Source organism: Carassius carassius, chromosome 23 (assembly GCF_963082965.1).
Source record: "Carassius carassius chromosome 23, fCarCar2.1, whole genome shotgun sequence".
NCBI classification, from domain to species: Eukaryota; Metazoa; Chordata; class Actinopteri; order Cypriniformes; family Cyprinidae; genus Carassius; species Carassius carassius.
The window spans coordinates 10,313,416-10,457,594 of record NC_081777.1 but is presented as its reverse complement, the minus strand read 5'-3'; the positions used below and the strand labels follow the sequence as shown (position 1 = coordinate 10,457,594).

General features: G+C 37.7%; 1 protein-coding gene across 1 annotated transcript; it reads right to left on the bottom strand.

Moving 5' to 3' along the window:
* Positions 1-81,342: 81,342 nt before the first annotated feature.
* syt9a (synaptotagmin IXa) lies at positions 81,343-125,007 on the bottom strand. The gene is made up of 7 exons (XM_059506197.1): positions 124,573-125,007; positions 93,372-93,840; positions 92,121-92,673; positions 86,813-86,933; positions 86,199-86,370; positions 84,918-85,047; positions 81,343-82,017 (listed from the first exon to the last, which is right to left on the bottom strand). The coding sequence occupies exons 1-7, from the start codon at positions 124,718-124,720 to the stop codon at positions 81,949-81,951; spliced, it is 1,662 nt and encodes a 553-aa protein (XP_059362180.1). The 5' UTR covers positions 124,721-125,007; the 3' UTR covers positions 81,343-81,948.
* Between the last annotated feature and the right edge of the window lie 19,172 nt (positions 125,008-144,179).

The following is a 144,179-nucleotide window of genomic DNA, read 5'->3' as shown; positions in this document are numbered from 1 at the left end:
TTGCACATAACATTCTGGAAACTACTGAATGCAGAGCTTTGTTCAAAGATAGCATGAGGCCTGTTAATCGGGCAAAGATACGTCCACAAGGCAGAGTTAAAGGAAACATCTTTGCCACTACCATTGCACCTGTGGAATCTGGGGAAACTAATAAGGATATGAGAACAGAATTGCCATCAAATAATTCTAAAGTAATTTCCATTATGTTTGAGTTGTGCTAAGCATCATGTATTAGAGTACTGTCCAAAATTTAAAAGGAGGAAGCATAGGGAAAAGATGGAATTTCTAAAGGAGAAAGAGCTTTGCTTTGGTTGCTTAAGTGCTGGGCACATGAGTCGTAATTGTGGCAAGCGGTTGACTTGTAGGATATGTAGTCAGCACCATCCCAATGTGCTTCATGTAGACAGAAATACAGCCAACTACAACAGCGCTTCCAAGGAGTCAGAGGCACAAAAGATCTTGGGATCTACTGAAAAATGTGGTCATACAGGGGCCGGAAAGGATCTTACCAGTTCAAGTCAAGGCCAGTAAAGGAAATCATATAATCCAGACGTATGCATTTGTGGATCCTGGCAGTTTGGCGACCTTTTGTACAGAAAGTCTTATGCAGTGGCTCAATCTTTCTGGTAGAAAAACTTTGTTTCTGTTACAAACTATGGGACAGGAAAGAGTTGTACCTGCATACATACTTTCAGGTTTGGAAGTATCTGCTATTGATGGTAGCATCTTCTATCAGCTTCCACAAACACTCACACAGAAACAAATGCCTGTAAGTTCTGGTAACATGGTATCTAAAGCAGATTTGTCCAAGTGGCCTTACTTGGGAAAGGTTAAAGTTACCCATATAATGGCTAACATTGAGTTGTTGATTGGAAACAATGCTCCCAAGATGATGGAGCCTTGGGAAGTCATAAATAGTCATGTGGATGGAACTTATGCGGGGGTCGCTGTTGGACAGTGTTTTCTCTACTTCCTGTTGGCCTTCTGTAGCTAATCATTTAAAAGTGCTGGCTAATGCTAAACGTAAATACAGTAAGATTGTTATTCATATCGGCGCTAATGATGTTCGACTTCGCCAGTCGGAGATCACTAAAAATAACATTAAAGAGGTGTGTGAACTTGCAAGCACGATGTCAGACACTGTAATATGCTCTGGTCCCCTCCCTGCTTATCGTGGTGATGAGATGCATAGCAGATTGTTATCACTCAATGGCTGGATGTCTAAGTGGTGCCCACAGAATAACATAGGTTTCATAGACAATTGGACGAGCTTTTGGGGCAGACCTGACCTGTTGAAAAGAGATGGTCTTCATCCCTCCTAGGGTGGCGCCACTCTTCTCTCTAGAAATATGGCAAATAGTCTTAGTGTTTATACTTGACTAACTGGGGCCCAGGTCAGGAAGCAGACAGACTGGCTAAACTGACCGTCTGCTAGCTGCCTCCTGTCACAGAGGTCAGTTAATTCTCAGCACATAGAGACTTTTTCACCTAGATATCACACTATAGAGACTGTGTCTGTTCCCCGAACTAGAAAATACAAAGAACCTCCAAGCCAAGTTAAGATTAACAATTTAATTGAGGTTCAACAAATAAAAAACAGAAGCAATATGGATAAACAAAGGATAAAGCTTGGCTTATTGAATATCAGATCCCTTTCTACGAAAACACTTTTTGTAAATAATTTGATCACTGATCATAATATAGATGTACTCTGTTTGACAGAAACCTGGCTAAAACCTGATGATTACATTATTTTAAATGAGTCCACCCCCCGAGATTACTGTTATAAACATGAGCCGTGTCTAAAAGGCAAAGGTGGAGGTGTTGCTTCAATTTATAACAACGCTTTCAGGATTTCTCAGAGGGCAGGCTTCAAGTATAACTCATTTGAAGTAATGGTGCTTCATATAACATTATCCAGAGAAACAAATTTTAATGAAAAATCCCCTGTTATGTTTGTACTGGCTACTGTATACAGGCCACCAGGGCACCATACAGACTTTATTAAAGAGTTTGGTGATTTTACATCCGAGTTAGTTCTGGCTGCAGATAAAATTGTAATAGTTGGTGATTTTAATATCCACGTTGATAATGAAAAAGATGCATTGGGATCAGCATTTATAGACATTCTGAACTCTATTGGTGTTAGACAACACGTTTCAGGACCTACTCATTGTCGAAATCATACTCTAGATTTAATACTGTCACATGGAATTGATGTTGATAGTGTTGAAATTATTCAGCCAAGTGATGATATCTCGGATCATTATTTAGTTCTGTGCAAACTTCATATAGCCAAAATTGTAAATTCTACTTCTTGTTACAAGTATGGAAGAACCATCACTTCTACCACAAAAGACTGCTTTTTAAGTTATCTTCCTGATGTATCCAAATTCCTTAGCATATCCAAAACCTCAGAACAACTTGATGATGTAACAGAAACTATGGACTCTCTCTTTTTTAGCACTTTAAATCAAGCTGCTCCTTTACGCTTAAGGAAGGTTAAGGAAAACAGTTTGACACCATGGTATAGTGAGCATACTCACACCCTAATGAGAGCAGCCCGAAAAATGACTACCAAACTTACTTTCTTACTTACCAAACTAGAGGTATTTTGTATTGCTTTCGTATTGGCGGGAAAGTAACCTATCCTACAGAAAAGCATTAAAAACTGCTAGATCCGATTACTTTTCTTCTCTTTTAGAAGAAAACAACCATAACCCCAGGTATTTATTCAATACAGTGGCTAAACTAACGAAAAATAAAGCCTCAACAAGTGTTGACTTTTCCCAACACCACAGCAGTAATGACTTTATGAACTACTTTACTTCTAAAATTGATACTATTAGAGATAAAATTGCAACCATTCAGCCGTCAGCTACAGTATCGCATCAGACAGTGCACTATAGACCCCCTGAGGAACAGTTCCACTCATTCTCTACTATAGGAGAGGCAGAATTGTATAAAATTGTTAAATCATCTAAACCAACAACATGTATATTAGACCCTATACCATCTAAGCTCCTAAAAGAGGTGCTTCCAGAAGTCATAGATCCTCTTCTGACTATTATTAATTTCTCATTGTCATTAGAATATGTCCCCAAAACCTTCAAACTGGCTGTTATTAAGCCTCTCATCAAAAAAACACAACTTGACCCCAAAGAACTAGTTAACTATAGACCAATCTTGAATCTCTCTTTTCTGTCCATGATACAAGTAAAGGTGGTATCCTCACAATTATATTCCTTCTTAGAGAAAAATGGTATATGTGAGGTTTTCCAGTCAGGATTCAGACCGTATCATAGTACTGAGACTGCTCTCCTTAGAGTTACACAAGTTGACACAATTGACCACAACATTCTTTTGCATAGACTTGAACACTTTGTTGGTGTAGCAGGCTACAGCTGTCTGGCCAAATGGCAATTCATTTGCAGTGCTGTGAGTGGCGCTGGACAGTGAACAGTGAGCCAACCGCGATGGTCGAGTCCCTATATAAATCGGGACCTTTCGTTTGACAAGCTACGTCATTGACATGCGACTGTTGTCCTGTCTACCTGCCGGCCTATCCGTCTGATGTCTGTCTTGGTCTGCCTTGGTTATCTATTCTATCATTAGCGTTACAGGTAGGAAAAGCTCTGGTTCTTTGTTTCCACTCTTTTAACTTTATGACCGGGGCTAATAGGGAATGTTTTAATTTTAGAAACGCCGTGGCTGTAGTAGCCCTGTTAGCAGCTAAAGTTGTGCCCGGTTATTGGTGATCAGAGCCTGGGGCCGTGACTGGATGCTGTTTAGCAAAGGTATGTGACTACGATAATTAATAGATAAACGTTACGGTGAGATGCGTTTATAAGTAGACATTTTTTGTATTTCAGGGAAGGCTTTATAGCCGGGGTGTAGCGGCCAGTGGGCGACATCAGCGCCGAACGCCTGCTGCTTTGCTTACGTTTTTATTGTCACGATTTGTTTGCGGATATAATATGTTCATGTCAACAACTGCGGTTGCCTTTTCACCCGGGACCTAGAATAAGTGGAACCGTGGTTTACTCACGTTAATCGGCAGCTTCCTGGTGATCTTGTTCCCCGTGTTATACCGTGAATTGGTTTCATTCAGAAACAGACAAATATTAGCGTAGATGCCATTCTTCTAATGATGTAGCAAGTACATAGGGTGTTATGGGAAGTGTTTCCGGTTCTGGTTTACCTAATTAATGCAGCCTAAAAATCCTTTAACGGATTTGGATAATAAAATCATATTAGTATGTTATGTGTATGCCAGGTTAAAGAGATGGGTCTTTAATCTAGATTTAAACTGCAAGAGTGTGTCTGCCTCCCGAACAATGTTAGGTAGGTTATTCCAGAGTTTGGGCGCCAAATAGGAAAAGGATCTGCCGCCCGCAGTTGATTTAGATATTCTAGGTATTATCAAATTGCCTGAGTTTTGAGAATGTAGCGGACGTAGAGAATTATAATGTAAAAGGAGCTCATTCAAATACTGAGGTGCTAAACCATTCAGGGCTTTATAAGTAATAAGCAATATTTTAAAATCTATACGATGCTTGATAGGGAGCCAGTGCAGTGTTGACAGGACCGGGCTAATATGGTCATACTTCCTGGTTCTAGTAAGAACTCTTGCTGCTGCATTTTGGACTAGCTGTACTTTGTTTACTAAGCGTGCAGAACAACCACCCAATAAAGCATTACAATAATCTAACCTTGAGGTCATAAATGCATGGATTAACATTTCTGCATTTGACATTGAGAGCATAGGCCGTAATTTAGATATATTTTTGAGATGGAAAAATGCAGTTTTACAAATGCTAGAAACGTGGCTTTCTAAGGAAAGATTGCGATCAAATAGCACACCTAGGTTCCTAACTGATGACGAAGAATTGACAGAGCAACCATCAAGTCTTAGACAGTGTTCTAGGTTATTACAAGCGGAGTTTTTAGGTCCTATAATTAACACCTCTGTTTTTTCAGAATTTAGCAGTAAGAAATTACTCGTCATCCAGTTTTTTATATCGACCATGCATTACATTAGTTTTTCAAATTGGTGTGTTTCACCGGGCCGTGAAGAAATATATAGCTGAGTATCATCAGCATAACAGTGAAAGCTAACACCATGTTTCCTGATGATATCTCCCAAGGGTAACATATAAAGCCTGAAGAGTAGCGGCCCTAGTACTGAGCCTTGAGGTACTCCATACTGCACTTGTGATCGATACGATACATTTTCATTCACTGCTACGAACTGATGGCGGTCATATAAGTACGATTTAAAACCATGCTAATGCACTTCCACTGATGCCAACAAAGTGTTCAAGTCTATGCAAAAGAATGTTGTGGTCAATTGTTTCAAAGGCAGCACTAAGATCCAATAAAACTAATAGAGAGATACACCAACGATCAGATGATAAGAGCAGATCATTTGTAACTCTAAGGAGAGCAGTCTCAGTACTATGATACGGTCTAAATCCTGACTGGAAATCCTCACATATACCATTTTTCTCTAAGAAGGAATATAATTGTGAGGATACCACCTTTTCTAGTATCTTGGAAAGAAAAGGGAGATTCGAGATTGGTCTATAATTAACTAGTTCTTTGGGGTCAAGTTGTGTTTTTTTGATGAGAGGCTTAATAACAGCCAGTTTGAAGGTTTTGGGGACATATCCTAATGACAATGAGGAATTAATAATAGTCAGAAGAGGATCTATGACTTCTGGAAGCACCTCTTTTAGGAGCTTAGATGGTATAGGGTCTAACATACATGTTGTTGGTTTAGATGATTTAACAAGTTTATACAATTCTTCCTCTCCTATGGTAGAGAATGAGTGGAACTGTTCCTCAGGGGGTCTATAGTGCACTGTCTGATGTGATACTGTAGCTGACGGCTGAATGGTTGCACATTTATCTCTAATAGTATCGATTTAGAAGTAAAGTAGTTCATAAAGTCATTACTGCTGTGGTGTTGGGAAATGTCAACACTTGTTGAGGCTTTATTTTTCGTTAATTTAGCCACTGTATTGAATAAATACCTGGGGTTATGTTTGTTTTCTTCTAAAAGAGAAGAAAAGTAATCGGATCTAGCAGTTTTTAATGCTTTTCTGTAGGATATATTACTTTCCCGCCAAGCAATACGAAATACCTGCTCTCTTTAGGGTGCGAGTATGCTCATTATACAATGGTGTCAAACTGTTTTCCTTAACCTTCCTTAAGCGTAAAGGAGCAACTTTATTTAAAGTGCTAGAAAAGAGAGAGTCCATAGTTTCTGTTACATCATCAAGTTGTTCTGAGGTTTTGGATATGCTAAGGAATTTGGTTACATCAGGAAGATAACTTAAAAAGCAGTCTTTTGTGTTAGAAGTGATGGTTCTTCCATACTTGTAACAAGAAGTAGAATTTACAATTTTGGCTATATGAATTTTGCACAGAACTAAATAATGATCTGAGATATCATCACTTGGCTGAATAATTTCAACACCATCAACATCAATTCCATGTGACAGTAATAAATCTAGAGTATGATTTCGACAATGAGTAGGTCCTGAAATGTGTTGTCTAACACCAATAGAGTTCAGAATGTCTATAAATGCTGATCCCAATGCATCGTTTTCATTATCAACATGGATATTAAAATCACCAACTATTAAAACTTTATCTGCTGCCAGAACTAACTCGGATGTAAAATCACCAAACTCTTTAATAAAGTCTGTATGGTGCCCTGGTGGCCTGTATACAGTAGCCAGTACAAACATAACAGGGGATTTATCATTAACATTTGTTTTTCTGGATAATGTTATATGAAGCACCATTACTTCAAACGAGTTATACTTGAAGCCTGCCCTCTGAGAAATCCTGAAAACGTTGTTATAAATTGAAGCAACACCTCCACCTTTGCCTTTTAGACGTGGCTCATGTTTATAACAGTAATCTTGGGGGGTGGACTTATTTAAAATAATGTAATCATTAGGTTTTAGCCAGGTTTCTGTCAAACATCTATAGAGTACATCTATATTATGATCAGTGATCATATTATTTACAAAAAGTGTTTTCGTAGAAAGGGATCTGATTTTCAATAAGCCAAGCTTTATCATTTGTTTATCCATTTTGCTTCTGTTTTTTATTTGTTGAACCTCAATTAAATTGTTAATCTTAACTTGGTTTGGACGTTTTTAGTTTTTTCTAGTTCGAGGAACAGACACAGTCTCTATAGTGTGATATCTAGGTGAAAAAGTCTCTATGTGCTGAGAATTAACTGACCTCTGTGACGGGAGGCAGCTAGCAGACGGTCGGTTTAGCCAGTCTGTCTGCTTCCTGACCTGGGCCCCAGTTAGTCAAGTATAAACACTAAGACTATTTGCCATATTTCTAGAGAGAAGAGTGGCGCCACCCCAGGAGGGATGAAGACCATCTCTTTTAAACAGGTCAGGTCTGCCCCAAAAGCTCGTCCAATTGTCTATGAAACATATGTTATTCTGTGGGCACCACTTAGACATCCAGCCATTGAGTGATGACAATCTGCTATGCATCTCATCACCACGGTAAGCAGGGAGGGGACCAGAGCATATTACAGTGTCTGACATCGTGCTTGCAAGTTCACACACCTCTTTAATGTTATTTTTAGTGATCTCCGACTGGCGAAGTCGAACATCATTAGCGCCGGCATGAATAACAATCTTACTGTATTTACGTTTAGCATTAGCCAGCACTTTTAAATTTGCCAAGATGTCAGGCGCTCTGGCTCCCGGTAAACATTTGACTATGGTGGCTGGTGTCTCTATATTCATGTTCCGTACAATAAAATCACCAATAACTAGAGCACTTTCATCAGGTTTCTCAGTGGGTGCATCACTGAGTGGGGAGAACCTGTTTAATGTTTTGATCGGAACAGAAGAGCGGTGTTTTGACCCACGACTACGCTGCCTCACCGTCACCCAGTTGCCCTGCTGCAGGGGCTCTGTTTCCGGAACCGAACAATGTACAGGATTCCCTGAGCTAGATGCATCCAAAGCTGTATCTAGAGCCCTAACATTCTTACTGTCCTCAATTAAAGTTTGGATGCGTGTCTCTAATTCTGAAATCTTCTCTGTCAGCCTAACTATTTCCCTGCATTTATCACATGTGAATCCCTCATCAGCGACAGAGATAGATAAACTGTACATGTGGCAAGAGGTGCAAGTAACAATGACAGGAGAAGCCATTACTCACCGTGCTTGATGAAAATTCTTACTGCGGTTGTTTGATGAACTTGTGAAAAACTGGAGCGAGAGGAGAAAAGAAAACAGCGATAGGTTCGAATGAAAACGCTAATGACAAGCTAACGAGTGCTAACGCTTTGCAGGTGTACTGCACTCACGGATATAAAATAAAAGTGAACGATCAAAGTTAATCTGATAAGATTGATCGATAATATCAGAAATATGGTGTGAATTAAGTTATATTTTACCACTTTAAAAAACAGAGAGTGATAGTAAGATAAAGATTCTAGAGAAAAAATAAAATAAAAACAGCTACACGGAGCTACGATTTGCTACAGAAGGCCAACAGGAAGTAGAGAAAACACTGTCCAACAGCGACACCCGCAGGCAGGAGTCCGTGAAAGTAAAGTCCTACCTGACAGAAGGCTTGACACAAACCGAAAGGGAATTCAGCACAGCCTGAGGACAGTGCTTCCACGTTGATATATACGGCAAGTTCAGTCACACGACCAGTGTCCTTCTGCGGCCTGGAGGAGGACTGCAATGAATTCCTGTCACAATGCTTGCTCATCCTGGAACAACGCGCCCATCAATAACGTACAGAGAGATCAAACATCTCTTTTGTTTCCTGCAGTTATCCGGGGCTGCGTTGAGATGGGCAGAAGCATTGTGGTTCCAGGAAACTGCGGTCACCTCGTCCTTCCAGAACTTCATCTGCCATTTCAGAGAGGTTTTGGGGAACCTACTGTATAGATGACGACTCTTCCACAGATCATTCCCCAGTTAAGCCCCGAAGAGGCTCCCAATGTCCCGTCAATCCCCGAAGAGTCTCCGAATCTCCTGTCAGCCCCCGAAGAGGTTTTCCGTGCACCAGCTCAGGATTGCACGGAGTCCCCTGCTGCACTTCGGCCTTCCAGACCCGTGTCGGTTCCGCGCCGTCTCTGCATCCCTTCGGCTCCACCGAGGCCCATCTGCCCAAGGACTCCTCCAGGCTCCCTCGTCCGGTCGTCGCTCAGCTTCCACCATGCACTTCTGGGTCTCCGGCTTCGCCTCGACCCTCCACCCCTTTGGCTTCACCTGGCTCCTCCCTTCCTTCGGATCCCCTGTCATCCTCGCTCATCCCATCGTCGTCCTGGTCAGCTGAGTCCTCGGCTTCACCTCAGGTACGCGAGCCAGCTGCTCCACCTTGGGCTCCCAGACCGGCGATGTCGACCTAGCCCGTCGAGCACTCCGCTCCGCTGGTTCCGTCGTGTACCCTGGTTCCGTCTCCGTGGATTGGCCTTGGGATGTTGCAAAATCCCTCTGTCAAAGCTCCCCCCTGGTTCCTCCCACTGTCGGCTCCACCATGGTTTTAAGGTACGCTGGCGCAGACCCTGGAGGGGGGGGGTAGTGTCAGGATCCTGCCCAGTTAAGCACCCACATCTGTTGCTGATTAACAATCTCATCAAGATAACTTAAAAGCACTCATCCGTACCTCAGTTCGGGGTCAAGTAACGTTTACTCGTCTTAGTGTTACGCAAACCTGTGTTCTTGTTCTGCTGTTCCCAGGACCGTGGATCACCGTGGAACGTCAAGTGATTCGACGGTCGCTGTAGTCTCGTGTGATTACCCCGAGTTGGTACTGTCTTTGGCTTATAAGAAGGAAGATAACTTTAATGAGCGATTCTTGACTGTGGCTTTGACATCTGTGTTCCAAACAAACTCACCTGTGTGATTCCCAACTCCATGTGAACTCCATACAAGCCTGCACTAGAAGATCGAAGCTTCACCGTGCACTAAGGAACCGAAAACACTGAGCACTTGAAAACCTTATTAAATAAACACAGTTCTGAATTCACCTTTACATCTGTGTCCCGAGTCCTATCTGACAAAACCACGTATGCTTATTCATATAAACATGAAAATGAAGAGGTTATAAGATGTTAAGCAAATGCCAAATTAATGGCAAACCATACCATTTTATTCTTTATTTTTCCCAAATATTATATCCATTTAAGTTTGCAAAGGAGCAGACACTTTCATGAGTAGGGCTTTAATTGAATTAGGAAATTGATTTAGGGTGTGTTTCATTTAGAAAAAGACATCAGCTCAGATCTCTGATTGAATTAAAATTTTAACTAATTCTGAAGTTTACTAAAGGCTTCACTCAGTAACACTGAGTCTTTTACTCTCTTTGTTATGTTATATTATCTCTTATTTCCAGAGGCGGACAGAGTACACAGTTTCATTACTTGAGTAAAAGTACAGATACCCCTTGCAAAATTTTACTCAAGTACAAGTAAAAGTACTACAGTCAGACGTGTACTTAAGTAAAAGTACTGAGGTACTTGTTTTTAAAAGTACTTGAGTATCATTGAGTACATTTTTTAAATATTGAATTACTACTGCCACAGTACTTACATTTATGTACAGAAACGTCCTACATGGAGTTATGAAAAGTAAAACCATAACTCCTTCAAAAACAGCTAGAAGCCTCGGAGTCATGATTGATGATCAGCTGACTTTCTCAGACCACATTGCTAAAACTGTCCGATCCTGCAGATCTGTTTTATTCAACATCAAGAAGATCAAGTCCTTTCTTTCAGTACTTAACATAAAGACTTATGCGCCCTCTAGAAGCTTGCGTTCTGCAAGTGAACGTCGCTTGATTGTGCCATCCCAAAGAAGCACAAAGTCACTTTTACAGAATTTTAAATGAAATGTTCCCTCCTGGTGGAATGACCTCCCCAACTCAATCCGGGCAGCTAAGTCCTTAGCCATCTTCAAGAATCGGCTTAAAACACATCTCTTCCATCTTTATTTGAGCCTCTAACTTTAACACTCACTATTCTAATACTATTCTTAAAAAAAAAACAAATCCAACTACCTTTCTAATCTTTTTGTATTCTATTTCCTTTTCATTTATTATGCAATTGTATTTGTGTGTGTGTGTGTGTGTGTGTGTGTGTGTGTGTGTGTAAATATCTCTAACACTAGCTTGCTCTATTCTTTTTTTATTTTATCTGTTTTCTTTTTATTTATTATATTATTTAAAATCCCATGCTACATGTACTGTGTTAACCTAACTGAGACTTGATATAGCACTTATATATCATTGCTCTTTTTGTTGTTTTTGATTGCTTCCACTGTCCTCATCTGTAAGTCGCTTTGGATAAAAGCATCTGCTAAATGAATAAATGTAAATGTAAATGTATACTACATCGTTTTGGTATTTTCGTGTGGACGGGGATATTTCTTTAGATGAGGGAAAAAAAGCACGGATTGGGGTAAGCTCCATCTCCTTGTGGACTGGGCCGAAGAAGTAACGGGTACTTACGGTTATGGATAGAAATGTAGCAGAGTAAAGAGTACAATATTTGCCTCTTAAATGTACCCAAAAATGATATTCGAGTAAAGTACAGATTCCTCAAAATTGTACTTAAGTAAATGTTCTCCGTTACTATCCGGCCTAGCTTATTTCTTGGAAAGATCCATAATTTATTGCATATGGGTTCACTACAGGTAAAAAACAACATCATTGTTTGTATGTGGCATAATGTTTGACCACAACATTTAATTTTGCTTGTCTTTAATGGTATGGTAAGGCATTTAGAATGTAAGTGTGAACATATGCAGAGAATAAATGCTGAAATGTTACACCTAATATTGTATCGATCTTATTTATTTATTTATTTATTTTGTTAAAATGCATTATATTATTTGTAATGTTCTCCTCACTGTTAAACCCAATTAAGACTTTAGCTTGAGATTAAGCAGTTAAATTGTAAAATTTTACCAAAAAAAACAAAAAAACAAAAAAAACAAACACGTATATTGTGCACCTTTTGTGGCTATAGGCAACTGTTACAGTTTTAAATTAAATTAAATGTTTGCTTGATGTTTAGGCTAACGCTCTATTTAACATATTTTATATTGATATGTTCATTCAATACATTTAAAATAAATAAACAAATAAATACGGTAAAATACATTTGACACACAGTTATATATAATTCACTTCAATTCCGAAATCAACTACTTTGAACTTAGTGTAAAAATATGGATGGGCTAAAGCCATCTAGGGGTTATGTGTGATGGTCCTAAAGTTTGATAAATAGAACAGTCCTAAATGTAGCATTCTGTATGGAAAATAGCTTTTCCCAGGGGCTACAAGCACAGATGGACAAAGTAGACCATATTTAACACACATTGTTTGACCAATACTATAAAAACCATACAAAACATGAACATATGCAACACTTGTAGACATTTACTAAAGCAGTAAAATTAATCTTTAGAATTATGGACCTTACCAGCTATGATGTCATCCATCTGCTCTAAGGCGGCCTCCAGCATAAAACTAATATCTGATGTCATTCTGACAAATTATCCGATTTTCTACTTTAACACTGTGAGATACACAGACAAATACATCCACCCTCACAGAAAAAAAAAGAAAAAAAAATCCCCTCTGCGTCAGTTCAGAAAAACAGCAGATGTTAATGTGAATGTTCTTTTTATATTCACTATGGATGTGGCTCATGGCTTTAAAGTCTTTCATTATGTGGCCATCAGTCAATATGCTGTGGGTCCTTCTGACCAATGAAGATTCTGCAGGGGTGTGGCACCTCTGAAATATGTTTGCACATAAAGTATTTTGTTCCAAACCTTCAGTATGCAGAGGTTAGTCAGGGAGTCAAACCTTAAAAATGAGCACGGCTATAAATGAATGCTGTGTAAAGTAATGAAACTTTGACTTTTGCCTTACACAGCAATCAGGAATTAAAACTATTTTATGTAATATTTTAGAAGTTTTTAGAACAACTTCCATGGGAATCATAATATTTCACTGTATGTGTATACGATTTGTGTGATCTATTGCATTATCTGGTTGCTTAGAAAAGCATTAGCACAACTCTCCTAAACAATTTGATGTATCATCCATGTTTGTACCTTAAATGGTATGAGCAGAATTAGGGGTTTGTTCAAATACCCAACCCTAACACTGTGCAATAGTAGTGTTGCTTGCCTTAACAAACAACACTAACAAATGATGGCACAGTGTGAAATTTGTCTTGTTTTCATAGGTCATACATTAACAGGCTGATAGTCTGCTACAGTACATGGGTCTATAACAATTTAACAATTGATTAAACTTTGAGTCTTGGAGCAATGAAACTTCCAATCAAATATAAAGACAGCAACAGATTTTCAGTGTGGTCTTTTATTGTTCTTTGTAATATTCACTGTTGATTCATGTTTATTTGTTAGGAAGCTTGTTTATTTTTTTATGAATGTGGAACAGCAAGAGACTGCAATGTCAACATTAACTCAACCTAAGGTAATTACTCTGGTAAATAAATAAACTGGCTTCTTGGAGACTGTGTCTGCAAATCAGCAATGTAACAAGCCTGACACACCTGACATTTGTACTTCCTTAAATGATCACCATACCCAGTCTAAAACACAAAAACAAACTCAAAAGAACTATGCTATGGGAATGCTCCATTCTCTTGGATGCCACCGTATGGCCACAAGTAGTAATTTTCCATAATACCATGTAAGCAAAAAGCAACGCTATTTTTGAGACAATAGAAATGTTTTGCATAAGTTAGTGCACTCTCAGTGCTGGGTTGTGGCAGGAAAGGCATAAAACATATGGCAAGCAAGCCAAAGGTGGGAGAGAGAGGGAGAAGTAGAATGAGAGAGAGAGAAAGAGAAAGAGAGAGCTGAGTTTAGTCTGATTAGTCTGATAGTCTGATTATGTATGCACCTTCATGTTGTCCCAAAAAGAAAATAATTGTACTGAATTGCACAAATTTACTGTTTTGTATGATGTGTTACACATTACCAGGGCTCACAGTTTATATGTTTAATAGACAATTATGTTCCAAAGTCCATACAACAATTATCCAATGCACATTCAGCACAACTATGCATATCGATTTCCTGATAGTTTCCATGATAGTTTGGATTCCTAAGCACAACTTTATTAAAGCGTTTAAAGGGATTTTTCAACCAAAAAATGAAAATTATCCCATGATTTGCTCACCTTCAAGCTATTCTAGGTGTATATGACTTTCAGACAAATAAAATAAGCATCCTATGTCACCTGATGGAATGCCACTCTTCCATGATCACGCAAAGGAAAGTTCGTGAAAACTAGACATTATTGTTTATAAAGTTTTAAATATCAATATGACTCTTAAACAAATGCAACAATTCACTTCAGAGAGTCTTTATTAACAACCCCCCCCCACACACACACACACCAAATATACCAAAAACACACACACACAAAATGTTAAAAACACAAAAGGTTTATTAAAGCTGCAGTCTGTATTTTTATTTTATTTTATAAATTTATTATTATTGATCATGATCAGAAAATGCCCAGAAATCAGTTTTTGATCAAGTGTCTGAGCATTAAACACGCTGAGGTTGCATCCTCCTGGGCGCTGGCACATGACACCTCGCTGACAGATATTTGTAGAGCTGGGGGCTGTGCGACCCCTAACACGTTCACTAGATTCTATAGCCTTCGTGTGGAGCCAGTATCCTCCTGTGTTCTCTCTTTGTTTGTTGATACTTTATTGATCCTTTACAGGAAATTATATTGTCACGGCAGCTTAACACTCAGACACCACATTTAATAGAACAAATTACTTCCAACCAATCTACAGTTAAACAACAACAACAAAAATAAATAATAATACCTATATAGAATATTCAGTAACAGATGCATATTCAGTACAGAATATTCAATAACAGAAGTAAATATAGAATATTCAGTAACATGTGAATATTCATAACACATTAAACCTTCTGATGGCCGCTGGTACAAAGGACTTCCTGGTACGTTCAGACTTGCACTTTTGTGCAATCAACCTATGGCTGAAGGTGCTCTTATTGATCAACCCCAGCACATGGATTGGATGTGAGGAATTGTCCATAATTGATTTTAGCTTAGATAGCATTCTTTTCTCAGCCACGTGCTCGATCACATCAAATTCAATCCCCACAACCGAGCCTGCTTTCTTAATCAATTTGTTAACTCGATTTAGATCTCCCATCTGCGAGCACCCTCTCCCCAGCACACCACAGCAAAGAACAGAGCACTTGCCACCACTGTCTGATAGACGTTGCACAATAGAGGACAGCAGATGTTAAATGACCTCAGCCTTCTTAGAAAATAAAGTCGACTTTGACCCTTTTTATACACTGTCTCCATGTGGCTCTTCCAGTCCAGCTTATCATCTAGCTGTACACTGAGATATCTGTGACTGGAGACCAACTCCACTTCACTGCCCTGCATTGTGATTGGGATTATCGGTGTCTTCTTCCTCTTCCTAAAATCCACAACCATTTCCTTTGTTTTTGAGATGTTAAGTTGGAGATCGTTGTGGTTGCTCCAACCCACAAACTCTGTAATAGTTCTCCTGTACTCCTCCTCTTCACCTCCTTTAATTAAGCCAACAACGACCGTATCGTCTGAAAATTTCTGGAGGAAGCAACTGCCACTATCGTTCTGAAAGTCTGCTGTATAGATAGTAAACAGTAACGGGGCCAGCACGGTTCCTTGCGGCATCCCCGTATTACTCAGAATAGTATTAGAGACACTATTCTGCAGACACACGTACCGTGGTCTACTGGATAAATAGTTCATACACCACTGGACCAGTGATGAATCCAGCTGCATCCTCCTCATCTTCTCACACAGCAGTTGGGGCTGGATCATGTTGAAGGCGCTTGAGAAGTCAAAAAAAGTGAACCTCACAGATGCATCAGGAGTGTCCAGATGTGCATAGGTTCTTTGTAGCATGTAAATAAGGGCATCATCCACACCCATGTTGGACTGATATGCAAACTGCAAAGGATCCACGTAATTTGTCATACTGGCCCTGTTGTAAAAAAAGACCTGTCTCTCAAATGTCTTCATAATATGTGAAGTGAGTGCTACAGATCTGTAATCGTTATGGTTAGATGGATATCTCTTCTTTGGAATTGGGATCAAACAAGATGTTTTCCACAATTTCAGGACCTTTTGTAGGTACAGGCTTAGGTTAAACAGGTATGTAAAAATACCACTCAACTGGGTAGAGCATGTCCTCAACAGTCTCGGCCCAATATCATCAGGCCCCACTGCTTTCCCTGGCTTCAGACGGTCCAATTCACCCTTGACCTGAGATTGATGTAGCACCACCGGTGGGGTTACAGTTGGAGAAGAGATGGGGGAGAGAAAGGTCATTTGGGAGGTGATGTCGCCAATAGGAGAATGGGGGGATGATGTCATAGATGGGCTGAGTGAGTGAAGTGAAACAACATCAGGCAGCAGCAGACCAGGTGTGGCAGGCTGATGTGGCATTGGGTTATCAAATCTATTAAAGAATCCATTCAGATCGTCAGCCAGGTTCTGGTCACCATCAAGTAGCGAACCCCCCTTCTGCTTCATACCTGTGATCTTCCTCATGCCAGCCCAGACCTGCTTCACGCCATCCTGCTGCAATTGTTGTTCTAATTTGCACCTGTATGCTTCTTTCCCCTCCTTAAGCTTCACCCTCAGTACTCTTTGGATTTCTTTGACCTTTTCCCTATCACCCTCTCTGAAAGCCTTTTTCTTTTCATTTAACAGTACCTTCAGAGTGCTAGTTACCCATGGTTTATTATTAGGAAAACAGCGAATTTCTCTGGCGGGCATGATGTCATCATTACAGAATTTAATATAAATGGGTGATGCATTCTGTTAATCCATCAATGTCATCCCCATAATCCTCACAGAAAACATCCCAGCATGTTGTTTCAAAACAGCACATTAGGGCTTCTTCTCTCTCCGGAGACCAGTATTTTAATGTTCTGTTAATGACAGGCTGCCTCTTAACAACTGGTGTGTAAGAGGGAGAAAGATGTACCATATCGTGGTCAGATTGACCAAGAGGGGGCAGTGCAAAATATTTGTATGAATTTTTCACGTTAGCATACAAAAGGTCCAAGATCTTATCTCCCCGTGTTGTACAATCAACAAACTGCTTAAATGTGGGCAGGGTCTTAGAAAGGGATACATGGTTATAATCACCAGAAAGAAAAATGAACGCATCTGTGTACTTCGCCTGGAGTCGCGCGACAACAGAATGCACTGTGTCACAAGCCACTTCCTCATTGGCAGATGGAGGGATATAAACAACAACGGCGATCACCACAGGGAACTGCCTTGGCAGGTAATAAGGTCTTAAACTAACTGCCAATAGTTCAATGTCCTTATTACATATCTGATCTTTAATAAAAGCATGATTGGGATTACCCCACTTGTTATTGATGAGCAAAATAAGCCCCCCTCCTTATAAGTGTCTCTAGTTCTTCGAGCTTGTTTGTCAAACAGCAAACATTTCCCATGGTGATAGATGGTAGGGCTGGTTTAAAGGTTTCTTTCCAAGCTCTTTCTCTACTCTTCTTATTTCTCTTCACCCCAGCTCTAATTCCGCGGTGTCTCCTCCTTAATATATCCTTCGGAATATCATGTTTAATCCCGAATTTTGAACCTTGTACCAGGTCTAGTAGTTCTTGCCGGGAGTATACAAAAGCAGGTGCCTCTCGGCTAGTGTTATAGTCCTTTGCCCGCATCAACTTTTCCGATATCAAGTCCATATCAACAATCAGTTCATTAATCTATCCACTATTATCCACAAAAATTCAAAACACTTAAAAACACAATACTACACACAGCTGCAAACTACAGGCTGCCAACTCATCGGCGCCATCTTGACCTCTTTTGTAGAAGCACTAAGTGGCCCCGGCTTCGTGTCAGCTTGCTTTTACTGCTCCAGAGAGTCCATACAGTAGACCCTGTTGAGCTCTTCCATCCCTTCAGCAACCAGATGTGGGAGAATGTCCGGCACCATGCCCACACTGGATGAATCCACGAGAACCGGTAGAGGGCTGGGTTATATATTTAGAGACCTAAGTAGATCCCATATGTGTAAAGTCCACTGTATAGCCTCAGAGCCTGTGTTTCCCTGGCAGTTTTACTGAGTAGGTAGTGCCATAGTAGTGGTAGAAAGCCAGTAGTGGCCAGAAAATAGGGGCACACGTTGCTTTCACAGGACAGTGGCCAAGGGGTATGCTGGGATTCCCCCAGTGGAGCGTTCTGTTGCGGTGCAATTGCAGAGCATCTCCACATGGCGTAGTGGTCCCAAGCTTCCCTCCAAGGCCTGTACGTTCTCATCCATGTTTGTGGTCAAGGATTACAGCTGTGGGTCAGGACGCTTCTGCCCTGCACACCATGGCCACCCTTCAGGTCTACCAGGCCAAGGTGCTCAAAGAGCTGCACGGGGGTAGTGCTGACCCAGAGGTTTTGCAGGAGGACCAGGAAGTATGTTCCTCTCGTTCCCCTCTCCCCTTGCTAGTTTTCACGCAGAGCCGGCTCGAGAATATGTTGCCTTCTCATGTTCTCTTTGCCACGCAGAATCAGATGAGTGCCACACTTTGCCCCCGCTAACGGACGCCATGCCTTCCATGCCGGGGCTGTCTGTTCCGCCTCGCTGCCCCACTATGGGCACGCCTGTAGTTCCCTTGACCCTGCTGGATCTGTTTCTGGGAGCCTGGCTAGAGCTCCCCAGCCCGTCCAAATGATCAGGCTTGGCTACATGATTTTACGGTGTTCGCGCGAGGGCAAGGATGCTCCTGTCATGCGTGTGGAGGTTGCGACCCTGCTGGCAAAGGTCGCGATAGAGCCGGTCCCTCCAGCCGTAATGAAGTCCTGCTTTTACAGTCCCTACTTCATAGTACCCAAGAAAACAGGTGGGTTACGACCGATCCTGGACTTGCGAACATTGAACCGAGCTCTTCACAGACTTCCATTCAAGATGTTAACGCCCAAGCGCATTTTCGAATGCATTCGTCCGTTGGATTGGTTTGCAGCAATTGACCTGAATAATGCATACTTTCATGTCTCCATTCTTCCTTGACACAGACCGCTTCTTCGGTTTCTTTTCGAGGGGCAGGCATATCAGTCCAAGGTTCCCCCATTCGAGTTGGCCCTGTCTCCCCCCATATTTACGAATGCCGCGGAGGGAGCCCTGGCTCCTCTCAGAGTACAAGGTGTCCGTATACTGAACTACATCAACGAATGGCTGATTCTAGCTCACTCCCAAGCACGGTTGTGCGATCAAAGGGATCTGGTGCTCAGACACCTCTCCTGTATGGGTCTTTTGGTCAACTGGGAAAAGATCAAACTCTTCCCTGTGCAGAGGATCTCTTTTCTCGGTATGGGAATAGACTTAACCCTCTGAAGTCGATTAACGCATATACACATTATGAGGCATTTTCTCCTGATAACCCCAAAAAGAACTTAAATTACACTTTCAGTTTTGATCGTACAAATAAGAGCAAAAGTGTCTACTTTTTTGTATACAGACATAATAACAACAAAACTTTGTGCATTTATAAAATAAAGATAACAAACAAGGTGTGCTGTCTGCAGACTTTGTCTGAGGTGATCTTCATTTACAAACACATCATTAAAATGAACTGTAACTCAGTGAATACTCATCGAAGAAACATGAGATATATTTATAGAAACCTTGACATTGTCTTCTTTTAAACTAAACAAGTGCTGCCAAAAACAAATATTCTGTGATAAAGTAATCCATATGAAAACAACAACAACAAGACATTTAAAGTTTTTTATTTTTTTTATTTTACTGTTTGCTTTGCGATTAGAGGAATAAGACCTCAGGATTTGAGTTTTGGATATCCTACGAAAAAAAGAATGAAGCGCTTTATTCAGCAGAGATCATAAACATGAGTAAGTCATGTAACAAACAATGCTGCTCTTTTAATTTATCACAGAAAAACCTGAAAAAAATATTATCAGCTTTTTTCAACATTAATAATAATAATAATAATAAATCTTTTGTAGAAAATCAGATTGTTAAAAGGATTTCTGAAGGATTGTGGGACTGGAGTAATGATGCAAAAAATTCAGCTTTGAAAGTCAGCTTTGATTGTTCCTAATAAATTGTTTAACTGCACTCGCAAATGAATATTAAATTATGTTGTGGGATAATTAAATATATTCTAACTAAACTACAAACATAAAATTATATAAATTTATTTTGTCCTCACATTCTTTCTTGTAAATCTTCCCTCTGTCACAAACCTAACTGAAAGTCTCATTATGCGGGCCTGTCTTCTCAGGTGCAGGCCCGGCGCCACAAAGCGGCAAAAGGGGGCAATGCCCCCTCAGATCTGACTTGTGCCCCCTCTGTTTCATTTTTGTATTCATGGTTAAAAATAAAATGTTCAACCTTTTGAGTTAAATAATAATTGAACCTTATCCCCATGGGATTTAGAATGTTCAGTGTTGTGACTCGTGACATTACTGCCAGATTCAAACGTCTTTCGCGTTGGTTGGCGCTGAGCCAGATACTGACGAGCTCAACGCTGTCATATATCACAACTATGCAGTGTTTTCAACCTCATAATGTTTATTTTATATTTCAGACATTTAAATACACATAAGCACTTGTAAAACAACAGCCTACATTTGGAGTTTGTAAAATACACACTGATGTCTGTGGAAGCAAGTGCTAGTGTCGCGTTGGTTGGCACTGAGCCAGAGACAGACGAGCTCAGCGCTGTCATATCACAACTATGCAGTGTTTTCAACCTCATAATGTTTATTTTAGATTTCATACATTTAAATAGGCTACACATAAACGCTGGTAAAACAATAGCCTACATTTGGAGTCTGTGGAAGCAGCAATAACAATCTATTCAAATATAATTTGCTGACGTGTGTTTTTCATATCAGACAAACACAGTGGAAGTAGGCTAACTATAAAGTTTACTCTATTGTTATAAAGGTTTTTAAATGACCAAACACACTCACTTAAACATATTTGAGAATCGGAATATCAGATAGTTGATGACATGGTAAGTTTGTGAATATTTCGAATAAAAAAGGAAAAACGAAATTAAGGATAGCCTAAATCTGTTATACAGTGTTATTATTGTGTCTGCAGTGTTTCACGTGACAAATATGACGCGTTGCCATGGAAACATTAAGGGGGAAAGTTATAAAATAACTGTCGCCTTGAAAAATCTTACTCTCGGGAGTCAGTTAGAATATTTTAAACTTAAGTGTGAAAGGGTTAATTATTCATAATAAATGATGTTGGCTTATCTTTTGTCGACTGTGTGATTTCCTGAAAATACAGTTGTTACTAAGGAGATTCAGTGCCAAATCAAGGAGACTGCAGCTCTTCTAAAAAGGTATAGGACATGATCTATCATCATTACTCTGTTTAAAATTTGCTAGTCTCTGGTTAACTTACCTGCAGTTGCATATGGAGTGTTTTAGGGAGTGCTATACTTAAAAATCTGTCGTTGCAAAGCGAGATCTCAGTGTGTATTAATCATTGATGGTGTAATAAAGTTAAGCCCCCTTAACAATTTCACATGCCCCCTTAGTCATTTCATCCTGCAGCCGGGCCTGCTCAGGTGTAAATCCCAATGAGATTCATGATAGTTGATGCCTACTTGCTTATGAATTTTATAAACAAAAAGTGTCTTAGAAAATTTAAATCAATATATTGTTATCTGGGGGTGAGTAAACAAGATGATTTTCACATCACTTAGAAAGAAAAATTCTGGGCTACAAGCTCCAGTTCTCAAAAGTCCCAGGAACCAATGTTCTTTGTGTTTTATGGCCTTATTCAAGTGATTTAACATTTTTAGTTTTTCACTAACCACGAATAACATTTTTTTTTCTCAGAAACACAATCATGTACATACATGCTGCTCACATATTATTATAGCCCAGTTTGTGCTTATTACAGAGGTTTTCGACTCTAGCCATTTAGATGTGTATAAGCAACTGAAAAAAGCACACATGTAAGAGCATGACAAAACTTCTCCAGGCCCCAAAAATACCCTTAGACCTCAGAGGGTTAAACCAGAGATACAAATGTTGCAAGTAGCACTTATGAAGAAACGTTTGAGGTTTAACAGTCCAATAGTGTAGTGCCTCTTTAAGAGAGGAGTGTGCTATGAGTACACGTGACCAGTTTTACTACGTGAAAAAGAAGCATGGAATTCAAGTGTGCAGCCACTTGCTAAGCTCTCTTAATTTCAAATGTTTTTTTTTCTGTTTTATGATGTATGCTTCATGTTGTCTGCTGTCGCCATGCTATGTTGTTGTATTATGTTTAAATTTGTTTAGATCACATTATGTTTTGGTAGATCTAAGCAGTTTAGTTAACTGATAAAGATAATGCTATGCTCCAACGTTATAATTTGACAAGGTGGCGAAGCCATGGGACATGAAGCTAACATTTAGACTTATAACATTGCTATACCATACTTTCTTTAGCTTTATAAATGTTTGATAAAGTATGAATCGTGGATCGGTATTTAACGTATTTCCTGGTCTGCCGCGGGGCATTTTGGGAGCTGTAGTTTCCTGCTTTTTGATAAGAATGCATGCATCTTGCATAGGTTCGTTGTAGGATTTGAGTATGTTGCATAATGTTTGAAGTGTGAAGCGTGTACATGAAAATTATGAAATGATGATTATGAAATTATTATTATGTATCTGTATTTTGATTAATGTTATTTATTTTTGTTTATTTTTATTGGGCTATTGAGGTAGTATGCATTTCGTATCGTTTCAGGTTTATTACCTGGTTATCTTTGTGAGAAAAAAAAAACAAAAAACAAATGTGGAATACCGAGTAATATCCTTTGTGCATTGGGTTGCCCATTCTGTGGGAAGAACACGGAACACAGTGCATTCTGTGTCAGGTATCGGCCTTCACTTGTGCTGGCCTCATGACAGGGTGCTATCACTCACATGGGTCACTGGAAGACAGCCATGTGGCGTTTTGTAAGGGACCTCATTCGTCAGTCTCTTTCTGACATAACGTTGAACGTGACCGACTGAAAGGGAACGTCTAGGTTACGTATGTAACCCTCCTTCCCTGAAGGAGGGAACGGAGACGTTATGTCCGTTTGCCACATCACTGTTCTGCTGAACGGCTGGGTCACTGGGCTTGGCTCCTCAGCGAAGATGTGAATGCGAGTTGCTTGCACTACTCCTTATATACCTACACAGCGGGGCGGAGCTCGCAATGCAAATCCCACAGACCAAGGTACACAGTGTACCACTGGCTCTTTTTGTTACAACTCGAAGGTGATTGGGCTCTCGGGCAAGACCCCATTTGTCAGTCTCTTTCTGATGTAATGTCTCTGTTTCTTCTTTCACGTAACCTAGATGTTAGCATATGTAACCGTGTCACGACTACCTGGCTCACAGTAGCAATGACATAGGGAAGACCACAATGCGTGTTACGTCAAATCCAAAATAATTTATTAAAACATTAAATTATACAATGGAATCATAATTTGTATCAATAAATGTATTAAGTCAGTAAACGAGAAAAAAAGATAACTAATCAAAAGTGTAATGCAGATCAGTAAAGTGTAAACTATGTGTAATGCAAAAAAAAGAGACGGCCACACATTTTCTGCCCATGGTGGAGTGAGCACACCCAGCACTGCAAAGCCGGGCATGACAACCGAGACTGTTTATGAAACACATGTTCAGTTTTAAATGTGCATCTGATTACAGATAACCTACAGCCTGCTCTTGAGGATCAAGGGGAAGGAGAAATTCATCTTACTCTGTCTTCATTGGTACTAACATAAGTCCAGAAGTTCAAAGAAGCAAGGTTTCAATCTGCAGCATCTGAGACATTCATTCTCCACTCCATGGTCCTTCAGTTCCAACAAATCTTTTTTAAAGAAAAAAAATAATTTTTCTTAATGGATTATTCTTCAAAATTAGCTGAGTGTTCGTATATTAAATAAATACATAAATAAGTTAATTAATAGAAAAAAAAAAAAAAAACTTTTTTGCATGTAACATGGTGTTTTACCAGTGCTATTTCATTTATGAGTGGCTAGGTCATTATCAGAAAATATTTAAAATGCTTCCAAATTTTAAAAATGTTAAATAAGTCATGAGATTAACGAATAAAGCACAGACAAGGATAGGTGTTTTGATTCAAAAAGTCTGTTTACATCAAACGTGAGCCTTCATTTGACACATGTCCTATCCACTTTATTATTTATAATGATTAATTAGATACATCAAACTATACACAATCAAGCACACAATATCCATCCAAGTTAGTCTAGTCCATTTTATTTATTTATTAATATTTAATATTTATTTAAAATTAATATATATATATATATATATATATATATATATATATATATATATATATATATATATATATATATATTTTTTTTTTTTTTTTTTTTTTTTTTTTTTTTTTTTTTGTGTGTGTGTGTGTGTGCTTCTGAAAATATGACTGAAGGACAGGGCAAAATAACACAAGAAATGGGTCAACTCATAAAAAATATAAGGCATTTTTGATAAAAACATATTTGTTTCTGCATATTCTACATTTCAAATACAACTCATTATTCAACTTGAGTTGAATTGAAAAAACCCACCAGCTGCATCAGGAGTTGACAAGGGAGATGACACAGCTGCATCATGGCCCTTTTCACACTAAAGGATGAGGTATTGTGTAAGAGGCACTCCTCACAAGGTTCCTTCTCATGTGTGTGCGCCTCCATGTCCCTGGCCTCTTTCACCATGGGCCAGGGCTGTCAACCAACTCTGCCTTGTCTCTCAGTGAGCAGTGTGAGCCAGAACATGGTCATATTTTTGTGTCAGAGGAGTCTGGAGTCATTTACAGAGCCAAGGAAACCAGTGAACATATCGATAGTCCTGGCTCTGTGTTAACTTACAGCCTAGAGCTGGATTGAGGGGAACACTGTGTGGTATCTGTAGCACTGAGCACAGGATTCCCCATTTGCTTTGATACAGATGTGACATCCATAATAGGAACCACTGATCGTTGAAAAGCTAGATGTCCAGCCGTCTCTAATCATGAACCCTAAATGTATGGGCCATTTAACACTTGTTGTGTTACATGTCTTATTACCTCTGCTACTCAATGAATGAGCGTAAGAGACCAGTGGGTTTGGGCATATCTAATGCCCTAGACACAACACAGCAGGAGGTTAAACTGACCAGCCAGAAAAAAAAAAAAGACCAGTTCGAGGTGAACCCGGATTTTCCTAGAAATCATGCTATCATAGTAATTATAAATAACATTTTTTTATTAGATAAAAAACGAAATCAAGAAAAAGCTAGAGACACCAGGTGGCGTCAGTGAGCTAATTTTAACCTAGCGTTCATTCACTTAGGGCATCTTTCTTTCTTTCTTTCTTTAGTTTTGCAGTCTCTACTAATGAGCCTCCACACTAGCTTTGCCATTGATTTACCAATATCTGTTTTATGGTTGCATCAACTGAATGCAACTTTTTAAGCCAACAGTTATTTGTTTTTTCAGGTTTTCATTTTTAAATTTTTTAAATAATCTGAGAAATTGTTAAAAACCTTTGGTGAACTGGTTCAAAAAGATCCGGTTACATCGAATAATTCGTTTGCGAACCGGATATAACAAACTGCTTTGTTTTGAACTCTCTCACAACAGACACGGAAGAGAAGACAATGCTGAATAAAGTCTTAGTTTTTGCTATTTTTGGACCAAAATGTATTTTCGATGCTTCAGAAAATTAATCAAAGAACTATCCCTTTAAATTTCACTTTCGGTAGTAAATTTCCATCCACAGTTAATTGAGTGTGCTGCAGACCAGAGTGCTTGTGGTGATTACTCCTGCTGCTATTTGTTAATTTTACATTGTTGCCTTGGATAATATTTGTCCGTAAGTACTGTACATATTACAAAAAAATGTTACAAGTAATTGTACTTGGCATAGGGTTGCCACCCATCCCTTAAAATACGTAATTGTCCCGTATTTGAGAATAAAATAGCGTGTCCCGTTTTGAATCAATTTGGGACGGGGTTTGTCCCGTATTTTCGGAGTTGTCTTCAATGCAGCATCCCATACAAATCATCCCACCGGCATTCTGTGAAGACTCGTCCTATTCTGCCCCTGATTGGGTAAGACTCGCAGCCATCGTTGGATTGATTGGTTTGTTTCAGGTTCACGGCCAATCAGAGTCAGAGGAGGGCGGGTCAATTTGTCGACGAGTGTTCACTGTTTTTGCTGAGTTAGATTAGTTCCTAGGTCAACATATTTTGTTGACCCTGGAACAACATTTTACTCCAAAAATATATTCTTGACCATATCCCTACACCTAAACCTAGCCTTAACCATGAGTAATCCCTAAAATCAGAGGAAATGATAGATGAATGACACTGATGTACAAAAACCAAACAGTGATTTTAAGCGTGAACTTCACAAAATATATAATCTGGTTCTTCAATCTGATTGGTTAATCACGATGTTGTTCCAGGGACAACAAAGATGTTCCTGACATGTCTCACTTGGTAAAATCAGGTTCTGCCACACGGCACAGCGTGTACGTCTGCAGACTGCAAGACAGGGGCGTAACTTGAAAAAGGCGTAACTTTAAGTTGTCCAAATCACATAGAATCATGCGAGAGAAAGGCGGAAAGGAGGCGGTTGGCAACACTGGGGTGTGACTGAGGCGGAGATGGAAGGAAGTTGCGTTGAATCAGGAAGTGATCCGGAAACGGATGGTATGGATGGCGGTGGATTAGAAAGTTCGGCAAGTAATTGGAAATTAGTGGAAAATCACAAAAGAAAGAAAACGTGGTATCAAACATCTGGATCAGAAAACGAAATAGATCGACAGCAGATTAGAAAACCGAAAGTAGAATTCAAGGTAATGCTAAATTTTTTGGCAAAGTCCACAAATATATTAAACCCAGTTAAAATAACGAAGGCATTGAAAGAAGCGATTGGAAAAATTGTAAGTGCAAAAATGAAAAGAGATGGTAGACTACTGATATTTTGTAAAGACAAGAATCAACAGAAAGCAGATGTGGGACTAAAAACATTACTAGGAATAAAAGTATTGTGTTCAGTGATGGAAGATAAGAAATGGGTAAAAGGAGTGATTTCAGGGGTTTCGACAGATATGTCAGTTGAAACAATTAAGGAAAACTTGTCAGGGGAAGGGGTGATTGATGTGAGGATACTGAAATATGTAAAAGATAAACAAAAGGTGCATAGCTTGTCAGTTATGATTCAGTTTGATGAGGAAAAGTAGCCTGGTAAAGTGTTTAATGGGTATGAAAGTTACAGAGTTCGGCCATATGTACCACCACCAATTAGATGCTTCAAGTGTCAAAGATTTGGTCATATTGCTGAAAGTTGTAAGGGAAAACAGCGCTGTGCAAGGTGTGGAGGTGATCATGAATACGGGAAATGTGGACATGGAGTTCTTCCAAATTCTACAACTATGAAGTAATCATAGTGCAGGATATGGGGGTTGTAAGGTAAGGAAAAATGCTGAGAAAGTTCAATGTCTAAGAGTATTTGAAGGAATTTCATATGCAGATGCATTAAAGCGAGTCCAGAAAAGCACAAAGACGTGTAACGTTACTGAAAACACAATCCTGGTGGAAGATCCCTCAGTAGGGGTAGTACCACATGCAAACAGTAGTAAAATAAATGAAAATACCTTGTTGCTTAATAAGATGTTTTTTATTGCATTTATAGCAGAAGTGGTTAATTGCTCAGCGCAAACAGAAAGCCGTACTGAAAAAAATCTGAATAATTCTAAGGGCAGCTGAAAAATACTTAAACGTAGAAGAAGTAACAGTGGATCAAATAAATGAGAAATTAAAGGTAAAGGTAACAAATTCTCAGACAACTTGTGGTGGATCTTAATGGTGTTGGCTATTCTTCAATGGAATGCCAGAAGTTTGATATCAAATGGTCTAGAATTTAAGAAATTTGTGGCAGATATTAGTGATAAACCTCATGTAATTTGTATTCAAGAGTCATGGCTTAAGCCACATTTAAAATTTGAGTTAAACAGGTACTTCGTAGTTAGAAGGGATAGGGAAATTGGTACTGGTGGTGGAGTGTTAACGTTTATAAAATATAATGTAACTTATAAGAAAGTTGATGTGGAGGAAGAATGCAAGTCTGTAGGAGTAGATGTTTGGGCAGGAACACAAAAGATTAGAATAATAAATTTTTACAATCCATGTAAAAGATTAAATAATGAAGCTTTGACTAAAATAATGGGACGACATAAGTCTAATCAGGTGTGGTGTGGAGTTTTTAACGCAAACAATACATCATGGTGTAGTATACAAACCGATAATAACGGAATGGAAGTGGAGGAATTTTTGGAAACAAATAATTTGGTATGTATAAATGATGGAAGTGCTACTAGGTTGGATGTATCCAAAATTAAATATTCAGTTTTAGATTTAACAATTATGTCAGAAAATCTAGCTAAAATAAGTATGTGGAATATAATTGATCAAAATATGATGAGTAATGATAGTTTTCCAATTAATTGTAAAATTGGTTTAGAAATATCTAAAAAGGATATTGGAATGATTTCTAGATGGAAATTTAAATCAGCTGATTGGGACATATTTCAAGAAAAAAAGTGAAGTCAAAGTCAAAGTCACCTTTATTTATATAGCGCTTTGAACAAAATACATTGCGTCAAAGCAACTGAACAACATTCATTAGGAAAACAGTGTCAATAATGCAAAATGATAGTTAAAGGCAGTTCATCATTGGATTCAGTTATGTCATCTCTGTTCAGTTAAATAGTGTCTGTGCATTTATTTGCAATCAAGTCAACGATATCGCTGTAGATGAAGTGTCCCCAACTAAGCAAGCCAGAGGCGACAGCGGCAAGGAACCGAAACTCCATCGGTGAGAGAATGGAGAAAAAAAACGTGGGAGAAACCAGGCTCAGTTGGGGGGCCAGTTCTCCTCTGACCAGACGAAACCAGTAGTTCAATTTCAGGCTGCAGCAAAGTCAGATTGTGCAGAAGAATCATCGGTTTCCTGTGGTCTTGTCCTGGTGATCCTCTGAGACAAGGTCTTTACAGGGGATCTGTATCTGGGGCTCTAGTTGTCCTGGTCTCCGCTGTCTTTCAGGGCAGTAGAGGTCCTTTCTAGGTGCTGATCCACCGTCTGGTCTGGATACGTACTGGATCCGGGTGACTGCAGTGACCCTCTGATCTGGACACAGACTGGATCTGGTGGCCACGGTGACCTCGGAACAAGAGAGAAACAGACAAATATTAGCGTAGATGCCATTCTTCTAATGATGTAGCAAGTACATAGGGTGTTATGGGAAGTGTTTCCGGTTCCGGTTTACCTAATTAATGCAGCCTAAAAATCCTTTAACGAATTTGGATATTAAAAGCATATTAGTATGTTATGTGTATGCCAGGTTAAAGAGATGGGTCTTTAATCTAGATTTAAACTGCAAGAGTGTGTCTGCCTCCCGAACAATGTTAGGTAGGTTATTCCAGAGTTTAGGCGCCAAATAGGAAAAGGATCTGCTGCCCGCAGTTGATTTTTATATTCTAGGTATTATCAAATTGCCTGAGTTTTGAGAACGTAGCGGACGTAGAGGATTATAATGTAAAAGGAGCTCATTCAAATACTGAGGTGCTAAACCATTCAGGGCTTTATAAGTAATAAGCAATATTTTAAAATCTATACGATGTTTGATAGGGAGCCAGTGCAGTGTTGACAGGACCGGGCTAATATGGTCATACTTCCTGGTTCTAGTAAGAACTCTTGCTGCTGCATTTTGGACTAGCTGTAGTTTGTTTACTAAGCGTGCAGAACAACCACCCAATAAAGCATTACAATAATCTATCCTTGAGGTCATAAATGCATGGATTAACATTTCTGCATTCGACATTGAGAGCATAGGCCGTAATTTAGATATATTTTTGAGATGGAAAAATGCAGTTTTACAAATGCTAGAAACGTGGCTTTCTAAGGAAAGATTGCGATCAAATAGCACACCTAGGTTCCTAACTGATGACGAAGAATTGACAGAGCAACCATCAAGTCTTAGACAGTGTTCTAGGTTATTACAAGCGGAGTTTTTAGGTCCTATAATTAACACCTCTGTTTTTTTCATAATTTAGCAGTTAGAAATTACTCGTCATACAGTTTTTTTTATCGACTATGCAATCCATTAGTTTTTCAAATTGGTGTCTTTCACCGGGCTGCGAAGAAATATAGAGCTGAGTATCATCGCATAACAGTGAAAGCTAACACCATGTTTCCTGATGATATCTCCCAAGGGTAACATATAAAGCGTGAAGAGTAGCGGCCCTAGTACTGAGCCTTGAGGTACTCCATACTGCACTTGTGATCGATAGGATACATCTTCATTCACTGCTACGAACTGATGGCGGTCATATAAGTCAAAGTCAAAGTCCAAGTCACCTTTATTTATATAGCGCTTTAAGCAAAGTACATTGCGTCAAAGCAACTGAACAACATTCATTAGGAAAACAGTGTCAATAATGCAAAAATGATTGTTAAAGGCAGTTCATCATTGGATTCAGTTATGTCATCTCTGTTCAGTTAAATAGTGTCTTTGCATTTATTTGCAATCAAGTCAACGATATCGCTGTAGATGAAGTGTCCCCAACTAAGCAAGCCAGAGGCGACAGCGGCAAGGAACCGAAACTCCATCGGTGACAGAATGGAGAAAAAAACCTTGGGAGAAACCAGGCTCAGTTGGGGGGCCAGTTCTCCTCTGACCAGACGAAACCAGTAGTTCAATTCCAGGCTGCAGCAAAGTCAGATTGTGCAGAAGAATCATCTGTTTCCTGTGGTCTTGTCCTGGTGCTCCTCTGAGACAAGGTCTTTACAGGGGATCTGTATCTGGGGCTCTAGTTGTCCTGGTCTCCGCTGTCTTTCAGGGCAGTAGAGGTCCTTCCTAGGTGCTGATCCACCATCTGGTCTGGATACGTACTGGATCCGGGTGACTGCAGTGACCCTCTGATCTGGACACAAGTACGATTTAAACCATGCTAATGCACTTCCATTAAGTCCAACAAAGTGTTCAAGTCTATGCAAAAGAATGTTGTGGTCAATTGTGTCAAACGCAGCACTAAGATCCAATAAAACTAATAGAGAGATACACCCACGATCAGATGATAAGAGCAGATCATTTGTAACTCTAAGGAGAGCAGTCTCAGTACTATGATACGGTCTAAATCCTGACTTGAAATCCTTACATATACCATTTTTCTCTAAGAAGGAATATAATTGTGAGGATACCACCTTTTCTAGTATCTTGGACAGAAAAGGGAGATTCGAGATTGGTCTATAATTAACTAGTTCTTTGGGGTCAAGTTGTGGTTTTTTGATGAGAGGCTTAATAACAGCCAGTTTGAAGGTTTTGGGGACATATCCTAATGACAATGAGGAATTCATAATAGTCAGAAGAGGATCTATGACTTCTGGAAGCACCTCTTTTAGGAGCTTAGATGGTATAGGGTCTAACATACATGTTGTTGGTTTAGATGATTTAACAAGTTTATACAATTCTTCCTCTCCTATGGTAGAGAACGAGTGGAACTGTTCCTCAGGGGGTCTATAGTGCACTGTCTGATGTGATAATGTAGCTGACGGCTGAATGGTTGCAATTTTATCTCTAATAGTATCGATTTTAGAAGTAAAGTAGTTCATAAAGTCATTACTGCTGTGGTGTTGGGAAATGTCAACACTTGTTGAGGCTTTATTTTTCATTAATTTTGCCACTATATTGAATAAATACCTGGGGTTATGTTTGAACAGAATTTAATTAACTTAAGTTGTTTAATAGAAGATGTAGAGCAAAATAACAATAAAATCTGTGAAAGTCTTTGTAAAGTTGCAGAGGAAGTAATAGGAAAAAGTATAGGTAGATTAAAGAAGAAAAATGTACCTTGCTGGACTGTTGAGTGTAGTGGGGTAATTAAAATAAGGAATATATTTTTAAAGAAAGTAAGGAAATCATATTTATTTGATGTTTTTATATTGTATAAAAGAGCACAGGCTATAGTAAGGAAAGTAATACGTGCAGCTAAAAGAAAGTACTGGAAAGAATACTGTGACAAAATAGGTAAAAATATAAACATTAGCGAGATATGGGGAATGATAAGGAAAATGAGGGGAATACACAAATCTAATAGAATTCCAGTTTTGATAAGTGAAAATAATCAAATCATTAGTAATAAAGAAAAGGCTGAGGTGTTGGCAGAAGCATTTGTAAAGGTACATAGCAATAGCAATATTTCAGATAATATGAGGGAATTAAGAGAAAAATGGTAAGAGATAATCAAAAAATGTTAGATAAAAATGAATTAACAGAGGGTACTATGGATGCTGTTTTTACGTTATATGAGCTCAAGCAGGCCTTGGAAGGAGTTACAGTAAACATATGTCACCGGGTAAAGATGAAGTATGTTATGAAATGATTAAACATCTTTCAGATAATGGATTAAATGTTATTTTAAGACTTTATAATGAAATATGGAGGCAAAGGAGACTTCCTAGCTCTTGAAAATTAGGTATAGTGGTGCCAATAGCAAAACCTGGGAAAGATAATACGGTTCCAGCTAATTATAGACCAATAGCGTTAACATCTAACCTGTGTAAAATAATGGAAAGGATGGTTATATCACGTTTATCATATTTTTTGGATACTAGAAAGTTATTATATGCATATCAGAGTGGGTTCGGGAAAGGACGTATTACCATAGATGCAGTAATTTGCTTAGAAAATGAAATCAGGAAAGCTCAAGTAAGAAAAGAAATGGTCCTAGGAGTATTTTTCGATATTGAGAAAGCTTATGACATGGTATGGAAGGAAGGGCTTTTAATTAAATTAGGTCAAATGGGCATTGATGGGAAGTTGTTTAATTGGATTATGGATTTCTTAAAAGAACGGAAAATACAGGTAAGAGTAGGTAAAGAATACTCTGATACCTATGTAATTGATAACGGAACTCCTCAAGGTAGCGTTTGCAGTCCTGTACTTTTTAATATTATGATAAATGGTATATTTGAGGAAATAGGATCAGAAATAGGAAGGTCATTATATGCAGATGATGGAGCCTTATGGGTAAGAGGAAGAAATTTAAGATATTTAGAGAAGAAAATGCAGAAAGCAATAGATACTGTTGAAAGCTGGACTAACCAGTGGGGATTTCAGTAGCAAAAAGTCAAGTAATTTGTTTCTCAAAAAAGAGGAAATCCCCTGAAGTTAAATTAAAGCTAAATGAGCAAACTTTAGAGCAAGTGTCTATTATTAGATATTTGGGAGTATGGATGGACTCAAAGCTAATATTTGGAGCACATATTCAAAAGGTAATCGATAAATGGAAGAAAGGAGTTAATGTGTTGAGATGTTTGGCAGGACTGGACTGGGGTGCCACAAGACACTCACTAAAGAGAGTATATTGTGCATTAATTAGATCATCGATTGATTATGGAAGGATAATTTATGGATCAGCATCAAATACTTTGCTAAAAAATTGATACAATTCAAAGTCAAGCACAGAGGGTTTGCTGTGGAGCTGTTAGAACATCTCCTGTAGCATCACTGCAGGTAGAAATGGGAGAGATGCCCTTGGATTTATGTGAGCTACCGCTAAAACTGGTCTACTGGTCAAATATTAAAGGTCATTTTTTAAACTATCCAGTTAAATATGTTTTAACAAGGTTGCTCGATGTTCGCCCCAGGGGGAGGGGTCATCAATTTCTGGTAGATTGGGAGGGTTATGGTCCTGAGGAGAGATGCTGGATCCCCTCTCGGGACATTCTGGAGTGCTCGCTTATCGACGATGTTTACCACTCCCGTCTTCTAGTGCGCCAGGAGGCGCATCTTGAGGGGGGGGGGGGGAGGTACTGTCATGATCCTGGCTTTCCTTTTCTTTTCATCCCTCTCCTCCCTCTGCTGGTTGTTTTTGTCCTACTCTCACTCTTACCCCTCATTACCGTCAGCTGAATTCCCCTCTCTCATCATCATACCTGTTCGCTATCTGCCTCCTTTGCCTTCACTATATCTAGCTCTCTTTTTCGTGTCTGTGTTGTCGGATTATTGTTTAAACTAAATGCACGGAGCTGAGTGTTACCGTTACTTCATTGTAGTCTTGTCTTGTCCTGTCTAGTGTAGTCCAGCTTATTCAGTGTTTCTTATAGAGCCTCAGTATAGCAGTTGTGTTTACCTCCTCTGTGCTGTACCCAGCGGTCTTCGTAGAGGGTTGCAGAGAACTGCGCTTCTCACCTGTGTTCCTGGTATCCCCGTTCAATTCCTGCCGGCCCGAGACTCAAACTCACAACCCTTCGATTGTGAGTCTGACTCTCTAACCATTAGGCCATGACTTTCCCTTAAAGGGGAAAAGTCAAAAGTCCCTTTTCTCAATGCTTTCTGTGGATCTCCAGATATTTAAAAATATAAAGGATAAACAAAATCAAGTTCCTAAAGGGATAGTAGTACAACAGCATCTTGAGAGTGAATAGTTCCGGTTTTTACAAATATACACAGATGGTTCCAAAGACCCAGTAACTGGAGGAACAGCTGCAGCTATCCCTCTTTCTAAGTATAAAGCTGCAAAAAGAATCACTAACAATATATCTGTATATACTGCAGAGATGGTGGCTATTTTGATAGCATTACAATGGGTTGAAGAAGTTAAACCATCTGCAGTAGTAATTTGCTCGGATTCATTTTCAGTTCTTACTAGTTTAATAAGTGGGAAATCAGATTCAAGACCAGATTTATTAATAGAAGTTTTACAAAATCTATATAGATTGTGTCAATTAAGACTTTCAGCAGTATTTTTATGGGTGCCAGCTCATGTTGGTGTGGAGCCAAACAGGCCCTTAAACACAATGTTATTGATTTAGAAATACCTTTGGGTAAATCTGAAATTTACCCAAAGGTATAAGCTCTTGTTTATTTTTATTTTATTTTTTGAAAGCAACTAATTTATATAAGAGAATATAGAAAGGTAGGGTAGGGGTTTTTTTTCCTCTCCTGTTTACGTCTGATATCACTGCCTCACACTCCATCCCAGTAGGTGGCGGAATATGCACCAATGCTGGTTTGCTAACCGCCATTAAACGTTAAAGAAGAAGAAGAAGAATCACACGAGATCTCAAAACGATAAGTTGTGGGCAATATGGCGGCTTTAATTAGGGCACAGAGTAGAATATTGATTACGTTTTAAGGGAGGCAGGGGTTTTAGGCAGGATTTGATGCATGATGTGTGTGTAGATATTAATGTTAGGGGACAATGTGAGAGATGTGTACGTTTTAGTAGGAAAACGTATTATCTGATCCACACTCCAGGACAGAAGAGGGCGGTAATGCACCAATAAGCTGGATGCCAACCGCCGTTAAACTGGAAAGAAGACGAACATGACAGCTTGCTGTAAGAGACAACGGTGGGTGAGAATATTTTTTTTTCCCGAAATAATTATTTAAATTGAAGTGTATAAGTCATTTCCATACAGTGGTATTGTTTTTGGAGTTAATAATTTATTAAAACTAAGGCGTAAAATAAGCAACATATAAGCAAAAGGTCTAAAGACGCTATCTCCAGGTATCACAGGCTTAATCTAAACCCTCTCTGTGACCTACATAATACAGCATATTTGTGATTTTGCTGTAAACATATAGTTTGTTTGTATGTTTTATAACCACTACCAGTGGAGCTCCATTAAGTACACGACTCAATAGTGGATTTACATATATACTTCTTGAAGACTATTACTAAATGTCTATTTATCATCTGACTGGATAATGTTTGATAAGTATTGTAGATGAGCACATCTAACAGACATGAAACAGGCATCTGACTGATGTGTGTGTGTGTGTGATATTGTGTAGAATTCACTTTTGTCAACACTGCTATAGATAAGTCATGTAAACAAACAAATCTACGTAAAGTAACTAAACATAAGTTATCTATTTTATTTGTCCATTTGCAATTTTGATAATTTAAGGAACATTGGTGTTGGATAAAAAGTAAGTTACATCAGTAACTAACTCAACATGTAAATGCAGTATATCACAGATATATGACAGAGGAGACTGACTCTTGTCTGGATGTTACAGGAACAAATGAGACACACGTGTGTTTATCTGCTGAAGAGAGACTTATGAAGGAATGTTTCCATCAAAGGATTTGTGTAAGTACACTACAAAAATAAATGTAACATTTTAAATCTTAAGTTGTATTTTATTTTAATTAATGTCATTTTAAACAACTATTACACCTCTTTTCTTATTGTTGATTTCTGTGCATTTGCTGCAGATCTTTTGTGGTGGAGCAGGACCTGCAAGGAAAGGTGAAAAAAGGGAAAACCTGAAACAAAAGAATAATGTAATGACTTTTTGTATTGTGTATGTGTATTTTTGTAGGACATGGAAATGTCTGTAGACTGGTGTGTGCACTGAAGATGGAGAAGACCACAGCATCATTCTGGAAATGATCGAGAGTCACAGATGAGATGCTCCCTCACTCCAGCTCTAACTGTCTCATCAGGACCAGATGCTGCTGTGGTGTCTTCATCCTCAGTGACCCCAGAGCCAGTGACAGCATCTAGAGAAAGACCACAAGACACTGAGGATGTGATTTTGGTAAAGTTTGTTCTGCTGGTTACTGTTTAAACAATGAAGGCTGACTTACAGAAGCTTCAAAAGCATCATCAAAAATGTGATGGAGCTTTTATCTGAAGTGATTGACAGTGCTCTTATTACAGGGGCCTACAATCCGCTGATCAACCTGGAGAAGAGAGCCTTGCTCAAGGACACACTTGTGTTCCTGTGGCTCAAGTTGTAGAGCATTGCGTTAGCAGTGCAAGGTTGTGGGTTCGAATACCAGGGAACGAATATTAGGTAAAAACTGTTAGTCTGAATGCACTGTAATTCGCTTTGGATAAATGTAAAATGTATTTATAAATTTGAACCACTTCAGTGGTTTAGCCCACTACAAAAGTAATAATTCAATGCAAGTACATGTAAACTCTGTGTAAATGTTTTTCAGGTAGACGTGCTCATGGGGTGCAGGCACACGAAAGTTTGGAGCAGACACAGCAGCAGTCAGATTGCCCTGCACGTGTTCCCCTGCTCTCGCTTCAAGGTTGTGTGGTTCAGAGAGCCGACATCATGGTCTTCCTCATCCTGTTGCTCAACGACATCCCCATTGAGAAGAGTGAGATTGTGAAGTGCAGCAGCAGAACTGTATCAGCTGTGGTCAGATGGTAAATACATGATTGTTAGAACAATAAGTTTGAATGAAGCTTTGTTTCATGTGTTGTTGACTTGTACATTTATGCATTTATTGTGATGCTAAGTTTTATACAATATTTTAATTATTTAGACATGTTTTTTGTTGTCAGTAAATAAAATATTAATATTTTATCCATTCATGTATTAATTGCTTGACTGAAAATTTATGTATTTACATCGACTGCATTTGTTTAACTAGTATATATTCATGTATAGCTGTCACAAAAGAAAATAAATTTAGCTTATTTTACTAAAATGTAATTTTAAGAAAAATATATATATAATTATTGGTTGGCATTTATCGTTATTATTGCATGTAAGTGTTGGGCTGGGCAAAAGATACAATGAGTCTTGGTACGGACAGAAATTGTAGGTGAGGGGAGTGAATGACCAGTGCTCTCTTCCACATGTGTGTATGTGTGTGCACTTTGATGGGTAAATTCCAAGAGTAGATCACTATACTTGACCACACATCCTTTCCTTTTTGATGTGTCTACTTTGATATGAGGTATACAGCTATACCTCCTATATAGCTATACCAGCTATACCGAGTAAAAGCTCCTACAGGTGAGTGTGTGTGGAAAATGTAATTTAACTTTATGAAAGGTTGGACATTTGAGGGTCTCCCATTGACACTGCTTGATCTTGAGCCGTAGCTTCAGGCTGTTGGGATGGGCTGACCAGTGGGCATCCTTAGCATGGACCTCTCCATGGATGTTTTGTTAGCCTTGTATGGTGTAAACATAGATCCGATTTTATTTTTATTTTTTCCTCCAGTTGAGACAAATACTTACTGGACTCATTGAAAGGGCTGAGGCTGAAGCAAGTTCTCTTAACAAATCAGTTTCTCAATCTCACTGGAATCTCATGACAGGGTCATGAAAGTGCATAATGATTATTGATGTTAACCAGGGTGAAGGATTTCAGAATCAAGGGGGTAGGAGCATATATTTCCATAAGAAAGCAATTTCTAGCTAACCAAAAACAAACCTTATAAAAATGTCTGAGAATAGGTGGCTAAGAGTTGAAAATGGCATTTGTGTGGTTGTCATGAAATGTATCAATGCAAAAAGCCTTAATGGTATACTGACCCTACTATCCTCAGAGTATACTGGTACACAATTCCACCAGTTCCACTAGTGTTCTCTAACCCTCCCCCTTGTGTCTTATAAGCTCAGGCTTCAGTTTCCTGGCAACAGAAAAGCTGAGCATGCACCACCTCACACACAGACAGACACAATAAAGATGATAGCTGTGAGTCGAGGCAAGATAATGAATGTACCTCCATCAAGTTTGTAAACAGCAGGGCTCAATAACCAGAAGATTGACCACTTACAGCAATAAAAAATCTATACACACACACACACACACACATTTATATATTATTTAATGACATTTTAGCATTTATGTGTCTTATGTCTATTAAGATCAGCTCATTCAATCAAACTCTATTTACTTAAAGGGTTAGTTCACCGAAAAAAGAAAATTATGTCATTAATAACTCACCCTCATGTCGTTCAAGTCAATCTTTTGTTCATTATCTGGCTCGGCTCGGTGTTCATCTTCAGTTCTTAATTCATGTACTGTTTGAGTACATGAATTACTCTGGGATATTGGTTTGTTTTAACTCATAGGGAGTGTCAGCCACATTAAAAAAGTTAACAGCTTAAGTCATTTGTGGATTAATGCCTATTGGAGACGAGAACCATTTCAAACGATTCAGTTCGATTTGGTGAACTGGTTCAAGAAGATTAGTTACATCGAGTGATTCGTTCGAGAACCAGCCCACATGGAAAAAAACCTATATAAACATATATGTTTCAATATAGGTTTTGATATAGGTTTTTAATATATGTGACATATATAAAATTGGCTGTTTTCCTATATTATATGTACATATATGTACAGTCGTGGCCAAATGTTTTGAGAATTACATAAATATTGGAAATTGGAAAAGTTGCTGCTTAAGTTTTTATAATTGCAATTTGCATATACTCCAGAATGTTATGAAGAGTGATCAGATGAATTGCATAGTCCTTATTTGCCATGAAAATTAACTTAATCCCAAAAAAAACTTTCCACTGCATTTCATTGCTGTCATTAAAGGACCTGCTGAGATCATTTCAGTAATCGTCTTGTTAACTCAGGTGAGAATGTTGACGGGCACAAGGCTGGAGATCATTGGATGATTGGGTTAGAGATGATTGGGTTAGAATGGCAGACTTGACATGTTAAAAGGAGGGTGATGCTTGAAATCATTGTTCTTCCATTGTTAACCATGGTGACCTGCAAAGAAACGCGTGCAGCCAAAAATAAGACAAAAAACTGAACAGAAAACAAAAATTATCTTTAATATTCTTTGAAGGTCTGTCATGACGCGCCTCATCATCCTCCTCCTCCTCCGGCGCCTCCTCCTCTTCCCCCCTGCACTATCCAATGACATTTGATAGGGTGTCCGAGATTTTTTTTTTTTTTTTCCGGCGCACAAATTTTTTAGTGGATAGGCATTTTCATCCACACGGATCTGGCATTTTGGAAGAGTGAAACTAATGTTTTGAAACCGGGTCCCAGAGTGGATATATTTGAAAACGCCGCCTTTGGGTTTCGTTTGGATGGCGAATCCGTACATTTTCTGAAAATATGACATCAGCCCACGTCTCGCCCCTAGTCAAACACCACTACATCACGTAAAAGCAACAAAAACATGAACAAACACTGAACGATTGTATTTATTATTAACTAACATTAACACGGGTTAATAAATGTATTGTTCCATGTTCGTTTGTGTACCACATGCAAGGTTTATCAGCAAATCCTTCTTCTTCTTCTTCTTCTTTAGGGTTTTATGGCGGTTGGCAACCAACTTAATAGGAGCATTACCGCCACCAACTGGGCTGGAGTGTGGAACAGGTAGATCAGGGGGGTATTCCAGAAAGCAGGGTTAACTTACCGTGAACTAAAACCTGAACTCTCGGTTGATTAACCCCAAACCTTGCTTACTCGAGGTATGTGGTTCCAAAAACTCGTCCGGGAGTAAGTTCATTCAACTCAGAGTATGTTCCTGGTTAAGACTCAAGACATTCTCAACAGAGCGACGAATCGACGAGTCACTATAGAAACGGACGCTAAGAAAAAGCGCGCCATGCTGTTTCTTTCTTCTTCTTTTGTTAATTAGTTGTTTACATGCTTAGAGCATATCGCCACCTAATTGATGGCTGTGCAATCATTTTTATTTTTTTCCATTTAATCTTTAATACTTGAGAATGTGAATTATATTGTTTGTTTTATGCTAATTATACATTAAGTCATATCAGATATGTATTTTGATTTAGAATTTAGACATTATAGAAAAATGCCACTCCATGGAGTGAGATATAACATATAATAAATAAAATATATAAATATATATAAGTTAAACATTACCTTGTCATAGTGTTTTATAATTTATACATACCTCTTAATACATAATTTACAGATAACTCTTATATATGCCAATAAAAGAAATAATCATATTAGAATAATATATTACCTTATTTCTTATATTAGCGCTTCCTCATTAACATACATACACACATATATATATATATATATATATATATATATATATATATATATATATATATATATATATATATATATATATATATATATATATATATATATATATAATAGGCTATATTACATATTCTAATATTATATAATGTTGTGCGGTATCTGAAGGCTCGCTGAAGTGAACTAATCCTGGAACATAACCTGCTCTGGAGCAGGTTATGTTCAGAGAGTGAGTTGCTATGACAACTAACATAACCTGAAAGTTACCTCCGTTTTTGGAACCAAAAGTTGAGGTTATCCATTTACTTACTCTTAAACATAACCGGGTATGTCACATAACCTGCTTTCTGGAATACCCCCCAGATCAAATGAACTAAACAATAATAATAATAAATAATAAATAAATAAATAAATAAATCCTCTTTGCTAGTCCAGTCTCTTTGAGAAACCTAAGAACAAAGTGATATATGTGACTAGATGCCTTACCCAAGATGCCAGATAGACTAAAACTGTTGTGTTTTACTGTGCTTAATGACTGACAAAGGTTTCTTCTTTCTTCCTCATACTGTTTACAATGAAATAAAACGTGCTCTACTGTTTCTGGCTGGCTACAATAATCACAGTTTCCTGTTTGATGCTTACCTATTACTTTAAGTGTATAGTTAAGTCCTGTGTGACCAATTCTCAGACGGGTTATCAGATTCTCATCTTTCCTGTTTCTACCTTCCATTCTTCCTTTGTCCACCTGTTTTTGAATGTTATATAAATGCCTACCCTTTTCATTGTCATCCCAGCATACCTGCCATATTGATTTTACATGATTCTTTATAAGCACCTTAGCCTCATCCTTACTCACAGGGATTTGCAAATCTACTTCTTTATGTTTGAGTGTCATTTTGGCTAACTTGTCCACCTGCTCGTTACCCTCAACACCAGCATGTGCCGGTACCCAAAGAAAATGAGTTGCTATTCCTCCTAACTCTAATTGGAATAATGCTTCGTACACTTCATTGATGAGGTCACCCCTGAACGATTTACCTGACTGTATGCTTTGTAGAACTGAATAACTGTCTGAGATGATAACAGTATTGTGTATTTTCTTTCCTTTAATCCATTCCAGGGCCAGCCAGATCGCTACTAACTCCGTAGTGTACAAAAAAAAAAATGTAACTCTATATAATTCTGTACTACGGTCTTTACTGACATCTCTTTTGGTTTATTTTTTATTTCTAAATGAACTCCCATGTCTACAGAAGGTAATGGGAACATCCATGGCTGAATAGAGGATAATGAAACAACAGGACTTTACTGCAACTGATGTAGCTCTAAACTCTCTGCTTTAGCATCACCTATCCACCCAAAACTTCTGAAGTTGGACTTGTTATGCTCCCAACAGTCATTTAAAATATTCTTAGCCGGATGATCAGCATTTTGCCCTTTAAGGTTAACCCAGTATGTTAACATCAGTTGCTTTTTTCTAATCCTTAGTGGCATTTCACCCACTTCCACCTGCATTGCTGGTACAGGGGATGTTTTAAAAGATCCACTAAAGATCCTCAGAGCCTGAGCTTGCAATATATCCAAGACCTTCACGTTGGACTCTGCTGAAGACATATACACTATGCAACCATAATCAAAGATAGATCTCATAAGTGCCCAGTATATATTAAGCAAAGCTGCTCTGCTTGCTCCCCAGGACTGCCCTGATAAACAGCGGAGAATGTTGACAACCTTTTTACACTTGCTTTCTACCTTATTTATGTGAACTTTCCATGTTAACTTTTCATCAAACCATACCCCTAGAAAACGGATAGCCTTAACTTGCTCAAGAGGATGATCATAAAGTTTTAAACTTAATGGGGTGAATTTACGCCTCCTTGAAAAACAAATTACTTGGGTCTTTGACGCTGATAGTTTAAAACCCCATTCATTTGCCCACTCTTCCACTTTTGTTATTGCTGCTTGCATTTTTGTCTTGATATGTGATATATTACGTCCTTTGGCCCATAATGCTCCATCATCCGCATACAAAGATTTACCTATAACTTGCTTTACATTTGAGAAAACATCATTAATCATGATATTAAACAATAATGGGCTACACACACTACCTTGCGGTGTACCATTCTCTACTGCATATATTTCCGAATACTCTGTACCTACTCTTACCTGTATCTTCCTGTCAAATAAAAAATCCAAAATCCAGTTGTATGCCTTACCTCCTATTCCCATTGACTTTAGCTTAATTAGCAAACCCTCCTTCCAGAGCATGTCATACGCCTTCTCTATATCAAAGAATACTGCAATTACTGTCTCTTTATTGGTTTGTGCTTTCCTAATGTCAGACTCTAGACATAAGACTGAATCCATTGTGTTATGGCCCTCACGGAAACCACTCTGATAAGGAGAAAAAAGACCTTTGCTTTCAATGTAGTATGCTATTCTTTCTGTGACTATTCTCTCCATAACTTTGCCCAGTTGTGACGTTAATGCTATAGGCCTATAACTACAAGGATCAGAGGGTTCTTTCCCAGGCTTAAGAACAGGAACTATTATTGAATGTTTCCATATTGATGGGAGATGCCCAGTATCCCACACTTTGTTAAATAGTCTCAGTACGATTCTTAGTGTATGGTCTGTCATATTTGCTAACATTTTGTAACATACCATGTCTTTCCCTGGAGTAGTCTGTTTAGAAGATATAATGGCTTTCCTCAACTCAAACATAGTAAGAGGCAGATCCAATGGATTCTCTGAACTTTCCTTCCTAACTAAGACATTTGGGTGCTTTCTTAAAATGTTGTTTCTAATTGCCCTAGCCTCTCTAGTCAAGTTTTCTAAACTGTGTACCTTCCTGAATGTTTGTGCTAAAAGTTCAGCTTTTTCCAGATTACTAATGGCTACTATATCACTGTTCAAGACCGGTAACTCATAATTCCTTCTAATCCCTCCCATTTTCCTTATCATGCCCCATACATCAGACCACTTAACAGTCCTTCCTATACTATTACAATATTCCGTCCAAAAATTACGCTTTCTTGCTTTAATTGTTCTCCTAACAGCTGCTTGAGCTCTCTTATATTCTATCAAAGCATATTGAGAATGACACTTTTTAAGATCCTTAAAAGCTTTATTTCTTGCCTTGACTGCTTTACTGCAATCCTTATCCCACCATGGAACATTCTTATTTCTCTTATTTCCTTTAGTTTTAGGTATGGATTCCTCAGCTGACATAATTATTTCATCAACTAATACACTATTCAAATCATTAACGTCTATTTCTTCCACCTCCCGTAACTTAAGGCATCTTACTGCACATAACACTTGAAAACTCTCCCAATTTGCATTTTCCATTTTCCATCTTGGTATTCTTTTAATCTTTTCATGACACACTTCTGATCCTATTTTAGTTAATACGGGATAATGGTCACTACCAATTGTAGTTTCCTTCATTACCTCCCAAGAACTAATACCTGCTAGCATACTAGATATGAATGTCAAATCAATTACAGATTCAGTGTTTCTGATACCATCGTATCTTGTACCTTCCCCACTGTTAATACAAACCAAACATTTACTGTCAATAAATTCTTCAATTATACGACCATTTGAGTATATGTGATCACTGCCCCAAACCAAATGATGTGAATTAAAATCTCAACACCAAACCATACTACTTTGTACTGTCTCTAAAATGTTTTCGAGAATATTTTCATCTAGCTTCCCACAAGGATTATAATAATTCACTATATCTACTGGGCCCCTTTTAGTCCACACCCTAGTCACAATTGACTCATGATTCTTGTTTACCCCAAGAACTTTATAACTCATTCCATTTTGGATAAACGTTGCCACTCCTCCCCCTCTACCATTTTCTCTATCTCTTCTAGTTGCAGTATACCATTTAATGATAAACTCCAATCCAGGCTTCATACCAGGTTTCCTGCACACAAATTATGTTAGGCTTTTCTTTTAATTTATCAATGTATTTCTTGAACTCTTGACCATTGGCAATCAAGCTTCTAGCATTCCACTGTAATATTATTAATAGCAATAAACTAATCACGACTTGATGCATCTTGAAAAGATTGACTATCTGTATTTAGGTTATCTCGGACTGTCTCCCAAAGTAATCCTTTTATTCCCAGGTACTTTTCAGCCGATCTCACAATTATCTTTATTCTTTCCGTTCGACTTTGGGTCTGAGCTGAACAATTAATAACCTCTGTCATGAAGAACACAAAATTGCTCTTATTGATAGCTAGGCTTTCCTTTTCCTCCTTACTACACCCCTCACAGTTAGGTCTATTAGTGAATTTGTCATTATTTCCTTCTCTGCGTTCATTGTGTTTCAGCAAAGGTGAAATACTAGGGACTTTCTTCACGGCTTCTGAATAGCTAATACCTTGGGAAGCCTTAACCTTCTGCACCTCTTTAGCTCTCTTGCTAAACTCGCAACCTTGATAGGCTGCACTGTGCTCACCACCGCAGTTACAACATCGTTTGTAATCGTTATCACAGTCCCCGTACTCGTGTTCTCCGCCACATTTACTACATCTCACCTTGCCCTTGCATACAGCTGCTATATGCCCAAACCGTTGGCATTTATAACACCGAAGTGGTGGTGGAATGTATAGTTTAACATCATAACACATGAATCCAACAAACACTTTATCCGGTAATTCCTTTTCTTCAAACGTAATCATTACAGACAAGCTATCACAGATTTCACCGTTTCTCTTAGTCTTAAGACGTTTAATTGCATCCACTTTAGCATTTTTGATATTTCCTTTTAGCGCCTCTACAGTTATATCAGTTGGAATTCCTGTAATGACACCTCTAGTAAACTTTTTTATCATTAGCCCTTGAGCATTGTACTAACTTTCCATTGATCTTTTGTACCTTTAAAGCTTTCTCATATTGCTCAGTGTTATTACAGAGGATCAACAATTGTCCACTTTGCAAAACCTTTGCACTCCTTACCTCTCCCACTTCCTTGTTTATACCCTTCGTGAGTTGGATTGGATTCCACTCTTTAAAAGTGGCACCCATCTGCGTTTACTTAACAAAGACCTTATAACTTTCCTTTTCATACCTTTCTGAGTAAGATTTAGGGTCAATGTCAGGTTTTTTCCTCTTCCTCTTTTTTTTACCATACAATTCCCATTCCTCACTCCGATGAGCACTAGATCCATCACACTGAAACACTCCTCTCTCACTTTCTGAATTGTCACTTTCATCATCCATCTCCTGACCAGTCTCAGCCCAGCTGTTGCCAACCCCACCAACCTTCGTAAATCGCGTCGCTCCGGAAGTGGTTACGTTCGACAGTCTAGTGAGTGAACTGCACCAGTCGCTATCAGCAAATCCATGTCTTCTTCTCTGTTTTAAGTGTATCTCTGTGGCAGAATTACAGCGCCACATGCTGGTCTGGCATGTATACTACATCATTTTGTGGTTTCGTGTGGATGCGTATATTTCTTGAGATGAGGGAAAAAAAGATCGGGGGTCCGTCTCCATGTGGACGGGGCCGAAGAAGTAACGGGTACTTACGGTTATGGATAGAAATGTAGCGGAGTAAAGATATATAGGGCTTATATGTGGATATGAAGAAGCAATACAGGAGACCTATTCCTGTATATGCACATATATGCACCTCAATTTTGCCTATATGTGGCATATATACGCATATATGCAGCATATATGCAGTATATACACGCATATATGGCGTATATATACGGCATATATGCAGCATATATGCAGTATATACCCATATATGCAGAATATATGCAGTATATACGCATATATGCAGCATATATGCGCTTATATTCAGCATATATAATCATATATGTGCATATATGCAGCATATATGTGCATATACACTGCATATACTGTAGGTTTCATATATGCGCATATATCCACATATAGGTTCTTTCCATGTGGGAGATATCATTGAACTGTTGTGTTTTGTTGTGTTCGCTCACAACAGACATGGAAGAGAAGACAATGCTGAATAATGTCGTAGTTTTTGCTATTTTTTTACCAAAATGTATTTTCGATGCTTCAAAAAATTCTAACTGACCCTCTGATGTCCAGTGTTGGGGAGTAACTAGTTACATGTAACGGCGTTACGTAATTTAATTACAAAATAAATGTAACAGTAATCAGTTACAGTTACTAAGAAAAAATGAGTAATTAAATTACAGTTACTTATGAAAATTGTAACGATTACAAAGAGGATTACATTTGAATATTTACACACATCCACATACAGCTTATTTCTTTCCCAAATTGCACTAAGACATATGGCCCATAATCTCGCGGAAAACACATTCGTAGAATCCAGTCATAAAAATGGAATTCAGCCTATAACGTGGACGCAATATGCCACATTTTGGACGAATAAATCAAAAGTAGGTCAGTACACTTGAATCAAAACCCGATATGAACTGATGTCTGTGAATATTAAGCTGCAAAAAGACTGAATATGAATCCTGCACGTTCTGCGTGTCTGTGGAAATCAGGCGCTGACTGGACATCGGGAGAACCGGGACTATTCCCGGTGGCCTGGCAGACGATTTGGACTTCTACTTTGATATTGTTATTGTATAATTGCAGGCCGAATATACTAAAGCGATTATTTCCGAATCCGCCATTCGATAATTAAATCTCTAATAAATCATGAATCGGTTAGTCGTGACTGGCAATGGTTGGGCTCGCGCGCTCTCTGCGCCTCCGCCGAACGGTTTGGATCAGACTCCGAGTAATCAATGCGAGAGAGAGAGACCGGAGTGAACTGTGTAAGCGCACAGCTGTTCTTCTGTTCAGGGTTTCAGGTGCAGGTCAGTTTCATCTGTAAATATGCTAATGTAGTTTTGTCTTTGTTTACTTAGTCAAGCAGCAGCAGCACATTGCTCGCAATCACTCAAAATACTGTATAAACCACGTCATTATTATCTATTGTAATGTTACAGTAAGTTAGCAGACAAATCATCATATTTTATCATAGGTTTAGGGGAGGCTAGTGCATACAAAAACACAACCCTTAGGAAAATTAATGTAGCCTATGGTATGGCACTAACCGTGGTTTAACTATGGAATTTGTAGTAAAAATAAATACAAGTGGTAATTCATTTGCCAAAAAAACAAAATTGCACTTACAAAACATGGTAAAAGTCAAATAAAAATCTTTAGTATTAAAGTCATGAGAGAGATGGGTGGATAATGGAAGTGAAGGTGCAGTTCAGGAGAGAACTCTTAATTACGTTGCAAGTCCCCCAACCTAAGGATTCAAATCTTTTTTCATGTCAGGTCCAAAAAAAAAATAGGGTTGTCCATGTTTCAGAATGGGTTGTGGGTGTATGAGTGTGAGATTTCCCAGCCTATTTTTTTTTTTCCCAGTCCGCCCCTCATGGAAATTAAACTCTAGAACAGTCACTTCATGAGCATTTTTTACTTATTTTGAGAAACTATCATCATATCATATACAAAGAGACAGCAGTGTTTCAAAAAGACATCAATGTTTCAGGAGTTTAGTACACAAAATAGGCAGTGTTGGGAAGGTTACTTTGGAAATGTAATAGGTTACAGATTACAAGTTACCCTGTTTAAAATGTAATAGTAGTGTAACTTTTTCAATTACTTTATTAAAGTAATGTAACTTATTACTTTTGAGTACTTTTTGATTACTTTTCTAAATTTGTGAAAATTAAAGAATAATAAATAAAAGCATATGCATCAACTTAAATACATTTATCTAATAAGCATGTGCAAATTCTGTGTAATAAACTCCTGAAACATTGGTGTTTTTTTGAAACTGCTGTCTCTTTGTATATGATGATAGTTTTCTCAAAATAAGTAAAATGCACATGAAGTGACACAGAGCAGTTCTAGAAATTATGTTTATGTGCTCGTGTACTCCTATATTGAGGCAGCAGAGGTTGAAAACACTGTGAGCTTCAGTAGGCCTATGTGTAGTAAATGAAACCATGTCTTTGCCATTAATTTACAGGAAGGGCGGACTGGGAAAAAAATTCAGACTGGAAAATTCAAACTCATACAAACAAATTCATGGACAAAACTATTTTTTGTATGGACCTGACATAAAAAAGGTTTAAATCTTTAATTTGGGGACATGCTAAATAATTAAAAGTTCTCTCCTGAACTGCACCTTCACTTCCATTTTTCTCTTCAGTTTCTTTATTTTGCCCTGATATCCATCTCTCTCATGACTTTAATACTCAAGATTGAACAAAACTATACTTTACAAACAATACTCTACAATACTACAATATCTTTATAGAAAAATCCTAATACTGTACACGAGTCATGTTTTTCCCTTACAAAAATTAACCTTGCTTTTATTAGCCTATATAAAAGTAAAATAACCTTGTTTTTTTGTTAAGTTTTTTTTTTGCAAATGGATTTGTATTTATTTATTTAAATAAATACATGTGTAAAATATTTTAACATTTTTGGTTATTACAGTTAAACAATAGTAACCATTTTCTCTGGATTTATAGTTAAATATTAAATATTAAAAGTAAATATTAAAATGTTAATTTTCGTAAGGGTTGTGTTGTTGTCTGTCGTAGCTCCCCCTAAACCTATAAAAAAAATCTGATTTTTTTTTCAGCTAAATTACTACTGTAACATTACAACAGATAATAATGATGTCCTTTATATAGTATTTTGAGTGATGGCTGATGAGCAACGTGCTGCTGCTTGATTAGATAAATAAAAAAAACAAAGACAAAAAAGCATCTTTACAGATGAAACTGACCTGAAACCCTGAACAGTAGTTCTGCTTCTCTGCTCCAGCAGTCCACTTTACTCTCTCTCTCTCTCTCTCTCTCTCTCTCTCTCTCTCTCTCTCTCTCTCTCTCTCTCTCTCGATTACTCTGAGTCTGATCCAAACCGTTTGGCTGAGGCGCGGAGAGCGCGCGAGTCATGACTAACAATTCATGACTTATTAGAGATTTAATTATCAAATGGCGGATTCGCAAATGATCGCTTTAGTACATTCGGCAGTCAATTATACAATAATGATATTAAATAGTGGGGCAAAATCGGCTGCCAGGCCACCGGGAATTGTCCCGGTTCTCCCGGTGTCCAGTCCGCGCCTGATTTCCACAGACACGCAGAATGTGCAAGTCATATATTGCATTTTTGGGGCTTTATATTCACAGACACTAGTCCATGTCATGTTTTGATTCAAGTGTACTGACCTACTTTTGATTTAGTCATCCAAAATGTGGCATATTCCGTCCGCGTCAGGCATTTCGTTTTTATGACTGGATTCTACGAACCAGACGGAAATTATTAGGGCGGTATGTCTCAGAATAGTCAGTGCAATTTGGGAAAGAAATCAGTTAAATCTGTATGTGGATGTGTGTAAATATTCAAATGTAATCTACTTTGTAATCGTAAAAAATTTCATAAGTAACTGTAATTTAATTACTCATTTTTTCTTAGTAACTGTAACTAATTACAGTTACAATAATTTTGTAATTAAATTACGTAACGCCGTTACATGTAACTAGTTACTCCCCAACACTGAAAATAGGACACATGCTTATTAGATAACCGTATTTGAGTTGATGTATATGCTTTTATTTTTTTATTAACTATTTTTCCCAAAACCATTGTTAGATGCAGTTAGATGCCTGTAGTTATGCAAAGATTTGGTTTCAAAAACAGTATCTATAAACTATTTCTTTTGATTTTAAATCTGCTTTGAACTTCAGATCAATCTCTAAGTAAAAGGCAGTACTAAAGTCTGATTGTGTGGTGGATGTGTTCAAATGTGATCATCTTAATTCAGGTGATGAAGGATGGTGAAAGTCTGACAGTATTGAGCACTACTTTAAGGTTAAACCTGCATGGTGTAAAATGGTTGAAGATGATTAACAGTTGCAAATTAACATTCATTAGAAATTTATAAAAGTAATCAAAATGTACTCAAAAGTAATTAGTTACATTACTTTATTAAAGTAATTAAAAAAGTTACACTACTATTACATTTTAAATAGGGTAACTTGTAATCTGTAACCTATTACATTTCCAAAGTAACCTTCCAAACACTGCTGATGTCACATGGACTACTTTGAAGATGTTTTTATTACCTTTCTGGACATGGACAGTATACCGTGCACACTGGAGGGACTGGGAGCTCTTGGACTAAATCTAAAATATCTTAAACTGTGTCCCGAAGATGAACCGGGGTCTTACGGGTTTGGAACGACATGAGGGTGAGTTATTAATGACATAATTTTCATTTTTCGGTGAACTAACCCTTTAAGGCTTTGTGTCTATGTACAGTGAGTGCAAATAGGCAACCATATTGGCAAAGGCAATTTTCACTAATTCTGCTCACCATTCCCCAGGTATTTTTTCCTATTTTGTCTATTACAAATAAAATATTATTTTTTTCATTTAGTCTTTGTGTGAGTATCACCGTTTTATCACACAAAATAAAATATTTCTTTGTATTTTACACTTTAACAATAAAAAAATTCTAACAGTTACAACAGGTTTTTAGCATTACATGCCTGAACCCCTGATTAATCCTACAAAACCTGTCCTGTATCCCAGTGCTTTTGAATAGCTGTTTTGTGAAGTCTTCACTGGTGACTTGACTGTGAACTTTGCTGCATTATATTACAAAAGTGTATACTCAGAAGGCAACCACATGGTTTGAGGGACTCTTCTTTTATCAAAAGATGCACATGTAGTACTTGTTGCCTTAGTAGTCCCTTTTTTAAGACTTTTAGAGAACAGGGTGATTCTAGTACTTCAGTTTTAGGGAGCTTTAGGCTTGTATGTATGAGGTCATTATAGTTCATATTTTAAAATTGACAAATAAAAATAACTTTTCCCTAGTGAAAAATAGATATTATAGAAAGTATTTGGAAATGTTTTAATAAAATTTAAAAATTTAATAAATTTGAACCATATTTAATATGAAATATGCGCATTCTAAATATATTACTATTTTAGGTTGTTTGTCACTAGATGGGATATAAAGACACAAACAACAAAGCCGTATTTTACTTTACATGTATTATTTCACTGTAGCCAAAAGTGTTCAGCTCTTTATTAAACATTATTTAAGCATCTAACAGTGCAACAATTCTTACATTAAAGAGCAAAACTTTTTCTGAGGCCAGTTATCATGATTTAGTGGTCTTGAGCGCAGTTTCTAGCTATTTTTATGCCCTAGGCATAATCCCTATTGGCATCCCCCTTCCAACTCAAAGTAACATAAAACTGATTATTTAAACGATCAAGTCTTAAATAGCAACAGCTATTTATTTTTGCTATTTGAGGTTTTCAAAAAAAAAAAAAAAAAAAAAAGGTTCATTAAGCTCTCGTCTAGCAATCCCAATGCGTCCAAATAGAAATTAAACATCTAAAAGTAACTTTATTTGAATGTTTTCTGGGAGAAGTAAATTTTCTCCATTTGCTTCCTCACACTGACTGTCTTCCGAAGCGCACACATAAAGAAGACACCGACATGGCTATATCCCGATACACATAGGCTATACACAGGTTTACAATAGGGTAAATATACTTAATTATTGACACAGATATAATCTGTTATATCTTGGGAAACTGTTGGGGAAAAACATCAGATGTGTAACATTATATGTTACCTTGTACTAGTGTTGTCATGGTACCAAATTTCAGTATTAGGTACCAATACCAGTGAATATCCACGGTTCTCTGTACCAATTTCAGTACCAAAGGAAAACACAAAAACATGCTAATTAAAAATAATTGACTTGACTTTAATTTACTCCAAACTGTGTAAATATTTTATTTAAAAAAGCTTTTGAATTTTAAAGCCAAGAATAACAACTAAGTTAGCTTAAATAAAATAAAGTCCAGAACTGCTTTTCTGACTGATATGGCACAATGTTAACCATTTGTACGTTCTCTAGCACACATATTTTAGATTCACAATTCATTTAAAAGCCTCTGATGTGTAAAAATAGTAAATATCATCATGTACTCTGGTTAAAGGAGCATTCAATAGTTAATAAAGAAACTTCATTCTAATGCGCATTAATTTAGCGTTAGCCGCACTTATGCTAACGATTTACTACTCTAATAACAGTGATCATTTCAATCCGACAGTCAAATTAAGATATTTAATAATATTCATAACAGAACAGACTGGCACTCTGTTTGTGGCGGCATATATATATATATATATATATATATATACCCGGTAAAAGATGTAATCAAATAATCGCTGAGCCTGCGCTTAAAAACGCTGCTCAGACATTACAGGCAAGATAAAAATGGCATCCATAATTTTCAGAAGACCATTGGTTTCCTTCAGAAATAACGTGATATAAAAACACCCACACCGGGTTTCGACTTTGACTCATGCAGTGATCATGTTTATTAAACGAAGTCAAAGACTTTTTGGAAAATCTATTTGTGGCAGTCACTCTTGATATTATGGCGGATCGCCACAAATAAATCAACGTGTGGAGAACACAATGAAACTTACCTGCCTGAATTCTTTCATCTGATCCGGGTGTCTGTCTTTTAAAGTGTTTTGTTAGTTTTGATGTTTCCTGTTTTTGAGGTCACCATGTCTCAGTGCTTTTATGAAGCGCATTGTGGGTTCGAGTCGCGGGCCGGCAATACCACGATTGAGTTGCCCTTGAGCAAGGCACTGAACGCCCAACTGCTCCCCGGGAGCATAAGTCAAGTCACCTTTATTTATATAGCGCTTTAAACAAAAAAGATTGTCAAAGCAACTGAACAACATTAATTAGGAAAATAATGCAAAATAACAGTTAAAGGCAATTCATCCTTGTCACGGTTCGTGAATGCACCGTCTCCAGCTGTATTCATGTTACGTCATGTTGATTGTTTCATGTGGGTGTTGCCCACGTCTGATCAGCGGCAGGTGCAACTCATTCCAACGGCCTATTTAACGCCCTGTCTTTCGTCTCCTGTTTGTCAGATCGTTGTTTGTAGGTTCGTGTCTGATGTCTCGTTCGTGTGTTCCTACCTTGCTTTGTCTCCTGTCTGGTTACTGTTGGATCTTCACCTTCACGCACGGATTATCGTCATTGCACTTGGAGTTACCGCCACCGTCATCTGCATCAGCGCATGCCACTCTCCTACTCACCAGTCTGTGCTGCCATCGTGGTTCCTGCGTCATTCTCCGACCTTCCATCATCTCATCATTTCTAATAAACTCTGTTTACTTGCTTTTGTCTCCTGTCTTCCATACTCGAGTGTCACAATCCTTGAATTCAGTGATGTCATCATTCAGCTCAGTTCAGTTTAAATGGTGTCTGTGCAATCATTTGAGTCATTCAAGTCAAAAATATCGCTGTAAATGAAGTGTCCCCAACTAAGCAACCCAGAGGCGACAGCGCCAAGGAACCAAAACTCCATCGGTGACAGAATGGAGAAAAAAACCTTGGGAGAAACCAGGCTCAGTTGGGGGCCCAGTTCTCCTCTGACCAGACGAAACCAATAGTTCAATTCCAGGCTGCAGCAAAGTCAGATTGTGCAGAAGAATCATCTGTTTCCTTGTGGTCTTGTCCCGGTGGTTGTCTGTGACAAGGTCAGCAAAGTCAGATTGTGCAGAAGAATCATCTGTTTCCTGTGGTCTTGTCCCGGTGGTTGTCTGCGACAAGGTCTATACAGGGGATCTGTATATGGGGATCATCTAGTTGTCCTGGTCTCCGCTTTCTTTCAGGGCTGTAGAGGTCCTTTCTAGGTGCTGATCCACCATCTGGTCTGGATACGTACTGGATCAGGGTGACTGCAGTGACCCTCTGATGTGGATACAGACTGGATCTGGTGGCTATGGTGACCTCGGAATAAGAGAGAAACAGACAAATATTACCGTAGATGCCATTCTTCTAACGATGTAGCAAGTACATTGGGTGTTTTGGAAAGTGTTCCTGGTTCCGGTTCACCTGATTAATGCAGCCTAAAAATCCTTTAACAGATTTGGATATTAGAAGCATATTAGTGTGTTATGAGTAAGCCAGGTTAAAGAGATAGGTCTTTGATCTAGACTTAAACTGCAAAAGTGTGTCTGCCTCCCGAACAATGTTAGGTAGGTTATTCTAGAGTTATGGCACTAAATAGGAAAAGGATCTGCCGTCCAAAGTTGATTTTAATATTCTAGGTATTATCAAATTACTAGAGTTTTGAGAATGCAGCAGATGTGGAAGACTATAATGTAACAAGAGCTCTTTAAATACTGTGGTGCTAAACCATTCAGGGCTTTATAAGTAATAAGCAAGATTTTAAAATCGATACAATGTTTGATAGGAAGCCAGTGCAGTGTTGACAGAACCGGACTAATATGGTCATACTTCCTGGTTCTAGTAAGAACTCTAGCCGCTGCATTTTGGACTAGCTGGAGTTTGTTTATTAGGGCATGGATCTCTGGTAACGTAACTCAGAATTATCAATATGCAAATATTTGCCCCTCTGCTTTTTCTAATTTTCAGACTATTTCACACTCTGAGCTGTTGAGCATTATCTCTAACATGAATCCAACCACTTGATCTTTTGATGCCATTACCACAAAGTTACTAAAGGATGTTCTGTCCTCTGTGTTGCCAAGTTTACTTTCTATTATCAATAGCTCTTTACAAATGGGTACTGTACCATTTTGCCAACCTGTTAGCCAGCACCCCCCATTATGGGACTCACAGCTGAAAGTGCTCTACCTAACTTATAATTGTAACAGATTCCTATTCAGTGTGTTACAAACATAATTTTGGTGACTTTGGAAAGAAGACCCTTTGGGCTTTCCTTTTTATCAACCAGATTTGATAATGCTCAAAAATATTAAAAGTTATAGACACTGAAGTGCCTTGAATTTTTTTTTACCACACTTTTTTTTGATATAAAAATACATGAAATGAGTCCTAGAATCTAGAAAAGTTATGGGTTGAAAGCCACATGTCTCACGAGTTTGTATTTCAAATCTGAATAAGATATCATGAAAAATGAGACTCCTGCAAATATTTTTATGAGACTATGTCTACACCCCCCACCCCCCAAATATACAAAAATATATTTCCCAATAGTATTGAAGGCTTCTACAAACTATTTAGTCAGTAAACATACCAATGCATATTTTTTTTTAAATTATAAAACACTTGACAGAAACTTAGACATCATATAAGTGATTTATTTGAGCACTAGAAAAATACAATAAGAATAATTGGAGTAAGAATAATAAGAAAAATAAAAAAAGATTTAACTTTGTTTGCCAATTACAGAAAATCATGAGATTGCTAGAAATGCAGCATTTACAATGAATTATGATGCAAATAAGTGCTGATGTGCTGATGGCCACTTATATAGATGGTAATAACACAAATGCGCCATAAAGTAAATAATCCACTCTCTCTATTCATATAGACGTGTTCACTTTGATAGCCGTGATCATACAGTAATAGTGAGCTAATTTGGGCTAGTTTGCACTCAAACAGATGGTAATCATGCAGATACATTCACATTCAACATAAAACACACTCTCACATATATAAAAACTGTTGAAAAATAAAAGAAACAAAGATAAAGGCGATCGCTAGTTCCGCCTCCATCAGCTGACACGTGCATCAGAGCGCGTCAGGATGGAGTGCCAAATTCAAATATACTATCTTTTGCCTATCTTTCATTCATTCTTTTTTTCCGGTGGATCACCTCATTCTGTTTGTGACACTGTACGCTGCAAAACCATGCAGTTTTTTTTACTACCAAGACGCAGTTTCCAACCGTGAGTTATTCCATAACGGACGCAAACAGTTCTGTCGCTGAAGAACTGAAACGTAAACAAAGGAATTATGATCCATATTACAACGTTATTGCTTCGTTGGACTAAACGTGCTTCCCCAGCCGGCACATGACCGACCTTCAACATTGAAATATGGTTGAAATAAGGTCAGTTGTGGTTTCAACATTGAAAGGAAGCAGGCAGACTGGCTAAACCAACCGTTTGCTAGCTGCCTCACGTCACAGAGGTCAGCTAATTCTCAGCACATAGAGACTCTTTCACCTAGATATCAAAGTATAGAGACTGTGTCTGTTCCCTGAACTAGAAAATACAAAAAACGCCCAAACCAAGTTAAGATTAACAATTTAATTGAGGTTCAACAAATAAAAAACAGATGCAATATTGATAAACAAATGATAAAGCTTGGCTTATTGAATATCAGATCCCTTTCTACGAAAACACTTTTTGTAAATAATATGATCACTGATCATAATATAGATGTGCTCTGTTTGACAGAAACCTGGCTAAAACCTGATGATTACATTATTTTATGATTCCACCAGGGATGGAAATTAGCACCCGCCACCAGCCAAATGTGGGTGTGTTTGTGTTGTGGCGGGTAAACTCGCTTCACCTACCGGCCACCGTGGTAGGTAAATAAAAATAGCATACTGTTTCACCCGGTCGGTGAACAAAAAAAAAGTAAATTTTCATCCTTGGTGTGGTAAAAACATTGAGTGGGTGGTAGATTTTGAAATCTACCAGCCACAGTGGCCGGTGGACAAAAAAGTTAATTTCCATCCCTGGAGTCCACCCCCCAAGATTAATGTTATAAACATGAGCCGTGTCTAAAAAGCAAAGGGGGAGGTGTTGCTTCAATTTATAACAACGTTTTCAGGATTTCTCAGAGGGCAGGCTTCAAGTATAACTCGTTTGAAGTAATGGTGCTTCATATAACATTATCCAGAGAAAAAAAATGTTAATGATAAAACCCCTGTTATGTTTGTACTGGCTACTGTATACAGGCCACCAGGGCACCATACAGACTTTGTTAAAGAGTTTGGTGATTTTACATCCGAGTTAGTTCTGGCTGCAGATAAAGTTTTAATAGTTGGTGATTTTAATATCCATGTTGATAATGAAAAAGATGCATTGGGATCAGCATTTATAGACATTCTGAACTCTATTGGGGTTAGACAACACGTTTCAGGACCTACTCATTGTCGAAATCATACTCTAGATTTAATACTGTCACATGGAATTGATGTTGATGGTGTTGAAATTATGCAGCCAAGTGATGATATCTCAGATCATTATTTAGTTTTGTGCAAACTTCAAATAGCCAAAATTGTAAATTCTACTTCTTGTTACAAGTATGGAAGAACCATCACTTCTACCACAAAAGACTGCTTTTTAAGTTATCTTCCTGATGTATCCAAATTCCTTAGCATATCCAAAACCTCAGAACAACTTGATGATGTAACAGAAACTATGGACTCTCTCTTTTCTAGCACTTTAACTACAGTTGCTCCTTTACGCTTAAGGAAGGTTAAGGAAAACAGTTTGACACCATGGTATAATGAGCATACTCGCAACCCTAAAGAGAGCAGCCCGAAAAATGGAGCGCAGCTGGAGGAAAACAAAACTAGAGGTATTTCGTATTGCTTGGCGGCAAAGTAACCTATCCTACAGAAAAGCATTAAAAACTGCTAGATCCGATTACTTTTCTTCTCTTTTAGAAGAAAACAAACATAACCCCAGGTATTTATTCAATACAGTGGCTAAATTAACGAAAAATAAAGCCTCAACAAGTGTTGACATTTCCCAACACCACAGCAGTAATGTCTTTATGAACTACTTTACTTCTAAAATCGATACTATTAGAGATAAAATTGCCACCATTCAGTCGTCAACTACAGTATCGCATCAAACAGTGCACTATAGACCCCTTGAGGAACAGTTCCACTCATTCTTTACTATAGGAGAGGAAGAATTGTATAAACTTGTTAAATCATTTAAACCAACAACATGTATGTTAGACCCTATACCATCTAAGCTCCTAATAGAGGTGCTTCCAGATGTCATAGATCCTCTTCTGACTATTATTAATTCCTCATTGTCATTAGGATATGTCCCCAAAACCTTCAAACTGGCTGTTATTAAGCCTCTCATAACAAAACCACAACTTGACCCCAAAAAACTAGTTAATTATAGACCAATCTGGAATCTCCCTTTTCTGTCCAAGATACTAGAAAATGTGGTATCCTCACAATTATATTCATTCTTAGAGAAAAATGGTAAATGTGAGGATTTCCAGTCAGGATTCAGACCGTATCATAGTACTGAGACTGCTCTCCTTAGAGTTACAAATGACCTGCTCTTATCATCTGATCGTGGGTGTATCTCTCTATTAGTTTTATTGGATCTTAGTGCTGTGTTTGACACAATTGACCACAACATTCTTTTGCATAGACTTGAACACTTTGTTGGCATTAATGGAAGTGCATTAGCATGGTTTAAATCGTACTTATATGACCGCCATCAGTTCGTAGCAGTGAATGAAGATGTATCATATCGATCACAAGTGAAGTATGGAGTACCTCAAGGCTCAGTACTAGGGCCGCTACTCTTCACGCTTTATGTTACCCTTGGGAGATATCATCAGGAAACATGGTGTTAGCTTTCACTGTTATGCTGATGAAACTCAGCTCTATATTTCTTCGCGGCCCGGTGAAACACACCAATTTGAAAAACTAATGGAATGCATAGTCGATATAAAAAACTGGATGACGAGAAATTTCTTACTGCTAAATTCTGAAAAAACAGAGATGTTAATTATAGGACATAAAAAGTCTGCTTGTAATAACCTAGAACACTGTCTAAGACTTGATGGTTGCTCTGTCATTTCTTCGTCATCTGTTAGGAACCTAGGTACATGACCAACCTTCAACGTTGAAATATGGTTGAAATAATGATGGTTGTTGTTTCAACGTTGAAACAACGTTGATTCAACATTTAAAGCTGAACATTGAAAAGCTTCTGGCACATGACCAACCTAAAATAAGTTCAGCTGTTTTAACTTTCAAACAACATTGAAAGTGTTTAATGCTAAGTAGTTGAAAAGGTTAATAAACTTTTAAATTATTTATATTAATTAAGATTATTATTATTATTTTAATAGCATTTTACTATATTTTAATCATGATATCCTAAAATCTATCCTAAAATCTACCCAGCCGGCACATGACCGACCTTCAACGTTGAAATATGGTTGAAATAAGGTCAGTTGTGGTTTCAACGTTGATTCAACGTTTAAAGATGAACAGTTGAAAAACTTCCAGCACATGACCAACTTTCAACGTTGAAATATGGTTGAAATAAGGTCAGTTGTTTTAATGAAACAACGTTAAAAATGTTTAATGCTAAATGGTTGAAAAAGGTTAACAAACTTTTAAATTATTTATATTAAATTATTTAAGATTATTATTATTTTAATAGCATTTTAAAATATTTTTGTCATGATACCTATTATAAAATCTAAAGGTATATGTTAAATATTATCATCATTAACAACAGTAAAACTAAATACATTTCACTGCTTTATCACACTGAAAAACTCCTATTGGTAGTTTTGTTTTATTACTTTGATAATTATTGGTTAATCTGGCTGTCATTCAGGAAACTGGACAACGAATCGTTTTGTGCCTTTCTACATTTAAAAATATGACCGTTATTGTCGTCTTTCTGTGAGTGAGGATGAAGCGGCTGACTGTGAGCTGATGCTCGTTGTAACTGACTGCTCGGTCGGTCCCAAATTATTTAATATTTACCTGTTAATTTTTTTTATTTTGTGCGAATTTGAGTCGTGACATGTCAAAGCAGAACAAAAACTGTGAACACAAGAAGGGTCAGATGTGTTCTGCGAGGTCCTGCAAACATACTGGCAAAATGAGGTAAGAAAATCGCTATCTTTATTATCTTTTGAAAAAGTAAAGTATAACCAGAGTTTACAAATGAGCTTACAAATTCACAACCACACTATATGCACAAGGCTGTTGGTTCTAACATTTTAGAGTCCCCTTTGGTAGAAATCTCATTCTGCATTCCCCACGGTAAAGAAGACACAGTCCGGGGGGTCCCCCCCACTCAGGTTGCCCTCTCTAACACTGGGCCCTTTGGATTGTTCTACTACATGTTTCTAACAATACATCCATGCATACTCTGCAAAAATAAAGTTTGGGATTATTTTCATCTGTTTTATACAGTATGTTTCCAAAATAAAACTGCTGTGATACAATTTTGAGCATGTGGTAGTCAGTGTTGGGAAGGTTACTTTGGAAATGTAATAGGTTACAGATTACAAGTTACCCTGTTTAAAATGTAATAGTAGTGTAACTTTTTCAATTACTTTATTAAAGTAATGTAACTAATTACTTTTGAGTACTTTTTGATTACTTTTCTAAATTTGTGAAAATTAAAGAATAATAAATAAAAGCATATACATCAACTTAAATACAGTTATCTGATAAGCATGTGACGTATTCTGTGTAATAAACTCTTGAAATATTGGTGGGTTTTTTTAAACTGCTGTCTCTTTGTGTATGATGATAGTTTTCTCAAAATAAGTAAAATGCACATGAAGTGACACAGAGCAGTTCTAGAAATTATGTTTCTATGCTCGTGTACTCCTATATTGAGGCAGCAGAGGTTGAAAACACTGTGAGCTTCAGTAGGCCTGTGTGTAGTAAATGAAACCATGTCTTTGCCATTAATTTACAGGAGGGGCGGACTGGGAAAACAATTCAGACTGGAAAATTCAAACTCATACAAAACAGTTCAAGGACAAAACTATTTTTTGTTTGGACCTGACATAAAAAAATGTTAAAATCTTTAATTTGGGGACATGCAAAATAATTAAAAGTTCTCTCCTGAACTGCACCTTCACTTCCATTTTTCTCTTCAGTCTCTTTATTTTGCCCTGTTATCCCTCTCTCTCATGACTTTAATACTCGAGATTGAACAAAACTATACTATACTCTACAATACTACAATATACTTATAGAAAAATCCTAATACTGTACACGAGTCATGTTTTTCCCTTACAAAAATTAAACATGCTTTTATTAGCCTATATAAAAGTAAAATAACCTTCTTCTTTTTTTTTTGCAAATGGATTTGTATTTATTTTTAAATAAATACATTTGTAAAATAATTTTACATTTTTGGTTATCACAGTTAAACAATAGTAACCATTTTCTCTGGATTTATAGTTAAATATTAAAATGTTAATTTTCGTAAGGGTTGTGTTGTTGTCTGTCGTAGCTCCCCCTAAACCTATTAAAAAAAAATCTGATTTTTTTTTTCAGCTAAATTACTACTGTAACATTACAACTGATAATAATGATGTCCTTTATATAGTATTTTGAGTGATGACTGATGAGCAACGTGCTGCTGCTTGATTAAATAAATAAGACAAAAAATCATCTTTACAGATGAAACTGACCTGAAACCCTGAACAGGAGTTCTGCTTCTCTGCTCCAGCAGTAGCCTACACTCTATTCTCTCTCTCTCTCTCTCTCTCTCTCTCTCTCTCTCTCTCTCATTGATTACTCTGAGTCTGATCCAAACCGTTTGGCGGAGGCGCGGAGATCGCGCGAGTCACGACTAACAATTCATGACTTATTAGAGATTTAATTATCAAATGACGGATTCACAAATGATCGCTTTAGTACATTCGGCAGGCAATTATACAATAATGATATTAAATAGCGGGCCAAATCGGCTGCCAGGCCACCGGAAATTGTCCCGGTTCTCCCGGTGTCCAGTCTGCGCCTGATTTCCACAGACACGCAGAATGTGCAAGTCATATATTGCATTTGTGGGGCTTAATATTCAAAGACACTAGTTCATGTCATGTTTTGATTCAAGTGTACTGACCTACTTTTGATTTAGTCATCCAAAATGTGGCATATTCCGTCCGTTAGGCATTCCGTTTTTATGACTGGATTCTACGAACCAGACTGTGTTTCCGGATCCTGGAAATAATTAGGGCGGTATGTCTCAGAATAATCAGTGCAATTTGGGAAAGAAATCAGTTAAATCTGTATGTGGATGTGTGTAAATATTCAAATGTAATCCCCTTTGTAATCCTTAAAAATTTCATAAGTAACTGTAATTTAATTACTAATTTTTTCTTAGTAACTGTAACTAATTACAGTTACAATAATTTTGTAATTAAATTACGTAACGCCATAACATGTAACTAGTTACTCCCCAACACTGGTGGTAGTTTATTGAAGTTGATTGTAAAGCCATTGCTGCCAGTCATTTGATTGTTAGCCTTTATCCTGTACTGTTGATGTAAATGCAAACTAGGATCTAAGTGAACATACAAGTGTGTATTTATACATGGTGCCAGGTACGACGGTGAAACCACATCGTGTTATCAACGTTGATTAACTTTTCAAAATCCACACCTCATTCAGCGTGAATGCAAGGTCTGTCGAACGACTGTGATGAAGGTAAAAACGGTGAAACCCCGTCGCGATTTCAATAGTGAATCAACGTCGTGATTTCAACTGTGCATCCACGTCGCGATTTCAACAGTGAATCAACGTCATGATTTCAACGTTGATCCAATTTGCAAAATCGAAAGGTAATTCAACGTTGATTCCACCATGGTCCCTGACGTTGTTTCAATGTTGAATCAACGTTGAAATGCCGGCTGGGTCATGAGATGTCGTTCAGTGGACCCTTACCTTTCTAACTAAACCGAGAATTACAGCTGTGGATGTGTTTATGACTCGTTATTACGACGGATCTGGTATGTACAGCGTTTTCATTGCTTATGTTTTTATGTGTACTGCTTACACAAATGTAGCAAATACAGTATTTATAAGCTTTCCATTGAAAAACAGCGATCTGTCATCGATGCTTGAGGCTTAGATCTTTATAATGATACATAGATTGTCACGATTAAATTTGTCCCATTTCATTTCAGACACACTGACACGTGCAAGTTGAAAGGCGTTCAGGACGATGGCGTCTTTGTGCTGGCTAATGTGGTCCAGCCTTTACTCAGAAAAGCTAATCTCGATCCTTCTGATTTTAACAACTATAGGCCCATTTCGAAACTTCCATTTTTGCACAGAGTTTTGGAAAAGTGTGTATGAAATCAAATTTCCCCCTATTTAATCTCTAACATTCTGGATCCTTTTCAGTCTGGCTTCAGAGCTAAACATAGTACTGAATCTGCACTTGAGGGTAGTAAATGACCTCTTAGTATCTGCAGACTCTGGCAACTGTACTATTCTTCTATTATTGGACTTAAAGGGTTAGTTCACCCAGATAGGTGATTAAGATGATATTAAATGTTCCAAAATCTCGACTTAAATCCAAAGGTGACAGAGCATTCTCAGTTCTTGCTCCTAAGCTCTGGAATTCCCTACCTTTGTCTATTAGACTTTCCCCTACTCTTTCTACATTTAAATTTACTCTTAAAACATACTTTTTTTTCTTTATCAGGCATCCGTGTAATTTGATATTAATTATTAAATTAATAATATATATTTTTTTGGTCTTAAATATTGTTTTATATTGCATGATGTTTGTGTATTAATTTATTACTTTTGTTTTGGTTTCTTTTAATATTTTATCATTAGTTTTTAAATTGTATTGTACGAGGATGTTTTGTTTGGTATGTTGTGCAGCACTTTGGTCAGCATTTATGCTGGTTTAAAGGGCTATATAAATAAACTTGACCTTGACCTTATTAAGCATGCAGAACAATCACCCAATAAAGCAATATAATAATTTAATTTTGAGGTCATAAACACATGGATTAACATTTCTGCATTTGACATTGACAGCATAGGTCGTAATTTAGATATATTTTTGAGATGGAAAATGCAGTTTTACAAATGCTACAAATGTAGCTTTCTGGTATCCCTGGCACTCCTAGGACAGAGCAGCCATCAAGTCTTAGACCGCGTTCTAGGTTATTAAATGCAGAGTTTTTAGGTCCATTAATTATTAACTTTAACATTAATAATTAACACCTCTGTTTTTTTTTTCAGAATTTAGCAGTAAGAAATTACTTGTTATCCAGTTTTTTATATCGACGATGCATTCTGTTAGATTTTCAAATTGATATGTTTCGCCGGGCTGCAAAGAAATATAGAGTTGAGTATCATCAAGCATGACAGTGAAAGCTAGCACTGTGTTTCCTGATGATATCTCCCAACGGTAACATGTAAAGCGTGAAGAGTAACGGCTCTAATACTGAGCCTTGAGGTACTCCATACTGCACTTATGATCGATATCCCAGCTAACAAAAATGAGTTGTCAGAATGTTTTACTAACATTTCCCTTAAGTTGTAAAAACGTTATTTCGGAATGTTTTGTACACGTTGAGAACGGCATTTTTTTTGTGTATTGAGAACATTTTTTGTGGAGTTTCTGCGGACGTTACAGAAACAGTCCATCCTACCATTTTAAAAACGTTACGAAAACGTCATTACTGAATGTTCTTTAAATATTTAAAATTAGCATTTTTTTATGTATTAGGAATGTTTTTCCTAGGTTTATGTGAACGTTATAGAAACATTCCATTCTATCATCTTGAAAACGTTATGAAAATGTTATCAGGGAATGTTCGTTAAATGTTTGAAATGTGTTTTTTTTTTCATGTATTAGGAATTTTTTTTTTCTTGGTTTATGTGAACGTTATAGAAACATTCCATTCTATCATCTTGAAAACGTTATGAAAATGTTATTAGTGAATGTTCGTTAAATGTTTGAAATGTGCTTTTTTTCATGTATTAGGAACGTTTTTTTTCTTGGTTTATGTGAACGTTATAGAAACATTCCATTCTATCATCTTGAAAATGTTATGAAAATGTTATTTGTGAATGTTCGTTAAATGTTTGAAAATGAGCATTTTTGTAATGTATTAGGAACGTTTTTTATAGGTTTATGTAAACGTTATAGAAACATTCCATTCTATCATCTTGAAAACGTTATGAAAATGTTATTAGGGAATGTTCCTTAAATGTTTGAAATTAGCTTTTGTATGTATTAGGAATGCTCTTTCTTGGTATGTGTGAATGTTATAGAAACATTACATTCTATCATCTTGAAAACATTATGAAAACATTATTTCTAAATAATTTTAAACATTCCAAATGTCCAGATTTTTCATCTTGTTAGGAAAATGATAGGTGGAAAAAATGCTGAATGTTTAAGCGTCATATAAAATATCCAAATATCCTCCAAACATTGCCCTGGGAACTTTTTTTTATAAACAAATATAAATTCAAACATTTGGTAATATATTTCTAATTATATTTGTCAACACCAAAAACTTTAAGACACTACACAAACATTTTTCATATTTTAATATATTTATTCATTCATATTGTATTTGTCTACATTTTGCCAAGGATACTTTAAGTATACTGTAACATACAGTACATTTAAATGAAAAAAAAATGGCATAACTGATATCTTAACTTTCACATTTTATATACTCAAACATTCCACAAACTGAAACATTCCAAATCTTACATAAAATACATTCTGTGTGTAAAACAACTAATTAAGTGTGTTCTGTGTGTCGTCTTTTCCCGTAGTCTCTGCTTCGGCCTGAAGTGACACCTTAGATTGTAGCATCTATGGAAACAAAACATAGTATTAGTATACAGTATAATCTGTATTATATGTGCTATGTTTTCTTTATTAATGTTTTACAAACTAAAAAAGCCTTACCTTATCTCTGTGTGGTGCAAACTTCAGTGTTTCTGATATGAAGTCCTCAATTACTTTTTCCAGCACCTTGGTGTGTGTTCGACGACAGGCATCTTAAAATCCAGTTAAGATACACAAAAACCAAACATGTTACTGCTACTTACAATAAATGATGATTAAGCATACAGTATGTCAAATAAACTGCTCATTTCCTCAATGACTCATATGCAGTCTTTGGCCTAGCTTGCTCTGAAAATAAAGTTTATCTTCTGCGACTTACTATAAAATATTTGGAATAAGAAACAACTGAGAAACAACTCACGGATTATGACATTACATATTTCCAGTTCCACACATATTTCCAGGTGTGTTGCCTCCCATGAGGCTCAGCCAATCGATCTGAAAATAAAAGTAATGCTGTATTATGCTACACAGCAATATCTGCACCAAGAAAAATAAAACTGTGTGCATAATTATATAAAATAATATGGAAAACACAGCTTTGCTGTTTGGTTTGTTGTGCTGTGCTTAGCCCACTACACCACTCCACCTCTACAAAGATCACACACAGCTGGAGTTACAACAATGCATAAGACACTGTGTTCCAAGTGCAAACTCTTACAACCTTGAAGTACTAACCACTCTCTTTTTGTAGGCTGGATCCTTCAACATGGTGCACAAATCTTCCAGTTCCTTTGTTACAGGGCTTCTCAATAATTTCTTGTCCTTCGGTTGGCTCAGAACACATGTTAGTCCATAGAAGGCGTTCAATGTTTTGGAGTCTCTCATCGACTTGATTGAGACAAAGGAGTATAGTCCACTCAAACTTTGATGACTCTGGATACCATACACTCCATTAAATCTCACAGACAATACATACAATTACTCTGTTTATGTAATAAATGCTATACTGTTACAAACAGAAGATTTATTTTTTTTCCAATTAGGTGTATACTTACCTTGACTTGCCACTGAAGTCCTCTCTTTGTTGTGGTCTTCAGATGGAGAGTTCATGCAAAACTCTGCTTTAAAAAAAAAATATATATATATATATATATATATATATATATATATATATATATATTTATAGTAATAATATGTAAGTAAATGATAAACTAAACCAGTACATTTTAATTATGCAGGCTTAATAGGTTAAATTACCATCACTGTCCTGTGGGGTTGTGACCAATGGCAGCTTGTCAGTTGTGCTTTGAATAAGATTTCCTAATAAACCCAAGGCATCATTTAGAAAAACATATGCAAATACAAATGCAAGTTACACATGACCCATTGGAACACTATGCCGAGAGCTGTTTTTATGATTACCATGGCCATGGCTCTCAACCACTGCCTTCAACCTGTTGCTTATGGCAGGACTCCTGAAGGATAAGCCTGTTTTAAGCAATGCCAAAAGATTAATGAAAAATAATAACAGTACTGCTGATTGTGTAGGCATTATTATATGTTAAATTATTATTACAGTTTTGTAGGGAAGAGAGATTCTTATTTAATTATTCTTATTATTTTTGGTTTCCAGGTATAGTACACCTGAGGTATCATACAAATCAACCAGCAATATTCAAGTTAGGCTAAATATCAAGAATCAGCCCACTGAAATTGGTACGTTTTAGACATATTTATCTAAAGCAACTGTAACACGTATTGGGAATTTTTGTGTTTACTAAATCATACTCAAGACCTCTACCAGCTGAGCCACAGGAATCTAGTAGAATGTTCTTCCTTTAGCTTCAAGGTATTAATTCTTATAAATACAATTATAAATCTATTATAAATGCAAGACTGACTTGTCTCATTTGACTCCACTGTCTTGAGCGCTGAAAAATATTTTGCAGATGGAATAACTAGAAAAGAAAATTAAGGACAGCCAGAGTCACTTCATAAGTCACATAATAACTGATTACAATATGATTACTAATTACAATGCCAGCCCATTTAACCAGTTTACATGCATAGAATTTACTCTATGTGTGCAAGTACATGTGTTATTATCTTAAGTCCTGATTTATTTAATCTTAATAGCAAATGAATGATCATTGGACAAAACAATACTCACAGGAAGGTCTGCTTAGGATCAAACTTGTCCCTGGAAATCTCTCAGGTCTTTTCTTTTTAATCAGTTCATCATCTAAGAAAAATAAATATATTTTTATATTTTGAGTTATCAAAACAACAGTCTTGTCAAGTTAAAAAGAATGAAGCACTTTATTCAGCAGAGATCATAAACATGAGTAAGTCTCTTTTTATTTATTTATATACTTGTACTAGTTTTCACACAACGTGTAAACATTTTACTAGTTAGACTTTTTCCAAAGACTTTTTCCAAACTATAATTTCTGACTAAATATATTATCAAGTGAAACATTATGAAGTTTCAATAACAATAATATACAATACTATACCATTCAAAAGCTTGATGTAAATAATATAAATGTAACAAATAAATAACTGTAGGCTAACAAATGTAAAAACAATGCTGTTCTTTCACTTTATTCCCCCTAAAAAACCTAAATAATATTCTCAGCTCTTTTCAACATTAATAATAATAATAATAATGATAATAATAACAACAATAAATGTTTTTTTGTAGAAAATAAAATTGTTAAAAAGATTTCTGAAGGATTGTGTGACTGGAGTATTGATGCCAAAAAAAAATTGTTTGAAAGTTAGCTAGCTTTGATTGTTCCTTATAAACTGTTTAACTGCTCCCCCAAGTGGATATTAAAGTATGTTGTGGGATAATTAAATATATTCTAAATAAACTACAAACATAAAATTATATAGATTTATTTTGTTCTCACATTCTTTCTTGTAACTCCTTCCTCTCAGTGGCACAGATGAATGAATGGCTCATTATGCAGCTCATTATGCAGGCCTTTGTCTTCTCAGGTGTAAATCACAATGATATTCATGATAGTTAACGCCTACTCGCATATGACTTTTACCAACAAAAAGTGTCTTAGAAAATGTAAATCAATATATTGTTTTCTGTAAGTGAGTAAACAAGATGATTTTCACATAATTTAGAAAGAAAAATTCTAGGCTACAAACTCCAGTTCTCAAAAATCCCTGGAACCAATGTTCTCTGTGTTTTTTTGCCTTTTTCAAGTGTTTTAACATTTTTAGTTTTTCACTAACCACGCATAATACTTTTTTTTCTCAAAAACACAATCATGTACATACATGCTGCTCACATATTATTATAGCCCAGTTTGTGCTGTTTACAGTGAGATTAGACTTTACCCATTCAGATATTGATAAGAAACAGAAAAAAGCACATATGTCAGGGCATGACAAAACTTCTCCAGGCCCCAAAAATACCCTTAGACTCCAGAGGGTTAAACCCACCATCATCAACATCATCTCTGTAACGTGTGGGTTTACAGATTAGTCTTCCAGCAGGCTCATCTTCACTCTCCAAATTTGATGAAAACATGGCATGCTGAACTTTGCGCTTTCCTTCGGCATACGTCTCTGTTATTAAAATATGTACAGTAATACGTTATGAAAAAAAATAACTCATGCTTTTCCCACAAAATATTTGGATGTTGGTAATTGTTTTAAATATCTTAAATATTTTTTTGTTATCCTGACATTATGGAAAATGAGCAGCAGTATTGAGCCTCTCCTGACTCAAACTTTGCTCATAACCACTCCTCAAAACCGGGCTTACTTTGGACCAAGGCCCGAAGAAGCCCCTTAAATGACAGTGGAAACGAGACTGCCGGTGTAGCAGTCGCTTCGGTTCCCCTCTGCAATTCCTGTTTCCCCTCGGGTTGCCAGATCAGTGTAATAAACCCAACCAAACAGTTAATCAAACATATCCCCAAAGTAACCTAAATTCCGTGGATTTGGCAACACTGTCGCATGCAAATACACCAAACACACCTGGATGTAAGGAAAGCAAAAAGGGACAAATCTCTTGCTACACTGCAGCATAGTAAAATGATCCTCACACTCACGTTTATGTTCTATTGTTTTTTATTCATCGTGCAATTGTTCCTTTATTTTTGTCTTATGTCCGAGTTTTTGCAGTTTAATTTTTCCATTGCAAATTAGTGTAATCTGTCCGTGCTGACGTCCAAACTCAGGGTATTATATTACTGTTTCCATATAGAGCAACAATACATTTTAACTAATATTCTATTTGATTAATCTGTTTACCTTCTTACTGATAACAGTGGAATATAGTTCTTCATATGTCAAACCTATATGAGCAAATTCTAAATTACAAAACTCAAGGTGTTTATACATTTGTCTTAAAAAAAAGAGCAGAAATATTTAATTTGCAGATGTTCCTCCAGTTTCCAAGTTGATGGTCAGCAAAGTATTTTAAGTGATAACTTCTCTACACTGACACGTTTTCTCATAGTAAAGTGTGATACACCAAAACAAAAAGTCAGTGCTTGTCAAGACACTATACTTAACTGACTTAAAGCAACTACCACATTGACAATGACCTGTTTTCTAATTTCAGTTTAAATGGGTGTATTCCTTCAATTGGGCCTTTAGAACCTCATTGCAGGTTATTTGTTTAGATTTTAACAATACAGCTATTTCAATAGATGGCTTGACCACATCTCCTCAAAAAACAATGTAAAGTTTAGAAGAAAAGTGGTTGCTGGACAACAAGAGGCCAACCAATTTTAATTTTAGAATGAGAAAAAAGCAAGCTTTTGCATTTCAGCTAGATTCTACTGGCCTGGAATGGGGTGAACGTTGATAAAGGGTTAAAAAGGCTACTAAGTATTTTCCTTTTTAACATTGCTGTGAGACATAAACTGATTATGTTAACAACTAGGATGAATTTAGTGGGAAAAGACACAAGGACCAACAATGTAAATGAGTACATTTATTGACCATTACACAAAATAGCCTATGCTATTCTTACTAAATGAAGCAGTTGTGTACTGCATTACTTTATTTCACAGGTTTGGGGCAACAAAGGTAATTCTTTCTGACCAAGGCACAGAGTCTGTTAACCAGTTTTATAGTTTATTGAATAAAGGGGAAAAAATCACTATGAATTAAAATTTTCCCGTGTGCATAGGGTTCTGATTTATACACAACATTTATGGTTCATTATATACTCATTCTAATGTATGTTTTGCACACACCACACACAAATTTTAGAGTTAAATATCACGCTATTGTTGTCGCTTTAACCCGCGGACATGAAAAACAACCCGCGGAGCAGTGTTAGCTCAATTCTTGGCAACACTGGTTTGTTCGCGAGATCGATTCTCTTGCGGTACTTTGGCTGCAGTGGCCTAATTGTTACTGGTTAGGTAACCGACCGGTGTTCCAATCCTGACTCTATGCTGTTCCTGTTCCACTCTCTCCACCCAACACTTTTCTGTCCTGTCCACTTCAGCGCAAACAATAAAATAAAATAAAATAAAATAAAGCCTGTGGTGTACAAAACCTGAAGATCCATTTACAATGTAGACCTTGTTCAGGAAACGTTTGTAATAAAATAAGTGAAAAATGCAGTGGTAAATGACATAACCTTTGCAGTATAGCCTATGCCTATATATATTTATAATTAGATAGGCTATATGTTTTGTCATATTCTGTTCTAAAAAATAAATTTTGTTCATCAAAGACATGATGATTTATTGTAAAGGTATATTAAAATATAAACCAATTGTAACCAAATTTGTCATTAGGACAATATAGGGAACAAATAGGAAAAATAGAAACAAAGATCAGAAATATGGTATATAGCCTAGTCTACTATACTGGTCACACTCGTAATTTCTGTTCCCATCACTTCTAAAATGAAGCCATTCCAATAATGGAGTTTTAATAATGTATTTATTCAACATTATGAAATAACACCATAAAGACGTTACAAGAACGTTGTTATGGGAACGTTTTCCCTCAACATTATGAGAACATCAGTCAAGTACAAAAAAACACCATAAAGACGTTACAAGAACGTTGTTATGGGAACGTTTTCCCTGAGAACATCAATCAAGTAAAAAAAACATCTTAAAGACGTTACAAGAATGTTGTTATGAGAACATTTTTGCTCAACGTTATGAGAACATCAGTCAAGTAAAAAAAAAACATCATAAAGACGTTACAAGAACGTTGTTATGAGAGCGTTTTCCCTCAACATTATGAGAACATCAGTCAATTAAAAATAACATCGTAAAGACGTTACAAGAACATTGTTATGAGAACGTTTTCCCTCAACATTATGAGAACATCAGTCAATTAAAAATTACATCGTAAAGACGTTACAAGAACGTTGTTATGGGAATGTTTTTGCTCAATATTATGAGAACATCAGTCAATTAAAAATAACATCATAAAGACGTTACAAGAACGTTGTTATGGGAACGTTTTCGCTCAACATTTTGAGAACATCAGTCATTTAAAAATTACATCATAAAGACGTTACAAGAACCTTGTTATGAAAACGTTTTCCCTCAACGTTACGACAATGTATTTTAACTATGAAAACATTATAAGACTGTTCCAGAAACTTTATGTCAGGAACATTTTTTTCTAACATTTGCATAACTTTTACATAATGTTAGTGAAAGTTATGGGAACATTACCTGTTAGCTGGGATGATACCTCTTAATTAACTGCTACGAAATGATGCCAGTCATATAAGTATGATTTAAACCATGCTAATGCACTTCCATTAATGCCAGCAAAGTTTTCTAGTCTATTCAAGAGAATGTTGTGGTCAATAGTGTCCAACGCAGCACTAAGATCCAAAAGTACTAATAGAGAGATACAACCACGATCGTAGTAGGTCATTTGTAACTCTAATGAGAGCAGTCTCAGAACTATGATACAGTCTAAATCCAGACTGGAAATCCTCACAGATACCACGTTTCTCTAAGAAGGAATATAATTATGATGATACTACCTTTTCTAGTATCTTGGACAGAAAAGGGAGATTCGGGATCAGTCTACAATTAACTAGTTCTTTGGTGTCAAGTTGTGGGTTTGTGTTTTTTTTTTTTTTTTTATGAGAGGCTTAATAACAGCCAGTTTGAAGGTTTTGGGGACATATCCTAATGACAATGATGAATTAATATTAGTCAGAAGAGGATCTACAGTACAGACCAAAAGTTTGGACACACCTTCTCATTCAAAGAGTTTTCTTTATTTTCATGACTATGAAAATTTAAGCTTCACACTGAAGGTATCAAAACTATGAATTAACACATGTGGGATTATATATGGAATTATATACATAACAAAAAAGTGTGAAACAACTGAAAATATGTCATATTCTAAGTTCTTCAAAGTAGCCACCTTTTGCTTTGATTACTGCTTTGCACACTCTTGGCATTCTCTTGATGAGCTTCAAGAGGTAGTCACCTGAAATGGTCTTCCAACAGTCTTGAAGGAGTTCCCAGAGAGATGCTTAGCACTTGTTGGCCCTTTTGCCTTAAACCATTGCCTAAACCATCTCGATTGGGTTCAGGTCCGGGGACTGTGGAGGCCAGGTCATCTGGCGCAGCACCCCATGCATGGAACTGTTCCTCAGGAGATCTATAGTGCACTGTATGATGCGATACTATTGCTGACAGCTGCATAATTACAATTTGACATCTAATAGTATCGATCTTAGAAGTACATATTTCATAAAGTCATGACTGCTGTGACGTTGGGAAATGTCAACACTTGTTGATGTTTTATTTTTCTTTTTGTTTGCCACTGTATTGATGAAAAGTAATCAGATCTAGCAGTTTTGAATGCCTTTCTGTAGGATAGGTTACTTTCCCGCCAAGCAATACGAAATACCTCTAGTTTTTTTTCCTCCAGTTGTGCTCAATTTTCCAGGCTGCTCTCTTTAGGGTGTGAGTGTACTCATTATACCATGGTGTCATACTGTTTTCCTTAATCTTCCTTAAGCGTAAAGGGGCAACTATATTTAAAATGCTAGACAAGAGAGAGTCCATAGTTTCTGTTACATCATCAAGTTGTTCTGGGGTTTTGGATATGCTAAGAAATTGGGATACATCAGGAAGATTACTTACAAAGCAGTCTTTTGTGGTAAAAGTGAAGGTTCTACAAAACTTGTAACAAGAAGTAGAATTTACAGTTTTAGCTATATGAAGTTTGCACAAAAGTAAATAAATGGCTGCCCACTGCTCCGGGTGTGTGTTCACGGTGTGTGTGTTCACTGCTGTGTGTGTGCACTTTGGATGTGTTAAATGCAGAGCACGGATTCTGAGTATGGGTCACCATACTTGGCTGTATGTCTTGTCACTTTTTTTCACTACTCGGTAGCACCAGTTGTGGTCGAGCCTTATTGATTATAACAGATTTTTGTGAGATCATAATAAACTGAAATGGTCGTATTTATCATATTCGTTTTTTTTTTTTGAGACTGTGCGAGATCAAATTTGACGTGGTTGCATTTGTGCGCGTGAATGTTCTGCCCTGCTCCAAAGCATCTGCTCTGCTGTAGCAGGAGTCAGATTTCACTGATCACATGAAGAGATGTGCTTGTAGTGCGAACGCTACAGGTGTTGAGCCTGGTTTATACTTGCCCAGTTTAGTTTTACTTTTCTTTTTGTTTTTAAAAAGCATGCTATCTTTGCTGTTAACCCAACATTATGCTATGGAGGCTTTCTTTCTTTCTTTATTATTATTATTATTATTTTTATTTATTTATTTATTTTCTTTGATTCCACACTGTTTGCTTAACTTTCTGTGTTTTATTAGTTGGTGTATAGCATGTGGAACCATGTCTCATCTTATTCTTTTTTGGTTCATATACGTTTTAGTTTCGGTCTAGATTGTCAATATAGCCTATTGTTTTATTGTTGTTGTGCTTTTTAATTAAGAATAACAATGAATCAATCTTTTGTTTTAGTCTTAAAAAGTGAAAAGTGTATAGATATAAGCAAAACAAACAATTGGCTTTTCTTGTAAAATGTAACACCAAGATCTTAATTCAAAAAGTCCGGTTTATAACTAAAAGAGGAATTCCTGTTCACAAAATTTAAATCACAAATAATACTGATGAAAAAGAGCAAGTTGAAAGTTTAACACTCATTACCGTATTAATACAAACTACGCTAAAAGTTAATCCTCATGCATTGATTAAGTAATGTTGTAGCAAATGATGTGCTAGTGCGACCAAATGAGAAAGTCACAAAAGAGCCTTTTTATTATTGTTTATTTTACTTTATGTATTTATTTATTATTTTTCTTCTCTACTCTTTAGTCTACCAGGGGGTGGGATGGGTTGGGATGGGTTCTACATTTGCTCAGTTGCTTTTTGTCTTCTGCTGTTGTTCACAAAAGAAAATTCAATAAACAGTTGTTAACAAAAAAAAAGAAAGTCACAAAAGAGCGACCGGTGGGAAGAATGAGTCTAGAGCCCTGTATAGTCTGAAAGCGGCAATATGTGGATGCCACATCAGTGAATAGGGCAAAAATGTGAGCGGCCATGCATGGTCCTCTCCAATAACGTACCCATCTAGCACACAAAGTTATGACAAAATGATATCCCGATATATAATTTCATGATAATAGATTTTCCAGGAGTCTGCAAAGTCGCTGCATTGTTCCAAAGACGGCTCTAGTTCTCAACTGAATGTACGGGATAAGCATCAATAAATTTGACCAAAGAAAACTAGTTAAAATCGATATTTTTCTATATTAATTTGTGCATCTTCAAATGTTTATTAAAAGTGCAAAAATTAATTAACAAAAAATCTGAAAAAAGTTAATATCTTATATAAGGTTCTAATTTCAAATTTAGTTTTCAGCATAGCATTTAAAAATACAATAACCATTATTTTTTATTTATTTATTTTTTTCATTTTGTCCATCATGGTTAAAAAAAAAAAAATAATAAAAATGAATGGACGCAAAAGTACACGGACCCTCAGTTGTTTTTTTTTTTTTCAGATTTCAACAAATTATACATCGTTTTGAAGGTCTTTGTTAAAAAAAATAAATAAAAACAACTCGTTTTTGATAATTTGCTCATTGTGAATCATTTTGCTAGCACCGTCACATTTAAAAACCTGATCAGGGGCATAAAAGTAATCTGAATGCAGCTATTTACAGTATTTCTTTGTTACTGATTGACACATGAACTTCCCCTTTAAATAGCGTGATGCTATGCCCTCTATGTGTATGATGCTGCTCCCTTTAAGCACTGTGAATTAATTTATTCAGCATTTGGACACTTCCATAAGGATGCATTACATTTGACTATGCAGATTAATAAAGGATGCATTTGTCTTGTGAATTACAGAATTTTATTTTACCAATATTTTTCAGTTGGCTGTTAAAGTTTTATGTGGGAATATTGCATGACACACTGATCCTTTAACAATGCATTGGTGCAAAAACGCACACCTTTTGGAACAATTGTGCAACATGATTTGGTGTTTTGGGTGCTCCAAATGCAAACTTTGCATGCAATAATCAGGAAGCAGTTAACAGTGCTCTGATTCAATGTGCATACAGGCATCGTCAGATTGGCAATACTCTAGTGAGTGTAGCCCAGTGATGTTGCGGGATCTAGTGGGGGCGGCATTCATATTTCAAGTTGGCTGTGCAACTCTTTATCACAACCCTGATAAATATAGTGCCATTAAGTACACCCTCCAGCTGGTGGCACCCTAAGCGACTGCCTAGTTTGCCTGTGCCTAGAAACGGTACTGGTGGTCTTCATTTAATTTGTCTATTTTCCTGTTCTAGTTGGTTGTTAGGTGGGTAAGGAAAGAGCCAAATTTCATATGTCTATGATATGTTAATCCCTAGATATAGCTAGGTTTTTTTTTTTTTCAGTTGTATTCTCTGCCAGACAAAAACCCTGTGTATGAGCAATAGTAACAGTGATGTGTGCCTTAACAAGCACCATTAATGTGAAGTGACTTTGAATCAGTTTTATTGTACAGTAAGTAGTCATTTTAGTACATTATTTCACAATTGATAGATTATAACTCCACACACCATGCTATGTGAGTCATCATAGTCTGAGTGTTTTGGTTAGAATTTGAGTGTTGCTCGACAGTGAATTAATTTCATTTAAACCTCTTTCATTTTAACCTCTTTCATTTTAATTTCCATGCGGAGCAACACATAGAAACACACACACACACACACACACACACTGGAAGAAAATCTGCTCTCACTACATTCATACAGCACAGACTCTTGTCTACCCTTAACAAGACTGTAATGAGATTTTAAAGAGTCTCTGTTCAGCACTTACATCTCTGACCCTTGACCTTTTTAATGTCACAGACATGATCAGAGTGCTGTAGAGACAATGGCACCATTCCAGGATCATGGTCCATGAGTACTGAGTAACCTGTTAATCCCAGTGCTTTATAGAACACAAAGCCAATACAAACAAATAAGTCTATTTTACATTAAAGATGAGCTCCATTTGTGACTCCACTGGTTTAGTGTTATTTCATCTGAGCACAGATCACATGAAGTTTGACATTGGTGACTATATTGGTAAGATTGGGCATGTTAAAGTGTGTTCTTACGTTGTTCATGGTAAATATATATGTTAAGCTGCATACACGTATTCCTAACTATCACACATTGGTAAATATAATGTATACTGGTTAGTAAACAAATAAATAATAAAAAAAGTGTTTTGAAATGCTGAAAAAACAAACGTTGACATGTAAAAAAATCTAAACGGCTATTTTTCTCCAAATGGATCAGGCGTTCTGTTTCAAGGCATCATATCAAGTTTTTTTTTCAGTAGCTTAAAGTGCTTAGAAGATACAGCCTAAATTTTTGATTGACATTTAGCTGAATGCATATTTATATATACACACACACACACACACACACACACACACACACACACAAAATATATATATATACACAAGTATGAGATTGGAACACATTTGGAGATTGGAGACTGGGAATTTTGGTAATTTGTAAACTCCAATGTAGTGATAATAATAATAATAATAATAATAATAATAAATTGCTAAAGTAATATGGACTTTCTGTATTTTTTCAAGGTGTCATCTTTGTTGATAACCATACACCTGTAAAATAAAAGCTAGCTCTACCTTTTTTGGAAAACAAGTTTTGGAATCCAGAAATATAATAAAAAAATGCTCCAACACTGAATATAATGCAGCACAAGAGATGAGGTGCTGAAGCACAGGTTTTTGTTCAACCCTGGTCTTTTTGTGAAAAAACAAAACAAAAAAATTCTCCAAGGCTGTTCTCTATCTGAAGGAAACAGATGTATCTGATGAAAGCAAGACCTCGGGTCTCTGACAGGAACAAATGGAGTGTGATTGGCGACAAAACACACACAACAATGAATGCCTAAATCAATCTCCATGAATGGGAGCCATCTGACATGAGTTACACGATGCCTGTGACACTTAACACAGCACTTTCATCATGTCTGTTGCTTTGGTTATAATGAGAATGTTTGTTTAGAGCTGTATGAAGGCAAATCATTTCTGTCAGACTCAATATGAGAAAATTAACTAGTTTCAATAGTCTCTGGAGTCATTACATGGAAAAGTTTTTATTTTTATTTTTTTTTTATAAACGACTGTGGTCCAGTATTTCTTCTGCTATTTGAAATTAATTGCCAGTTCCAGTTGTGACAATATTGATATTCCTAAACTGATATATTGTACAATGCAGCTTAATGCTTCCACTAAAGCTAATTAAGATCTTTTTCATTAGGTCAAATTACAAGAAAGACTCTAGATGGCTTGATCCATGTGGCATCTTGTTCATTATCTTTAAAGAGTCCTTTTTATGATAAAAAGTGCTATTATACTCTTTTACAAAGTCTTGATTTTAATTTGGGGGTGTACTAGAACAAGCTCTCCTGTTTCCTCCCCAGCCTGGCACAAACGGCTCAATTAGTCCTGGGTTTGATGAAGGCCCACCTTCTGAAAAGCAAAATGTGATCCGATTGATTAGCTGTTCCCAGTGCGTATTGATTGGCGAACTGCTTAGACGATGTTTCAGTACAACCTCGCCCTTGCCAAAAGCAGCAAGTTCCGTCTGCTCCGTTATAGTTAAGGATGGTGTCAACGTTGCCATATCAGTTTGAGCCGGATTCAGACCCTGAGAATATTGAGCAAGAGTATCACGCAAAACCTTTGCACGCACAGTTATTGCAAGACATATTAGAGTGGAAACATTGTTGTTGTTTTTTTGGCTAAATCACATCTTAGACAGGATGTCAACAGCTGCTTAAATATAACTGCATTTACTACGTACAGATAAGTGCATGTGTATTATGTCTATTGTCCTTTAATTCTAAAATTATAACGTGAATAGCAGTAAAACTGTTATACAGTTGAATTTATTTATACCATAGTCCAGTGTTTCCCACAGATTTTGACTAGGCATATATATGATTTTGTGGCGGCATATATATGCAGATTCATTCTCTGCCAGCAGGAGACGCTGTTGGAGTGGTAGAAATCGAGGTTTCCACGGTAAAGACTGTACAAAACAGTGCTATGCTCATAAACGCTGCTTTATCATACATTACATGCAAGATGAAATGAAAATCATGGAAACAGTGGGTTTCCTTCAGAAATACAGTGATATATAAACACCCACACTCAATGTATGGGACACACTGTAGTCTCAGAATTGAAGTGTATATTCTGAAGATTACATCATTGTCCATTATTGTAGCTACTGTTAGAATTTTTGTACAAAAACTTTTCATAATTGTAACATACATATTTACATACATAATTATTCAGGTGCATGTGTAATAACTTGCGAAAACATGATGCTACAGCAGCACTGTTTATTCGTTGTCGTCTTGTCTGATGCACTCAACCAAGCTTTCTAAAGGCGGGAATACACGGTGTAATTTTTGCTATCAGACGTGCTCACAGACGATTTTTTTATCTCGGGAGAAAATCACAGATGCTCGCATGGTCGTGGCTCGTACCGTGTAAGAACAATTATGGGCTGATCAGAGAACGTTACCACAACACTTCCCGACCTCCCGATAATTTTCAAACATGTCAAACAAAAATCGGCGGCTGTCGGTTTAAATTCATGGCGTATATGTGGTTTGGCGATCCATATGAAGTTGACCAATCAGAAGATGATAAAACCCACATACAGTATTATGTACATAAATAGTAATTTTAGTTAATTATACAGCTCTACTTTTTATTTGTTATTCTGAATTGTGCCAAATTTTCCGTTCAGCTTTATGAACCATTTGTATTTACAGGAAAACGACAAAAAATTCAAAAATAACTTTCTCACCTCAAGTTGTTTATGAAGAACAGAAAGTCCATGCTTTTCTCTACTTTTCAGCCATTCTCTTTGCCATGTCTTTGTTTCTTTTTTCTTTTTTTGGATGTCACAAGCCCTAGCTGCCACAAAGAAAACAATTTCGTCCTCAGAATCCATATTGTCATGAGTGGCGTAAAAACGTAATGATAATCTCAGAGTTTGTAAAATCATAGTAAATTTGTGTCATATGACTGCCTCTGTATGATTTTCGGATAAACTCAATTCTGACATGTGCGAGGGCTCACGAATTTCCGACCTTCAGAATCATACCATGTACAGCCACCTTAACCACGACCTCGCCACTAACGGTGACTTTGAGACATCACAAAACCCGGAAAACACCGCTGTAATCCAAATGCGCCGTTCATTGTAGTTCTTGAAAAGGGATTAAAAAAAAAAAAAACTAAATATCTCCCTTTGGAGTGGCTTTGAGATTTGTAACTTTGTACACATTTATTTATTTATTTATTTTTTATGCCCAAACAAACACACTACACAGACTAAAATTCAAAAAGTTAAACACTAAACTAAATCTAAAGATGATCAAATGGATCACACCCCTATACTGCATAGTGATTTCAGTAATTGAGAAACACTTCATTTAAACCAGATTAGTTTTGTAAGAAATAGATGTTTAATAACATGAGAAATAACATTTTACTTGCAAAGTCTGTAAACAATTCACCACCATGATGCTTTATGACAAAATCCACAGAGCATTTCAAACAAGAAACAGAGAACATCTTGAACTTCACCACACCAAAACACACTCATGCGCTGTGGGAGGGTATAAATTAAAAAGGGGAAATTTACATTCTATCCTCAAGAGCACTGAGTGACACAGGACACTCCATTTACAACACATACTGAGACTGATTTAGAAAACATTTACTTGAAATTGAAACTTTGAGAACAACATAAAAATATTATTTTCCACTTTTTTTCCACAAAATGTTCTTTTCCAATTCACCATGAGTTGCACAAAATAACCATACAGAATGTGACCACTCAACATGCAGCTGAAACAATCAAGTATTCCCATGCAGTGGAAGGGCTTCCAGGTGCACAGGTAGAAGAAAATGGCACGCTATTCCCTCTGTTGTCAGGAACTGCCAACTGGAGCTCTATGATCTTGGGCTTCTGGATCCCAGGACAGAACATCTTGTGCATGAATTCTCTTCTATTGTTGCTCTAAAGATGAGACCTTGGACCTCAGGCTATGGTGAAGGGGGGGCCTTCAAGGAATTACAGGAACCTCCCTGACTTCCCCCTCCAGTACTGTGATACTGCAGAGAGTGCAGGAAAACAAAGAACTATTCATCTTAGTTCACTCAAAACTCCATTACCCATGCTTTAATTGCTTTGCCATTATTGCATTGGACATTTACATTAAATTCACAGTTCACAGGTCAAGCAATTAAATAAATAAATACACAGGTATTTACAAATCATCCTAGCATTTAATTTATTAAATGTATGTGTGTGTGTGTGTGTGTGTGTGTGTGTGTGTGTGTGTGTGTGTGTGTGTGTGTATATAATATTAAAAATCAAATAATCATTTTAAAATTGAATTATGCTCAACTATTTGAAATTTTAAGTAATTGTCCTAAAACAGGTATTTTTATGTATTTATGTTGTGGTGAAAATTTAATTAATTAATTTATTTATTTATTTTGGGTTGGAGGGTAGAGTTAAAAATAGGTTGACCTTTAAATAGACAAAACTAAACAAAACAGGATCACACAGTACTCTTCACCTCAGCCTTCAAAACCATCTGCTGTTATAGAAAATGATTTGTTCTTGCTCCCTGAAGTGCCACAAATGACAGAGCTATATATACAGTGGATGTTTTCTTTAAATAAATTCTCTAGATAGTGAGTTTACAGGGAATTTCAGAGAAAATCTGACCTTTTTTAAGGTCAGTAATGTTTCAGTGTGCTTGATTCTTTAGTTTTCCCCATGTGAATCTGAATTCCTCCTCAAAAGAGCAGAATAACGGAGTGTCATAATGTGAGAAGGTTTTTTTTTTTTTCTGTATGACTACTGTGACCTTGACGGGAATTGTTCCTTAACAATAGATCCGATTGCTTCAAATGACCAGAGCATCCTAGCTTTTGAGTGAGTTTGTGTGTGTGTGTGTTGCGTCTCTATTTCATTTGTTTTTTCTAAATATATAAAATAAATGAATAAATAAAATTGTAGTCAAATTGCAAACCTATAAATAAATAAGAAATCTATTTTAATTCATCCTAACAGGAGTAGAAGGGCAGTTTTTTTAGTGTTTTAAGCATATTTCTTGAAATAATTGTATTCTGAAGCACAGTATAAAGTAATTTAATGAGATATATATATATATATATATATATATATATATATATATATATATATAATATATACATATTAAAAAAGCATAATAATTATAATAATAATAATAATAATAATAATAATAATAATAATATAAAAATTAGAGAACACTTGAAGATACCCAACTTAATGCTGTTGATCTGGCTCTAATTTCCTGGGCCTCTTATACAGTTACATGGTAGGGTGAATGCAAATGTTTATCTGAACCTCCTTCAACAACATTCAGTTACTTCCCTGCAAGCAGTTATCTCCCAGTCAGCATGCAATTTACATGCAAGACAGTCCCCCTGTCACAATGCAAACAGGTAAAGCAGTTCCTTGAAGCTAAAAATACTGAAATAATGAAATGGCCAAGCCTATTTACTTTTATTATTATTATTATTTTTATTTTATTTTTTCTGACAGTTTTAACCCTCCAAATTTTAGTTAGAATCTTATTTTGTGCTTCAGTGGTTACTGTTCTCCAATTTTGATCACTGTGTTCAATAAAGGTTTTTCTTTAAATGCCTTGGATATTTTGTCAAACGTTAATAGAATAGTGGTATATCTACAGATAATATAATGAAGATATTTCAGGAAAAAAAAAAAAAATAATGTATTTATAGATTGTTCTCAAATTTTGATATCCACTCTATGTTTTCTGCATAAAAATAACTGAAGTATTGTTCTAATGAGAGGCGTCATGTCCATTCAAAGTAAGAGGGCATGTGCCCCCTCAGATTTCTGAGCCAAGTGGATTTTGAATGCGGCTTCCAAAAGACAAAAAATAGTATACTAATATTTTTTGATATTTGATACAATCAGTGTGATTAGATCATTCAGTGGGGCACAGTATTAGCTGCTAAATTTGAATCTGCGCTTGCTGGCTGGCGGTGAGCCGACAGACACGTTTGTACAGCACTGCATTATAACCAATCACACGATTATGTTGTGTGTATTAATGGAATGGCTTGTCAGAGACGGTCAGATGAGTCATCGCTGAAATTTGTAATGTACAATATTATTATTAAATTAACAAAATTAACAAATTCAACACTGATAATAAATAAGCATATTAGAATGATTTCTGAAGGATCATGTGACACTGAAGACTGAAGTAATGATGCTGAAAATTCAGCTTTGCTTTATGGGAATAAATTGTATTTTAAAGTAGCCTATATTAAAATAAGAGCCACTGTGCAGGTTTCTCTTTGTGAGGTTTGGTTAGCAGTGAATGAAATGCAGCTTTACACACAACTGCCAGTCTGCATGGAGAGGATCTTGAGACTCCAGTAGTTTCAAACACCTGTCTGCTGCTCAGCAGTGGCTTTTTTACAGATACAGTTCATTTGTTTGACAGAAACTTTCCTTAATAAATCTTAATCTGACCAAGATCTCTCCAAAAATCTTTTGCCAGTTCGAGAATCTCTATTTGCTTTTTGCAAAATATTGTTTGTTTTGATGTCTTTTGCAAGACATTGCATTGTTTCATACTTTTCATCTTCAGAAAGATCTTTCTTCCTCACTATATTTCATGAGAACTTGCTTGATAATGTGGGAAAACCTCTTTAAGTAGGGTTTCCATTTACCTAAGAAGACCTGGCAATCTATTGACTTAACCTGTCTGAGATTGATACCAATTACCTGAAATGATGTGAAAAACAACACAAACAAAAATCTGCCTCTTGTACCAAAATCCTATTGACATGTCACTTGCATAATAATTTGGAACACGGAGTATTTGAGTTTGTTTTATGCCTGATGTATTAGGCCTGCTGCCCATTAGCAAATACTAAATTTGACCTGAATTAACCTTTGAATGAGAAAGTCCATGCAGTCTTACCTCGATGAGAGGGTGCCAGTGTGCGATGGGTTTGCGTGGATATGTCAACATTTCATTCCAATGTTCTCTGCCCAAACCTTCAGCATCATTACCTACTCGGCACACGCCAATGACCTCATTGTGACCAACACTGTGTAAAGACACAGAAAAATACTGTTTACTTCATAAGACTACTTTTTGTCAATATTATAGTTTTTGCAGAACTGCATTAAGAATCTCCACAGCCCCTTCTATAAGGCTTGCATATGTTATCTCTTCATTAAGACCATTTAATCAGAAGTGTGTGTGTACTTTTGTGTGTATAATTTGAATTAATAATAATATTATTAAACTTTTTAAATTAATAATATATATATATGTACTTTTTTTTTTTTGACTCATCTCTCAGTTTACAAACAAAAAGCATGTTCACAATAATTAACATACAATGAAGTATTGACTTAAAGTCCAAAAGCATAAAGTACATTTTAGGATGTGTTTGCTTTGCCTTGTCCATGTCCATTTTTAGCATCCCAGTATTAAACAACCAAAACAATGCTACACTTACAGATAAACAAAAGAATACAAACAGAATTAAAGGCAGCAAAAGCTATAATGATAAAAGTGAAAGTGACATGACATACAGCCACGTATGGTGGCCCATACTCAGAATTCATGCTCTGTGTTTAACCCATCCAAAGTGGACACACACACACCATGAACAGCCATTTATGCTGCAGCACCTGGGGCTTCAGTGCCTTGCTCAAGGGCACCTCAGTCGTGGTATTGAAGGTGCAGAAAGCACTGTACATTCACTACCCCAACCTACAATTCCTGCCAGCCCGAGACTCAAACTCAGTCCAACACTCTGTTAGGCCACAACTTCCCAACAGTAACAGCATCCACACCAGCTATGGTGTGTAATAAGACTCCATATGCATAATTGTCAGTTAAATATAATTATAATAATAAAAATAAATAAAATAAAAAATAAATAATAATAAAATAAAATAAAAATAATGTCATGTCATGTCCCATAGACTTACATTGTAAGTGCCTTCTGTAAATGTGATCTATGTTTGAGATATTTTTTGAAGGATGAGTCAAAATTCATGTCTGTGTAATCAACAGCATTTTGCAGAGCTTAACTTGTTTTGAAACTGGAACCTTGCTTAAAAGTCAGAAAGAAAGCACAAAAGAAAAATAAGAAATAGCAATGCAATCATCTAACTTCAGTTGATACTCTTATAGCATGTGTCTATAATGGGCAGAAAAGACAGACGATATTTGTGAAACTCTCACCGGTCATAGTCCATAACAGCTATGAGAAGGCTGATTTGGTCAATGTTCTCTGGAGGGACGTCAAACACTATGGCCTCATTGTACACTGGGTTTAATGTGTTCCTCTTGGTGGAGGTTTTTCTTTTTTTCAGTCTCCGTCCATCACACATCAGAGAAACTTTCACATAAGGATCTAGGAAATTAGTCCAAGTGGATAGCAAAAATAATAATGTTATCATAGAATATTAGATCTAACGCCATGACCTTTTCTCTGCGGTTCCTTTTGAACACAAATCCAAGGAAAGATACACATACACTTAAAAGTTATTTTTAATGTCTGGAAATACAGTCAAAGCTACAACTCTGATCATGTTATATTACTATAAAAGGGAATCAGTTATTAAATGTATGTATGCATGAATGCAAATGTAAGATTTTTTTTCACAATTTTTCAAGTATTGCACTGTGTGGTGGTTAAATATTTACTTATTTTCCTCACAAGCTTAAATCTTTATCTATAAGCCTCTTACGTATCATTCCATAAGATGCAAATCCCCTAAAGCTATTCTTTTAAAGACAGAGAGAGAGAGCAATATATATATAAGTACATCTGAAAAATCTGAATCTGCTCATACCTGAAGCTCCAGTGATATCCATGGCCTTCAGATTCCGTGCTTTGATCATGGTGATGGTCAGTCGTCCAGCAGTAGGTAGGTAGCACAGAGAAAACATCAGATCACCCAGATCCACATTGTCCTGGAAACAGAAACAATATTTATTTATTCCAGTTTGCTATTCTACTTGTACAGTAAACACCTCCATTCATATTAATGACTGTTTGATTCAGTTATTTGTTCATGCGTTTGTTCGTGTATTCATACTTTCATTGAAAATTGAGCAAAACATGGTAAATATAGATGACATGGAGTTCACAGAGGAACAACTTGCCACCTTCTTATGAAGTTGTTCATAGCAATTTGCATCATATTAGAACGACACTAACGTCAGCAGCATTTAAAAGTAACAGCCGTGTTATCACTTTCCCTCAAAATAACTCAGCTGAGAATGTGAGATGAGCTTTTCTAACACCTATTCATTTGAACTTCATTATGATGGCCTTCCAGTCTACTGAAAAAGGAGGATCTAACTGATGAGATTCATCTACACCTGACGATCAGCTACTGCAATATGAACTTCATGGATATGGTAAAGAATGACAGAACCCAGAAATGGAAAATAAAATATGTTATGGTGATTCAAAACTGACTCATATACAGAAGGACAGTTTGTTACTAAGCAAAAATATTTTATATTAAAAGATATATATTTTGTGTTAGTATTTTTGCTGTGGTGATTTATTGTTGATGTTCAAAATAGTTTCATTTTTGTGTGCCATTTAGGAGCAATAACAGACCACAGTGTAATAGACCACTTGTGAGAAATAATAAATAAAATAAAAATCCCACAATCAAACAATGTCTCAGCAGTTTGCATGTGCCGTTATAGAGCAAACAAGCAGAAAACAGAAAATGTGTGCAGACTATGCAATCAGAATTGCAATCAGGAGTGCAGGTTTTTTAATACAAAACACATACGTAACACACTTTGCTTATAAAGTTTGCTTTCTATAACAGGTTACTTGCTACTAAGTGCCTCTATGGAAGTCTGTTTCAAACCGATTTTTCCTCAAAAGCCCTAACTGTAGCAGTCTCTTTTAACTCTTGATTTTAAAACAAAGAGTATCTAAAGATGAGACTAGCATTTGTCCATATTCTTTTTTTATTATGTCTAAATAGTCACCATACAGGGAAGTCAGCATACATGGTGCAAAAAAAATAAAATATAAATAAATAAATAACAAGGTGTTGTTCTTGATGGCAGTGAGATATTATGAGTTTATATCTGACACTCCAATGTATGCCTGAGGCTCATGGTGAAAATAACCAGGGGTTGTGCTGGTTGTGACAGTAAAAAGTCATTCTAGTAATGTGATATCTGTGATCTAGTTTCATAGAGGATCTGAAAAGCTAGTGGTCCTGCCATTTAGAAAGGGTAAATAAATTTCAAAGGCAACTGCTGCTCTTTTATATTTCATAGATATATTGCCTGATTTACTAAAGTTGTTAACAGGTATGGTTTAATGCAATAAGATCTAAATTTTTTATGTATAATGAAAACAAACTGGAAGTGTTAATAGAAGATCCATCTGGATGAATTAAACTTATATGCAAAGTATCTCAGTATTATGTATTGTATTGTACTGAGTAAATGTGTAAAAAGTAAAAGTCAGTAAAACTACTAGTAAATGAGAGTCATGTTATTACAGTTGGGCCAGATTTACAAATCAGGGTAAACTAGCGTGAAAAAGGAATTCCATAAAAGTAGTGGGAGTGGAAAGCTCTGCTGGTGAGCTAGTGACAGTGAGTAAATAATAAGTTAGAGGAAATCATGGCCTAGTGGTTAGAGACTTTGACTCCTAACCCTAGGGTTGTGGGTTCAAGTCTTAGGCCGGCAATAGCATGACTGAGGGGTTCCCTTGAGCAAGGCACTGAACCCCCAACTGCTCCCTAGGTGCTGCAACATAAATGGCTGCCCGCTGCTCCGGGTTTGTGGTTTGTGTATGTGCACTTTGGATGGGTTAAAAGCAGAGCACAAATTCTGAGTATGGGTCACCATACTTGGCTGTATGTCACATCACTTTATAAACAGACACACCCAGATCATTTTTATAAAGACCAACATAATCTACCAAGAACAAAGCAAATTAGCATAAGGTTGCCTCATTTATAAAACATACATATGCACAGATTTGATCTTAGAGTTTGTTTATGCTTAGAGTCACACCAGTGTTCAGATGAATACAGTCTTTGACTTGGAAATAGGATTTGTACATTGACTGGTGCTATATTATATGTTAATTACATGAATTATTTGGCCTTTACAAGGCACATATCTGAAACCGTTCAACCATTCACAATCTCAAGATCATTTGCGATTTTTACATAAATTTCACTTTCTTTTTTTTCATAGATTTTGCATCTGAAAAGGGAATCTCCGACAACTGCATACACACACAAACACAAGTTTAGCCACAAAATAACTTTTCAGAAAAAAATAAAATAAAATAAACTGTTGCAAGCTGTCATTAAATCTGGCCCTGGCAAAATTATCTTTCTTTCTTTCTTTCTTTCTTTCTTTCTTTCTTTCTTTCTTCGAGAGAGAGAGAGAGAGAGAGAGAGAGAGAGAAAGAGAACAATTGACTCCTCAACATTGTTAAACCAGATGTTGTTTTTCTACAAAATATTTGTGCAAAAGCTGTGTATGAAAACTAAAGGGATCAAACTGAATCATAAGTATACTTATGATTATAATGTACCTAAACTGTGTTATTTCTTATCAACTGATTTTCCATAACATGTCATAAAATAATTTCTGGTCATAACAACATTTAATGTACAAGCATTTATGTATTTGGTAAGTAGTCAAATAACAGGCTGGATAAAGTTCAGCCAGCCAACCATCAGTTTTGCAAAATAAACACCTATATGATGATACCAAACCTCTGTCTATTTTGTGATAGTGACTGACTAACCATTTATATTCACAGTTTAATCATAATTTATATTTCAACTGAATAAGAAACTGTAATAATTCACTTCTGTTTAGTGGGCACTGAGCTATCTATACTGTACTCTTTTTCTCTAGCACTCTGAACTTTGTATTGGTGACTGTTATGATAGATCTGGGAAGATATGTCTCATTAGTTTGAGTTGAGCCTTAAATGAGCTCTAGTAATTTAATTAAAAGAGCATGGTTTGAACATCAAAACACGTTGTATGCTGTTCATTTCAGAAAGTCACCAGTGGTTTTATTTAGAAATGCCCCTCAGAGTCAGTTCATTGCTTATGTCCCTTAAAAACTGCTCTGTTTACTAGACTCCAGATTGGTATTGCTGAGACGTCTGACAAAACCAGCCTGATCTCACGATCAAAAAGTACATATTTAGACGTAAATTAAAACTGTCCAATACGTATGTGCCTTTACGTATTTAGTGTCATTTACGTATTATCTGGACGTAATTACAGGTTCGATACGTATCGAAATTTACGTAAAAACAACCTCAAATATGTACAGATAGAACGTTTTCTCTGACCAGTCAGTTATCCATAGAAATTTGCTCATTAAGCTGCTTTTCAATGCGTATCGGATTCATTTTTTTAATATTTATATATATTTTCCCTTTTTATAATTTTTTTTTGATAAATGTAAGATTCCTATACCTCACCCGAACCTAAACCTACCCATTTTATACAGAATGTTAAAAGAATAAAACATAATAAAACACAATTTTAGTTAAAATATAACATTAAAACGTTATTTTGAGCCACTAACGTTAATCTTACACCTACCCCTAAATCTACCCATAACCATTTCTTAAAACTACATAACGTTACTGTTATAAATAAACAAATAACAGACAAACAAACATAATGTTAATCATTTATTTTTTGCGAAAAAATATCATAAGTGGTACTAAAAGTAGTTCAAATGATAATGAGTTCCAGTCGCAGTCCTCTCTGGAGGTAATAGTTTTTATAGGGTACAGAGCGGAATTTAATTTATTAATACGTGAAATTATGAATCTGTCTTCTCTCCGTGAAGGCGCAATGGCGCAGGGCACAGTAGCAGTACTGATTTCAAATGTCTATCAACGAAACACGACATGTCGCAATCTGTGACGAATTATGTGAGAACCAATGAAAGTTCGATATTAGTGCCGTAAACCATGTCGTAACGTTCCTGTGGCGCACTGGCGCTATTTTCAAATTCGAATCATGACGAGCGCGGGCTTTGACTGCGACGGACGCTGTTGCTGAGAATGAAGATGAAGATCGATTGATATGGATATGTTCCTTGCAAACATCTGGATTCTAAAGATATGGAGTACAGCAAACAAATAAAATGGATGTGATTTGTAATTTTATGCTGCGCTTTTGTGTATCTATGGTTTGCAGCATGCACAGAAATGTTATTTCCTATTAAGTAGATGAGTAAACTGCTTTCAATAAATTCAATAAAAACATTTATTGATATGACAATTAAATACAACAGATTTAAATCATTAAAGCCACGATTTTAATATTAATACATGGGAATTCATATAAATTCACACTTTACGTTAGATTATTTACGTTTTTTTAGCTGCTAACACGTAAGTATTTGTACATTTTAGTGCTATAAATACGTCTAAGTTGTACGTTTTTATGTGCATGAAAGTAAAATGCGTGAAGTAAATGTACGTGTGGTAGAACCACATTTAACGTAAAAATACACACGTATTCTCATGAGATCACTTTGGCAAAACGGAGTGGGTTTGGATGAATCAGGGTTTGGCCTAAAATTGTGGATTCTTTCTGAAGCTGAATTCATTTTACACTTGTAGAAATTAAAAAGCTGACTGTTTTACCAGAACTTGTGAAATGAGTTGTCCAGTTATGGTTATGGTATATATATATATATATATATATATATATATAAAAGCAAAATTATTTAAATTATATCCAACTTTATTAAACTTTACTTACCCTCATGTTGTTCCAAACCTTTTTCTCTCCATAGAACATATGAACTATGAACTATTACGAGCTACGAATGACATAACTATTTATTTAGGTTTTTTTTTCTTTCTTTTTTTCTAATATTTACTTCTTTTTAATAAACAAATATTTCAATGGCTTATATAAATGGTCTAATAAGTAAAGTGCATTTGAATCATCAGATTTTTTTCTGGAATATATTTTACATTGCTGAGTGTTCAGAAAGATTAATGATACACATTTCAGCTTCAAAATATTCTCAGTGAATTGTGACAGTGTGTTTAAAATAACAGCCACAATTTCGAAGATTTTATCAAACAACAGAATCATGAAAAAATATACTCACCGAAGACACATACTGGATATCCCTGCAGAGTTTCGTCTCCCTGGGAAAGTCCACTAGATCCAGAAAATTGTCAACCACCACCTGCCCAATAATATCGTGGCGTGAAAAACGATCAAAATCATAGACGCTGAAGTGCAGCTTCCTTGTGGGCAGGTCCGCATACGCCACAGGGAAGAGGAAGACCTCGTCAAACACAGGGTTTAAAGTCTTACGATGCACCTTGGTCTGGTGCTTGGTTTTGCGGTCTGGGAGAAGGTAGATTTTTACATATGGGTCAGAAGTTCCGGAAAAGTCCTTGGCAGGGAGGTCTTGAGCTCGGTGGATCTTGACAATGAGCTGTTCCAGGTCACAGTCATATTTAAGAATAAAGTGGAGGCGTCCACAGCTGCCCACATGACTGCTTCGGTTGTCCTCACCATCTAGGGATCGTTGTTTGTAGAGTTCTGGTTTTAGCTCACCCAGACTCATGCCAGTCAGAGAGTCCTGCCTCTGAAACTGGGTTACTGTGAAGTCAGGGTTCGACTGGTTCATCTGACGCCGAATTGAACTTTGCCTGTTGACATATCGTAGCAGTTAAATACAATAATACCGGATATGACAGGCTTTTGGTACATCATCATAAAAAATCTATATCAATAGTCAGTCTGACAAATAAAGATGCAAACTACTGGCATTTTTTTGAGAACTATGTGTTGATTTTTTGCTGATTTTGTCAAAGATGTTTTGAACGAAAATTGCTAAATTAGATATAAATAAACAAAATAATACGCTGAAAGATCAGAAACCAGAATTGAAATAGTTTTTATAATAAGTGTCATTTTACCAAAGTAAAAGAGATTATCCCTTTAACTGCCTCTTTAATTCGTTTACAAGATGGCAAAAGCTATATTATAAAATGCAAACATGGTTAGGAACTAGTAACAATTTTGTAATATATATATAAATTGACAGATTATTCTTCTTTTAAGTAACAACTTTAGGCTGTTTAGAAAGAATGAAGATATTCCTTATCCAGGGAATTTCTTGACATTTTATGCTGCAATTTTGAAATGTGTAGGAAAAGACTGCAAGCCTATGGTCTTAAAATTGTCCAACTTTAAAATGAAAACTGTGTTTTTATAAGGTCAGTGTCATCTACTGTAGAGACATTTAGTGATAATCTCTCATTGGACACCAAATTGACCAGTCCTATTTTTGAGACACTGACATTTCACTAGAATCCATTAAAGTAATTATAGAAAGTTAACTTACCTGACAAAGGTCGAGGAGGGATCTGTGATTTGTCTTTGCATGCGTGTGTTGCCGTGGACACCATTCTCTTGAGTCTTAGACTCAACCTCCAGCGGAATATCAGGTAAAGTGTGGCTTATTTTGAGGGCTGCCTCAGGCACTGGCACTACAGGAGGAGATCCCGGAACTGGCGGAGAAACCGGAGTGGGCAGCACCGTAGTCTCTTTTACCACTGAACTTCTAGCATTATTCCGGCGGTCGAGGGTAGCATCCACCTTGGTATAGATGGTCTGGGGTTGAAGGGGTGGAGGAGGAGGATGAGGAGGATGAGGAGGATGAGGAGGGTCTGGATGTCCCTCCTTTGTGCCTGGAGAGAGGCCTCGCTCGCGCCATGGAATCCAGCACAATTTCCATGAAACGAAGAGAGAGACACCAAACAGGGCCAAGCCACAAGCGGTCACCACCAATGACAGCAGGCTAATGGATATATCTAAGAAGAAAGGATTGAGTGCATACAAGCAGATAGTGAGACTAAAATGTAGGCTACATAAATTCATTTCACATGAAAATCTCTGGACCACAACATACGGTATCCTTAAACTGCTGGTGGGAGCACAAGCTATCCAGGTCCAAATAGGACTATTTTAATCAGTTCTGTACACATTGTTCAGACTGAATGAAAATTTGGCATATTTCGCTGCAGTGTCTAAGTGACAAATTGCATCAAAAATGTAACAATGCCTTAGAAGTAATCAATATATAAAACATATTATGTTTGGAGTGTTTCAGTATTTTATCAAATAAAACTGTAAATAATATCACACAGCATGTTCACACTCTTGGTGTTGCATTTCAGACTACTTATATTATTCCTTGAACATCCAGCACATAGGTTCAGGCTCATAGATATCAAAGATAACCTACTCAAGATACATGTTCATTGGAAAAGAGGCTTTAAAATCAAAGGCAGTTTGAAAAGCAGATCTTAGGAGCAACACTGCATTCACAAAAAAAAAAAACAAAAAAAAAAAAAAAAGATATTATTACTATTATTATTTAAAATATTTTTCATGAATCAATGTATTAATTATTATATTATCATATACAAAGGTCAACAGCATTAAACATTACAATGATAGAAACTACAAATATTATACAAAACATTTCATCACAAGAAAAGGTAAATTCACTCTATTCATAATTGCCCCATTAACAATTTACCCAGAAAATGCAGGGATGTCAATCAGCCCAAATGTATTTTTTCTAGCCTCATACCCAAGTCCTTTGTGGTTTTATTTTCCACCCCACTCTAATAAGAGTAGAGATCACAATGCCATGACACGATCCCCAAAAAATATATGCCCATCTATTGACAATAGACAACAGAAGTATTACAAAGCATGAAACAATATAGATATCTTTTGTCATAAGACAAACTGCACACTAAAGAATAGGGCAAAAAAAATCCCCTTTTATCACCCTTAAGAATAAATATATGCTGTAAATACATGGAAGCTACCTTTTAAAAGATATTCCTTCTCAAAAGTTAAAGCAGCATTTCAACAAGAATCACTCAAAGGTTTGACAAGAATCAAACAGCCATAAAGTGTACGAAGATACCATACTCACTATACATACATATACTGTATGTACTCCAGAAAATAAGTTAATCCTAATGTCAGCTCATTAGGTGCCTAAAAGACACCTGTCCACACAATCTGTATCTTCTATTTGGAAATGGAAAAAATACAAAATAACCATCATTCGGTCTTGTTCTGGAGCTCCGTGCAAGATCTCATCTGATGGGGTAAGGATGATCATGAGAAAGATGAGGGATCAGCCCAGAACATCCCGGTTACTTAACTGTAACTTTGTTCCCTGAGAAAGCGGAACGAGATGCTGCGCTGCTCAGCGCATTGGGCAATGTCTTAATCATGACCAGCTGTGAATAATGTGTGTAACACGTCGATAGAATTGACCCGGTGGTGATTAGCCTCGGTTGATGACGTCATCGGAGCACGCGCCCGCAACCCGGGGCTATAAAAAGATACGCCACAGGTGCATCAATCAGGCTATTTTGTCTGAAGAGCAGTCCTGTGACATATTCAGTACGGCAAAGCAGCGCAGCATCTCGTTCTCAAGGAAACAAGGTTACAGTTAAGTAACCGGGACGTTCCCTTTCGAAAGCTTCAGTTGATGCTGCGCTGCTCAGCGCATTGGGAACGAGAATACCCATGCCGCCGTACTTGAAAAATGTCTGGACCCCTAAGGTTGTGCAGGTGTGCTATCAAACCACAAGAAGGCCTCAGACATTAGCTTGTGATGTTGACTCAAGGACATGAGAGCCCAGAGTAGCATGGACATCCAAACTATAAAATCTTCTGAATGTGTGCGGGGAGGACCAACCTGCCGCATCACAAACCTGTTGTAAGGGGCCACCCATTGCTAAAGCACTAGAGGAACCGACCCCACTTGTGGAGTGAGCTCTAAGACCTATAGGCGAAGCTTGAGCGCGCGCCTCATAAGCCAAAGCAATAGCATCCCTGACCCAGTGAGACATAGTCTGCCTGGTGGCAGCCGCTCCCCTGTTACCACCACCATAACAGACGAACAGCTGCTCTGACTTACACCACTGGCAAGTGCGGTGGACGTAAGCCCGAAGAGCACGGACTGGACACTATAAGTCTGTAAGATTTCTCCTGCTCCGGCGTTGTGAATGGCGGAGGGCAGAAGGCTGCTAGAATGACCGGATGTACAGCCGAAAACGGAACCTTCGGCAGGTAATCAGGATGAGGATTCAAAATCACTTTTACCCTACCTGGGGCAAAGTCTAAGCATGATGGTGAGACAGACAGAGCCTGCATATCCCCAATTCTCTTCAAAGAAGTTATTGCCATGAGAAAAACCATTTTCAAAGTCAGAAGTTTATCAGACGCTGACTCTAAAGGTTCAAAGGGGGTTTCAACCAGACCCTCGAGAACTATAGCTAAGTCCCAAGAAGGCATCCTGGTTTTTAGTGCAGGCCTCAGTCGTCTGGCCCCTCGAAGGAAGCGAGAGAGCAGAGGGTGTCTCCCGAGTGGCATCCCATCAATCAAGGCGTGGCAAGCCGAAATAGTGGCCACATAAACCTAAAGAGTAGCAGGACATGTGCCTGTTGACAATTTCTCTTGCATGAAGTCCAGAACTGAAGCAATGTGGCAGTTGACTGGATCAACATTGTGTACCACACACCATTTGTCAAAGACACCCCATTTACCAGCATAAGTCTGTCTGGTGGAGGGAGCCCTAGCACTAAGAATGGTATCCATAACCTCCGGCGACAGCCCTGTGTTCCTCAGTTGGTACTCCCCAGGGGCCAAACGTGAAGATTCCACAGGTCGGGCCTGGGATGGAATATCGTGCCCCCTGCCTGAGACAGAAGGTCCCTCCTCTCCGGAATCGCCCATAGCGAGCCATTGAGGAGAGATATTATCTCCGAGAACCATACTCTGTTCGGCCAACGTGGCGCTATCAGCAAGAGGCAAGACCTTTGTTGGCGAACTCTGGCTAGGACTCCCGGGAGCAGAGAGACTGGAGGAAACGCATACAGGCGCATTTTGGGCCATGAATGCGCCATCGCATCCAGACCCAGGGGGGCTGGTTGACTCAGAGAGAAGTAGAGGGGACATTGTGCTGTCTGATGGGAGGCGAAGAGGTCCACCTCTGCTTCGTAAAACTTTCTCCAAATTTGTTTCACTACCTCCGGGTGAAGTTTCCATTCCCCTGTCGGTAGTGCCTGTCTGGACAGTAAATCTGCTCCCACATTCAAATGTCCTGGAATGTAAACTGCCCTGAGTGACAGGAGCCTGTCCTGGGCCCAAAGAAAAATCTGCCTCACTATCTTGTTGAGATTGCGTGAGCGCAGACCCCCCTGGTGATTTATGTAAGAGACTGTTGCTGTGTTGTCCACCCGTACTGGGACATGACAGCCCTTTAAGTGATGGAGGAAGTATTTCAGAGCCAGAAATATGGCCATCAGCTCAAGGCAATTGATGTGCCAATCGAGCTGATAACACTCCCATTCCCCTTGAGCTGGGTGGCCATCCAAGACTGCTCCCCAGCCCATCAGGGAGGCATCTGTCGTTAACAATCTGCGACGACACGGTGCCCCTAGAGTGGGACCCAAGGCAAGGAACCGGGGTCTGATCCACAGAGATAGTGTACAGTACGAAGCCCGCGGCGCGTCACTTTTATTCACCCATGAGGATTGGCTCTTGGATGAAATCCTCTGGCTTTTTAGCCACAACTGAAACGGTCTCATGTGCAACAGCCCGAAAGGAATCACCGTGGATGCTGAAGACATGAAACCTAACATCTTTTGATACTGACGAACAGTGTGATCCTGGCCTAGCCTGACATTGCTCATGGTCTGCCGAATGGTCTCGATCCGAGCGGGAGACAGTTGTGCCCACATCATGATCGAATCCCAAACGATCCCGACATAAGTCATTCTCTGGGATGGACAGAGAACACTTTTCTCGGTGTTGAGTCTCAACCCCAAAGAAACTAGATGAGCTAACACGATGTCTCTGTGTTGTAGCGCCATCTCCTGTGATTGTGCTAGTATTAGCCAGTCGTCGATGTAATTCAAAATGCGAATGCCCTGGAGTCGTAATGGAGCCAGTGCTGCATCCATGCATTTTGTGTACGTGCGGGGTGATAAGGCTAGGCCAAATGGAAGAACCCGTAATTGGTATGCTTTGCCCTCAAAAGCGAACCTCAGGAATTTCCTGTGTTGTGGCAAAATTTCTATATGAAAATATGCGTCCTTCAGATCGATCGTTATGAACCAATCGCGATGCCGAATTTGTGACACGACCGTCTTGACGGTTATCATCTTGAACTTGAGCGCATTGACTGTATGGTTCAAGCCTCGAAGATCTAAGATTGGACGCAGTCCCCCACCCTTTTTGGGAACCAGGAAGTATCTGCTGTAATAGCCTGACTCTCTCCTTGGAAGAGGAACATGTTCTATGGCCTCTTTGCCCAGAAGAGTTTGTAGCTCCTGAGACAGTACCTGCATCAGCTCTGGCTTCACAGAAGTGGAGACCACGCTGTTGAAACGTGGTGGATGACGAATAAATTGGATCCTGTATCCTATCCGTACTGTGCTCAGCACCCATGCAGAAATGCCCAAGAAAGTTTCCACGCTGCCAGACTCTCTGAGAGTGGTACCAATTTTAATACTTCTTTTTGAGAGGATGTTAGATGTTCCATGTCCTGAATGAGGGCAGGAAACACTGGAACATCTAATACCTTGCTGGAAACTGCCTCCCCCTGAATCACACAAAGTGGCGGGGATGGAGGAGTTTTGTGAGGGTAATGGGCCGGGGCAAAAAGCTCTCGAGCGCGCACCATCCCGTGAGGGACTACCCCCACCAGCAAGGGCGCCAGAGTGTCAGGACTTCCTCTTCTTATCAAGGACAGTCCTGATGTCTGGCCTGGGAGGTTGTTGAGCACGGCGAACCCGTCCCCAATCCCTACGATGGGGAGCACGGTTCGCCACACTCTGCTTCTTAACCTCCCTGGCTTTTGAAGGACCGGGGCGAGGCCGGGTGGCTGACGGCCCCTCCCTTTGAGTGCGGTGAGGAAGGAACTGAAGGAACACTTCTTCATTTTTCTTCACCTCCTTAAACCTGTTGACAACCGTATTAACCGAGTCGCCAAACAGGCCCGATGGAGAAATAGGAGAGTCTAAAAGGAACAAACGTTCCCTCTCCTTAATGCCCGTCAGATTAAGCCACAGGATGCCTCTCCGTGCTGACTAAAGCTGACATCGAAGCTGAAGCTCAGCGAACGCTCCCTCGTCGATTGTACCGCCCACACTCAAGTCCTTCAACAGGTCAGCCTGGTATGCCTGTAACACTGCCATAGTGTGCAGTGCAGCACCAGCTTGACCTGCAGCTTGGTAAGCCTTACCCACTAGCGATGACGTTATTTTACAAGGCTTAGTGGGGAGTAGGTTTCGTAACCGAGGATGCAGACTCGGGCGAGAGATAGCTCGCAAGCGTCTCTTCAACCCGCGGCATCTCCGAATACCCCCGCGACTTTGCATCCATGCAAAATGACGCGGGAAGTATACGGTTTGCTCCATGACTTTGATAGCTCATCATGGAGGTCCTCGAAAAAGGGGAGAGACTGATGTTGTGGTCTCTCTCTCCTACCACCCAACAGAAACCTATCCTCTAGCTTACTACGTTTGGGGGTCTCTTTTTCGCGTGGCCAGTCAAGCTGCAATCTGTCCACCGCGCGAGTAACCACCTCGAGCAGTTCCTCGACCGATTTCCTCTCGCAAACAGGAACGCTCAGAGGCGGGCTGCTCATGGCCTGAAGACCCAAGAGATATATCATCCTCCTCGTGAACCGAAGAAGCACCAGAGCGTGCTTTAAAACCACGAGAAAGGATGCGTGGATCTGGTGACACCATAAGCAAAAGGGACGAGCCCGTCGCTCGTTCGTCGCGCAAATCAGCACGAGAGCCCTCCGATGAAAAGGTGGGTGCAGTCTGAAAATAGTCCAGACGAACACGAAGCATCTTCACTGAGAGCAGTTCACAATGCTCGCACTCGCCTGTCTCTAAAGCCAGAACTGCGTGCTCTTCCCCCAAACAAACAAAACAGTAAACATGTGTATCCAGCTCATACATAGGACGAGAGCATGGAGGAGCACAACACTTACCATTTCGTTGACTCATCTTACAAAGATCTGTAGCCAACGAGAAGAATCTTCCTGACGCACACATGCACATAATGATCTGAAGACAAAAGACCTGATTGATTCACCTGTGGCGTATCTTTTTATAGCCCCAGGTTGCGGGCGCACTCTCCGATGACGTCATCAACCAAGGCTATATCACCACCGGGTCAATTCTATCGACGTGTTACACACATTATTCACAGCTGGTCACGATTAAGACGTTTCCCAATGCGCTGAGCAGCGCAGCATCGACTGAAGCTTTCGAAAAGGGAACTACACGAGAAGAGCATGTCAATGATCTTAAGGCAGTTGGCACCACAGTCAGTAAGGAAACCACTGGTAACACACTACGCCGCAATGGACTGAAATCCTGAAGCACCTGCAAGGTCCCCCTGCTCAAGAAGGCACATGTACAAGCCCATTTAAAGTTTGCCAATGAACATCTAAATTATTTGACTGTTGACACCACCATGTTCTGGAGTCTCTGTGTGTTTAATTGTGAAAGCACAACTACTTTATTATATCCGCTTTGTCATTCCTATTGCTGATCCATGCTGGTCGCTGAGGAAATACATTAACTTCGCACTGTGGATCGCGAGATTGGCTTTCACATTGGATGAAGTGGAGTCCAGTCCGGGGTTGTCACATGTGGTTGTAGCAAGCCCCCAACCGCTCCTTCGTTGAATCCACCAGCTGTTCCTAACTCTAGCCCCTGGCTGTCCCCACTCTGCTCACTCAGGCCCACCGCCTGTTCCTCACTCGTTGCAAGGACAGTTCGGTGCTTCTGACTCACAGTCTGTAAATACGTTTTTTATATTTAAAGAATTTGTCACTGATGATTTAAACGTGAGATTTGAGCAGTGAAGAGTAGCGCTTGTCATTTTTCCGATCACAAATGCATGTTTTTATGTTTACGTGGCGCAATACGCAACGTAATGCCTAAAAAGACAGAAAAAGTCATTATAATCAAAAATTTTGTCCCCATTGAATGCAACAAATGCCATGTTTTTGTAGTGGGTTTAATTGTTTTTGTCCTGTTGTACTATTGAGGCATTCGGCCAATCACAATGCACTGGACAGCTGGCCAATCAGGGTACACCTTGCTTTTTTCAGACGGATAAAAAAACACGTTTCATAAAAACGACACATTTCATAAGACGGGGCCTAGAGGAGAAACAATAATATACAGTATGTAAAATAGTGTTTTTTGAGCCTTAAACCGCATGAACACGATTCATTATACCAAATACAAAAATATATATATATATATATATTTTTAGCAACATCATACAACCCCTTAAAGATCTGGTAATAATTATTATTATTATTATTATTATTATTATTATTATTATTATTATTATTTTGTGTGTGTATGTATATCATATCACTTAATTTTTTGCTATACTCAAAAAGTTTGCACTTCTCAGTTTGTTTTGGCAGTTCTAGGTTATGAGAATACCAGAACATGAAATGCTTCCAGTCCAGACAAGCACAGTGGTCCTTTGTTACTTCCTTTGTTATTTCCTTGGTGTATGGTTAAATAGATGTGAGGCAGCTTCACAAACTGTTAATTACAGAGCTATTACAATGATGTCATTGCTGTTGGTTACTTTTTGAATGCTGAAAATTCTGTCAGTGTAAGTTAATAAGTGACTTTGATCTAGTGCAAGTCTGCAAGTGCAAACATGCCTTTTGGGACAGCCAAAGAATAGTGTGATCGCACCTTTACTTGCCCACTTCTGCTGTGAATCTCATTGCTCTGAGAGACCGCTCTGGTGGGGAGACAGGTCCTCCACATCATGTTAAATTTACACCAGTGACATACAGTTATAGACTTTAAAGGGTCTCTTGCTTCTTGATCCACACATATTGGTAGGTTGGAGCATGTGGTACATGAGGATCCTGGGAAATATGATAATGGGTTCCGAATGTTGGAGATAATGGGGCACCGACCATGTGTCTGCATGATTACTATTAAAAAGATGACTGGTGATTCCAGCATTTAAATCTTACATATTACGTGATATGAGTATTTAACAGGATAGTTCACCCAATTTTTTTTTTTATTTGCTGTTCATTTATCCACCCCATCCAACACAGTGTCAGTTCACGTGTGAGTTTTCCCCAGTGCATATGTCATTATGGAACAGGAAGCTTGCACACCAGGGGTCGGTTGCACCAGCCGGACGTACTAGTTGTAAGACTACAGTTTGTCTAGGCTGGACGTAAAATTCGCTTTTCATTGTGATATGTTTTGAGACTAAATCTTATGCCAATTAAAAGTTAAGTGTAAAGTGAAAAGTCATGATCTGTATGGACATTATTAATTTTTAGGATCCATGTCTGTGAATGAATTATTGCAGATGTTAACTGTAATGTGTGTGGTCTTTTTGGTAGGATAAACGATATATAGCAATCATCAAGATCAGTGTAGGCTGCTGATAATAATTCACCTGACACAAGATATATTTCTATAATTAATAATTAGTATTAGTTGTAGTCATTGCAGCATGAATGGCAACTTAGCTATCACTGGGGTGTAATGTGTCAGTATGGACATGCATCATCTACAATGGGCCTGGTTGTGCGATGGTTTTAATTGGTACAACGTGTACATTTTTAGTGTAAAGCTGGGATGTAGCTAAGCCCAGCTAGTGTATAGGGCTTACACCCATTGGGTTTTTTTTTTTTTTTTTTTTTTTGTAAAAACTCTCAAGACCATTTGCCTGAGGATCAATGTAACAATGTGGTAATTAATGTATATTGATAATTTCACTTCTTAATACCTCAATATATCTTCAGGAGTCACTGTATAATTGCATGTTGCCTATATATGCATTTTTGTCTCGCAAAGTGATGATACCCAAGCAGTCTTTCAGGGAGCCTGGCTCACACATTGTTGCTGCTGCTGCTGCTGGTCTATGCTGGCCGAGAGTTCGCGGAATCGGCGTGAGCGGCGTTACCTCTGGCCGTTGCCGAGCCAAGCTGAGCCAAGTGGATCGCTGAATCGACGTAGGTGTCGTTATACCTCCTGTTGCTGCTGGGCTGCTGGAATCGGCGTGAGCGGCGTTACCTCTGGCCGTTGCCGAGCTAAGCTGAGCCAAGTGGATCGCTGAATCGACGTAGGTGTCGTTATACCTCCTGTTGCTGCTGGTCTATGCTGGCCGAGAGTTCGCGGAATCGGCGTGAGTGGCGTTACCTCTGGCCGTTGCCGAGCCAAGCTGAGCCAAGTGGATCGCTGAATCGACGTAGGTGTCGTTATACCTCCTGTTGCTGCTGGGCTATGCTGGCCTAGAGATCGCTGATTCGGCGTGATTTGTGTTACCTCCTGCCGTTGCTGAGGTAAGCCGGGTTGGAGGATCGCTGAACAGGCCTGAGTGGTGTTACCGGGCTGAGGGATCGTTTGACTGGCCGAATCGTTATCTCTCCTCGTTGTTGAGGTAAGCCGGCTCAGGGGATCGCTTGTCAAGCACGGCTGTTGCTAAGCTAGGCCCCTCGAAGGAAGCGAGAGAGCAGAGGGTGTCTCCCGAGTGGCATCCCATCAATCAAGGCGTGGCAAGCCAAAATAGTGGCCACATAAACCTAAAGAGTAGCAGGACATGTGCCTGTTGACAATTTCTCTTGCATGAAGTCCAGAACTGAAGCAATGTGGCAGTTGACTGGATCAACATTGTGTACCACACACCATTTGTCAAAGACACCCCATTTACCAGCATAAGTCTGTCTGGTGGAGGGAGCCCTAGCACTAAGAATGGTATCCATAACCTCCGGCGACAGCCCTGTGTTCCTCAGTTGGTACTCCCCAGGGGCCAAACGTGAAGATTCCACAGGTCGGGCCTGGGATGGAATATCGTGCCCCCTGCCTGAGACAGAAGGTCCCTCCTCTCCGGAATCGCCCATAGCGAGCCGTTGAGGAGAGATATTATCTCCGAGAACCATACTCTGTTCGGCCAACGTGGCGCTATCAGCAAGAGGCAAGACCTTTGTTGGCGAACTCTGGCTAGGACTCCCGGGAGAAGAGAGACTGGAGGAAACGCATACAGGCGCATTTTGGGCCATGAATGCGCCATCGCATCCAGACCCAGGGGGGCTGGTTGACTCAGAGAGAAGTAGAGGGGACATTGTGCTGTCTGATGGGAGGCGAAGAGGTCCACCTCTGCTTCGTAAAATTTTCTCCAAATCTGTTTCACTACCTCCGGGTGAAGTTTCCATTCCCCTGTCGGTAGTGCCTGTCTGGACAGTAAATCTGCTCCCACATTCAAATGTCCTGGAATGTAAACTGCCCTGAGTGACAGGAGCCTGTCCTGGGCCCAAAGAAAAATCTGCCTCACTATCTTGTTGAGATTGCGTGAGCGCAGACCCCCCTGGTGATTTATGTAAGAGACTGTTGCTGTGTTGTCCACCAGTACTGGGACATGACAGCCCTTTAAGTGATGGAGGAAGTATTTCAGAGCCAGAAATATGGCCATCAGCTCAAGGCAATTGATGTGCCAATCGAGCTGATGACACTCCCATTCCCCTTGAGCTGGGTGGCCATCCAAGACTGCTCCCCAGCCCATCAGGGAGGCATCTGTCGTTAGCAATCTGCGACGACACGGTGCCCCTAGAGTGGGACCCAAGGCAAGGAACCGGGGTCTGATCCACAGAGATAGTGTACAGTACGAAGCCCGCGGTGCGTCACTTTTATTCACCCATGAGGATTGGCTCTTGGATGAAATCCTCTGGCTTTTAGCCACAACTGAAACGGTCTCATGTGCAACAGCCCGAAAGGAATCACCGTGGATGCTGAAGACATGAAACCTAACATCTTTTGATACTGACGAACAGTGTGATCCTGGCCTAGCCTGACATTGCTCATGGTCTGCCGAATGGTCTCGATCCGAGCGGGAGACAGTTGTGCCCACATCATGATCGAATCCCAAACGATCCCGACATAAGTCATTCTCTGGGATGGACAGAGAACACTTTTCTCGGTGTTGAGTCTCAACCCCAAAGAAACTAGATGAGCTAACACGATGTCTCTGTGTTGTAGCGCCATCTCCTGTGATTGTGCTAGTATTAGCCAGTCGTCGATGTAATTCAAAATGCGAATGCCCTGGAGTCGTAATGGAGCCAGTGCTGCATCCATGCATTTTGTGTACGTGCGGGGTGATAAGGCTAGGCCAAATGGAAGAACCCGTAATTGGTATGCTTTGCCCTCAAAAGCGAACCTCAGGAATTTCCTGTGTTGTGGCAAAATTTCTATATGAAAATATGCGTCCTTCAGATCGATCGTTATGAACCAATCGCGATGCCGAATTTGTGACACGACCGTCTTGACGGTTATCATCTTGAACTTGAGCACATTGACTGTATGGTTCAAGCCTCGAAGATCCAAGATTGGACGCAGTCCCCCACCCTTTTTGGGAACCAGGAAGTATCTGCTGTAATAGCCTGACTCTCTCCTTGGGAGAGGAACATGTTCTATGGCCTCTTTGCCCAGAAGAGTTTGTAGCTCCTGAGACAGTACCTGCATCAGCTCCGGCTTCACAGAAGTGGAGACCACGCTGTTGAAACGTGGTGGATGACGAATAAATTGGATCCTGTATCCTATCCGTACTGTGCTCAGCACCCATGCAGAAATGCCCAAGAAAGTTTCCACGCTGCCAGACTCTCTGAGAGTGGTACCAATTTTAATACTTCTTTTTGAGAGGATTTTAGATGTTCCATGTCCTGAATGAGGGCAGGAAACACTGGAACATCTAATACCTTGCTGGAAACTGCCTCCCCCTGAATCACACAAAGTGGCGGGGATGGAGGAGTTTTGTGAGGGTAATGGGCCGGGGCAAAAAGCTCTCGAGCGCGCACCATCCCGTGAGGGACTACCCCCACCAGCAAGGGCGCCAGAGTGTCAGGACTTCCTCTTCTTATCAAGGACAGTCCTGATGTCTGGCCTGGGAGGTTGTTGAGCACGGCGAACCCGTCCCCAATCCCTACGATGGGGAGCACGGTTCGCCACACTCTGTTTCTTAACCTCCCTGGCTTTTGAAGGACCGGGGCGAGGCCGGGTGGCTGACGGCCCCTCCCTTTGAGTGCGGTGAGGAAGGAACTGAAGGAACACTTCTTCATTTTTCTTCACCTCCTTAAACCTGTTGACAACCGTATTAACCGAGTCGCCAAACAGGCCCGATGGAGAAATAGGAGAGTCTAAAAGGAACAAACGTTCCCTCTCCTTAATGCCCGTCAGATTAAGCCACAGGATGCCTCTCCGTGCTGACTAAAGCTGACATCGAAGCTGAAGCTCAGCGAACGCTCCCTCGTCGATTGTACCGCCCACACTCAAGTCCTTCAACAGGTCAGCCTGGTATGCCTGTAACACTGCCATAGTGTGCAGTGCAGCACCAGCTTGACCTGCAGCTTGGTAAGCCTTACCCACTAGCGATGACGTTATTTTACAAGGCTTAGTGGGGAGTAGGTTTCGTAACCGAGGATGCAGACTCGGGCGAGAGATAGCTCGCAAGCGTCTCTTCAACCCGCGGCATCTCCGAATACCCCCGCGACTTTGCATCCATGCAAAATGACGCGGGAAGTATACGGTTTGCTCCATGACTTTGATAGCTCATCATGGAGGTCCTCGAAAAAGGGGAGAGACTGATGTTGTGGTCTCTCTCTCCTACCACCCAACAGAAACCTATCCTCTAGCTTACTACGTTTGGGGGTCTCTTTTTCGCGTGGCCAGTCAAGCTGCAATCTGTCCACCGCGCGAGTAACCACCTCGAGCAGTTCCTCGACCGATTTCTTCTCGCAAACAGGAACGCTCAGAGGCGGGCTGCTCATGGCCTGAAGACCCAAGAGATATATCATCCTCCTCGTGAACCGAAGAAGCACCAGAGCGTGCTTTAAAACCACGAGAAAGGATGCGTGGATCTGGTGACACCATAAGCAAAAGGGACGAGCCCGTCGCTCGTTCGTCGCGCAAATCAGCACGAGAGCCCTCCGATGAAAAGGTGGGTGCAGTCTGAAAATAGTCCAGACGAACACGAAGCATCTTCACTGAGAGCAGTTCACAATGCTCGCACTCGCCTGTCTCTAAAGCCAGAACTGCGTGCTCTTCCCCCAAACAAACAAAACAGTAAACATGTGTATCCAGCTCATACATAGGACGAGAGCATGGAGGAGCACAACACTTACCATTTCGTTGACTCATCTTACAAAGATCTGTAGCCAACGAGAAGAATCTTCCTGACGCACACATGCACATAATGATCTGAAGACAAAAGACCTGATTGATTCACCTGTGGCGTATCTTTTTATAGCCCCAGGTTGCGGGCGCACTCTCCGATGACGTCATCAACCAAGGCTATATCACCACCGGGTCAATTCTATCGACGTGTTACACACATTATTCACAGCTGGTCACGATTAAGACGTTTCCCAATGCGCTGAGCAGCGCAGCATCGACTGAAGCTTTCGAAAGGGAACTACACGAGAAGAGCGTGTCAATGATCTTAAGGCAGTTGGCACCACAGTCAGTAAGGAAACCACTGGTAACACACTACGCCGCAATGGACTGAAATCCTGAAGCACCTGCAAGGTCCCCCTGCTCAAGAAGGCACATGTACAAGCCCATTTAAAGTTTGCCAATGAACATCTAAATTATTTGACTGTTGACACCACCATGTTCTGGAGTCTCTGTGTGTTTAATTGTGAAAGCACAACTACTTTATGATATCCGCTTTGTGATTCCTATTGCTGATCCATGCTGGTCGCTGAGGAAATACATTAACTTCGCACTGTGGATCGCGAGATTGGCTTTCACATTGGATGAAGTGGAGTCCAGTCCGGGGTTGTCACATGTGGTTGTAGCAAGCCCCCAACCGCTCCTTCGTTGAATCCACCAGCTGTTCCTAACTCTAGCCCCTGGCTGTCCCCACTCTGCTCACTCAGGCCCACCGCCTGTTCCTCACTCGTTGCAAGGACAGTTCGGTGCTTCTGACTCACAGTCTGTAAATACGTTTTTTATATTTAAAGAATTTGTCACTGATGATTTAAACGTGAGATTTGAGCAGTGAAGAGTAGCGCTTGTCATTTTTCCGATCACAAATGCATGTTTTTATGTTTACGTGGCGCAATACGCAACGTAATGCCTAAAAAGACAGAAAAAGTCATTATAATCAAAAATTTTGTCCCCATTGAATGCAACAAATGCCGTGTTTTTGTAGTGGGTTTAATTGTTTTTGTCCTGTTGTACTATTGAGGCATTCGGCCAATCACAATGCACTGGACAGCTGGCCAATCAGGGTACACCTTGCTTTTTTCAGACGGATAAAAAAACACGTTTCATAAAAACGACACATTTCATAAGGCGGGGCCTAGAGGAGAAACAATAATATACAGTATGTAAAATAGTGTTTTTTGAGCCTTAAACCGCATAAACACGATTCATTATACCAAATACAAAAAAATATATATATATATTTTTAGCAACATCATACAACCCCTTAAAGATCTGGTAATTATTATTATTATTATTATTATTATTATTATTATTATTATTATTATTATTATTTTGTGTGTGTATGTATATCATATCACTTAATGTTTTGCTATACTCAAAAAGTTTGCACTTCTCAGTTTGTTTTGGCAGTTCTAGGTTATGAGAATACCAGAACATGAAATGCTTCCAGTCCAGACAAGCACAGTGGTCCTTTGTTACTTCCTTTGTTATTTCCTTGGTGTATGGTTAAATAGATGTGAGGCAGCTTCACAAACTGTTAATTACAGAGCTATTACAATGATGTCATTGCTGTTGGTTACTTTTTGAATGCTGAAAATTCTGTCAGTGTAAGTTAATAAGTGACTTTGATCTAGTGCAAGTCTGCAAGTGCAAACATGCCTTTTGGGACAGCCAAAGAATAGTGTGATCGCACCTTTACTTGCCCACTTCTGCTGTGAATCTCATTGCTCTGAGAGACCGCTCTGGTGGGGAGACAGGTCCTCCACATCATGTTAAATTTACACCAGTGACATACAGTTATAGAATTTAAAGGGTCTCTTGCTTCTTGATCCACACTTATTGGTAGGTTGGAGCATGTGGTACATGAGGATCCTGGGAAATATGATAATGGGTTCCGAATGTTGGAGATAATGGGGCACCGACCATGTGTCTGCATGATTACTATTAAAAAGATGACTGGTGATTCCAGTATTTAAATCTTACATATTACGTGATATGAGTATTTAACAGGATAGTTCACCCAATTTTTTTTTTTATTTGCTGTTCATTTATCCACCCCATCCAACACAGTGTCAGTTCACGTGTGAGTTTTCCCCAGTGCATATGTCATTATGGAACAGGAAGCTTGCACACCAGGGGTCGGTTGCACCAGCCGGACGTACTAGTTGTAAGAATACAGTTTGTCTAGGCTGGACGTAAAATTCGCTTTACATAGTGATATGTTTTGAGACTAAATCTTATGCCAATTAAAAGTTAAGTGTAAAGTGAAAAGTCATGATCTGTATGGACATTATTAATTTTTAGGATCCATGTCTGTGAATGAATTATTGCAGATGTTAACTGTAATGTGTGTGGTCTTTTTGGTAGGATAAACGATATATAGCAATCATCAAGATCAGTGTAGGCTGCTGATAATAATTCACCTGACACAAGATATATTTCTATAATTAATAATTAGTATTAGTTGTAGTCATTGCAGCATGAATGGCAACTTAGCTATCACTGGGGTGTAATGTGTCAGTATGGACATGCATCATCTACAATGGGCCTGGTTGTGCGATAGTTTTAATTGGTACAACGTGTACATTTTTAGTGTAAAGCTGGGATGTAGCTAAGCCCAGCTAGTGTATAGGGCTTACACCCATTGGGTTTTTTTTTTTTTTTTTTTTTTGTAAAAACTCTCAAGACCATTTGCCTGAGGATCAATGTAACAATGTTGTAATTAATGTATATTGATAATTTCACTTCTTAATACCTCAATATATCTTCAGGAGTCACTGTATAATTGCATGTTGCCTATATATGCATTTTTGTCTCGCAAAGTGATGATACCCAAGCAGTCTTTCAGGGAGCCTGGCTCACACATTGTTGCTGCTGCTGCTGCTGGTCTATGCTGGCCGAGAGTTCGCGGAATCGGCGTGAGCGGCGTTACCTCTGGCCGTTGCCGAGCTAAGCTGAGCCAAGTGGATCGCTGAATCGACGTAGGTGTCGTTATACCTCCTGTTGCTGCTGGGCTGCTGGAATCGGCGTGAGCGGCGTTACCTCTGGCCGTTGCCGAGCTAAGCTGAGCCAAGTGGATCGCTGAATCGACGTAGGTGTCGTTATACCTCCTGTTGCTGCTGGTCTATGCTGGCCGAGAGTTCGCGGAATCGGCGTGAGTGGCGTTACCTCTGGCCGTTGCTGAGCCAAGCTGAGCCAAGTGGATCGCTGAATCGACGTAGGTGTCGTTATACCTCCTGTTGCTGCTGGGCTATGCTGGCCTAGAGATCGCTGATTCGGCGTGAGTTGCGTTACCTCCTGCCGTTGCTGAGGTAAGCCGGGTTGGAGGATCGCTGAACAGGCCTGAGTGGTGTTACCGGGCTGAGGGATCGTTTGACTGGCCGAATCGTTATCTCTCCTCGTTGTTGAGGTAAGCCGGCTCAGGGGATCGCTTGTCAAGCGCTGCTGTTGCTAAGCTACATTGACTGCCTGTTGATGAAGGTTCGCTGGTTAAGGTGCATAGTTTTTTCTCCTGTGTTTGGATGTTTCGGAGTAAGCATCTGCCAAGGTGACTGCTTTAATTGTCCTCTTTGCATATAAACTGATATATTAAAGTTTACTTTATAGGAATGATTTAGAGAAATAAGAGAAAAGCAAAAACTTGTTACGATGTTAAAGTACACCTTGTTGTATGCTCTTTTTTATACTTTCCTGAGTGGGCCACAAGTTGAAGATGTATGTGTTTTTAGTCGCAACGATTTCCTTACTGTGTCAAATGGCCAGTTAAATGCTTATCTGACCACTGCTTCACTTTATAATGTGCTCATTTTAGATGGTATAAAATGTACTGTTGCTTTTGAATTATTGCTTCTGGACCCGTTTGCCTGTAGGGGCACTTATTGGCCCGCTGTACATCATAGCAAGGTATCTAGTGCTTCAAAATCTTTCTCTAAAATTTTAATCCTATTACTCCTTCTGGTTTCTGGAAATGTGAGTACCAATCCAGGTCCAGATTTGTTTCTTGAAAGTCTACATCAGCTTCCAACCCCCTTAGAATTTAGTAATAGACATGGGCTTGGCTTTCTTCATATAAATGTTAGAAGTCTTGTTCCCAAATTAGATATATTTAAAACTTGGTTCATGATCTCTAAACCTGATGTTGTAGTAGTATCTGAAACTTGGTTAAAACCTTCTGTCTCTGATAATGTTTTATTTATTGATGGTTATAGAATTTTTAGATCTGATCGTAAAGGTAGGGCTGGAGGTGTTGCAGTTTATATTTCGGACAAATTTCAGTGCTCTGTTCGGCTTTCTAAATCAATTCCTAAGCAATTTGAACTTATAGCTGTAGAAATAAAAATTGGGACTATTCCACTTATTGTCATCGGTTGTTATAGGCCCCCCACTGCCATTAATGATAGTATCACTAGTCTGTCAGAGGTGATATTAAATTTTCATTCATCTGAATTAATCTTGTTCGGTGATTTGAACTGGGATTGGATGACTGAGAAATCTGAGAACATAAAGCGGGTTTGTGATTCTTTAAATCTAAAACAACTTATAAATTGTGCTACCAGGAAAAATCCTTCACAGCTAGGTAAAGATACACTCATTGATGTTATTTTAACAAATGCAGCACATAAATATGTTGCTGTTGGTGTTTTTCCAAACGATATGAGTGATCATTGTGCTATTGCATGTGTTAGGAGTACAAAATTACCCAAATCCGAAGGTCGGACTGTTCTCAGACGTTGTTTCAGGCATTTCTCGGAGCAAGCTTTCCTTCAAGATTTATCCAGAGTGAAATGGCTTCAAATAGAATTGATTCCTACTATTGAGGATGATGTTGCTTTTTTTCAGCAACATTTCTTAAAGCTTGCAAATAAACATGCCCCTATTAGGAAGTTTAGGATAAAAAACAGAGACAACCCTTGGTTTTCTAAAGATATAGCTGACCTAATCCATGCCAGAAATAATCAATGGTCAATAGCTAGAAAAACACAGAGTGCTAACGACTGGTGTCTTTTTAGAACTCTTAGAAATCAGTGTACAGCGCTTATTAGAAAATCTAAAGCTGAATACTATTTGGCGCAAACGTCAATTAGTTTGCATGACCATTCTAAATTCTGGAAAACTATAAGAGCATTACAAAATAAGAAAGTAAATGGCTTCCCCCACCAGTTGAAAATAGAAAGTGCTGTGATAACAGAGAAGAGGGATATGCTAAATGCTTTTAATGAGCACTTTGGAAAGGCAGGTCATATTTTTGAGAGAACATTGGGTGAAACCTCTATGGTTCAATATAATTACCAGGTAGAAACAGATGAAATTCCCCATGGCGAAACCAACATGGAGGAATCTTGGAATAATATATCCCTGGCGGAACCTTTATGCCAGTCACTACCAGGGGAAGTGGTTGATGATATTGTTTCTCCTTCAATCCTTGAGTTTACGCCATTCTTGGAAACAAAAGTTTTACATGTTTTGCAGAACATTGATTCCAAGAAGGCAGCTGGGCCAGATGCACTTGATCCGGGTTTGTTAAAAATGGCAGCAGAAATTATAGTGAAACCACTCACTTATATCTTTAACCTGTCCATTTGCACAGATACAGTGCCTACTTCGTGGAAGCAGGCTTAAGTCACACCATTATTTAAAATAAATTAAAAATAAATTATTAAAATAAACAAATAATTACAGACCTATCTCAAATCTTTCGGTTTTAGCTAATGTTTTGGAGATTTTAGAGTCTGATCAATTAAAAACTTTTTTGGTTTCACAAAATATTCTTAACAACATGCAATCTGGTTTTAGATCTGGCCACAGCACAGTTTCTGCCTGCTTAAAAGTTATCGATGATATAAAAGCGGCAATTGATGAAAAGTTATTCTGTATGGCTGTGTTCATTGACCTTACTAAGGCATTTGACACAGTGGACCACTTCATGCTAATCAAAACCTTGTTGAATATTGGTGTGGGTCATAGAGCTGTAAATTGGTTTCAAAGCTATCTCTCTGAACGGATGCAAATTGTAAGACATGGGAATGTAACATCTGACCCTGTTATTCTAAAAAAGGGTGTCCCACAAGGTTCAGTTTTAGGTCCTTTGCTTTTTATTATCTATATAAATAATGTTTGTAGTGAATTTAAATTTTCACAGTATCATTTGTATGCCGATGACACAATTATGTATTCTTGTGCCTCTACACCTGAGGCTGCCTGTGCAAATTTGCAGTCAGATTTCACCTCACTACAATCCGCCTTGTTTGATTTGAAGCTACTTTTAAATGCAAAAAAGACAAAGGCAATGGTTTTTGCCCCCGTAGGTACTAAAGTCCCAGTTCTTGCTATTAAGACACTTCAAGATGAAGCTATTGAACTTGTTGATACTTACAAGTATTTGGGTATCTGGCTTGATAAAGGTTTTACCTTTAAAAAACACATTGAAGCTCTAGCTATGAAACTTAAGTTCACTCTGGCATTCTTATATAGATTAAAATCTTGCTTTTTTAGGACCATAAGAAAAAGACTGGTTGCAGGATTATTCCTGTCTCAGATAGATTATGGGGATATCATCTATCAATTTGCTTGTCCATCTACTCTTTCAATACTAGACCCTCTTTATCATGCGGCTCTCAGGTTCATTACAAATGCTGGCTATCAGACACATCATTGCATCTTATACAATATGGTAAATTGGCCGTTACTTAAATCGCGCAGGATGCGACATTGGTACATTTTTATTTATAAAGCGATTTTAGGTATTTTGCCGTCTTATGTTTGTTTAAAATTTGTTCGTATCCAAAGTACATATCGATTAAGATCTAGTGATGTACTACTTTTTAATGTACCAAGAATGAGGACTGAAGCAGGAAAGAGGGGTCTGTCATTCTATGGTCCTTCGTCCTGGAATGAACTACAGTCTAGACTAAAGATTGGTGCGCTGATTTCATTAGCTGCTTTTAAAAAAAAGAATATTGGATATGCGGACGGACATTTGTAATTGCTTTAATTAATGGTGGGTGGATATTGACTTCTAGCCACTATTTTTGTTTGTTTATATATTTTAAAGTCACTGCATCTTCACATGCAAATATATTGTAAATTTTGTGCAAATCTGCATTGTATTTTATATTTTAATTTATTGTCTTGTAACCTATGATTGCACGTGCTATACAGGACTCCCTTGTAAAAGAGACTGTGTCTCAATGGGACTTTTCCTGTTTAAATAAAGGTTATAATAATAATAATACCCATGAATTCTGTATAAATTGCCCAGGACCATGGTTTCAACTAAAAGTCTTTTTTTATTCTTTATTTTTTTTTTTTAAATACTAACTATACTTAAAGGGGACCTATTATGCAAAATTCACTTTCACGTGTTGTTTTGACATACATCTGTGTACAGTATGTCAGTGTGTGTACTAGGGGTGTAACGGTACGTGTATTCGTACCGGACCGTTTCGGTATAGGGCTTTTGGTACGGTGCATGTGTGTACCGAATGACGCAATGCAATATTTTGTGCGCGGAACATAAGTACATTTTCGTGTTTCCAAACGAACATATTAAGTGGCGGAAGTCTCCGAGTTCAGCGCAAATCCCGCCCTGCAGCTGATTCTAAGGCCGGCGACACACTGGATGCGTGGCGCAAGCGTCTCAGCTGCGTGGCGTGTCCGTTTTTAATTCGGCTCCCATGTTAACAGGTTAGAGCTTGCAGACTGCCTCGCGCGGAAACCGCGTGCATGCTAGAAATAGAACCGACGCCTATTTTTCACGCGACACGCAAGCGTGTTGGAAGCGTTTCCAGGCAAAATAGAATAGGAAAATATGTTTATATGTCATTTTGTACACAAATACATATTAATTCATGACACTTTGATGTTTGAAAGTCTATAGGTTGACATAAATTCAGATATAAATGTAATTTAAAAAATAAATTAATAATTATCGATCACCTGTCAAACATAGCCTATTTTGCCGTCAATACTGTTGACGGTGTCCTTTATCAGTAGGCTTTATATTTATGCTCAACATGAAGTATAGATATTGTTGTCATGAAGACAAGAGCCTGATCTGTCACCTACAGCAGCAGGCAAGGCACGGTTCTGGTGAAGCAGGCCTACAAGCTGGGATTGGTAATGCTGCACTGTAATCATAGTTATTTATTTATATTTTTCATTATATTTTATTATATGATATTGGTTTGACACTGAGAGTATTTTATTTAGTGGAGAACTTTGCAGCAGTATTTTATTTCTTATTCTTTTCTTATTTTATATATATATTTTATTAAAAAGTATTTAAAAAAGTGTATAGTAATAAACAAACTGCAGTTTAATGTTTGCATTCCTTTCCCTTACTGTACCGAAAATGAACCAAACCGTGACTTTAAAACCGAGGTACGTACCGAACCGTGATTTTTGCGTACCGTTACACCCCTATTGTGTACACAACCACCCTATAATGGTAAAAATCCACACACTCCTTTAAAAGAAAGGAGGTCCCCTTGTATTTTCAATATACATGTTGCCCCTTGGTAATATTATTAGAAAATACTGGATTAGTTTCCACTGTTATGCTGATGATACTCAGCTATATATCTCAACGAGACCAGATAAAACTTATAAAACTTATCTAAGCTTACAGAGTGTGTTAAAAATGTAAAAGATTGGATGACCAATAATTTTCTCCTATTAAATTCGGATAAGACAGAGATATTAATTATTGAACCAAAAAACAGTACACAGAATCTAGTAGCTACAGTTTGCAACTAGACGGATGTACTGTTACTTCATCTACAGTCAAAAATCTGGGTGTTATATTAGACAGCAACTTGTCTTTTGAAAACCATATTACAAATGTTACAAAAACAGCATTCTTCCATCTTAGAAACATTGCCAAGCTACAAAACATTTTACTGGTTTCCGATGCAGAAAAGCTAGTTCATGCATTCATGACCTCTAGACTGGACTATTGTAATGCACTTCTAGGTGGTTGTCCTGCATCTTCAATAAACAAGCTACAGGTAGTCCAAAATGCAGTAGCTACAGTCCTTACAAGGTCAAGAAAATATGATCATATTACCCCAATTTTACAGTCTCTGCACTGGCTACCTATTAAATTCCGTATCAGTTACAAATTATCATCATTTACCTATAAGGCCCTTAATGGTTTAGCTCCTGCATACCTAACTAGCCTTCTACCATGTTACAATCCATCACGCTCCCTAAGGTCACAAAACGCAAAACACAAAACTTTTGGTAGTTCCTAGGATAGCAAAGTCTACTAAAGGAGGTAGAGATTTTTCACATTTGGCTCCCAAACTCTGGAATAGCCTTCCTGATAATGTTCGGGGTTCAGACACACTCCCACTCTCTCTGTTTAAATCTAGATTAAAAACATCTTTCGCCAAGCATTCAAATAATGCATCTCATAAATTGTGACTGCAGTTGCATCTGATTAAATGCACATTCTTACTCTTTATCCTTGGTTAAACTAATTAAGTTTACTTTGTTGGAACAGCAGCTATGCTAATTATGTCTCTATTTGTTTCTCTGTTTTGTCACGGGATGTAACTAGGATTTACACAAGCTCCAGTCTGGATCCAGAACACCTGAGAAGAGATTATGCTGACCCCTCAGAGGACCTCAGATGATGCTAACCCTGAAACAACAAACAGAACTAACAAATATTGCTACAAGTGTGATTGCATCATATAATAATTGTTGTTAATAGTGTTCATCGTCTGGTTGACTACGTCTTGTATTCATTTTTCTAAAAATTCACATATGCACATTAACTGATAGTCACCACTGATAAGCTACTACTAAATATTGTAGAAACGCAATTTTCTGTAAAGTTGCTTTGCAATGATTTGTATTGTAAAAAGCACTATACAAATAAACTTGAATTGAATTGAATTGAATATAAAGTGTGTAATAGCATGCAATGCCATCATGAGTTATTATTTATCGAGCCGTGTTCCCATCTGTGTAATTTATAAAGTGCATTTTTTATGCACAGTACAATCAGATGGCTGACTTTTAAACCGAGTGTGTTTTCTGTAAAGATGAAAGTGAAAGTGAAAGTGACGTGATATTCAGCCAAGTATGGTGACCCATACTCAGAATTTGTGCTCTGCATTTAACCCATCCGAAATGCACACACACAGAGCAGTGAACACACACACACACACTGTGAGCACACACCCGGAGCAGTGGGCAGCCATTTATGCTGCGGCGCCCGGGGAGCAGTTGGGGGTTCAATGCCTTGCTCAAGGGCACCTAAGTCGTGGTATTGAAGGTGGAGAGAGAACTGTACATGCACTCCCCCCACCCACAATTCCTGCCAGCCCGGGACTCAAACTCACAACCTTTCAATTGGGAGTCCGACTCTCTAACCATTAGGCCACGAAAAACAGGCTTGGACTAATAGCAAAGTGTTTATTTGCAAAGTCTAGCACCAGTATTGCTGGAGCTTGAGCTCTTGAAGCTCAACCCTCTTCCCCAGAGCACCAGCTCATTTGCATTTAAAGGGAAAGACACGAAACGGTGCATTTTGGCTAAAAGTGGCAATTTTAACAAGCTATAAAAAAAAATGATCTCAAAGGTATTTTGAGTTAAAACTTCACATGCACACTCTGGGGACATCAGAGACTACATTTTGTAAAAAGAGGCATAAAAAGTCCCCTTTAAGAAAAATGTCACCTTTATCATGGATGGCCTAAGAAAGATTAAATTTAACAGCAAATTGTAATTTTTGGGTTAACTATCCTTTAAGATCATCATAGCTGAATCTCTTTGACCCTTACATCTGGTATTAAGATGCATTTTTGTTTATCCAGTCACAAGTGGATTACACTAAATACAGGTGTGACAAGGGTTTAAAACCTTTTTAGCTTGTCCACTTTTCAACACATCCAGAGGTATTTGAGAAACACATTTGATTGGATTTCACTCGTATTGTGGATACTCATGTGGTCAAATACGTTTGAACAGCCACTAAAGACTGCCTCATCTCTGCTGACTGAGCTAATTCTTCAAACATCATGTTCATTTTCTATCCGTTAACTGACAAAATTAGAATGTTAAATTAGATTTAAATTAAATTACAATGAATAATGTATGTTGTCTCATTAAAAATAAATGTTTTTCTTTGCAGTGGATTAGTACGGTGCCCCTAAGGTGGCATGGTTGGTTTACTTAGTTTTGTCATGACCACATTTTGAATGTGATATTGTGTCGTGGCCATAAGATCATTTTGTAGAGGTAACAACATCCTTATGTCATGGCCATGACTTCTTATGTTGAGGCAACAACATATTTTTCTCGTGGCCACTAGTTTAATGTGTAAACAAAGATGCATGACCATAGCAACCCGGGATTATCAGAGAATGGATTCATTCATATTTTATTTTGAATCAATAAATTATTATTTTATTTATTATAGAAATTATTACATTATTAAATTAGTATATTAAACAAAGGCCTTGGCTACCGGCTGTATTATGTGCGATAGTCAGCATTCAAATTAAGTTAGTCATTAATAAAACATTACATAAAAGCATAATATAAAACATAAAAACATTTTTATCCACCCTAGCCTTGTAAGTCCATTAACTTATCGTCTTTTCCCCATAATATTTGTATATAAGGCTATTATTATTATTATAATTACTATTATTATACTAATATTATTGGTTATATTTTTATATTCGTTTACCCCCCCCCCCCATTTTGATCTCTTTACTTAACATACTGAATACTTTTGTAAATAATAGCCTAGGCTACTGTAAATGTTCGACATGCCAATAAAGCAATGATTAAGCTGACTAGAATTTTTGCTGGAATGCATTTTAAATTTAACATATATTTAAATTTTATTTCAGCTCATTATTAGACCATAATTATAAAAACTATAGTGTTTTGTTGAGTAATTAATAATTCACGTAGTTTCATTTGCAAATGAAAACAGCACACTCATTTATCTGACAATTATACCAATAAAGTTTTGACTTTATGATTTTATCTGTGATGATAAATGAGTGTGTTGTGTTTAATTATTAAATCCTCAACAAAGCACTATAGTATTTATAATTATGGCATATTAATTAGACAAATGAAAAAAAAATGCAAAAAAATAATTTAAAATGCATTCCAGCAAAAATTACAGTCAGCATAATCAAAGCTTGATTTGCATGTCGAGCATTTACAGAAGGCTAATAATTACAAAATACTCAAATTTACAAATATGTAAATTGCACAAGTTTATTTACCAATATTAGATTGAAAGATCTGAAAAACCCACATACACTGGCCCCCAGACCCTCTCTTCAAAAGAAATCAGGACAGAAGTGGTTGAAAGTGGACCAATGAGACAGATTAAAGCATTAAGTGTGAACTGGAATGTGTCTACTTTGTCTACTTGTGATCTGACTGACCAAAACACATCTTAATACCAGGTGTAAACAGGGCCTTTGGTATTCAGACACAGCTACTATCTGTGATGAACAGAATGATTGTGGTGCAAAGGAAATTATCTATTGAAATTGCAAATCATGAAAACAATATGCTTTTATCCTATTGTACAATTGATTTATAACAAAAATAAAACTGAATTTCACACAACAAACTCTCTGTATCATAGTTCATAATGCACAGGGCTCAGAGAAACTGACCAACCAGTTAAAAAGCAATGCTGAAATAAATTATCATGACATAGATTACCTTTTTTTTACCCTTAGTGTTATAGTACGCTATAATTTAAATGTATTTTAATGTTGAATGTGACAAAAGAGTAAATATGATTTTGTGCCTAAAATATAATCTTGAATAAAACAATTGTTGACCAAAATCTAAAAATAAATCAGTTTTATATTAATGTACGTCAACAATTTAGAACTTGGTATGCATTATCATCTGTGTTACAAATGCTCACTTCTCATAAAAATGTTAATGTTTTAATCAGTAAGTAATGTATAATTCTTTATAAAATGAAAATTATCTAATTTAGTAATTATTAATTATATATTAAGTAACTACCTCAATCCTAAATTTGCTATTATTAAGTTTCCATATAGGTTTATAGTAGTACCTGAATGTTCTATCTGCATTACTTCCTACATAGTTAGTTTTTAATGATTATTTTAAAGTGACTAACGAGACATGATATTTTGCATGTTTTTTTAAAAAAAAGGAAAGACCTGCATACAAAAATCTGTAGATATACTTAAACCCTTAAAATGGTGCAATATGAAGACACAGTTAGTAAGATAGTTGATATACATCAATTGATTTGTATGCTAACTAGAGGGAAATACACCTGGGCTTTTTAATGGACTGACTTTTCCCCCTTCCTCTTCTTTTGTACAACACATCTATCCAGCATTCAGCAGAGACAGCAGCTGCCAAACTCTATTTGATTTGGGCTGTCTCTGAGCAGAGTCCTCTAAAGCAGCAGAACTCATTTCAGTCCACTGAGTGTGTCAGTTACACTTCAAAGTGAAAGCTCCACAATGGCTCATATCTAGTAACCCATAGAAACATTCCAACACACAAAGAGCTTCAAAGAGCCTTGTAGCTGAGATTCCCACTCCATTGCAGCTGCCTCTATGAATCCATTTGTGTTAACATTGTGCGAACACACAGGAAATACTGAGGATTTAAACATTTTAAATTAAAGGAATTAAGCATTTTAACAAACCAGTGTGCAAGAAAAGACAAATTTAGAATCATGTTTTAAAGAGTAATATTATGACAAATATTATAGCAACAATTACTATGTTTAAAAAAAAAAAAAAAAAAGGGTCCAAAAAGGGTTTTTGTAATATGTTTCAGTTTAGGACCAGGTTGCTTAAAAAGCTCTGTTACGCATCATTATCCATTCAGCAACGGTCAAATTGCATTTTCCACTTGTGCAATTTCCCAAAGAGGCATTTCAAGGATATTCTAGGGAACATGAAATAAATGTTTGCTCCTAGACCCCTAAAAGGTGTAATAAAACATTTAAAAGTACTAGGTGGTCATTCACCCTTAGTATTATGTGACATGCTAAAGCCTGTTGAACATGAAATGTGATTTCCAGTAACAGTTTAATAAAGCAATGAAAGACCAGCCTGTCTTTTATCATGCTGCACACTTTCTCTGAAAAAAAAAAAAAAAAACGCTCTGAAGAACACCAAATGCTGGTTATGCCTATAAAGCACTTTCATAAGAAAGGCTGTGGAAATACTGAATGATTGCAAGTTCATACAAGCACTGCTCTTGGTACTCAGTATTGCCCCTTGTGTAATCAAGAATATTCTTATAAAATCATTTGATCATTTGTCCTCCAAAAGAAATAACAACGTTACCATGGCTTCACAGAAAAGCGTGAAGCCATGGTTCTGACACAGTGAGACACTGGATAATGATTGTTTTGCTTCTTTTCTTTTCACTCCGGCTTCGTGCTGCTGATTATTTAATTACAGTTTACACAGCCCCTTGGTCTGAATGTCCTGATATTCCATGGAGCAAAAATACTCATGGCATTTAAATGGTCAGATGCGATGATTTGCTTATTCAATCAAATACAAAGAATTGGCAAGCACAGTCTTCATTAATGTTTGATTTCTGCTGAAAATACTAAGGGAACCATCTAGCACTGGAAAACAATGTTTTGTCAAATAACATAAGTATCTTGCCAGAGCTTGGATGTCCTGAGGGCATAAGCTATTGTCTTGTCAGGGTCACGATTCTTGTCCTCCTTTCTCTCTACTACTTTCTTCTTTGTAGTATACTGACCTATAACAAATATGAAAAGTAAATAAATAATAATTCTAGGAATTTTACTGAAGCAACTTGCCATTTGGTTGGTTATTCACATCACACCTACATGTAGCAGAGGTTGTACAGTACTGTGCCATTGGGTCTGATAATAATTTGACTAACTTTTTGACCACCGATCAAAATGCAAATATGTGTATGACTTAAATTGTAAAGAATGATAGACTGTAGATGCTTTGTACATAACTTTTGAAAAATATGTTTAATAGCTTTTAAAAAAGTGAAAGGGACAAAATCCCGATTGAAAAATAAATAAAATAATATATATTTTTAAATTTAAATGAAAAATAATAAAACAATTAATTATTAAAAAATAATAATAATAATTCAAAATTTAATTGAAGAAGGCACATTTTTACGTTACAGTAAACAATAGAGAGAACAGAGTTACATTTATATATATATATATATATATATATATATATATATATATATACACACACACACACACACACAAACACATGTGTGTGTGTGTGTGGGTGTGTTTTGTTCACTGCACATTTCCTATAAGGAGCTCTTTGTGGTTTTTGTTGCTTGTTTTTGTGATGGATTTCCGAACATTTTCTAGTAGTAACTAGAGCATTGCTATGTGATTGTTTGGGTGTTTTCTAGATGGTTCCTTAGTGATTCAAACATTGTCTACCTCCAAAAAATAAATAAATAAGTAATTAAAAAAATAACGATAAGCCTGTTTGTAAAAAAGTATTAGTACACCTATCCCTAACAAGCTGCACAATTTTAGGTATCATTTTTGTTCATAGTACAACAATTCAGGATGTTATTATTCTGATTGATGCAAATACCCAAATTTAGCAGTTTACAATTCATGCACTATGGTAAACGTTTATTTAAAACAATTCCACATTCATCAACTAATCAGATTCAAGCATTCAACAGCCCCCTAGTGTAAGTCTTTATTAATCAATAACACCTGTAATCAGAATATATATATATATATATATATATATATATATATTATAAGTTTTTTTTGTATTTTTTTTATTTATTTTTTTTGCATATATTAGGTACTCTTTTGGAGTTTTGCAATAATATAGTAATAATATAATACTATTATTACTATAATCTAACAATATAAACCAACCATTAACAGCTGTCAATGCAGCCACAGGGGATCGGTGTGTGAGAGTGCGAGAGAGATGCCAGAATAGCTTCTATGATTCTTGAGCTGGTGTGCATCTGTTGGGGGAGGGGTTCACATTTTGGCTCCGTGTAGTCATGCAGTAAAGACATATTTCCAAAATTTTATGACCCATACTAAAGCCATATCTTATAAAGAGGCCCACTTGGTTCTGAAATTTCGTTGTTTTGTATTATAAAAGAAACTTACATTAGACATCAAAAGGAATCATTATAAAAGCTTTTTTGAAGAAAAAAAAAAACATTACTGGTGGTTGGTAGATTTAACGCAGGTTACCAAAATCCCCATGGTACATTGCAGTGCACAAAAGACTTCTGCCCTCTTGCTCAGCAGGTGCTGTAGCATTTAAATCCAAGCAGACAGATTCCAATACTGTACTTTTGGTCTGTGCTGTTGGAATGGATTTTGTATAATGACTCAATCTAAGTTTATCCACACAGCATATATGAGAAGTAGCAGATGACATTATATTTACTTCAAATGCATAAATTTTCATCCTGGATGATGTTGCACCAGCTATAAATAAAATAGTTAATGATAATGAAAGTGTAAGAAAATAATGGGTCAGGCTTAGGGACATGACAATAAGAGTATATGTTTTAAAGAAGAAGTCTAGTAACCACCTCATTTCATTTCTCATGAATATAAGCTAAATTTCTGTTTTGATATGTTTTGTCTACTAATATTGATTAAATGATTGTAATTAACCAGAAGTAAATGTCTCCTTTTTTTTTCTTTTTTTGGATCACCATAGATCCATCCATGTCATACGGACACACGGAACAATATTTTTCCAGTTAAATGATGACATATACTGGACAAAAAATCTGGAATTTCTAAATTCTAAAGGTTCCTGCAAGAATGAAATATGGCCCTGCTGCATACTGTAATAAATAAATAAATACATATTATAAACGGTTTATATATTAGAATCTTGTTAATTTAGCATTTCTACATTCGATTTATATCATTTATAGCGTTTCATTTCTGACAAAAGTATTTGAGTCTATACACCAAACTGAATCGACACCGAGTATCACATCGAGTAAAATATAGTACCACAGTAAATATAGTCGATATCCCTCCAGCGTGATGACACGTCGAGGTTAAAATGAAATAAATTGTTGAGCAACAAGTCAATACTGAATCAAATAAAAAATAACCTACTACGTATATATATATATATATATATATATATATATATATATATATATATATGAAGTTGCAATGGTAGGCTACATCAATGTATTCAATTAGTTCATGATTCTTTCGAGGGGAAAAAAAACGTTTTGTGCAGGAGTGTCGCCTACCTGAGTCCGAATACCTCGGCCTGGCAAGGTCTCGGAAATAATAAATGAAATCCAAACAGTTTTCGTTCTGAACCTCCCCCTTAGAACAAAGATCCGATAAGAGTTCTAGTGCTTTTTGACAAATCTCGTCCTCTCTGTCGACAGGCATTTCCCACCAGCATCCTTCTGGATTGTGGAGCTTCTATAGCGCAATCCCCGCACAGAGAAACATCATCTCACGGACGGCATCCCACGCTCACGGACAACCCCAGCATTCTGTGAGGTTTGTTGTTGTTGTTGTTTGTTTGTTTTTCTCCTGTCAGGGTTTATACGACACGGTGAAGTTCTTGCGTGAATTGAAGCCAAGTCGCGACTCGAGTGGAGTCAGAACTGAAAAGCCACCGGTTGAATCACATGCGCGAACTGATGTGTGGGGCGCTCGCTGTCCACGCTCGCTGTGGTGCTGAAGACAGTGCGCATGCGCACAGCCTGATCGCCACGTAATTACTCATCAGCAAGAGCTTAATCATTCTGTGTTTCTTGGTCCAAAGCGAGTCTTTTACTCATTTGAACAAGAACTTACCTGATTTAGGGTCTGGGAATTTATTCAGTATCAATATGGGTGGCAACACGTGTAACAATGTGAAATCAATTAAATATCTCATTAATTTAAATAAAGAATGTTGCAGATAACTGACAGAGATCCACAGCTAATTAATGGTCAGTTTATCAGTGTTTTCTAGCAGTCTAAATGATGAAACAGCCTCATGATTTGTGGAAGAGAGAGAGAGAGAGAGAGAGAGAGAGAGAGAGAGAGTATTTGTCTGTGTATTTTCCAGTTTTTAGATTTAACAAAGAAAACTATGCATCAAATGGTCAGCCTAGTATATCTGTGACAACATTGATTAATACTGTGCCAAAATCAAACATCTTTGTCTTTTTTTTCACCCTCAGTCCACTATTTCCAAAAGACTGTCTTGAAGTGACAGTGGGGTGTATAAGCCCAGTGTGTACAGAAGTGAACAGACCTTGTCCAGAACCAATAATGAAGATTCATGTACCTTGGTGGAGAGCAAATCCTTCATCACATACATCCTTTAGAATAAAATACATCATCGTTGATACTGAGGTCATATTTACAGAGGTGAAAAAGTGCAAAACGTGAAAAAAAAAATAATAAAAAAATAAAACCTAGAAGAGGACAAACGACAAAGTTTATGTTGTTTACTCGAGTGTTGACAATTCTCTAAGCAGAAGCCTATCCTTGGCATGTTTTATAGTAAACATGATTCATGAGTCATTACACAGCCTCTGTGCCCAGCAGTATTTTAGGTTTAAATAATTTAAACTATTGCTGTTTGCCTCTGAATCCCCAACACAGTCTCATAAGGAAATCAAAACTTGTTTTGTTTTGAAAACATCAATCATCAGCTTTATTTATTTATTTATTTTAACTATAGTTTCCCTCTTCCCTTAAGTCTAAACTAGGAAATGTTGAAATTATATGATTTAAAACAAATGGTTTAAGTTTTTATTTTTTTATTTTTATTTTTTATTTGTTTGGATACACTGTGGCCTCAACAATGACAAAAATAAATAAATAAATAAATAAATTAATTAATTAATTAATTAATTAATTAATTAATTAATTAATTAATTAATAAATTAATTAATTAATTAATTAATTAATTAATAAAAATAAAATGGTTAAAATGACACAAAAGGAAAGCTGAGAATCACAGAGAAGGATCTCAATGACAGAACTTACCTTAAAGGTTGATATCATGAAAATGTCAAGACAATACTAGATGCATTCAATAAACAACAGTTTAGCTTCAGTAAACAAATCTGATTATAAATAGTTTTTTAATTTATTTTACAAATATTAAGAAGAAGGTGCTGGTCATATAATTAGAATATCATCAAAAAGTTTATTTATTTGACTAATCCCATTCAAAAATTGAAACTTGTATATTATATTCATTCATTACACACATACTGATATATTTCAAATGTGTATTTCTTTTTATTTTGATGATTATAACTAACAACTAAGGAATATCCCAAATTCAGTATCTCAGAAAATTAGAATGTTGTGAAAGGTTCAATATTGAAGACACCTGGTGCAACACTCTAATCAGCTAATTAACTCAAAACACCTGCAAAGGCCTTTAAATTTTCTCTCAGTCTTGTTCTGTTGGCTACACAATCATAGGGAAGACTGCTGACTTGACAGTTGTCCAAAAGACGACCACTGACACCTTGCACAAGGAGGGCAAGACACAAAAGGTCATTGCAAAAGAGGCTGGATGTTCACAGAGCTCTGTGTCCAAGCACATTAATAGAGAGGTGAACGGAAGGAAAAGATGTGCTAGAAAAAAGTGTACAAACAATAGGGATAACCACACCTTGGAGATGATTGTGAAACAAAACCCATTCAAAAATTATGGGAGGGAGATTCACAGAGAGGGGACTGCAGCTGGAGTCAGTGTTTCAAGAACCACTACGCACAGACGTATGCAAGACATGGGTTTCAGCTGTCACATGTCTTGCGTCAAGCCACTCTTGAACAACAGACAGCGTCAGAAGCGTCTCGCTTCAAAAAGGACTGGACTGCTGCTGAGTGGTCCAAAGCTATGTTCTCTGAGGAAAGTAAATTTTGCATTTCCTTTGGATATCAGGGTCCCAGAGTCCGGAGGAAGAGAGGAGAGGCACATAGTCCATGTTGCTTGAGGTCCAGTGTAAAGTTGCCATGTCATCTGCTGGTGTTGGTCCACTGTGTTTTCTGAGGTCCAAGGTCAATGCAGCCGTATACCAGGAAGTTTCAGAGCACTTCATGCTTCCTGCTGCTCTCATAACACCTGAGCAGTGCCACAGACCGAAGTATTGAGTGCTGTACTTGTTCATACTTTTCATTTGCATACCTTTTAGTAGGCCAATATTTCTAAAAATCCTTTCTTTGTATTGGTCTTAAGTTATATTCACATTTTCTGAGATACTGAATTTGGGATTTTCCTTAGTTGTCAGTTATAATTATAAAAATTAAACGAAATAAACATTTGAAATATATCAGTCTGTGTTTAATGAATGCATATAATATAAAAATGTCAATTTTTGAATGGAATTATTGTAATAAATAAACTTTTTGAGGATATTCTAATTATATGACCAGCACCTGTATTATTCTAATGAGTACTGCAACAGCACTAATGTCACTGGATCAAATACAGCCACACTATCTTTGTATTCAATCTATTACTAATATATATGCTATGTACTGTATTAATATAAAAAATATTTTCAAATAAACTATACAATTTCAACCAAAGCAATGTATGAATTTCTTTTGGTGTGGTGTGAAGGAAAAACAGCTAAAAACAATGTCTTGTCAAACATAAAGGGGAACTCCATCCAATTATTAGTTAACTAATGGTGGCTATTTTGAAAAATTGCTGATAGCATATACATAGCTCTTCTTAAAATCACTCACACCCTCTGTTTCGAGGTACTAGACATTTTGTCTGCACTGTGTTGTTTAGCCTTGCTTGCAAATGTTTCTGTCAAAAGGCCTAATTCCACAGTACTGACACCACGCATGTTCAGGGGTAACTTGTAAATTATAATAAGAGCTTGCAAAAGGATGATAAAAGTATCTTTAATTAAAACTGTTTTCCCCAAGAATCTGAAGAAAAAAATGGTTGTCATCACACTTATACATTCTTAGAAGCTGAACTTAAAGCATCCATGCAATGTGTTGTACACTGATAAGCTGATCAATTCTTGGCTCTCAGTAATTCCTGGGATCTATAAAGAAATATCTGATGGTATTTTAACAGTGTAATATTGCTTTACAGATAAATCCCAGGCTACTCTGCAGATTATGAATATATATGCAATTTAATATATCCTTAATTGGCATGGTAATGTTATCACTTCACGATTAACTCTGAAGCTTGTAAGAGATTGTTTAATAAAAACTTAGACTCAGATGCACAGTGAAATTGAGACACACATTTCCCTGAGGATGGATTGTAGTCACATTCATAAAGTGTAGAATATAAACCTAGAGATATTCATGAATGTCAGTCAACCCAAATAATTCATCATACATTAATTTCCAGCGATATTGTCCACTTGATTGCACAGATACTATTTCAACTAAACTGAGCTGGATGATGAAATCACTGAATTCAATGATGAACTGCCTTTTTGCATTGTTGTCACACCATTTTTTAACACAATCTGTATTGTTAAAAGCTATATAAATAAAGGTGACTTGAGTTGACTTGATTGACAATGTGCCAGTGCACTTCCCTGTCTATGATGGAGACAATATAATGTGCAGTATTTTCACAATCTAGTGCATGTATTTAAAATACCACAAATGCTGCATGCCATTACACACATCAAGCTTTATCCAAATTAGACTGCTGTTTTCAAGGAAAAAAGTTAATAATTAACTAATTAATTCCTTTTAGAAAACTTTATTTATGAGTAATGCAAACTTATTTCATTCAAATCCACTTAAAATAACAACTACACTAATTAGTAACTATAGCAACAGCACACATGCGCATGCTAACTAACTAACATAGATCAATACATGTTGGTTATTGCTTTTAATACAAAGCAACTAGTAACTACATCTACTACTAAATCAACATTCTGTGTCCTAGGTAAACCTGTGCATAGTTTTTTAGGTAGTTTTTGGTGTCATGTTGATGTTGCCGCAGTTCTTCTGGTTTCAGTGTGTCTACATTTTTTATTTATTATTATTATTATTATTTTTTTATTCATCATGTCTTGATTTGATAGTGGTGAGATTAGATCTCTGTGTGGAGCATACTAGCTGTTGTCAGACTCCTTGTGTATATGAAAATCTCACTGGATTATTAAAATGAATGACAAAAGGAATATGTGGAAATGTAAACTGAGATTTCCAACTGACACATTACAACAAAATACTAAATAACTAGCTGAAAACCATTTTTGAGGGGTGAAAATACTAATGACCTAAAACTTGTCCAGATAGCTGTACATTATGGCAGAATTTTCACTTTAGGGTGAAATGTTCCTATATGAATCTGGCTATATTAATATCTGCCTACTAAACACATTTTGAAAATGTATTATTTTTCTTTGTAATGCCTGCTCTCTCTCCCCAAGGCCTGTCAACACCAGACTCCCAAATGGGGGCTGATGGAAGCAGAGCGGCCAACCCCGTCAGTGGGGTGGTACCTCCAGAGTGTTGTAGGTTACCGCACCTGTTAACATTGCTGCTCACTCTTTGGGGGAAATGTTCACACATCTGCCTGTGTGTGTGATGTGACAACTTGTTTCATAGCAACAATCACTGTGGCCTTGATGAATGCTTGCAAAGGACTTTATTTTATACAGATTTTCCTAGCCTTGAGATAAAGCTCGCTAGACCAAATATGTTTGTGAAGTGTTGCCTTTTAGAATGTGAGCAGCTCTTGAGATTCACAAAATGTCACATTGTTACATTTATTAAACTGCAGTTTGTCTTCCTTCTCATAAAAGAATATACGCTCAAATGTAACATGATCTGTCTGAAGCTTTTCAGCATAGCAAAGACAGCTTCTGCAGAATCTCAAGGAAGACCAAGAGGAAGAGTTCCCAGCCTCTATTGAACCACTGAAATGGATTTAATTCAACTACTGGACTCTCCGTTGGTCACTGATAAAATTTATTGACCATTTCTGTGTAGGTGTCTTACCATGTGTTGAGTCAGGTAAAGGCAACATATCAAGTCACTGACCTGTAACAGCCTCAAATGACTCTGCAAGGACTTATGGCATGGTGATGTGTGGGGCAAATGACAAGTTTGTCCTTTGGCAGTTCTGCAGACATAGTTCAAATCGTTTGAAATTTTTTTGTGTGTCTGTGTATATATATATATATATATATATATATATACATTTTTTTGCAGAGTGGATTCGTGTCATTAAAGACACCACTATTACTAATTTTTTTTTTTCCCCAATCTTGTGTCATTGCTTTTGAATAACTTAATTATGATAATTATCATAATTATGATTTATTTTTATTTTTTTACTGCCACTAGTGTGCATTTAAACTGGAAACTGCAGTTAATTGTTTGTATAGGTAAACAACAGCAACAAAAACTAAACTAAAAGCAAAAAAAAAGTATTTAGCAAAAAAAATAAATAAATAAATAAATTTGGTAGAGACATGAGGTGACATGTTTGAATTAATCATTACCATTTATGAGATTAACAGCTTAGGCAGAGGATAACATTTTCACTACGTAATGACTTAAATTTTGCTTTGTTTCTCTCAAAAAAGCTATTACTGTCAGGGTTTTGCACTGTCACTTTGTTTTATGTTTCTTGTGTCTAGTGTCAGGACATGGCCTTGTTAGTTATTTTCTCGACCATGTGCTCTTTTAGCCCCTCCTCCTTGATTCCTCTTTACCACACCCTCTTGTTACCCTTTTTGGTCTAATTGTGCTCACCTGTCCCTCATGTATTTTCCTCCCTATTTATAGTGCACACTACCCTTTTGTGTTTGCTGGTCCGTTGTCATTCCCACTCCCTCTGTCTGTGGCTGAATATGTGTCCATGTCTCCCTCCCTCCCTCCCTGTCTAGTTGGTCTTGTGCCCTTGTTTTGTCTAGCCCTTGCAATTCTATGTTCTTGTCTTGCTCCTTGTTTTTAGTAACTGTTGTTTTTGCCCTTTGCTTTCATTTGTAATATTTATTTAGTTTTCTAGTCTTAGATCTTGGTTTTGTTTGCTCATTTTCTTAAGTTGGTTAAATTGGTAATTTCTTATTTTTTTTACTTTCATTATCTCATTGGTTTGTATTCTTTTATTTTTATTGGAGCTTTGTCCTGTCTCGTCTTGTGTTCGAGTTCCTGACCTGTCCCCATGTGTCCTGCCCTGGTTCTTCCAGCCTGGCATCTGGTCTGTCTCCAGAGTCAGTGGTCAACAAGTTTCTGAGCTCTGCTCTATGGTGCCTTGTGTGGCCTTCTCTATCAGCCTGGTCTTGCTGCCCCCTCTGTTGCCCAAGTATTCTGCCAGTTGTTTCCTGTGGCCTTCCCCAGCTGTTCTGTTTATTTTGTCCCTGTTGTGGTATCTGTTGTGCACTTCACTACCTCTTGGATCAGTCTGTCTTGTCAATAAAACCTTGTTATCTCACTGCAATTGGGTCCTCCCTCCCTCCCAGATCCCTGACAATTACATAATTAATGTAGTCATATAGTCTACTTTTTTATGTCTGGAGCTTGATTAGCCACTATGAATTGTCATTTACCAGTTGAAAGTACATGAGGGAGGGGAAATAATGACCTAAATTGTTATTATTATTATTGTGGGGTATAATATTATTTTAAATTTCACCTGTAGCTACTGTTATCGCATTTCATGTTAGTGTCGCTTTAAAATATTGCAGTATTGAGTTTAACATGTTACTTTATAGCTACCGCCCATGTATGCACTGTTTATATATATAAATACATATATATATATTGATATATGAGAAAAAGGAGTTTAGGTGTTCCATTTTACTTTTTTCTTTTTGCAAACTAACTGAAAGTGCAAACAGAGAGGAAGGCACATCCATGTTTACAAATTAATGAATAATTCACAAATAGTTCATCACTTATTTAAAAACTTGTGTTGTACTCACTGTTGTACACAGGAAATGGCAGGATGGATGCTCGTAAAAAAATAAAATAAAAATAAATCCAGTAGATTTTCATTTCAGAAATGTTATTGTGTCAGGTTGGTCGCTATATACAGTATATGGATACATGTAATGACTAAACGTATTCAGCTATGTCTACAGTCCTTGTTTGTCACACTTATGTTATACTGCTAGAGTCACGACAAATGAAAATTGCTGTTTTCACAGACAGGTTATGTGGGTAGGAAGGCAAAAAGGGATTTATGAATCTAACATTATTCTAACACAACTGAATCCCTGGACAAGAAATCTGCCTTAGGTCCTGAATACAGCAAAAAAAAAATGTAAAAACATTTTTTTAGTGCTTCACGTTTAGTTAAAGACATCAAATTACGGTAGGCTGTTTAAAGTATTTCTACTTTATATATTTATGTATTTGTTTATTGAGTTGTTATTATATACTAGCTTGTAGCCGTATCATCAGCAACTGGATGAATGAAATGGTTGACTTGTGTTTTTTTTTGTTTTTTGCAGGTCTGCTTAAGGGAAGAAACTCAGTTTAATAAATGTTGAGTTGAACTTGCACAGCTAAAGGGTCATGCTGAACTGATGCTTCTTTAAACATAACCATGAATTTAAATTAAGTGAGTCTAAAGAGACTGTAAATCTAGATAATGACTGCTGACACTGAAAGTGAGCTAATTTGTGTTTTTACTTTCCTCATACTGTACGTACAGTACCAAAAAATCCTCCTTTTGAAACAAGATCAGTCATATTTTCAGTTTGCAACTATGATAATTCATGCATGACATGACATCACATGTTGATTAAAAACAAGCAGAACAAATTTCTGTGCAAATCCTTTGTAAAAAATAAACAAATAAAAATAAATAAACAAATAAATAAAAATGGTACATCATAATCAGAATAATCTTTATTGCCAGGTATGTTTTCGAATAAAGGGAATTTGTTTTCATGACAGAAGCTTCCGCAGTGCAACAAAATGACGGCAACAGAACAAAAACACAGATAATAAAATAATTAAAATCATAATAATAATAATAATAACAATAATAATGAGTACAGTTCTTGAAGAGAAGGGAGGGTTGTACCAATGATTCACTCAGCAGTCCGGACTACCCTCTGTAGTCTTCTGAGATCAGATTTGGTAGCTGAGCTGAACCAGACAGATATAGAAGTGCATAGGATGGATTCAATGATGGCAGAGTAGAACTGTTTCAGCAGCTCCTGTTGTAGGTTGAATTCCCTTAACCTGCGATGGAAGTACAACCTCTGTCGGGCGTTTTTTACAACGGAGTCAATGTGAATTCCTGAGAGATTGTGGTGCCCAAGGACCTGAATGACTCCACTGCAGTCACAGTGCTGTTCTGTTTGCTCTGTTGGCTGTAGGAGGATCCAGCAAGGGTCCAGTAATGTCCTTCAGGTGGGCCAGCACATGTTTTTCAAAAGACTTCATGACCACAGACGTTAGAGCCACAGGCCTGTAGTCATTTAGTCCTGTAATTTTTTATTTCTTTGGGATGGGTATGATGGTGGAGCGTTTGAAGAATGAAGGGAATTCACACAGCTCCAGTGATCTGTTGAAGATCTGTGTGAAGATGGGGGCCAGCTGGTCAGCACAGGATTTCAGACAGACTGGTGTAACAATCTGGGCCTTGTGCTTTTTTCCTTTTCTGCTTCTGGAAGACCTGGCTCACCTTGACATTACTGATTTGAGGTGTAGGTGTGGGGGAGATGGGGGTTGCAGGAGGCATGAATGGTTGTGTGAAGAGGTGTTCAGGGTGGGGTGTTTTTTCAAACCTGCAGTAGAACTCATTCAGATCGTCTGCCATTCTTTACGGTGATAGGGGATGGTGTCTTAAAGTTTGTGATCTCTTTCAGACTTTTCCACACTGATGCCGAGTTGCTGGAAGTGAACTGAGTCCTTATTTTTCAGAATAATTCCTCTTTTCCACTCTGATTTCCTTTTCCAGTGTGTATTTGGACTGTTTATACAAGACATTGTCTCCCTTCCTGTAAGCATCTTCTTTGGTCTGATGAAGCTGTCTGAGTTTTGCAATGAACCACAGTTTGCATTGTTGTAAGTTAGATGAGTCCTGGTAGGAATTCACATATCTTCACAGAAATTATATTATATAGATAAATGATGTTACAGTCTCTGTGAGCTCCTCCAGATCATTGGCAGCAGATTCAAAAACACTCCAGTCAGGGAGGTCAAAAAAAGCTTGTAAATCCTGCTTTGCTTCATTAGTCCATCTTTTTACAGTCCTTAATACAGGTTTAGCTGATTTCAGTTACTTCCTGAAGGACAGTATAAGATGAACCAAACAGTGGTAGATGACCAAGATGGCGGCGCATACACGCGTACTCGCCATCGCGAGGCTCAGCGTCTCTCCAGTTTTTGCAATTTTGCAGTATTATTCCTGCTCATCTCGGGTCTGTTCGAACTGAACAGTTTTGCTTTAACATCCTACACCCGACAGGAGCTTTTGGATATCGGTGAGGACTTTTCCAACAGTTTTATCACCAATCTTCGACTCATCCCTGAGATCGTCAGAACACCCGAGGCTAAGCACTCTACCCGGCCGGGCGGAAGTGCTCGCAGGCGGCATCGAGATCGTAAACAAAGGCGGGGGAAGCGCGGAGGTCTAAGAGGTAAGCTAAAGCTAACACCGCTCTGGCTCTCTTTACTCAGCATTTTCCTTGCTAATGTGCGGTCACTGGTGAACAAAATGGAAGAGTTACGACTTCGCATCACCAACAGTAAGAGACTTTTGGACTGCAATGTCATGGTTTTCACAGAAACATGGCTACACAGCGACGTACCAAATAATGCTATTGAGCTAGCCGGGCGCTACACGCTCCGGGCAGATAGAACGGCAGATGACTCCGGTAAGACAAGAGGTGGTGGATTGTGCATTTATGTCAACAAAGCTTGGTGTACGAACACTGTCATTGTTGGGAGACACTGCTCAGCTAACCTAGAGTTTATCATGGTTAAATGTAGACCTTTTTATCTGCCGCGGGAGTTCACTTCCACCTTTATAACCGCAGTCTATATTCCTCCGGATGCTAATGCCAAGCTCAGGAGCCTCCAGAAAAGGACCACAAGATTCAGGAATAGCTTTTTCCCTACAGCTGTCTCCTTGCTGAACTCGGCCCTCTGACACCACCCCACACCACACACACAGACTCCTCCCCCTCTTCACCACTGCATCTGACTGATTTATTTATTTATTTACAACAAGCAAAAAAACAGTAAACTTGTTATTACTTGCACTACTGTCTGTTCATCCAGAAACACTGAGTAATCCATTTGCACGCTGAAATATTTTCTATGTAACAGTACTGTCCATTGCACTAGTGTAAATTATGTTCATAGTTCTGTCTATAGTGTACATACACTTTTACATAATCCATCTGTATAGTATGTTCATAGTACACCTACCTGTATATCATGCTTATAGTATTTAAAATCTGTAAATTATGTCCATAATACTTACCTGTATAGTTATTGTACATATTATAGACCTTGTATATTCTGTACTTACTGCTTATTGCACTTCTGGTTAGATGCTAACTGCATTTCGTTGCCTTGTACCTTACATGTGCAGTGACAATAAAGTTGAATCTAATCTAATCTAAATATGCATTCTTCATTGTAGTGTAACATTGATCCAATATATTACTGTCTCTGGTGGGACATGTGATGTGCTCTCTGTACTTTGGCAGTTTATGGGAGAGATTTGATTTATTAAAGTCCCCAAGAATGATTAAAACTGAGTCCAAGTGTTGTTGTTCTGTCTCTGTGATCTAAGCTCACGTGCGCTTGCGGAGAAATGTAAACACTTACGAGAATAAACGAGCAAAACTCCCATGGTGAATGGAACAGCTTGCAGTTCACGACGAGACCTTCTAGACTGGCACAGCACATCTTCTTTAACACTGTTACATCTGTACACCACCTTTTGTTGATGTAATAGCATGTGGTCCACTCTGAACAGCTGAAAGCCCTGCAGATGGAGCGTGCTCTCTGGAATGGGATCATTTAGCAAAGTTTCCATGAAAAACAGAGTAGCAGAGTGTGAGAAATCCTTATTTGCCTGGGAGTGCAGAAGAAGTTTGTCTGTTTTGTTGGGTAGAGAGCGGAGGTTCACCAGATGGATGCTAGGCAACGGCGTTCGAAATCCGTGTTTTCCGAGCTTCACAAGCATGCCGGTGCTCTCTTCCCCCGTCTGCGCATCCTGAAGCTCGTGATCAGTGCAGCTGCTCTGCCAACTACTATGTCCAGCAAAACATCAGAATAGTCGAAAACTGGTAATATATCAGGTGTTGTGTAGTGCCGAATGTCCAGCGATTTGTCTCTGGTGAAACTGATTGCAGGAATATAACTAAAGAAAGGACAAACTAACAAAAGCAACTGCAGAGCACACAACGGAGGCCGTCATCAGCATCGGCGCCGTCTTGCATCATAAAAAAAATGTGTTTTTACTTATGTTTCTATGGCCACTTTTGGTCTTTTGGACATTTAGAATGCAACTTCCTTTTAAAACACAACACACGTTTACATACATTATATAAATACAGATGTTTAAGGTCAAGCGAAACACAGTTTGCTTATAAAATTAAAAGTAGTTATTTATGGCACATGATTAAAACAGTGTTCAACACTAAATTATTTACACCACACATTTTTTTGTTTCTGTCTTTTTTTTATTTTCTTTTTTTTTCTTTAGCCTTTTGTTGTGCTGTAGTGAAGCATTAACTGGAAACTTAAAAAACCCAAATTCCTAAATATGGAAAAGGCTGTGTGCATCATTTGTGCCAACAGGGTTGTGATGTTCAGGTACAATCTCTAAGGCAAGCTTTCTGAATTATTAAAGCTATTGTCAAGCAGTTTGTGTCTTCCCTGGAGCAGTGTAACATGGCAGTCATATCGGCCTTCAACATGAGTTCCACATCACTGTTTACTGTGCACAAATAACCAAACATGACATATTTCAAAATGCACAGTGAGAAATTGTGACTATTGCATGCACCAGGGGTCCAGTCCTACTCCTGGAGGGCCAGCATCCTTAAGAATTTCACCTCAACCTGCTCCAACTAACTTCCACAGACTTTTTTTTTTTTTTTATCCTGAAGAGCTTGATTAGCTATTTCATGTGGATTTAATTAGGACTGTAGCTAAACTGCAGGACAGGGACCTTCCAGGAGCATGACTGGACACCCCTGAACACCTCTTCACTAACAGTATTGTGGAAGCGCACTTTGTGAAGGGATTCAGTTATTTGCTTTTGTATTGAATGTCCCTGCAGTGTCCTTTTAAGACATCTTTTGATGAGTTTTAGTTTTACTTTTAATGTCTCCTTTTCCTCCCCCTTTCTGAGACCTCTCAAATAAAAAATATAATACAAAAAGCATAGGAGGTAGCCACTGGGTAAAACCTAGTGAGCCTGAACTGTAATTATTAAGCTATTTGGAAGGCTGTGTCTCAGATGTGACATGATAGATGTATCCCAAAATGCTATATTTTAATTTAAATTATACAAAAGTGAAATGTATCAGCTTTATTCTAAGGTAATAGCATACTGAACATCCTGCCTGTGATATTATACTATTTCCTTGTCAGATGTAGTGAACTATACATAAAGCTACTCCTTAGGATGTCCCAAATGCAAGGAAGAGGTTGTAAAATTATGAATTCACTGTCTGGAAAACACACTCTGGGTCTTCCTGAACTCTCAGAGTGGTGGTCATCCATTTCTGCCTAATAATTAATTAATGAAGAATAATGTGTCACAAGGGAAACAATCCACAATAGCAATACAATACACAAAATTAGCAGAAAATTTCTAATTAGCAAAAAAAAAAAACTTATTTTTAGAAATTAATAATTTAACATACACAATAATAGATGCAACAGTACACTATACTTCCTTTGTTGATTGCATAAGTGAATGAGCTTGCAATGTTTGTGTGTGTGTGTGTTTTGCTGAGTGAGCACTAGTAAACCCATTAGGTGGCCTTGAACAGCAGAAGGCATTGATTAACTTGGGTAAATGGATCATTTCCACACTGAGTGTTCCTCTGTTTGACTGCCTCTTCTCATCGGCTCATGCTCATCCCAGGGGAGCTTAAGTACACTGCTTGCACTGAAAAACTGAATGGAATTAAGGATAAAGGACAGTAAAAACTTGCCTCCATTTCATCTCATGAATATTTAATCTCTGAAAGACAAGTAAGAACCAGTGAATATGTGGGAAACTAAAAGACACATACACCTACATTTAATCAGTATCTGGTATGGTTTAAGAGGACAGTACAATTATAAATGTCAACAGTGCATTTTCCACATTTTACAACCTATTAACTGATATAGTATAATGTATAAATCTATGGCATTCAAGCAACAAACTCATCACATATTATGCATAATAAAATAAATTTGATTTACAGCAGACAATTATGTGAGTGGTCACGTGAGCAGCACTTTAACAAAATTAACACTGATTATGGAGGGCAGGAGTTCATAATGATTCTCAAATCTCAGAATAGTGAATAGCAGCTTGTAATACTATTACATATTTTTGGTCAAGCTGAAATAAAACAATCACCTGTGAAACGGTTCTTCTGTACCTTTGAATAATAATAATATAAATACTTTCAAAGAACAAGGTGTATAATCACAATATATTAGCCACAAAGTGAATAAAATATGATGTGTATGCAATGCACTCCAACATTTTTATAGAGCAGCCTTAGTGACTATTACATTCTGTTCTCTTGACACATGCAGCAGAGACTGTGAATGCTTGTTAGGGAGCTGAGATCCTATTCAAATTCTGATAAGCATGAGGGAGTCACCTGACGGGATGTTAGCTATGCCGAGAGCTCCCCACTGCACCTCCCAGCTCTCAGCTCAGTTCTGGAAGAATAGATCGATGGTCGCCCCCTCCTCTTGTGTGGGATTTCAACTTCCCGCTTAGAAAATACACACACACACACACTTACAACACACCGGCAAACACACACATGGTTTGAGGGAAGCTGTTGCCACAGAAACACACACTGATGCGAGCCACAGTCGAGAATGTTTTATCACGCAGAGCAACACTGCAGCCAAAGCCTGGATAACCGATGTTTGCCTGCAGTTTACAAAGCCAGAAATAGATTTCACAGTCCTGATATGTGTGGCGAATTCTGCTGTCATCTCAGAGGAGCAATTTCACCTTCCAGCTAATTTTTAGTTTGGTTTGATCTCCTGCATGTAATTTGTTTTTCTATTCATGACACCTTATAAGTAGCAATGCCAAACTGTCAAAGGTGTTTTGTTTCTGATTTGACTCTAATATACAGAATGGATATCTTTTCCTCATCTCTGTGGAACACACATGGGCTGCTGGAGATGGGTGTTGTTGTCATGGTGATGTAAGGCTTGATGAATGGCAGTGCAATCGTGAGCTCTTATTTTTAATTGGTTTGTGAGAGAACCCAGTCTGTCTCTCTCCATCTTCATTCCATGAGCTCCAATTCATTATCAAATGATGAAGCATGTTTTCCTCTTAGACAAACTCTCCTTTCTAATAGCGATCAGCTAAACATATGTGAACATTTGTGTAGTCATGGCAAATTCGGATCAGCTTGATTGCTATGTCACATTAGTTTTAGAGTCTTCTATTCTTAGTTTCAGGGATAATCCTTTAATTTTGACAATCCAATGTCTACAAAGCAGGAACTTAATTTATGACCCATAGGTTAATTTCTTCATGAAAATAAACATCTTCATGTAGAGCATAATGATTCAGAAGAGACAACATAATGTGACATGAGCCAGTGATACTACTATTTTTTTCTCTCTCTTTGTAACGTGACAATTACAGCTGTTTGAATAAGTTGTTTTCCAACAAGCAGCTCTGAAAAACACTGCATTAAGAAAACACTATATTGCTGTTTTGCACATCTTACAACTGAATGAACTGTAACAATCGAACATTGTAGACATACTCTAACAATTATCTACCTCAAATAGCAGACTTTTACAACATGGTGTCTTGACTGTATATTTTAACTAAATTTGTGTACACTTTTAGCATATTAAAGGTTGCACTGCAAATAGTTTTCACACCTTACCCATCCACCCACCTTCTTGCTATAATAATATGAAACATAGTCAAAGGAGTAAGAGGTAAGAGAGAGAATATATATATATATATATATATATATATATATATATATATATATATATAATGCAACATTTTTTAGAGGAAAGGAAGGCAAAAATAACAAATATAGGGGGGAGAAAAAAAAGAAAAAAAAATGTGTGAGGTCCTGAAATGCCAGACAATCATGCACTGTTGCGGCCAACACCTGCACTCAACAACCCAATACATTAATTTTACATGGGACAATGTTGAGAGAAACAAGAGATTTGCTTTGGGATAAGATGAAAGCACATGAAATGCTTCCCATCACAGCATGAATTAGCTAAGGAAATGGAACTGTGACCATGCAACTTTTATCTTGACATGACGCTCCTACGGGTGTTTTATTTATTTTTTTTTTTTATGATTTAGTGGCCTCAAATTTGTTGCAAAAACAGTACTATTTGTGTACGATATAAATAAAACATTAATATTATTAATGATATCGTGATACTTTGATAAAGACATCTCTTTAAGCCAAAGGTCTTGCATTACAATTATGACATGGAAACCGTAGCAATGCATGGATCTCATTTGTCTGAAATAAAATGAAGAGCCGCTATGCTAATCATTCTCCATTTGTTCTCCTGCTTTTATTACAGGATGCCAATCCTACAGTTACCAGAGACTTCATCAGCCTCTGTTTGAAGAGACCAAAAATTACACCAAAATGGACTTAAAAGACTGACATAATATTATACTTATATTGGTGTTAATGCAATTACAAACTATCTGAGCTATACTGTATGCTTTGAAATTATCTGCTTTGTGGAATGAGGAATAAGTATTGTAATAAGTTCTAGCACACTTCAGTTTCCCAAGCTTGGTTATTGCCACCAGGGGAATTCTTAATTGCACTTACATACAGTACCAAAAATTTGAGGCCAGTAATGACTGAACACATTACAATTATTTATTTTTCAAACACTTTTACATGTAACTGTAAAACTGTGAGAAATATTACTTTTTCTTCATTTTCTTAACACATAGATGCTTCAGGTCAAATCATTCTCTCAAAAGTTGTCTGTGGTCACACCGGATGACTTCCAAATATTTCATGGATCACTGTTGATTTGAATTGTATTTTCAGGTCATAGTCTAGGCTCTTCCTATGCCTGTGGAGAGGCTGGCTCTGACTACCCCAAGCACCTCTTTGCCCACAGATATGAAAGCAATTTTGCAGGTATTGAGCTGAGAGAGCCACAAGGGTCTCTGAATGAGATGTTGGATGATGATTTTGGTGTCACAATATCAGTGTTGGGTAAGTTACTTTCAAAAAGTAATTAATTACTATTACTAATTGCATCATCAATATTGTATTTAAATTGCTTTACTAATTACTCCGTCTGAAAAGTCACCTAGTTATACTCAATAAGTAACTTAATTATTCAAATCGCTAATTAGGCTACATCTTAAAATCCCTATAAACCTTAATATAAATTAAACTCTTTATTCTTTCAATTTGAGTCAAACAGATAGTTTAACCCTTTAGCTTTAAAACAACTGTAATAGCCTACTTAAATATTTTTATAAAAAAATGTAGTCTTCTTTGGTTAACAAATAGAAATACTCTGAATAACAACATCTGAATCACAAAAAAGCTAAAGTTATATTTCTTATTATATTATTTCAGTTTGGCAAGAAAAGCCCAACTAGTAAAATCCGTACAGGTTTCTGTTAAAATAACCCTTTAAATAATATAGGTAAGAATAAATTACATAAATGACCATTTCATTCATAAGATCAACAGAATCGTGTGTGTGAAAGCACGAACGCAGATTTGAATTTAGCAGATGTGCTGCACTGAACGATTTAATTACAACGGTGTGACTGTATCATATATAAATATTATTGGAACTGCATTTAAAATCCACTTGGCTCAGAAATCTGAGGGGGAACATGCCCCCTCACTTTGAATGGACATGATGCCTCCGAAGTTAGTGATGATGTCAGTTTATTTATACACAAGTTTAGCTATAATTTATTCCCTGTTTGAATATCTGTGGAAAGGAAACGTTATAGAGCCTTATTATAAATTTCTAATGTTTTTATTAAATTGTAATCACTTTCAATACAAATTCCCATTAAACATTTTATTAGCCTACATGACACCCATGTCTGTCTGTTGCCTAAAGAGAGGCTTTTATGAAGTTTAATACATTTGGCTGCTTATAGCCTGACCCTGGAGTTGGTTCACCTTTCCGCCTATGACCTCGCTTTAGTTTCATACATATTACATAATCAGATAATATTCGTTTTCGAATTCGTTAAAAAGTAGAGACATGCTATTTGATATGATATTGATACATGATATTTCTCATGTCTCTGTGTCAAATTTCGCTGAGTTTGTGACATGTAGAAAGTTGCTCATGGAGACCTGGACAACAGAGACCTGGACAGCAGAAAGTGCACCCGGTTTGTTTTGTTTTTGCAAAAACACAATATTGTCAGTGTATACAAAATAAAAGTAGGCCCTTTTTTATTCGATTGATTTTAGTCTCATCTGTATATGAGTATTCAAGGTTTCTCTGTGAATCTGGAAAAACAAAGTGAACGTGCTGGTGCGCAGAGGGTTAAAGATGCTGCATTGAATTTTATCTTTATACGGTAAATGTAAATTTCAAAATGCAAGTACTTTATAAGTAACTGTAATTAAATTACCTAAAGATGAGCAGTAATCCATTACTTTACTTTTTCCGTGGATAAGTAATTTAATCACAGTAACCGTTACACCCAACACTGCACAATAACTTCCACACAGTAAATGAAGTTTCATTAACAAGATTCAGGAGGAGCACGTCAGATACTTAGCCTAATTAGCACATGTCGAGCACACTTAAGATAATCAACACTAGGGTATAAATACAGCTGACTTACCTGTCTCCACTGACGGTTTATCAGCATTCGGCTTGCACCTTTTGCCATTATACATCACACTCCACTTCAAACATTTAGACGATCGATCGAAACGTACGATCGAAGTTATTCATCTTCCAGCAATCAGCCAACCTTTCTCCAAAATCCACTCTGGCAGGGCGGCCAATATATGAGAAAAACTTGACACCACCATCGCCCCGCAGCGCACAAGACCCAGCTCTTCAGCGCTGGGTCACAGTGGCAGGCTTCCAATGATCTCACAGCAGCAAAGCCTCACTCACTTACCGCTTCAACTCAACCTTTTACCGCGGATCTTCTAGCCACAGCGTCGCATGCAGCCAGGTCCCAACACGGCACAGGCCATGTTGCAAATTAATTTAGGTAAGGTCGCTAAATGGCAGGTCGTTCGTTGCTGGATGTTGATGCCATTTTTTTGCCACATCAAGTACAAATAAATGTACATTATTTAAGAAGGAAGGGGAAAAAATAAATAAATTAATAAAAAAAATTTTTATAAATAAATATTGAACAACCTGTATTTTAAACCATATAATGTACATGCGCATTGTCAAAAGCCTTCAAAGGGCACCAACGTCCCGATGATTCTCTCTACACGTCACTGTGCAATCTAATCCTCATTTGGCTAAACATTCAATTTAAATGTAGGCTTCACTTAATTTTGAATTTTTAGACCATTCTTTAAGAACGAGATGCTACAGCAACCATAAATCCTTGAATGTGGACATCAGATTTTTCTGATTTTCATTATGTTAAGCCATTTCACTGAAATAAGCTGTTCAGTTTTTCACCGTTGACTGATTTTGCAGAACATTTAGACTGATAACTTCTGTGCGCAGATGCTGC

Excerpts from the sequence above, each read along its gene's own strand:
- syt9a (XM_059506197.1), bottom strand. The coding sequence starts at position 124,720 with ATGCCTGTCGACAGAGAGGACGAGATTTGTCAAAAAGCACTAGAACTC. Across the intron at positions 92,674-93,371 it reads CCCTCCTCGACCTTTGTCAG|GCAAAGTTCAATTCGGCGTC; the intron begins GTAAGTTAACTT and ends ATATGTCAACAG. Across the intron at positions 86,371-86,812 it reads GGATATCACTGGAGCTTCAG|ATCCTTATGTGAAAGTTTCT; the intron begins GTATGAGCAGAT and ends CTAATTTCCTAG.